The following is a 114,721-nucleotide window of genomic DNA, read 5'->3' on the forward strand; positions in this document are numbered from 1 at the left end:
CAGCTGAGCCCAAAAGCAAGCATTCACTTTGAGCTATGAATTCCAGACTTACTTTTTAACCATTATTTACAAATTTTCAGAATGCCGAGGATTTTGGAATGTTGTTATTTCTCAATATTCTGAAAATTATGACACGTTGGCACTCTCTGAGATATGAGTGACAATGAACATGTTAATGACATGTATTATTATTATACACAACCTCAACAAGGGACCTTTTTATAGCATTATTATGTTAATACTATATTTATCATATTTAAATAAGTAAAAATATAAATCTTTCTCATTATATAACATTAAACATTTATCATTAGTAAGTAATCTGATTAAGTAAAAATACATTAATTCAAATATTTTATTTATTTTTAAGTAAATGATTTGTGATATCTAAGGTTGCAATTACATCATTCAACCACAAAATGCACAAAATAACATCTTGCCTGACCAGCCTAATTAATTATATTAATTATTATGACAAAGTAAAAAAACACTTGGATGCAAAAAGCAACCTTGAAATTAATTATCCCAACTTCAGTAAAACTTATACAGCTTCCCATGAAAGGTTATTATATAAATTTGAGTAAATTTTAATTAATGGTAAAATCCTTTGTTGAATTAAGGGCTGGCTAGCAGTTAGGACACAGAATTGTAGCCATAAGTGTTCATATCTCAGGATGGATCAGTGAAGCAAGTGGAGTTCGTCAGGCATTTGTGTTGGGCCTTCTGTTTCTTATCTTCCTTAATGATAATGATGAGGAAGTTGCCAAAGTTTTCTGATTATTTAAAGGAACAAGAAGAACTAGGCCAATCTGCTTCAAGATGACCTAGATCAGTTACACAAATGTTCTCAAAAATGGCAACTGAAGTTTAATGCTTCTAAATGTAAGGTTTTGCACCTAGGGAACAGAAATCATCCAGGAGCTAGTTACAAGCCAAGGCAGGTAGAATTAAAAGTGGTTGTCCAAGATGAAAAAGATTTATGGGGTTATGATTCAGTCAGACATGAAGTTTCCCATGCAATGTTAACAGGTTTCTAGAAAGGTACACGGTTTCCAGTCTGTGATATATAGGACCTTTGCAAGTAGAGAAACAGGTCTGATCATTCCTTTGTATAAGACTCCACATTTAGAATATTGTGTTCACGTCTAGATGCCACACTTAAACTTGAAAAAAATAAAATAAATAAAATATATATATATATATATAGAACTTCTAGAAAGGGTTCAGAACTGGACAACCAAATTGGTACAGAGTGCTAATTGATGTGATATGAACAATACCTTAAAAAGTGTGAACTGCAAAGCTTGGCACTAGACATCTTGGGAAATCAATTATTACTATACTAAAATTTGTAATACTTGAGATGTCTAGTTTAATTTAATAAAATCTTTTACTTTTAACACATTAAAAAAAAAAAAAAGCAATAATAGTATATTAAGTATGCTGTGCTTGCCTTTACTTAAGTGTACTTTTCAACTTACATATAAACTACTGCTTGTAACCACAAAAAAAAAAAAAAAAACACCCTGAAATCTCAGTTATCTATGAAAATATTAAATAATTCTGAAACCAGCCCTTCCCCCCCCCAAAAAAGGAGTCCTGCTTTCTGTGCAATTTGGGAGTAGTTCCCTAGAAAATGCTATCATGGGAGTTCATGTATCTAGTTTATACTGCATAATTAGTTTTCTGAACAAAAACATTTTTTCATAATGTGAAAATTAATATAGAAAAATGTTTTCATGTAAAATGGACATACATAATGCCATTAAGTATATCCATTTGATTCTGCTATCAGAAAGATAGCTCAACAAGAGCAGCTTATAATGATTTATGCTGCCTGTCTTTTCTCCAATACCAAAATTATTTTACACACATATTCATAATTTAATTTCCCTGTAATTAACCATATTCACGTTCAATCCATTGCAGAGTGGGATAATTAAAAGAATTTTAAAAGAGATAAATAAGATAAAATAATTCTCAAAAGAACATGCACATGATTTTGGTTTGTCAAAATATAAAAATTGAGAAAGGACAAATCAGTCATTTAAACATTCCTACAGGGATTTTTTTTATTTCAATTATCTCATTTAAAATGCTTTTAAGCTTTCAAGTGATTATCTACTCTCAACTATCAGACTTGGTAGATATGCAATTTAAATGTATATTCATGTGAGTCTGCTTACAGAAATAAACTATAGTCCTCAAAATAAGTATATAAAATGCAACTTTTATCCAACTAGATAACCAGCAAATGAACAAAATATGAATAGTGGCACTGACTCCACTGTATTCACATTTTACCCTGAATAATCTAATCACATTACTTCCATCCCAGCTTATAATTGTAAAACACATTTTGCAGAAATTGTATTTTTTTTTATAACTATACATACTAAAAACCCTATTCAGGTTCATTATAACCCTATCAAAGATTCAAGGGTATACTTTTATTCTACTTTATGAAGGACTGAAAATGGAACAGCAATATCTGTGCTTCCAGGCTTGCAAATTCAACAGCAATCACTTTAAAGAGTAGCTAAAGTTGAATATTACAAATTAAGATAAGTTCAAGCAGGTTTGTTTTACATTATTTCAAATAGAATTTTCAATTTCTTTCACATACAGAGATTAAACAAATCTAAAGAGTAAAATATTTCCATTGAATTTATAATCTTATTACAAGCAACTAAAGCATCACTGATAAATGTATGATATACAACATGGCATAATACATTGTCTTTTATGATTTATAGCTTGGACCTCAAGATACACTATTCTAATTCATTGCATTTTAAAATATTACTAATTTTAGCATCACAAAGATCATTATTCTAAAAAGTAAAATATTCTAATTTTCTTAAAAATTCCAAAAAAAAAAAAAAAATGGTTTTACTTTTTTTTTTTTGTGCAATGCACTAAACTAAACTAATGAAAGACAAAGTAAGAAATCTCATATTTATTTACGCTTCTTCAATTCTTCAAACCTTTTTGTCAAGTCATCAAAATCTATATCCTCTTCAGGTTCTTTTCCTGTTGTACCAACATCAGACAGCATGGTATTAGGAACTGAGGGCAACTCAGGTAATGTATCTACAGGAAATTTTGTTCTTGGAGCAGGAACAGGCTTAAATTCATCACTAGGATTACCTTCCACATTCAGAGGTGGAATGTCTTGGCTATCTACCACACTTTCATAAGGTGGTGCTGGAGAATCAATGAACCCAATTGTTGGATATGGTCCACTAGGTGGAACTGATGGCAAAGGTGGTGGAACACCCATTGCTTCTTTTGCCTTGAGATAAAAATTGAAAAAAAAAAAAAGTATTTATAAAACATTTTATCAAACATCAACATATATGCAATTAGTTTGACAAAAAAAAAAGCTGCAAGGACAAAGACATGTTTATGAAGACTAAGGGCTATACAAGACGAGCGCTTGAAGTGCAGCGTCGTAATGCCTGCCAACATGTTACAAGCACGCATACCTTGGCATTTGCATAGCCTGAGGAGATATTCTCCCTGTGCATGGGGTGGTTGGCCTTAGTTTGTTTATTATACTTTGGGGAAGATGAAGTTTGACACAGAAGTTTATTTGTCAGGTGGAAAAGGAGGCCTCCCTTGTACAACACGTCATTAAAAGACTACTCCATCAAACAAATAAAGGCAAAGTGTTTGTTGTATTGAAATTGGAAAATCAATGTTTCCGAACTGAGATGAACTATGTAATGATGAGAAGAGTCAGAAAGCTCAGTTCTGAACCTTATATTTATTGTAAATATTACTTCTATTTTAGTACTATTTCATTAGTTAACGAAATACAAGTTTGTTCACTTGCAGAGACAATTTATTGGTAGATTCTGGTTCTTATTATTTAATAATAATGAGAACCTTATTATTAAATAAGATCAAAACAGTAATTGGGAAACTGCTGAAGAATATCCACTGCAACAGTACAACTAATGTCGGCGTTAACAAATAAGAATCACGTGCACTCTGTCTTCTTCCAAAACAAATTTTGAAAACCTTTGGCTTCAAACATAATTTCGGAATCTTTCTTTTTTGAAAAGTATTGTGAAGGCAATGAAAACACACAATAAGCTGCAAAGTAGAGGGTCATTGTCAGTGTGATACAGGAGAAAAAAAATAATAAAATAATGCACGCAACTTGGCTTTAAAAAAATAACTGAAAGAATTGCAACAGATTGTTTTTGAAAAACGAAAAGATCGCACTTCCTTTCTTCAACATGTGTTTCATCTACTAACACAAAATCGAAGAAATTCATCTATTGGAAGCTACACTGGAAACAGGAAAAACTGATGTAAAACTGAAAATACTGAAATGTGCATTTGATATAAAAAAAAAAAAAAAAAAGTTTGTTTTATTGTAATTGTTTTTAGGGATCAATATCAGTACAGCACCTTTTCTGGATGTATATTTGATCTTCTAACGAAATTTCAACAAAATAATTATATATTGATAGCTGCGTTACAAACTTTGAAAACTGGTGTCTTCGCATGAGCATTCGTAAAATCAAACAACACTAATCCTTTATTGCACTGAAAGTAATCCGTTACAGTGTGGGTAGTGGAGAACGTTTTCTGCTTCAAATGAATGGAACATACTCGTCAATATTCCATCCGGAAATAATATTGAGTGATTGAAAGACTAGAACATAGGTGTTTTATTCTGAGAAATTCCGTGTGGTAAAATCAAACAAGAAGTTATCCTTTATGTTACCGAAAGTAATTCTGTAAGACACAGAGTCTTATAAATACCTTAATCTCCAAATAAGAATAGCAGGTAGAAATAAAATAATTTACAAATAAAGAAAACAACATTTCAGAAATATTTCAATTAGTGTGAGTTAGCCTATTGGTACAGAACAAAAAGCATATGCAATCAAATGAATGGAACATACTCGTCAATATTCCATCCGGAAATAATATTGAGTGATTGAAAGACTAGAACATAGGTGTTTTATTCTGAGAAATTCCGTGTGGTAAAATCAAACAAGAAGTTATCCTTTATGTTACCGAAAGTAATTCTGTAAGACACAGAGTCTTATAAATACCTTAATCTCCAAATAAGAATAGCAGGTAGAAATAAAATAATTTACAAATAAAGAAAACAACATTTCAGAAATATTTCAATTAGTGTGAGTTAGCCTATTGGTACAGAACAAAAAGCATATGCAAACATTGGTGTTGATTTCTGCATCACGGTATCAAATTTTGATACCGTGATGCAGAAATGCTTTTTTCACTAATTAACATTAGAAGTTCATCAAAACTCTGTATTGACATTCTGTAAAATAATAAAATTTAAAAAAAAAAAAAAATTATTCTCATGAGGCTTCCTATGTGTTTGAAACATAATATAAAACTGTTTTTTTTTCTTTTTTTTCCAACCTATTTGAATTGGTCGATGAATCCGCCATCGTCATTTTCTCTTTCTCTTTCTACTTGCAATCAACACTATACATAAATATGCAATACATCCAATTTGAACAGTATCCATCTTCAAACTAGGAATAGAAAAAGTTTTTTTTTTTTATGAAAACCCCAAACACGAAAGGTATCAAAACCTATAGTACTTAGTACTGTGTATGGGTTGAAGGAGAAGTATGGGGCAAGGGGATGCCGGAAACTTTGCTCTAGAGACTAAACATGGGTTTCACCACTTCAAGCCTCCAATAAGCAAAGTGGTGGTATTTCGCCGGTTGATGAAAGTCATCTACCACCTTTAAAAAAAAGTGAGTCGCTGGTGATATCCAATGAAATTTTAGAAGTGTCCCGTCTAGTTCGAAATGATCTGACGTTATGAGCACTACATGTAGTTTGCTATTTTGGAGGCATTCACAACACCAGCTTACACTCGTGCTTCAAGTGCTCATCTAGTATAGCCAAGCACTTAAAGTTTTTTCTTCTTAGAAAGAACACAAAAACATTTCTTTCTAAGAGAGCACCTTTTTAGTAGATACCTTATATGGACTTGTCCTGTTAGAAAATGGGCTCCGAAATCAGGAATTATGCCCCCTTAGGTTCGTAATCTGAACAAGTGGAAGGATCCCATCAGAATTCAGCGTGTTCACCCATTCAAGGCCTTATACACCTCAATCAGATCACCGCACAGGTGCCTAGTCTCCAGCCACTGCAATTTGCAGAACTTAAGCCTCTCTTGGTAAGAGGATCCCTTCATTCCCCTCACCAATCTTGTTGCCCTTCTCTGTACACGTTCAAGTAAATCTACATCCTTCCTAAAATGAGGCCTCCAGACCTGTACGCAGTACTCAAGGCATGGCCTGACCATTGCCTTATACAGAGGGACAATCACCTCCTTTTCCCTGCTAGCAAAATTCCGATATATCACTGACAAAACCCCATGACCTGCCCTGGCAGCCTGTCTGCATTACTCAGAAAACTTCATATCTCACTGCACAATTACTCCCAGGTCTTTTTCATTTTATACCACCTTAAGTGTAGTACCACACAGTTGGTATGTTTCTCTGGGGTTACTTCTACCCATATGCAGTACTTTGCATTTGTCAAGGTTAAACTTCAGTTGCCACTCCTTAGCCCATCTGCCTAAATTATCTAGATCCTGTTGCAGTAGCACACTACCATTACTGTCATTAACAACCCTGCCAACCTTTGTATCATCTGCAAACTTCGACATTAAGCCTGATATACATTCATCAGGTATATCAGGCTCTCATGATGGATGGAAAAATGGAGCAGAAATTCTCCATATGCTACATGGCCAAAAAACTGTTGATGATGAACAATGTAGTAGTAGTAGTAGTGGCATGTGATGCAAGAAAGCATCACATGCCACTTGAAGTTGACCTGATGTACAGGTCAACTTCAAGCAGTGATGAAATACTTGTTAAATGCATAAAAAAATTTATTTTGATCAATGATTAAATATCTAAGAAATTGCTGATCAACTAGGAATCTCCTCTAGCTCATGCCAATTAATTCAGACTGTAATCCTCTGCATATGTTAAGTTTTAGTCAAATTTGTTCCAAGATTCTGTGAATGATGACCAAAAGGTTCACTGTTAGAGACTACAATACTATAACATGAAGCTGAAAAAAAAAAAGTGGAAATAGACCCTAATTTTCACCCTTTTTCTTTTATGGTATATGGCTATGATCCTGAAACAGTTTCATTGCCCCAGTGGAAGTCAGCAAACACATATTCCATTAAAAAAAAAAACCCAAGTTTGGTCAAATGTGAATCAATACCGCCTGTTTTTACCCCAATTCAGAGTATCATTCATTATGAATTTGTTCAGACCAGTCACACAGTAAACTAGGCCTATTATAAAGACATTCTGATTCAACTAAGGGAAAAAAGTTAGGACAAAATGTCACCAGTTATTTTAAAATGGTGGATGGTTTTGGTTATGGGACACCAGTCTTTAAACCTTGTGATCAGACCTCATTTTATTACAATTCCAATGTATGAATACTTATTAATTAAAGGACTATAATATACTATAAATTGCAATGAAAGCATGCTTACTTCTCTTGTTTATTTCAAGGTGCTACTTTATTTACTATGGTGTAAACCACACTATCAGAAGTTTCAACATGTGTAGAAGAATGTGAAATATTATATTGTACAGTTTTAAAAAATAAACTTGCCTATCAAGTACAACCACTATGTCACCTTTCTTCATGCGTTACATGTATAGGGATATAAGGATTTTTCCTGAATGAGGAAACAGCATGGCATTCATTGTGCATTTAATTTAGAAGGAATGACAGTATTTCTATTTATGACTTAATTAATTTATTTGTTAGATAATAATATCCTTATTTTCCTGTCCGTGGATTGAAAATTCTATGCCAATTACAACGTATTTTTTGGCAGAAAATTAGGGGGTAAACTATAGCGAAGCCTTTATTTTTAAGAAGCCTGTGCTGATCCTGGGATGGTTCCATGGAGGATAAATTTACAATGTATGAAGTATGGCTGTTCTCATATGTTTGTTTGTTGTTTGGTTTTTAGGAGAATTAGCAACTAAGGCCATATCACTCCGGGGATATGTGGTGGTCATTCCCTGACCTTTCCACATCCTTCGTATTTGGTGGTCATGGGCTCAAACTCCGGTCTAATCAAGAAGTGTGTGCTACGCACTGCTGCTCCTGCCCACCTGGCTATGGAGGCGCCCGTTCTCATATGTATGGAGTTAACTATAAAGTAGTGTAGTGATGGCACTTTCTGATTTTCATATTAAATTAGTAATCTTTGTCACGTCTAGGCTTCAATTTGTGACTATTTTCTTAATTTCTTCTTTAACTGTTTAAGGTTTTTTGCTTTGATGAAATAGCTATGTTTCTATACTATAAATTTTTTTTGTAACTGGTGAGATCTAGGAATATCTGTTAAAGTGACCATGGCAAAGGGAAGTGTTAAATCCCTCCTTAAGCAAATTTTTAAAAATCCAGCATGCTGTTACCGAGCAAAATACCACAAATGTAATTTTAGCATAATTTATGTTATAATCTATACTCTCAACCCTTTACAACAGTTGACTAATCCTAAAATTGGGCTTCTTTAATATTAGCTTCCATTGCAACTTCAGTGTATAAGCGCGCGCGCGCACACACACACACACACACACACACACACACACACACACACACACACACACACACACACACACACACACACACACACACAGAGGGTGTTTCAATTAAAAATCTACCAGGGTTTACTTCGCTTATTTCTAGGTTTGGTCTATTAGTCATCCAGACCTTTTCTGTCTTATATGGGCTTTTGATGTTAAAATTGTACTAAGTATTACCATTTAGATTTTACAGTTTCTAAATTTAAACTTTGTCTAATCAACAACTGCTTTTTTTTTCCACTGATTTTATTTGAAGGGGAAAAAATGTGACAAAAACAGTGGTTGTATGTGATTTTTTTATTTATTTTTTTATTAGTTGTTGGTGCATCAGCTTCTGTGGCCATTAATGCACCTCCAAAGGTTTTTGCATTTTACTGTGATACAAGCCCGAGGCGGGATTCGAACCCGCGACCATTGGGTTGCCAGGCAGGCACATTACCCACCTGACTAGCCCAGTCGGCGTTGTTGTACGTGATGTTCACTCTTTGGTATGCATTTAGGTGTGTAGAACTGCTGTCTATAGAAGGTCAGCTCATTATTGTGGCTGTTCTGTTTTTTCTATTGGGAATACACAGACTAATAGATTAACAATAGTAGCCACAGGCAGAGGTGAAAGTGATTCTTGCACTTCTTCTATTGGAATGAGCAGCAGCCTGGAAAGCAAGGTGCTAGGGATTTCTAGAACTGCTTAGAGTCATCATGGAACAAGTACATAAATGGGCTATTTTCGGGTAACTAAGAGTAAGAACAGATGCATATACACAAATTCCAAGAGTATAGTAAATAAATTTGAGAATACATCAGAGAAGAAAAATACATGGGATGCGCACAAATTATCAGGCGACACAGATGCCTATGGTAGATATAAGTTGTTTGTAATCAAGTTACAAAGGAGGTTAGGCAAGCAAAGGCAGATTATGAGAAATCTTGGTAATGGATGCAAAGACTTCTTTACTTATGTAAACTCTAGAAGGAAGGGGCAGTGATGTCTATGTGTCTGCAATTCTGCCCAGGCATGGCTTATATGCTGAGAGACTTGTGGATTAACTCAAGACTTGAAGGACTCTGCAAGGCTTTTGAAGGGTAATTTTAATCAGCTTGGCTGGCACTTGTAGGTAGAAGAAATCTGTTTTGTAGATACGGAATACATTTAAACAAAGGTGGTGCAAGGGTTTTTGCCAGTATTATTGAGGCTACCTTAAGGTTTCGGGGAAACTGCTAAGTTGGGTGATCAAGGGTTATACACCTACATGTTTAGCTGATGATAATGATCAAAGTAGGCACCTCCGTAGCCAGGTGGGCAGGAGCAGCAGTGCGTAGCACATGCTTCTTGATTAGACCGGGGTTCGAGCCCGTGACCACCAAATACGGAGGATGCAGAAAGGTCAGGGAATAACCACCACATATTCCCGGAGCAATATGGCCTTAGTTGCTAATGCTCCTAAAAAAAAAAAAAAAACCAAAATGGTCAAAGTAACACTTGCATATACCTCAAGAGTTATTTTTTGTTACTGTAACAGATCATATTAACAAGATGTTCTAAGGGCAGAAATGTTTAAAATGAGTGGGTAGCTAATACCAGGGAAACAAGCTTAAATGACTTCAAGGGGAGTTTGTTTGTTTGTTATTTGGTTTTTAGGAGCATTAGCAACTAAGGCCATATTGCTCTGGGGATATGTGGTGGTCATTCCCTGACCTATCCACATCCTCCGTATTTGGTGGTCACTGGCTCGAACCCAGGTCCAATCAAGAAACGTGTGCTACACACTGCTGCTCCTGCCCACCTGGCTACGGAGGCACCACTCAAGGGGAGTGTCAGGGTAATTAAATATACACGAACAGTCTTAATTGTTTATACAGTAGTCAGAAGTGTCATCAATAAAATGAGTGAATTCGAACTGCTGGTTAGGACAAGTAATGCTGACATAATAGGGCTGCAGAAATGTGGTGCCACCTGGAAATAGGGGATGATGAGTTTCAGTGTGGTATGTAAAATGTATTTAGGAAGGATAGGGCATATAGAATGGGTGGTGGAGTCATACTTCTTATCAAAAGCAGTCTGAGTACGATGAAAGCTTTCCCGGATTCAGATGTTTCGCATACTAGTATAGAATCTGTATGGCATTAGATAGTTGGAAGCAAAGGTATAATGTGAGTGGGAGTAATCACCAGGCCAGATGATTGTGAAGATTATGAGAGCCTCTACATGCAAATGGTTAGGCAAGTAAGAATGAATGTCTTATTATGGGTGATTTTAATTTGCCTCTAATTGTTGGGAGCAAATGGGAAGGAAACTCTACATGGGGGGCAAAATTTTTAATCAACTAGATTATTGTTATTTGTATCAACATGTCAGGGAAAGTACTAGGGAAAAGAATATTCTCACCCTGATCATCACCCACAAACCAGATGACAGTACAGGAACCAGTAGCAGGGCTGACAGTACAGGAACCAGTAGCAGGAAATAATCACAGAGTTCTATGGTGGATGATGAAGAGAGAGGTAGCAGCAGCAGTTAAAGACAAAGGAATGGGTTATAATTTCAGGAAAGGAAATTATGACAGCTTAAGGTGCTATATGGCCTCTATTAACTGGGTAGATATCTCACAGATAGTGAATGAATACAATTGAATTATGGTATATCTTTAAAACATTAATCACAGAAGCCTTGAATGCATACATGGTTTAGCCTCACTTGCCCTAATCTCATACGCACTAATGGTCACTTGCCGTAATCGCATATGCCCTAATGAATGCTTGCCATAATGGTGACTTGCCCTAATTGGGTCCCCAATGGTAGATGTGTTACTGTCAGTTGCCCTAAGCAGGTGTACAGTTGCATACCTGTAATCCCTTTCACTCTAATGACCCTTTACAGAAGGTAGAAGAGAAGTAAGGTAATGCCTCTCAGTGTGTTTCTTTGTTTGCCGAAGAAACACACCAGGGGCATGTGTTTGTCAACCTACGAATTCTTTCAAATAGTAGCCAAACATCAGCGGTCTGTCACAATTGACAAGCAGTGTAATTTGTGACAGACTATAACCTTTATGGGAATGAGGTCCTTGCCCTTTACAGCGGGGGATAATACCTATTTCCAATATAGTTAGGGAAGGACGGTATGTGGTTGTTTTCCATTAAGGTTATTATATTAATATCACTCATATACCACATGAAATTAATAATATAGTTTATTAGGCTGTTCGCCTAAATTACTATACATTAAGGTGACATTACTGGCATCTTACCAATACCTATCATCAGACCATTCTTCTGGTTCAGATGGACTGGAGGGAGCTGTATCTAGTCTATTTTCTTTTCCTGGTTTTTCATCCCTTCTATTTTAATAGTAATACTGGTACAGTAGAGCGTCAGTTATCCAGAATAATTGATGTCAGAGCTCTTCCGGATATTTTTTTTTTAAAATTTAATCTAATTATTTAATTAAATAAATTTAATTAAATAACATTAAAGACATTTAATCTTACCTTATGATTAAATAGTTAAATCGATTATTACCATTAAATTAAATTAAATCTTGGAAAACAAACACCCATCCATGCATTTTTATGATTTTTATACAAAACAGGAAAATTAGAAATATTTTTAAATGCTCTTGGTTTTTTCGACTTACTAATAACAAGCACGGACAATCTGTGCTTCCCAGTGACATTTGCACACACACAGCAATTGTCACTCTATTTTCTCATCTTAAAACTTGGTGCAGGCATTTCACTTTTAGTGGCTACGGTTTTTCTCGGTAATGCTTTCCATAATAAGCCCATCTCATCAACATTATAAACATTTTCTTTCTCGTAATTTGCTTATCCGAAGCGAATTTACTTTTAAAGAACGCCGCTGCTAATTCATCTGCAGAAAGTTTCTCACCTTGAATGTCAAATTCACATATACCGTGTCTCAGTTTAAAATTTTTCAGCCAACCTGTGCTTGCCTTAGAATCATTACCTCTTAATTTTTGATTAAATCCAATGCTTTTTCACACGACACTGGGCCAGACACTGGTTCACCTAAACTTTACTTCTGAAGAAAACAAAAAAATAAAGTGTGAACTCTCTAAAGTGGCATTATCAGGTTTCGACATAGTCTTTTTCCTGCTAGATCCTCTTTCAATATCCATTATAGCATTGGAATTTTTCTTCATGTCGTAAATTGTTGAAGTCAACGCATTAAACTCTTTGGAGAGATTTCCTAAATTTTCACCTTTTCTAATTCTATTAATAATTTCTGTTTTTTGTTTCAATATTAAAACTATGCATTTTCATTTCGTTCACATTTTACTGTAAAAAAATTGAGAAAAATAATAAATCGCACAGTTTCGGGCTGATATTCTTACCGAATCTGGAGCTTATAACTAATCTGAAATTCACTCATGGTTTCCAAGAAAACCCAGTAGTCTCTGTGATATTTTTCAAAAGCACAAATCTGAAGGTCACAGAATTCTAGAGGTCACAACCGTAAAACAAAAACAATTTGCAGTTTTCGGTTTATTGGGCTTTTTGTTTGTAAAATCTGTTATAAATGGGTAGTAAACTCGATCTTTCACATATTATAATCAAAATTCAATTTGCAAACGTGATCATCACTTTAACTGGTGCTTACTGTACTACTGTTAATAAAAAAAAGAAGAAAGATCAGCCTTTCAAATTATTCCAGAAAACCGATGTTCTACTGTAATTGGTAATGTTGATCTTTTGTTCATCTGGTCACTTCTTCCACTAAATGATTAGTATAATTTAAACTTTAATAATTTGATTTGTGTTTACTTCTTTACTTGATATCAAAACATTTATACATAAAGAAAAATATATTGTTTATTACAAAACAACAATTTTTTTAATACTGTGTTTTTATTTTGTTATTTTTTTCATTGTTTTTAAGTCCATTTTTATCACTTTTTAAAAAATAGAATATGATTACATACACACAATGGAAATGTGAGAATAGGGAAAATGGGATATAGGCCAAGCAATTATTGAGCAAGTGGGACATACAGCATATCCTTTTAGGGATAAGCTCTATGTCCTCTTTCCCACTTGCCCTATGGGAATAGGGCAAGTGAGAAAGAGGGCAAGTGGAATATAGGACTTAAGCTATTAGGTTTAGGGCAAGTGAGGTAACAACTGTATATATACCATTAAAAAAATACTCCATGAGGAGGATTCCAAGTTGGATGAATAATGAAGTTGCCAGATTATTTGAGCAGAAAAATATAGCACGGAAAAGTTACACAGCAATAAAAAGTATACTGAAGCTTATAACAGCTACAACTGATCTGTAATGGTGCCAAAGAAAAGGTTAGGTTGGCAAAGGCAGATTATGAGAAATCTGCTGGAAAAGAGAGTAAAGTGTGGGGATAATGAATTCTTCACATGTATAAATGCAACGAAGAAAGGACAAATCAGATTGGACCCTTATATAATGGATGCGAGATAGTATTAGATACCCCATCTGATGTTGCAGATGAACACAACAGTTACATTGCATCGATATTTACAGAAGAAAAACCCTTTATACCAATGGGAAATTATGAGAGTGAAATTGGAAAATATGTAATTAATGATATTGAAATTTCATATGATTATTCAATGAAAAAATTTTAAGCCTACAGGCAAGTAAGGTTCCTTGGGTTGATGGCATATACCTATAATTTTAAGGAAAGGCAAGTGAGAACATTGAACCATTAAGGCTAATTATGACAGCATCACTGGACTCAAGAGAGATTCCACTGGATTGGAAAATTGCCAATGTATCGCCAATACATAAAGGTGGTTCTAAGATTGTAGTGTGAAATTACCTGCCAGTCTATCTAACTTCAGCAGTAGGGAAAATCATGAAGGCAATGATCAAGGGTGGAATTCAGGATCATTTAGATAGAAATGGAATTCTGAAGGATACACAGCATGGCTTTGTAAAGAGAAAATCTGGTTAGCTATTTTGATGGGGTCACTCATGAGATGGATTTAGGGAATAATTTCAACATTGTTTATTTGGATTTCAGCAAAGCATTTGACTCAGTCCCACATAAGCGGTTACTTTATAAGTTGGAACAGGTTGAAATTACAGGGAAAATCCTTAGATGGATAGCTTCAGGGCAGGAGGCAGAGGGTTGTGATAAATGGTTTTTCCTCAAATTGGGTTGACGTAAGAAGTGGGTTTCCCAAGGATCAGTATTGGGACCACTGTTGTTTTTGATTTTCATAAATGACATCGTTGAAGGGATAGAGGGCGTAACATCTAAATTTGCAGATGTAAAGATCATTAGAATAGTTAATGATCACCACCAAGCAGAGATTCTTCAGAGTGACCTAGATAGATTTCAGGGATGGTCAGAAAAAGTGGTAGCTATGCTTTAATTCAGCATAATGCAAGGTCTTATACCTGGGGAACAGCAAACCCTAAATAACTTATAAACTTGGTGGAGTAAAATTAAAGTCGGTAGTGGAAGAAAGGGACTTGGGAGTTATGATACAGTCAGACATGAAGTACTCCGAGCACTGTAGACAGGTTGCACGTAAGGCGCTTCCTATCGATAATTTATCGAACGTTTTCTAATAGAGATAAGAACATCATAATCCCATTATGTAAGGCTATTGTGAAACCACACTTGGAATAGTGTGTTCAAGTGTGGAGAATGCACCTGAAAAAAGACTGAGCTTCTTGAAAGGGTCCAAAGATGGGAAACTCCCCTGCTGAGATTGACAAAAGGGTGTCCATATGAGGAAAGACTTCAAATATGTAGGTTGCACACCTTGGAAACTAAGCACCTTAGAAGAGACTTGACTGAGGTGTTTGAGGCTCTGAGAGGCAAAAGTAAAATGAATGAGGACGAAGTTTTGACAGTTATAAAATGATTCTAGAACTAGGGACCATAAATTCAAGTTATGGGGGAAATGTTTAGACTGGATTGCAGGAAGTTTTATTTTAGCCAGCGAGTAATGAATTACTGGAATAAGTTACCTACATGGGTGGTAAAGGCTGGCAGTTTGGGGAAATTCAAAGGTCAGCTGGATAGTTACCTATGGGAGGAGAAAAATGCATAGGTTTTCTATTTCCTTTTATTTTATTATTTATTTTATTTTTACTCTTTTTTTTTTTTTTTTTTGGCTGGTGCAGTATAAGCCTTAAGCTTCCTTGCACCATATTAATAATACTAATAACAGGTTTAATGTCAAAGTTTGAAGATGATACAAAAGTTGGCAGGATTGTTAGTGACAGTAATGATGGCACACTGCTTGCTGCAACAGGATCTGGAAAAGTTGGGCAGATGGGCTGAGAAATGACAACTAAAGTTTAATGACAAAATACTGCATATGGGTAGAAGATAAGCTACCAGAATAGCTCTTGGGGTCTTGTCAGTGATATACAGGAACTTCTAGGCAGGGATAAGGAGGTGATTATCCCTTTGTATAAAGCAATGGTCAGGTCACACCTTGAGTACTGCATACATGTCTAGAGGCTTCATTTTAGGAAGTATGTAGAGTTGGTGGAACAGGTACAGAGAAGGGCAACGAGATTAGTGAGGGGAACAAAAGGATGCTGTTACCAAGAAAGGCTTAAGTTCTGCAAATTGCAACGTGTGGAGACTAGACACCTGTGAGGTCATTGGACTGAAGTGTATAAGGCTTTTAATAGTTTGAGCAGACTCAATGCTGATGGGATTCTTCCTCTTGCTCAGATTAAGAACCTGAGGGGACATAAATTCAAATTGAGGAAAGACAATTGTAGAAGAGATGTGCAGAAATATGCCTTTAGCCATCAGGTTGATTGCTGGAACAAACGTCAATCTGTCATGGAAGTTGATAATTTCCACAATAAATTCAAGGAAGAACTGGACATACTTTTGGAGCTAATGGATAGGTGAATGGGAAGTGGTTTTTTTATATATTTTTTCTCTTTTCATTTGGCTGATATTGTATAAGCTTGCTTTCTTGCATCATATGCCACTACTAATTGTTAACATGCCAATCATGATTTGGGATAATACGCTATATTTCAAGTTTCCTTTTGCACTTGTCAATTCTCCAACCAAGAATCACTGTATATTAATTCATTCTTCTTTTATAAAAATCTGATGGATTCACACTGAAACACATATTGCTTCATTTATTTCTTTATCTTTAATGATACCAAGAAGTACTTGAAACCTGTCAACAAAAAATTTAAAATTTGAAAATGCACTACCAACTGATGAAATTTGTGTGCTACTTCAGCATTTATAAGAACATTATTTTCAGTTGAAACTTCTGCACCATGTAGCCATATGTAACAAAGTACTTCCTTACTAAACAAAAGAACAGAATTTTCCCCTTTTGTTTTAAGACTCTCTATGATCTTGGCAGAAGAAATGCCTACTACTAAGTCAGAATCATCCTTCTGGCTCTGTGTGCTAAGGTAATCAATTCCAATATTTATATATTTATCACAGAAATAATGTTCCTTGTTCCAATGCAGTGAAACTTATATTTATCAAGATATTAATTTGAAGTTTTAACTCAACATTAGTGTGCTTAAAACACAATTACAGTATGAATATTTGTGTAGAGGCTTTTAAAAATGGATGGTAATATTGCTTCATGCCAGATTACAGTTTAAGATCTTTTATCAAAACTGAAACTTTATATAGCTGAATGCTGACATAAATTTATGAATGGTTGGGGAAGTGTATATATATGTGTGTGTGCAGTGAGCCAACAGTAGGTTGCAGCACAACTACACATTTGTCTCAAAGGTTTTATCAAGGTCAGAATACAGTTGAAGCCAAGCAATGCTCAAATATATTGAGAGTATCTACGGACAAAAGACTGGCAGTTATTATTGCTGCCATTTTGGAGGAAGACAGATGTGTGAACTGTGAAAAACTAGCCAATGAATCTGGAATACAGAAATCATCTGTATATCATATGATCCATTAACTGAAGAGTTACAAAAATCACTGCTCAATGGATCCCATATTTGCTGGCAGATGAACAACCAAGAAAGCATAAAGAAATTGCAATGCATTTACCTGCATGTTACTGACAAATGTGAGGAGTAAAATGCATTGCTGCCATTGATGAGACACCAACACATGACTTTGAACCTGTACTGAAGTCACAATCAGCTTAGTGGAAGCATCCATCTTTGCCATGCCCATCTAAACATTGCCAGTAACAATCAAAGGTGAAACAAATGGTCATCTTGATCTACAATTATGAGGGAATTATTGCCACTTGGAAGATCAGTAACTGGAGACTACTATACAACATAGTAGTCCTTGAGGTTGTCACAGACATTCTCTCAGATATGCCAGACAGGCTGTACTTGCTACCTGGGAGTCTAAAACGCTGATGGAACTGATATTCGGGTGACACTCAGTTCAGGTGGACCGAATTTCGGCGAAGTCCAGATGGTCTGTGACAGCCAAATCCTCTGCTTGCAGCTTCGTGATAGTGGGACTGTTAGTAATCCTGGGTATAACCTCCATGCTCAAACACATGGTGGGTGCCCACCCAGGTGTGGCGCCCACACCACATGGAGGAATGTCACCCCTCTGTGTTACCAGGTAGTACTAGGTGGTAGATGACTCATCAACCGGTGCAATACCACCACTTTGCTTATTGGAGGCTTGAAGTGATGGAACCCATGTTTAGTCGCCAGAGCTAAGTTCCGGTCAACCCTTCCCCATCTCTTCCATCATACAGTACGATTGATGACTTTTGAGGTTATGATGAACATTGTGGCAAGATCCAATCTTCCTTACATTTCGAGGGTACAGCTCTAAAACGATGTTCGCAGGCCGGCCGCTAGTTAGTACACCGGACCAAACCTATTGGTAACTGTCTAGGAGGCTTCCGGATCAGCTAGTGTATAATCTTGCTACCTCTACTCTGCCAGATAGTGACTGGAGGGAGTCCAAGTAGTGTGTATGTGGGGAGACATTGTCGAAGCCACGTTATGTCAAGGATCTGGGTATATTCTTACCACATGTATGCCATATCCAAAAATGTCATTACTTCATACAGCATGTCCCACCCACTTTTTCTTACAATTGAATACACCATGAACTGTCAAACTAATGGAGTAAGCTTATCTGCGAAAAGATCTAAACCTCCCAAACACTTCCTAATTCATTTCACAAATATATGTGGTCTGAATTCCAATCTCAACGATGCCCATTTCCACTTGCAGTTTGCCAAATCCCATGTACTTTTTCTCACAGAATCTCAGTCATCAGTTGAAGCAACTACTGCTCATCTCAGTTGCCCAAATTATTCGCTGTATGATTGTTTGTTTGTTTGTTTCGGAATTTATTGGGCGCATCGGCAACTATGGCCATAGTGCGCCATCGCTGTATGATTCCTTTCGCCTCAAAGGTGGTACTTGTGCATATGTCCATTCCGATATTCTCTGTCAGAGACTTGGTAATTTGAAATCTCCTCTCTTTGATCTTCTCTGGCTTAAAATCTCTCTACCTCATTGTGTCAAATTCATCTGTTGTTTCTAGTGTTCTCCCAACTCCACTAATCACTTGTAGCTCTTTGACTTCCTCTCTTTGCAACTTGACTTTCTCCAGTAAAACTTTCCTAACAGTGAGGTAATTTTCCTTGGTGATTTTAATGTTCACAACTCCGGCTGGCTTCCGTTTTCTAGTTTGTTGTTTTGGTTTTTAGGAGCATTAGCAACTAAGGCCATATTGCTCCGGAAATATGCGGTGGTCATTCCCTGACCTTTCCGCATCCTCCGTATTTGGTGGTGACAGGCTCGAACCTCAGTTTAATCAAGAAGCGTGTGCTACGCACTGCTGCTCCTTCCCACCTGGCTACGGAGGCGCCACTCCGTTTTCTAGTCACACTGACCTAGCTGGTCGAGGTGCTGAGACTTTTGCAATTAATAATGACCTTGCACAGATTATTCATTTACACTACAAGAATACTGGACAATCCTAACCATACAGCCAACACGCTTGATCTTTTTCTCACAAACAACCTTCTAAGTACACGGTCGAAGTGAGAGGTCCTTTAGGAACCTCAGATCACAACTTGGTGATTGTCTCTTCTCCAATGGAGCCTCTATCTCATGGCTATTCTCAAAGTCATATTGTTTGGCATTACAAGAACGCAAAATAGGATGACCTGCGAGATTTCTTTTCTTTTCCTTAGTCAGATTACTGTTTCAAAACTTCTGATGTCAACGTTTGCTCAGATCGCGTCAGTGAAATTATTCTTGCAGGAATGGAATCCTTTATCCCACACTCCACTTTAAAATCTCGTCCTTTATCTAAACCTTCGTTTTCCAATAAATGTGCTAAGGCTGTTCAAGAGAAGAATGTTGCATATCGTAATTGGCTTGTTTCCAATTCTTCAGTTTCATTTTCTGCCTACACTAAAGCTCGCAACAATTGTAAAGCAGTTATTAATCAGTCCAAACTAGAGTTTGAACAGGCTAAGAGTAGAAAACTTGCTTCTTGCCCTAATGGTAGCCGAGAATTCTGGTCTCTTGCCAAAGCTATTGGCCGCAACTTTTGCCCATCTCTGTTCCCACCTCTGTCCAAACCAGATGGTTCTGTTGCCACTTCAGCCAAGGATAAAGCTAACTTGCTAGCATCCCATTTTTCCTCCAACTCATGTATTAATGGTCTTGGTAAAACACCTCCCACCATTCCAAACACGCTCCATTCAATGCCTCCTGTGGTCTTCCGTCAAAAGGATGTCAGTAGGATTTTGAAATCTTGATGCTAAGAAAGCTGCAGGTCCCGATGGTATTTCTCCACTTGTTCTCAAAACCTGTGCTCCTGAACTTACTCATGTTCTTTGCCGCTTTATTCACTTTCTTATTCCATAGTTGTTTTTCCTTCTGCTTGGAAATTTGCTCATATCTAGCCAGTTCCTAAAAAGGGTGACAAATCCCTCCCATCCAATTATTGTCCCATTGCAATACTTCTGCTCTTTCTAAAGTAATGGAGAAATCAATTAACTGCCAACTCCTAAACTACCTAGAAACCTTCCATCTGATCAACGATTGCCAGTATGGATTCCGTCAGTGTTGATCCACTGGTGATATTCTGGCTTATGTTACCCATTTATGGATTAATTCAATGGAAAAGTTCGGTGAAACAGAAGCAGTTGCTCTTGACATCTCAAAGGCTTTTGATCGTGTTTGGCATAAAGGTCTTCTAAACAAGCTTCCATTTTATGGTTTGCCAACTGTGTTTTGTAATTGGTTATCCAGTTTTCTCTCTGATCGCTCACTGAGGGTGATGGTAGATGGCTCTCTGTCTTTAACTTCTCCACTAATGCCAGTGTCCCCCAAGGTTCAGTTCTTCCCCCCACTCTTTTCCTCTTGTATATTAATGAACTTCTTCAATTAACTGGAAATCCTATCCATAGTTTTGCCAATGATAGCACATTGCATTCCACTTTCCATTTTCAGAAACCTTGCCTAGCTCAATCAGCTTCGACTTCTCGAAAATCTGCTACCAATTCCTTAAATGCCAATCTCCAGGTAATTCTCCAGTGGGGCAAAGACAACTTAGTTGATTTCACTTCTAAAACTCAGTCTTGTTTTATATCTCGCAAAAAAGGATTCTTCTGCTCCTATGCTTATCTTTGGTGACACTCCAATTTCTAGGCAAAATGATATATCTCTTTTGGGGATTACCCTGACTTCTAATCTCTCTTGGCACAAGCACATTACAAATAGTGCTTCCTCTGCATCTAAAAAACTTGGTTTTCTCTTTCGCTCTCAGCGTTACTTTTCTTCCAAACAGCTGTTCACTCTGTATAAATCGCAAATCCACCCTACCATGGAATATTGTTCCCACATCTGGGGTGGTGCCCCCAAAACCTCTCTCAGGCTTCTTGATTCCGTTCAGAAGAGGGCAGTTAGGTTAATTAATGATTCATCTCTAACAAAGTCTCTCCACTCACTGTCTCATAGACGTTCTGTTTCTGCTGCATGCCTCTTCTACAGATATTTCCATGGGCACTGTTCTTCTGAATTGGCTTCTATAATTCCCGCTCTCTCTTTCAAAACAGTCCAAACACATGCTGCCACCAGCCAACATCCATTTACTGTCCAACTTCAAACTCACAGAACCAACTTTTTATCTTCCTCGTTTAGTCATTCAACTGCTGTTTTCTGGAACAGCCTTCCTTCATACATATTTCCTGAAAATTACAGTCTACAGAAGTTTAAGTCCAATGTCAAAAATTATCTTCTTTCTTCTTCTCAACCTCCAACCCAAGCACGGTACTAAGTATAGGTTCTAATACCTCTCGTGTTTGGGGTTTACATAAAAAAAAAAAAAAAAAACACATTTGTCAGAAATTGAACCTAAAAATTTATCTGAAATGGCCACAGATGAAGATGTCTCATACCCTACACCAGTACAAGGCCTCATATCATGCTCTGTACAGCTTGTTTCTTGCTGATTACAATCAGCAAGCATAATTTCATTCTGCTTTATAGCCCTGATCTGAGTCGTTGCCATTACAAATCTATTCCCCAAGCTCAAATAACCTTTGTGTGGACAAAGATTTCTGTCTTTTGAAGCACTGAGTACAGCCATGACCCAATGCATCAGACAGTTTTCAAAAATTACCCAAATGTTGGGAAGCAGTCATAAGGCATGAAGGAGACTACATTGAAAGTTTTTTTAATGTAAATTATGTTATAAAATAAATTCATTTTAAAATAATTGCCTTTGTGCATTACTTTTGAGATTACCCTTGTCAATTTTCAAATAACATTCTTTGACATATCTAAGAGTAATTATGTCAGTGCATGAATGTGAGGAACATCAGATTGAAGAGCTATGTTCAGACTTTTGAAATGTTGCCATAAGAATTAAAAGAAACAAGCAAATTATTTTATTCAAGCCAGAATAGAGAAACAAACAATGACATGCCTAGAATTATCAAATTTCTTGGCCTGTTTAAGATTGTATTCAACAGAAGTTCAAAATTGAGAAGTCTTTTTCCCTTTAGTTCATCAATTTGTCTTCTTTCAATACTTTTGGATCATTAATTGGCTTTGAACATAAGTCAGTGCCACTGAATAGCAATTACTTGTAATTTTCAATTTGGAAACTCGAGAAATGCTCAAATAGCTTTTCTCACCACTTCCGAACTACTACTCTTCAAATAGAGCTCTCAAAAGGTTGTCATTTTACCAGTCTAGTTAAACATTTAACCAAAGACAGCCAACATACACACATGCTTGAAAATCTTTTCTTTTTTTATTTCAGTGATATTTTTTTTAGAAGAGTATTTCCATTTGCAATGGGTTTCCTCAGCCTACAAGTTATTTTTTTTGTGGTAATTTTTTCCTGCCAGAAAGTGCGGTTCAAGGTGTCTTGGCCAGTTAGACCTTGAGCTGTCATGCACTCCCATACACTATCTATCCATGTCCTCCTAGTTCATGAATTCCCCAATTCCAGGATTGCCTTTGGATATCCGGTTTCTTGCATCCATTTTATATGTTCACACCATTTTAAACACTTCTCTTCCATAGTAGCAATTATATCCTTTTTCACTTTCATTCTCTCTCATGTCTTCATTCCTTTTTATAATCTCTCCTAGAAGTTAGATATCTCTCCTTGCTGAGCGTCTCCAAAAATCCATTTCTGTGGAATGCAATTTGTTTTCCCCTCGCCTGTTCAAAGTCTAGGTCTCAGCTCCATACAATAAAAGACTTTGTACTATTGTTTGAAATATAAGTTTCTTTGTTTTATTTAGAATATTTCTGCTCCATAGAATAGAATTTAATATGCTGATAGCCTTTCTGCCATCTGTAATTCTCTTATTGATCTCTGCTTGGGATGATCCATTATTTTATAAGATTGATCCCAAGTATTTGAATTTATCGACTTGTTTAATTTGGGAACCTTTGTTGTTTAGAATGTGTCCTGATTCTGAAGACAACATTTCAGTCTTGCTAAAACTGATTTTCAGTGATATGCATCAGTTAAATCTACCATTCCCTTTAATTGTGGCCTGCATTTTTTAAGCCTACTTTTTAAGTGTAATTTGACACCTGGCCTAGTGATAGAGTAATTATTTCTGAAATTTCTACTCAATCTACAAAACTGAAACTCTCAATATACATAAACAGAATTTTTTTCTTTGATTTTCTACCTTTAAAGTTCAGCAAAAACTATTAATTAACTCGAAAACAGCAAAAATGTACGATCATATATGCATTTTTATAATTATGTCCACATAAAACAATTGGCAAATTCTTTTGATTTATATAATGCATCACTCCATACGTTTGAATTTCCCATGTGATCGTAGCGCAGCTGGCTAGAAAGAATCAACTTACACAGAGCCATAATTGACTTTGAAGCTACGTCCGTCAGTTACCAAGGTGACTGACGTAGCCGGACAGGGAGAGAGAAAATAAGAAGTACACAACTGTTTTTTGGCATAAGAAACTAAGAAAGAACTGCAACGAATTGCTTTTGAAAAACAAAAATATCATTTTCTTCAATATGTATTGTATCTCCTAACATAAAATCAAGGAAATTCATCTATTGGAAGCCACACAGTGGAAACGAAAAAAAAACTGGCGTAAAACTGATACACAATGCACATGCATTTTTATACTTTCTAAATATTTTGCATTTTTCTATTCTAACAATATTTTGCATTTTTCCTTTCTAACAAAATTTTACATTATAGCTGTGTTACAATGTTTTGTTTAGTTGTTTACGTAATTGCTGTAGCCAACAATATGGGCATGCAGGAAGTTTCATCACTAATGTCAAGTTGTAATAACTGAATTTCATCTTAGGATACCGAAGTTCAGATAAGTCCGATTTTGGTCAAGTTAGGGTTAACGGGACCAAAAACCATCCGGTTGGTCCCATTAGCCGTAATCTGTTAGCTTTGTATTATTCAGCTTCATTGTAGAATGCCAAAGTCCGGTGCGCATTTGAAAAAAAAAAAAAAAAAAATTAAATTGGGTATATCTTTTCATTGCAGCTCAGAACAGAAATGCAGACTTCGTAACAGCATATACACTGCATGGTGAATTTTTTTGGCTGCACTGTAAAAGAATTTCTCCCTTAAAACTCTGAAGCATTCCTGGAAAGCATTCTCACAGCACACCAAGGAATTATTATTATCATTGCTCTTATATTATTTCTCCCTGATTGGGGGATTCCACTCTGTGATGGGTACTGCTACCAAGTACACAGGGTGGTTGTAATGTCTGGTGTTACTGTCGGTCGAGGAAATCTCTGACTATCCTACACGTGTTCAGGATTGTGACTTTCTGGAATTCCTTGTAGGTGTTCTCTGGGAGACCTATTGCTGCTAGGCTGCTATGTAGGGTTTTATTATTATTAGCTATATGGTGCAAGGAAGCCTGACGATTATGCTGCACCAGCCAAAAAAAAAAAAAAAAAATTTCCCGAGTTACCCTAAGAGAGAGAGAAAAGGGAATCACCAAGAAAGATAAGAATGATGATATCCAGCTCAGAACCCTGGGTGTGCCAAGCCCATACTCACCAGATGTGAGCCCCTGGGGTTAAATATACTGAAATATTTTTTCTAACAATACTTTTTGAACAGCCCGTTAGCTGTAGTTAGCCAGTAATCCGTTATCTACAATATTTTCTAACAATTTGTATTGTTAGAAAATATTGCAGTTTTGTGAAGAATACACATTTCAAGAAACAATCCGTTATTCATATCAGATGAATTTTTTTTCCTTCTTTTGCGCACCAGTTTTCGAAGTTTATAATGCTGCTATCAATAGATGAATTTCCTTTATTTTGTGTTAGTAGATACAATATACATTGAAGAAAAGAAATACGGTCTTTTTATTTTTCAAAAACAAATGTTGCGGATTCTTTCGTCGTTTCTTATGGTTATGTTATATATACTGTACAACAATTGCGTGATTTTGTTTCCCCTTTGGAGTACGTGCGGAGAGCTCTGACGTCATGCAGGAAAGCGTTCCCACGCCAAAGTTTCACAAACACAGCACATGCGCTCGGTCGCTAAAATAAGAAAACAAATGGAATATCGTGTTTCATGAGCCGTAGGCTAGTTAGGATGGGGGTTAAAAAAATAACTGAAATAGGCCTAAAAAAATGCACACTTGATGTCACATTTCTGTCATTTACGTGAAATTCAATAGAAAGTTCTGAAATTTTAAGTGGGAGAATTCAAGAAAACGGTTCTGGTTCCAACTATACAGAGTTTCAGCTCTGTAATTAGTGTAAAAATTATAGAATTTATGAATTGAAATATGATCTGGGTAAAGGACTGTTTCCAGGTTAAGCACTTTTCTAGATAGTAGCAAATTTCCATCAAATATTCATCCATTTGCATAGGAAGGTATGGAGCTCCCTTTTCAGGACACAAATTAATAAGATGAGGAGAGGCTGTTATCACAATTGCTCAATCTTCTCTTTTAATATCCTTGCTACTGAAGTTTTTAGGCCTACCATAATAACAGGTGCATTATCAACATTAAGTGTTAGACAAGATTTTTTTTTTTTTTTAAAGGAATTGCACATGCTTTCCAGTCATTCAGAAAATGCCAACGCTGTTCTCTATAGAGTCACCTTCCAAAGCTGGCACTGAGAGCAAGCTGCTTGCAAACATTGGGTTTTTTTTTTTTTATTACAAAAGGTAACCAAAACAGTATGTAGTTTGAAATCACTTTGTTTATTGCCATCTGTAGCAATTTAAAATTCTCTTCTTTCTTCCTCTATGCAATTTCACTGCCTATTATTTTTGCTTTGGGAAACATATTTCTGAACAACTTGCCTGCATGATCAGATATAATAATCTTCTCACTCTGAGAAGATTATTATTTTTTATTTTGCATTTCTTTCTATACACTGCACTGCACACCATCCTTAAGCTTATTTGTTTGAAAATGTCCAATTACACAGTTTCTGCTGCTTGAAATTGAAAAATCGCATCTATATACATTATACAAGGCAAATGCATTTACCTTTATCAGATTTTACAATACGTGGAAAATCTTGCTTATATGTTTTCTGAAATTTGACTTCATATTTCTTTGGCATCTTACTGACAGTGACGCTGTTAATCAGTTTTACACCATATGAACAAAATTAAATCACCACACATTACCATTACAGAGAACAAGGCTATTAGCCTAAATTCCTGTTTTTGCACTGTAAGCTAGCACAACTGATGGCCAATTAATGAATTGGCCATCAGTTGTGCATCAGTAAATCCAGAGTGCTACAAGCTATGTATATTATGTCACTTTATTGCCAAAGATAAAAATACATAAGATAAAAGCAGCACCAGTACATTTTCACAGACAGGCTTACAGGCAAAAAGTATTACAATATTTGATGTTGAAGGAGATGGAGGGAAACGAAGCAAGTTCAGAGTAGCACTTTAACTATTAGTAGTTCAAAAGTATTGGAAGTTAAAAACTGATTTCCTGGAGGAACCTAAGGATTGAGGCTAATCTTTACACCAAGTCTTCACCCAGCATTCTGAAGCATTTGGACATCTCAGTAGTCCTATTTGTAAACTAAGAACAGCACCACTGAATGTGAATAAGACTAATCTCATTAGCTCAGTACATTATTGCTCGCTTGAATCAGCCAGATGGACTTTGGACATTATTGCCTACTTTGAATCAATGTACCTCATTCTCTGCAAGACATTGCAAATCTATATCTGCAATACTGTATGTATGATATTGAAAATATACAGCAGTGTTATCAAAGGTTGGTTGGGACTGCCTAGTACAATAAATAAATAAAAAAATAATAATAAAAAAATATATATATACACACAGAGTGATTCACTACCAGTGCGACAAACTTGCAGGAGGTGTAGGGGGGCACAAAGACGAATCGAAATCACATAGCATTGCAGGGTCCGAAATGCCTTCGTCATGCGGTAGAGGACATTGAACGCGAGGTTGCGTGAACAGCGATCCCGCTGGAAGTCAGCATTTGCGAACCGTTTCTGTTGAAGAAACCAAGTAGCAAAAGTCCTCCGGAGTGGATAATCCACAGGCTCCAATGATTGGACGCGTTGCAGATGGTATGAACTCATTTGGTTTGTTGACAGTATCCTCTATACAGTGGATTTGGAAATACCCAATCGTTGGCCTATCGCTCGAGTACTCGTACTGTCTTCTGCAAGACTTAGGACATTCTCCTCATTGTCTGGCATCCTCGTCATTCACTCTCGATTCATGGTACCTCTCATGAAACAACCAGTCTCATGTAACCTTCTGTGCACACGTGCGAAAATCGTATGATGAGGAGCACGCCTGTGCGGGAAACATTGCTGGTACAAGCGCAGAGCGGCACACCCGTTACAGTCTGCAGCTCCATACGCGAGGTGCATGTCAGCCATCCTACTGCCTCGGGAACTGGTTCGCTGTTCGCATGACGAAGGCATTTCGGACCCTGCAATGCTATGTGATTCCGATTCATCTTTGTGCACCCTACACCTCCTGCAAGTTTGTCGCACTGGTAGTGAATCACCCTGTATATAGTAAAAAAATTATATATATAATAATTAAATGTTACAGTGGATGAAAAAAAGGTTTTTCAGTTGATGAAACAGTTCAGGTAATGAAATGTTAATAATTCAGGTATGACAGGTGCACTTAAAAGCACAAAGAAGCATTAAAGAATGCAAGAGTATACAGGTAACCCTCGTATAACACGGTAGTTAGGTTCCTATAAAATTTCATGTTGTGCAAAACCATGTTATACAGGACTAAGAAAACGTACAAAAAGGGGGTTACATTCAAAAATTTAACAAAAATACACAATTTCGTTAACAAAATGTTAACAAAAATACACCATTCTAGATTTCATGTATCTTCTGCTCTCTTAAAAAAAAAAAAATCAGTAATCTGGGTTTGTTTGCTTTTGCTTGATAAATGTGAATTTCATCGTATGTAACTAAGCATTTTTGAAGCTCCCTTTTGAACTTTTGGCTCATTTCATTCAAGAATTTGCATTCAAAAAATAAGATTCTAATTGCTCGGCTAACTAACTTTATACCATCCTGTATGCTTTTTACTGTAAAATTTGGATGTTTAGAATTTTCATCTGCGCTATCATCCTCTGAATTTAGTTTTATCTCCAATGCAATTTAAACCAAATCCATTCACCAGCCTCTTTTTCTACTAGTAATTCTTGAATGTCTTCAGTAATCATATCTTTTTTTATTTTTTTAGGAGCATCGGCAACTAGGGCCATGTTACTCTGTGTATATTGTCTGTAAATTGCGTGTCCTGAGGCTGATTTTCTGTTTTGCTGGACAAAAAAAATCCAAGTTTCCAGGAGAAAAATCATGCTACCCTCGCCCGACTAACTTCAGCCACGTTGTGAAAAACACCCATAAAAAATGGGATTAAAACTCAGGTCTTTTCCACCTGGTGTGGAGTGGAAGGCGATTCTATCAACTGTGTTACCCACAAGGGCTTCAGTAGTCATATCATCAAAACCTTCTCCTACCAACGTAGCAAGTTCTACTATTGCACAGATTCTGTTTTCTGCTGGTTCGTTTCTTGAATGAACTCACTCCAGCCATATATTTTTCCACATGCATTTAACATTGACGGTTTTAGTTCTTTCAGTGATAAAGCTATGATTCTGTCCACAATTGAGAAATGTTTCCTTGCCTCCATCACTTCAATAAATTTGGAGTTAATTTTTTTCAAAAGTTGTTGTAACGATTTTGTGATGAAATGAGTTTTAAAGGTGGATATAATGCCTTGATCTAACAGCTGAATGAAAGAAGTTGTATTAACCTAGTACAATTGCGGTAGTAGGAATATAACTTCAACATTTGGATGACTTAAATCTTTTGGATGGCATGGCATGCTATCCAGTAGTAATGAAACTTTGAAATCTAGATTTTTCCCACAAGTCAATAGCACAGAACGTAACACAAGGAAATCCCAACAAAATAAAATACAGGGATTTCTCTTTCTTTTTTTTTTTTTTGATTAGCGTGTTAACAGCAGGATTCAAAAAGAGTGAAAATGTTGAAAAATCACATCCAACATAATAGCAGGGTTTTCCCTGCACAAAAGCTCAAAAATACTCTGCTATGCGGCGTTTACCCCCAGAAACTGGGGGTTTTTTCATCCAGCAAACAGGCAAATCAACCAAAGAACACATGCAATTTACAGACAAAATAAATATATGGGTAGATGTAATCATTTACAGGGGACCCTAATATCATAATGGTGTTATACGAGGTTTACCGAAATTCTCTAACCTTGTCAGAGCAAAATTGTGTTATTTAAGTACCTTGTTGTGCAAGGATGGCTGCAATTTATCAATCATGTTAGAGTGAAACCGTGTTGTAGAAGTACCATGTTATATGGGGGTTGCCTGTATATAAGTTTGTATTAATATATTGAATAAAGTATGCATAAATGGATGTGAAAATTACACAGAGTGCCAGAAACTAGAACAGCGAGGATAGTAGAAAAGAAAGTGTAGCTTTTTTACTATCCTCACTCTTCTATTTTCTGGCACTCTTTTCACATCCATTTATGTTTGTATTCAATATTAATATATTGAATACAAACTTATATATACAGTAAAATATATATATATACATACATACATTAAAAAAGTTTTCCTCATAGTGATATTTATTCGAGCCAATGGGAGAAGAGAGCAAGGCAATTACATCACTCCAAATGCAATTAATTTTTGACAACTGCCTCCATAACATTCACCAACCTCGTGCATGTGCTTCGCTGTTTAACATTTGATGTTCCATTGTAACTTTTTTTGTATATTAATGAATATTGTATATTTGTAAATATTTTAAATATTTATCCGCCGTCTAAATTTATATTGGCCGTCTATGCTCTTTCGGATGCAACAATATTCCTCGTCCATTATAGGAACCTGAAGCGAAAGGCCTTTTCCTAAGTGACCTATGTAAACACAGGCAAATAATTACATGGTGATATTTATTCGACCTTAAGAATGCTGTGCACTACAAATGCACAGGTAAATAATTACATAGGTCGTTTCCTGATTAGATAATAGATCATAGTGACAGTGTTTTTTGTTTGGTGGCACCGGGGGTCTCCCCCAACTCCATCTTTTTATTCTGTTACTATTAGGGCAAGAAGCAAGTTTTCTACTCTTAGCCTGTTAAAACTCTAGTTTGGACTGATTAATAACTGCTTTACAATTGTTGTGAGCTTTGGTGTAGGCAAAAAATGAAACTGAAGAATTAGAAACAAGCCAATTACGATATGCAACATTCTTCTCTTGAATAACCTTAGCACATTTATTGGCTAAGCCAATAAATGTGCTAAGGCCAATAAATGTGAAAGAGAAGATAAATGTGCCATTTATCTTCTCTTGAACAGCCTTAGCACATTTATTGGAAAACCAAGGTTTAGATAAAGGACTAGATTTTAAAGTGGAGTGTGAGATAAAGGATTCCATTCCTGCAAGAATAATTTCACTGACACGATCTGAGCAAACATTGACATCAGAAGTTTTGTAACAGTAATCCGACCTAGAAAAGAAAATAAATCTCTCAGGTCATCCCATTTTGCACTCTTGTAATGCCAAACAACATGAGGTTGGGAATAGCCATGAGATAAAGGCTCCATTGGAGAAGAGACAATAACCAAGTTGTGATCTGAAGTACCTAAAGGACCTCTCACTTTGACCGTGTACTTAGAAGGGTTGTTTGTGAGAAAAAGATCAAGTGTGTTGGCTTTATGATTTGGATTGTCCGGTATTCTTGTAGGTAAATGAACATCTGTGCAAGGTCATTAGTAATTGATAAAGCCTCAGCATCTCGACCAGCTGGGTCGTTGTGACTAGAAAACAGAAACCAGCTGGAGTTGTGAACATTAAAATCACCTCACTGCTAGGAAAGTTGGGCTGGAGAAAGTAAAGTTGCAAAGAGAGGAAATCAAAGAGCTACGAGTGATTAGTGGAGTTGGGAGAACACTAGAGACAACAGATGAATTTGACACAATGAGGTAGAGAGATTTTAAGCCAGAAAAGATCAAAGAGAGGAGATTCCAAATTGCCAAGTCTCTGACAGGTAATATCAGAACGGACATATGCACAAGTACCACCTTTGAGGCGAAAGGAATCATACAGCAAATAATTCGGGCATCTGAGAAGTGCAGTAGTTGAATCAACCAATAACTGAGATTCTTTCAGAAAAAGTACATTGGGTTTGGCAGACTGCAAGTGGAAATGCACATCATTGAGATTAGAATTGAGACCACATATATTTGTGAAATGAATTAGGAAGTGTCTGGGAGGTTTAGATCTTTTCACAGATAAGCTTGCTCTATGAGTTTGACAATTCATGGTGTATTAAATAGTAAGAAAAAGTGGGTGGGACATGCTGTATGAAGTAATGAAATTTTTGGATAGGGCGTACACATGGTAAGAATATACCCAGATCCTTGACATAACGTGGCCTCGACAATTCTCCCTGCATACACACTAATCGGACTCCCTCCAGTCACTATCTGGCAGAGTAGAGGTAGCAAGATTATACACTAGCTGATCCAGGAGCTTCCTAGAGAGTTACCAATAGGTTCGGTCCAGTGTACTAGCTAGCGGCCGGCCTGCGAACACAGTTTTAGAGCTGTACCCTCGAAATGTAAGGAATATTGGATCTCGCCAAGATGTTCATCATAACCTCAAAAGTCATCAATCCTACTGCATGATGGAAGAGATGGGGAAGAGTTAGAGATAGCTGTTGTTGTTGTGGGGGTTTTCTGGCGCATAAGCTGCTTTGGCTATAATGTGCCTATTCCTTTATTGTAATAATATATGAAAATTTCTTGTTATGTCAGAAGAGGCAAAAATCAGAAATGACTAAAAACTCCAATTTTCTTCAGAAAGTTAAAAAATTCAGGGATATTTGCATTGTCACCAATGACATTCTCTAGAGTTATTGGTTTGCGAAGGTTAACCAAAGATAGCAGGGTTGTATTTCTGTCTTGATTATAGTGTGGGCATTCAATGAGAATGTGTTTCACAGTCAGATTTAGAAAACAATGTGGACACTGCGGTGGATCATCTCCTGTGAATAAATGAAGGTGAGTCAAATGTGTATGGCCTATTCTTGATCTTGAAAGGAGTACCTCTTCTCGTCTTGATGAACGGACACTGGAATGCCAAATTCTAGGATCCTGTTTAAATTGAAAAAGTTTGTTATGTGTTTGAGAGTGCCAGAGTGCTGTCCATTCTGTTAGGCATGCATCACGAATGATTTGTGGGTAGTCTGATGCTGGAACAGGGATAGTGGTTAAATCTAAGGTAGATGGATTTTTTGCCGCTTTATCGGCCAGTTCATTACCAGAAATTCCAGAATGTGCTGGAATCCAGCAGAAGGTGATCATTTGGTGGCGCTCTTCAATCTGCAGTAATAATCTTCTAATTTCATTTAGAAAAGGGTGAACTTTATCTGTGGAGTTAGATAATGCCATAATTGAGCTGAGGGAATCAGTGTAAATAACAAATTTTAATGAGCAGTCAGAATAGAGATTTTCTAAGGCTAGTTTAATTGCATATAATTCTACTGAGAATATACTGAATTCAGGTGGAAGGGCTGCTGAAATAGTGGTATTTAGGAACACTGCTGCTGCTCCAACATTTGAGTTAGATTTAGAGCCATCTGTATAAATTGGAGAAAAGTCAAAATATTTGTGAGTGTGAATTGCAGGAAGTTGTTTCACATTTGATGCTTGAAGAACATTTTTTCCCCACTGGCAAAGGTAAGTGTCACAGGTGGGTAGAGGAGTAAGAGGCCATGGTGGTTGAGTGCATGTTACTACTTCTTGTACAGAATGAATGGAAACTTTCCAAACTTGCACCAGTTCAAGAAGGCGAAGACCAGCTGGTTTTACTATACTAGGCTTACTTCTGTAGAGGTTTTCTAATGGTGGATTAAATAAGTATGACTGAATTGGATGCGAGGCACAACTTTGTATTTTGACAGCATACTTCAGTAGCAATGTTTTCCTATGTAGTGTTAATGGGGGCTCATGAGCGTCAATGTAGAGGCTATGTGCTGATGATGTTCTGAAAGCTCCAAGTGCAATCCTCAAAGCACTGTGTTGAACTGGATCAAGCCAGCGCAAAACACTTGCTCTGGCAGAATCATAGACAGGAGCACCATAATCGAGACGGGATCGGATTAATGCCCTGTATAGCCGAAGTAAGGAGGTGCGATCTGCACCCCATGTTACGGCAGATAAAGTTCTGAGTATATTTAACTTTTTTAAACAGGAAGTACGTACATTTTTAATATGGTCTAAGATATTTAATTTGTTGTCAAGGATTAATCCTAGAAATCTGATGTTACTATTGACTGGGATGGAGAAGTTGGAAATTTGGAGTTCAGGATCCAGATGGAGTTTGCGTTGTCAACAAAAATGGATAGCAACTGTTTTCTGTTGTGAGAGTCGATACCCGTTAAGGTTGGCCCATTGTTGTATTTTATTCAGTGATATCTGAAGCTACCTTTCAATTGATCTCATGCTTTGGGAATGACAGGAAATGGAAAGGTCATCCGCGTAAAGGTATGACTCAACTGTGTTTGGAAGCTGTTTAGTGATGGAATCGATTCTAAGAGCAAAAAGAGTGGCACTCAGCACAGATCCCTGAGGAACACCTTCTTCCTGAATGAAAGTTGCAGAGAGGTCATTTTGATATTTTACTTGAAACGATCTAGTGTATAGGAAGTTCTGTACAAATATGGGAAGGTTTCCCCGTAGACCGAGAGAATAAAGATCACTAAGTATGCCATGTCGCCAGGTGGTGTCAAAGGCTTTCTGTATATCTATAGTAACCATTACCAGATGCTCTTGTTTAACGAACGCATTGCGAATGGCAAATTCAGCTTTGATCATGAGATCTAAGCATGATCTGTTTTGTCGAAAGCCATGCTGACTATTGCTCATTAGATGTTGTGACTCTATGATCTAGACGAGTCTATTGTGGACAATTTTTTCAAGGATTTTGCTGAGGCAGCTTGACAGAGATATAGGTCTATAGTTATGGGGATTGGTTGGATCTTTTCCAGGCTTCAGGAATGCCAAAACAATAGAGTGGTGCCAAGAAGCTGGACAAGGTTTTCCTAAAAAAATACGGTTGTAAAAGACCAGGAGGAGGCGCAAAGCTTTGTCATCAAGATGTTGCAGCACGACATAATAGATCCCATCTGGTCTGGCGGCACCATTACGAGCTGTTTTAATGGCATGCAATAATTCAGAATATTGTAGAGGTTTGTTATATGGTAGAATGAGGGCAGTTTGGAAGTTAATAGAATACCGTTCTCGACTGTTTTTAATTCGTTGGAAAGATGTAGTATAAGCTGATGTTGCTGAGATCTCAGCAAAAGTATTGCCTAAAGCGTTAGCTATATCCGAGGGACTAGTTAAATCTCGCCCATTCCAGGAGAGGACTGGAGAGGGTATGGTTGGAAACTTACCAGAAAGCTGTCTAATTTTTTTCCAGATTAATTTGCTGTCAGTATTTCTGTTAATTGTTGATGCAAAACGGGTCCAGGATTTTTTTTGGCTTGCCTCTGTATGAAGCGTGCTTTTTCCTTTACTTTCTTATAATTTATCAGATTGGCTGTGATTGGATATTGCCGAAACAAATTCCACGCTTTATTTTTTGCTTTTTTTGCTTTGGTGCATTCCTCATTCCACCAATAATTATAGTGCTTTCGACCCGGTGGATTTGATAATGGTATTGTATCTTTAGCCACGTTTAAGAGATGCGACGTGATGTAATCTGTCACATCATCAATACGGTGGAGACGGATTTTTTTCTCATCGAAAGAGATTGATGACTGAAATTTTGCCCAGTTTGCTCTTGTAAATTTCCATTTCCTGCACGGTTCAGTTAAAGGAGTCTGTGCTATCAATACCTTGCATACGATTGGGAAGTGATCACTGCCCATAGGATCGTTTATAACATACCACTCTATGGTCGGGACCAGTACTGGAGAACAAATGGAAAGATCTATTGCTGAAGTATGTCCAGTTGGGAGCTGAATGTGAGTGTGCGTGCCAGTATTCAGTATGGTGAGGTTTAGTGCATCTAAAAGTCTTTCAATGAGTCGACCACGTGTATCCAAGTTAGAAGCACCCCATAGGGGGTTGTGCCCATTAAAGTCCCCTAATATACAGAGAGGTGGAGGTATCTGTATGAGGAGGTCTTCAAGTTCTTTTAAACAATAAGTATGGTTTGGCTGTAAATAGATTGAGACTAGTGTTATTGCAATATGGAGAGTTATACGAACCGCAACAGCTTCTATTTCAGTTCGAAGTGGGATATGCTTAGTTGGGATCTTTGAATTTATCAGGATTGCTACACCACCGTGGGCAGTATTTGCTGTATTGCGATCTCTTCGATAAAGGCAGTAGTTATTTATCGATGGAGAAATTTGCGAGGTTAAGTAAGTTTCTTGGAGACAGAGCAACTGGAGAATATTGGTTAATTAGATTATGGATATCATCTGTGTTGCAACAAAAGCCTCTGCAGTTCCATTGTACAATGAAGGCCATTATTTGTGTTTAATTGTTTGAGATGTATCTGACTGCTTTTTGAAGGTGACTGGTTTATGACGTTCCAATTTTTGTTTGTCTTTTTTTAGAAAAACTGGCCGACCAGTGTCCATTTCTTCTTCTTCAGCATGAATTTCTAATATTGGATCTTCCGGTAGAGTAGGAGATGTCGCTGGTATTGTAAGAGGAGTGTTACTTGCCTGGTCTGAATGCTTGGGATTACTGGACTGTTGCTGAGAGAGGACAGCTCGAGCCCAGTCAGAGATTGATATGTTTGAGGGGACGGTAACTTCAGTTTGGATGGATACTGTTTGTTGTTTGTGCATAGGTACGTTTGGGCATGGTAGGAGCAATTATTTTCCTTGCTTCTTGAAAGCTTACCTTGTTCTCAACCTTATATTTAACAATTTGTTTCTCGGTTTTCCATCTCTCACAAGTTCTAGAATATGCAGGATGGTTACCTTTACAGTTGGGACATGTCTTTACTGCGCCAAACATTCAGACTGAGTATGATCGGAAGATCCACAGTTTGGACAAACTGGGTTTCCTCTACATGTTGTCTGAGAGTGACCATAGTTTTGGCACTTGTAGCATCTCAAGGGGTTGGGTATATACGGGCGAAAACGGCAAAGTAGATAGCCAGCTTTTACTGTTGATGGTAGGTTTGGGGAATTAAATGTAAGAATGATATTCCTGGTAGGCATAAGGTTATTGTCTTTTTTAATCATGATTCTTCTTGATGCAATAACATTTTGATCCTTAAGTTCTTGGGTTAATTCCTCCTCTGTCACGTACAACAAATCCCAACTAGAAATCACACCTTTGGATGTATTTAAGGTAGCATGGGGAGATACTTTAATTGGTATCCCAGCAAAATTTGAAAGTTGTAAGAGTTTCTCTGAATGTCTACTTTTTGTTGTTTCTAAAAGAAGGTCACCAGATTGCAGCCTCTTCACAGTCTTCGGAGATCCTGCAATACTCTCCAGGTGTTTCTGGATGAGGAAAGGAGATAATTTGCTGAGAGGTTGTTCTGAAAGTGAATGTAAAATTAAAAAGGAAGGAAACTCTTTGGTTGTTGAATTTGTTTTCAACCTCTTGGGTTGTGAAATGTCATAATGAGTTTCAGCATGTGGCCGAGAGCTTGTCGGCTCTAAAGATGGATAATCATTTTGCTCCATCTTTGCTCCTTTTCGCCCTTGGCAGATGAGCTTTTCTGCCAAGATTTCCGGCCCCGCCACGGGGAGGCAGGAGCAGTGCCTGGTGTGACCAAGCGAGAAGTAGTAGGGGGGTTAGTAATAAGACTATGAAAAAAGAAAGGTGGCTTGCCTTTCTTGCTCTGTACAGGTACTTTTGTAGCAAGAGCAGTTATAAAATAAATAGATTATTAACGAGAGGAATGCAAAAGAACTATATATCACTTTTTGGAAAGCGCACTATAAGGCACAGATAAATCGCTCAGTCACAATCGCTTGGCACCCGGGGCCTTAGAGATAGCACTGTGAAAATTGATGGGTATGTCATTTAGGGAATGGGGAAGCGATTTGTAGAAGAAAAAAAAAAATAGTTCAAATTTCCACCACCAGGGGAGAAATTGGAACTGTAAACATGAGATGGAACACTTAACTTAGGATTAGATTTTAATATCAGAACTTAGAAATCTACAGATATTGTTCTATGTGCTTTCCTTCACTTGAGATGACATTCTGAAAACAGAGGACTGCGCTTGACACAGTTTTGCGTAGCAGCCCACTGGGGATGTTGGCTACATGCTGTTTAATGCTTGCTTTCAAATCGACAAGCATCTGTATGCCGCCACGATAAACTCTGTCTCTCAGGTATCCCCATACCCAGAAATCACAGGGACTGAGATCTGTGATTGGCTTGGCCAGAACTGCAGAAAGTCTCTAGATATGATGCAATAATTTCTGAATGTTGAATGGAGCAGTTCCTACACTTGTTGACCAATGTAGGGAGGGGCACCATCTTGCATGAACACTATGGTCTCCAAGCATTGCCTTTCTTGCAGGGTGAGAATACTGTGATATCTTAGAGGAGTGCAGTACCATGCACTAGTTACCATACACCTTACGGGGCCACGAGGTGTAGACTCTTCAAAGAAAAATGGTCCGATTATAAACTCTGCTGCGAGTCCACACCATACTGTAACATATAGACTTCGTAGTGGTCTTTCATGCACAGCAGATGGATGAGAAGTTCCCCATATTCGACAGTTTTTTGCATTTACAGCCCCTTTAAGAGTGAAATGTGCCTCATCAGACCTTAAGATCATTCAAGACCATGTCAAGTTCCATACGAGCCAGAAATCTTAGAGCAAAGTCTATTCGTTGTTGCTGACCACAAGCCTTTAGCTCTTGCAATACATGAATCTGGTACGGGGAACCAGCATAAAATTATTCGAAGCGCTTTACATATAGTAGACCAAGGAAGGTTCAAGAGTCTTGACACACCTCTGGCGAAACCCATGTTTAGTCTCTAGAGCAAAGTTTCTGGCATCCCCCTCTCCCCATACTCCTCCTTCAACCCATGCACGGTACTAAGTACTATAGGTTTTGATACCTTTCGTGTTTGGGGTTCTCGTAAAAAAAAAAAAAAAAAAACTACCGACTGGTAGTGTTTTGCATTCCGACCATCACAACCACCACTTCATCCACTACCTCTGTTCCGATGCGTGGTCGTCCCCTGCCTGGAATTACACCTAACTCCCCAGTCACTTAAATTTCTTTATTAGTTTTTGAAGCCCCACTGACATCAAAGGTCCTTTCAGTTTCCAATATTCATGTAGTTCTGCATCAGTGTTACTATTATTCTGGTAGAACAGTTTTACTAAAAGAGCACATTCTTTTTTTTCTTTTTTTATAAGAGCCATAATGGTTATTGACTGTGGCATTGGCCTTTCTGCTTTTATCTAACAGGATGTCATTTGCGTAAGCAGCGTGTCTTGAAGTAAATGACAACTTTTACATATGTGTAGTGCCGTTTTCCCTTGGTGGCAGACATTTGAACAAATTTTTTTTCTTCTACAAATCGCTTCCCCATACCCTAAATGACATACCCACTGATTTTCACAGCACTAACTCTAACCATTTTGACACTAGGGTCTCCTGAATAGGGAAACTTATTTTATAACCACTCAGTATATATATATAGTAAGGGAAGAAACTAGACATAAAACATAAGTATACAACAAACATCTATTGTATACAAGGTACCCATAAAGTTCCCCTGGGGTTTTTGATAGATTCTGCATCATATGAATGCAACTATACAGATGCAGTTTACTGTAATTTGTTGTAACTTACTCATATTTCCCTTACTCATATTTCCCTCTAGTTTCTTCCTTGGGAAGAAACTAGACATAAAACATAAGTATACAACAAACATCTATTGTATACAAGGTACCCATAAAGTTCCCCTGGGGTTTTTGATAGATTCTGCATCATATGAATGCAACTATACAGATGCAGTTTACTGTAATTTGTTGTAACTTACTCATATTTCCCCTGCTGTACTTCAATATGGGCCCCCTCTGTTGTACAGCGTTTATCCAATCAGTAATTAATTTCCTGCTGTGTTCATTACAGTGCATATCATCACCACAGTTGCCAACTTTTCAAAAGCTCTTAGCCAGAGAAGAATAAAAGGAGGGATGAAGAGAAGATAGCAAAAGCAATCCTCAAAGTTTAAGTAAAATACACATTTTTTTTAGATTATTTTCTAACTAAAAAGTTTATTTTTTAAATTTTAATCAAGAATTACTTAACTTCTGCAATAACTATTTACCTGTACTGAATTCAAATTTCCAGTTCAGGATCTCATTGACACCACAGTTCTATGCAGGTCAGCAAATGGTTAATTGCAGTGCACAGAAATAAAAACAGAACGTGTTCTGGAGAACACAAATGCCAGAAATCTCATTAATTACTTGCCTGATTTAGTTTTAAGTTTACTTCAAATTTTTATGTATCTACTTAACTAACATGTTTATTATAGTAAAAAGTCAATAATTCAGAAACTAGTGTAATTCATTTAAAACAGATATATACAGTACAGTAAACCCCCGCTATTCGCGGGGGTTACGTTCCTGAGAAATGCCGTGAATACCGAAAACACGAATACTGAGTTATGGCTCCCATAGTAATAAAGGGGTTCCGTTCCAAAGTATAAAATATATAAGAAAAACTAGTCTAAAATTTTGTTTATGTATGTATTATATGTACCTTCATAATATGACTATGTACATAGACAGTACATAGTGAAATGCAAGCATATGGCATTGAAATGAAAATAAGAAACAATTTAATATTAAATGTAATATTTATTAGAAATTTCAAACAAATGTTTCAAAGCAGTGCCTTTGCTAGCTAAAAAACTTATCCTGCCAGTGCTATCACCAGTTTCGCTAAAGTGTTGATAAAGGAGTTTTGCCTTTTCATGAATGATGAGTGAAATTAACGGAATTTTATTTTGAGTTTCGGTCTTCTATCCACAGATTTAAAGCTTTTTCCATTTTTTCTAATTTAACATCACGAGTTACAGAGCAAATTTTTGAAGCAATTAGCGCGTTTTCACGGACGCTACAGCGGATTTTTCTTCCGATTTCTTGATTGATCATACCGTTGACTCATTGATTTTATAATGTTTTGCCACTGAGGAGACACTTTCACCATTAGAAATTTTATCTAATAACTCAATTTTATTCGCTAATGTCATCACCTTCTTTGATCTTTTCACATTTCCCTTGTTATTCGTAGCCATATTTTTGTACAGGTTAGAAAGAACTTGTCCACAATAAAGTCACTTTCTTCCATTAACACACTAGAAAAAGTCTGTTTTACACTGCAAAATGGTAGATTTATCACTTTTGTAAGCATATCAATTTATAAATTGATAAATTTATTCAATTTATAAGCATATACAGTAAATTAAAAGCAAACGACGAAACCTTCCATGAAAAGAACACAACACACATTGAACAAGGATTAGCGAGAAACATCCACGCTCGCGATTTTGTCACCCCTCTTCCCCCACCCACCCACTGAGCGATGTTTTGATCAGGAAAGATAATTTTAGCCACGCCCATGTTTTTTTATGGAGGAAAATGTTCACAGCGCTTTAAAATTCACATTTTTTAGGTTTCATTTTATATTAAATCAGCGACCGCGAATACAGATAACGTGAATAGCGGAGGTTTATAAAATACTGTAATATGTCAATCTAATGACTTTGCTTATTTTTTGAAGTAGCCAATAAGTGTTAATATTCTAAAAAGAGCTTATAACAATACAGTATTACATTTACCTCAAAATGGATGGAAATTATATATTTTTTTTTTATCATTCTATGGCCTGGAGAAATTACAAAATTAAAAGCCCAACCATGGTATGCTTAAATCCAGAAGCTCCACATAAAACCAGAAAGGTTTTAATTTCCAAACAAACAAACAAGCTACATACCATGTAGCTTGTTTGTTTTTTGTTTGGTTTTTAGGAGCATTAGCAACTAAGGCCATATTGCTCCGGGGATATGCGGTGGTCATTCCCTGATCTTACCACATCCGCTGTTTTTGGTCATCACGGGCTCGAACCCCGGTCTAATCAAGAAGCATGTGCTACGCACCGTTGCTCCTGCCCACCTGGCTACGGAGGCACCCAGAAAGGTTGCACCTCCAATCACCAAAATGGCATTTGTGATGCGTGTATTACGATTTGCAGGAATACACCACTGTATTCCTGCAAATCGTAAATGCAGGAATACAGTGGTGCACACATTTCAGTAGACTGGTTCAAGCCCACATGACTAAATATAGTAACGAACTTGTATTATCGTGTAAACTCTCCTGACATGGCTGTCCTGAGGTATAAACAGAAAATTTATTTATTTACATCCTTAACACATCTCCATATGAAGAAACGAATGATGTTAAGTCTAAAGAGCTGAGTGGCCAGGGGATTGGTCCATCTCTGCCAATCTATCTTCTAAGAAGTTTGTTGCCATTGTAGTGAATGGCCAGCCTCCAGAGATGGGAGTGGTCTTGTTGCAGAATGATGCATGGTTGCAAGTGTTGATTGTTGATTGATTGTTATTTGATTGTTATTTGGTTTTTAGGAGCATTAGCAACTAAGGCCATATTGCTCCGGGATATGCGGTGGTCATTCCCTGACCTTTCCGCATCCTTCGTATTTGGTGGTGACGGGCTCGAACCCCGGTCTAATCAAGAAGCGTGTGCTACACACTGCTGCTGCTGCTCCTTCCCACCTGGCTACGGAGGCGCCGCAAGTGTTGAATCTGAGACACTGCATGAAGTTGGACTTCAGTTTGGGAATGTCACATTACAGTCGGTGCCTCTGTAGCCAGGTGGGCAGGAGCAGCAGTGCATAGCACACGCTTCTTGATTAGACCGAGGTTCGAGCCCGTGACCACCAAATACGGAGGATGCGGAAAGGTCAGGGAATGACCACCGCATATTCCCAGAGCAATATGGCCTTAGTTGCTAATGCTCCTAAAAACCAAACAACAACAACATTACAGTCACTGGGCGTGATAACCTGATCAATATCACAAATTCCATTGTGACAACAGGTGCTACTGCTAAAATGAACATGGCAGGTAATCAAATATGGCTGGACATACTCCATGCCACTTAAGCAGCACTAGGGTAAGCTATGAAACTGGTAGATTTTATACAAATTAAGCAAACTGCATCCATTAAGAACACCAGTGAAACTTCATGGACACGTGCATATGCATTCATGTGCATATGCATGCATATGCACGTGTGCATATGCATGCATATGCACACGTGCAAATTCTAAGTGAAAATACATGCACAGTGTACATATGTAATGCTGAATTTTTGTGCACTTAATTTTATATACTAGAAAATGGAAAAAACTAATAGCTTCATTTTTATACTTTTTTTCCTTCTTTCATCAGAATTAGATTTTGTTGAAAAAAACGTTTTTAGCAAACATATTTTTAAAATTTTCATTGTAAAAAAATAAAAACTTATATTTAATAAATTTTGTAATGCATTAATAAAAGGTCAAACGCTGTTAGAAATCAAGCAGAATTTAAAAAAAAAAACATTAATTTTTTTTTCCAAAATAAACAATAAAAATGAGGGGTCTATCAGACCCATGCTATCATAACTGTTCCAATTGGTAAGCACTACTGCTACTGGAGTAGGGAAGAGAACCTCCAAACTTAACATTAAACAATTTTACTTCATTTTTAGTCAAAATTTTAAAAAGAGTAGCATAATTACAGTCACTCATTTAATGTTAATACATCTATATCCCTACTATATGGGATATGGATGTGTTAACATTACATAAGATGCTAAAAAATTGCTTGAGCTTGTTATTTGGTTTTTAGGAGCATTAGCAACTAAGGCCATATTGCTCCGGGAATATGCGGTGGTCATTCCCTGACCTTTCCGCATCCTCCGTATTTGGTGGTGACGGGCTCGAACCCTGGTCAAATCAATAAGCATGTGCTATGCACTGCTGCTTCTTCTCACCTGGCTACGGAGGTGCCCATTGCTTGAGCCAGATACAATAATAATACAGTAAATATAATACTCCCAGTTAACTGACACTCATGGGGATTGGTAGATGCCAGATAACTGTAGTTTCTGGTTGCTTGAGAGTTAGTATTAAAAAAATACTTGACTATTTTACTAAGCCCAATACTTTGAAAATTAAGACAAACAGACAAATTTTACTAAAGAAACTGAGTTTTATTATAGAAAATGCTTTTTGAATTGAGTAACTTATAAAAAAACACACTCAAAACTGTTTCAGTAGGTAGAGAGTTAACTGGGTAGACATCGCACGAGGATAGTCAGGATCTGCTGATGTAGCTGGGACAGGATCAGGAAGGTCTGTAGATGGTTTTGGATCTGCATCAGTAGATGATGTTGTGCTACCAAACTTTCTTTCAGCATTCTTCAAAAATGAACGAATATCACCTTGCTTTGAGGTCTTACATCTCTCAGACAAAGTCAAGTTATGCATGATGCGGAGCTGCTGCATAAGTTGTTGAGAAGTGAAGAAGGGTTACTGTCCTGTAAACGCTATTAAAGTTTCAAATGCTGCAGTAGCTCTCTGCCAGGATACTTTTCCCACCTGATACATCGTCATCGCTTTCTTCCTCCTCTTCAACTTTCAATTTTTCCATGATTCACAACAGCTTCTATAATGTCTTCCGTATTCAGTGCATGAGTTACTGGTATATCTTCATCCACAACAAGCCAGTCGTCGACTTCATCTCGAGGCAAATTCATTTCGTCAACTAACTCACAGATTTCATCATAAACAGTGCTATTGACAGCTGCACTCTTGCCTGGAAACTCCTCAAATTTGACGGAGGAGGACTTCTCAAATATCGCAGCTGGCCACAACTTTCTCCAACATTTCCGTAATGTTTCATTTCTCACAGAGTCCCAAGCAAAACTGATAGTGTAGATAGCATCTTTGAGGTTATATTTTTTCTGAAAATCCAGAATTGTCCCATCAAAATTAGTCTTTTTCTGCATGAAGTCGCACCTGTAAAACATTTTTATGTTTTGCATCATCCCCTGATCCATTGGGTGGATCAGACTTGTGACGTTAGCTGGAAGATAACACAAGAAAAATGTTGCCATTAACTAGCTCTTCAGTGGGAGGATGTGCGCGACAGTTATCCAAGAGCAACAAAACTTTACTAATCTCTGTTAATCCTTTCTTTGTAAATTTTCTTTAAAACTAGGGACAAACGAATAATGAAACCACTTGGTAAAGATTCCTGCGTCCATCCAATTGTTACTGTGTGCATCATAATGTACAGGAAGGTTACTTACACCTTTAAAGCAACTTGGTTTAACAAATTTGCCAACCACACACAGCTTTACCTTATGATTTCCTGATGCATTTGCACAAACGAGCACAGTTACACGCTCTTTATTTTGCTTAAACCCATGAGCTACCTTCTCATTACCACTAGACAAAGTAGAATTGGGCAGACAATTCCGCATTAGTCCTGTCTCATCTGCATTATAAATCTCTTCTGGGGTCAAGTCATTTTTTTCCACTATTTCACTAAACACCTCACGAAATGAAGCTGCAGCCTGAAAATCAGCTGATTTCTGCTCCCCTGATAAATACAGCTTACAGATGCCATGACGAACCTTGAATCGAGCCACTTGAAAATGAACACTTACCTTCAATTTTCATTTTCTCATGAAATTCTTTCGTTTTTTCTTGCAACGTGGGTCCAGAAATGCAACCACCCTCGGATATTTTCAGCAAAAACCACTCATACAGGGCCTGGTCAAGCACTTCCATTCTCGGTGTATGAAGAGTATGATGCTTCTCTACACTCTTGTCACTCTCCGACTTGGCATAAAACTCCTTTATTTTCTGAGACTGAGCCTTAATGTCATAGATCGTTGACGAGCCAACATTAAATTCTTCCATAAGCACTGCACAACTTTCACCTTTCTCAAGCCTCTTGCATATTTCCATCTTCTGCTTGAGGGTAAGCACTACACGTTTATGCTTACTTGCTATCTGTTTCAGCATACTAGGGGTTGAAAGAGAACACAGAATTTGAATAACAATAAATCAACTGGTATATTTACACAGTGAATTGTCAGGAGTGAGAGACAAACATGTGATGAGGGACATGCGTGCACGCACTCACAGTGCAAACTGGCACGCCAAGTTTGAATCATTTTATATAGAAAGTAATATGTATCATTTTAATTTTTCATCTACCTACTATTTCCAAGATCTTTTGCCAGTTGCTTGAATGTCGGTTAACAGAGAGTCTATTGTATTTGTTTACAATTTAGCATATATAACATGAAAATTAAGCATAACACAGAAAAGAAAACTAACTGCATCAAACAAAAAATATATTGGCACATTCACAAAGTCTATCCAGATTTAAAATGAGATTTTTGGGAAATAACCTAAGCATACATAAGAATATACATTTAAATATTTTAACTTTGTTCCTTCAACATACTTTATCAGGTAAAGATGGATAATTAAATGGTGTCACTACTGGCTGGATTGGAGGATGAAAATCTGGAAGAGGACAAGCACCTGCATCACCAAGAATAAACCCAGGTTCAGGAGGGCGGGATCCTCCTTCACTGTCTAAATCAATAAGTCCATCATCTACAGAAATTTTAGACTCTTCTCTCATTACATCAGGATCAGGTTCATATGTGACATTGTGGCTTCTAGCAATTTCTGGAGAAGACAATATAAAATTAATCTTTCACAACTTCTGAATTCTTAAGAGTGAAAGGTCTACATAGCTAGGGGTCAAATAAACACTTTAAAACATCAATATTATTTAGAAATCAAAATTAAAGAGTAATTTATGAACACCTCAAAAATTTTCATAATCATTAATATACGTTTTGAAATATTTATAGAAAAATACAAACTGAAAATTTTATTAACTCAATTGAGTTTAAAAAATTCAACTTCTCATGTGTATCCATTCTGAAATTACAGTAAAACCCTATTAAGAAGTTTTCCAAGGGAGTGGAGGTTTAGAACTTATTAGAAGGGAAAATGACCCAAGGGTATGAAATATTAACTACACAAATAAAAATGAAAAGATACATAAGTTAAAGATAACTTTTAAATATTATTTTAGAATTTATAAGTATTTTACTCCGGCTATGGGAAACATTTTTAAACTAAGGATTTCTAATTGCTTAACATTTTGTTCATTAAACTCAATACCAAATATTCATTACCAAGCTGGAAGGATGAACTCCTTTGACGTTCATCCTTCCAGACCATTCAAATTATAAAAATATAATTAGTATAATCAGTATAATTAACAATTATTATACTGATATAATTAGTATAATGTAATATAATCAGTACAATTAGTATTTGTAGTGTTAAAATAAAACTGCCAAGATGCGACAAATAATTAGGGCAATACAGTAGATAGACAAAAATATGATTATTCTTTAAAGAATTACCAAAGTTAGTACATAGCATCATTTTAGTTCGTAGTAAATCACCGAAGTAAGTGAAATGGCATTGTTTTTGTTAAATCTCATATTGTGAATGGTAAACTACAAAAATAAAGTATTATAAATTCAGCTTTCAACATACTTTAAAAGGTCACAATTACAATAAGACAGCAACAATCCACTAAGTAATTCAGAACTGTTCAGAACTTAAAGACAAATGCTTCACATGGTCAAGCTATCCAATTATGGATATCAATGAAAACAACTGCAATGCAAATGAAAACAAATGCAATGAAAACAACTGCAAATGTGTATACTAAAAAGGTTTTAGGACTGAAAGCCTCAGACTACGGAAAATTCACTAATCAAACAAGTTAGTACATAGCATCATTTTAGTTCGTAGTAAATCACCGAAGTAAGTGAAATGGCATTGTTTTCGTTAAATCTCATATTGTGAATGCCTTCCCAAAAAGTTGCCCCAATATTGCACTACCATGAATAAGCAATGCTTTGCCAGTGGAGAAGACTAACGTTACTTATTCTTGGCAGATACCACCACCAACCACCACCATGTGGGTGGTGGTATATAAAAAATTCTTTAGCTGTTGTATACCTAGACTAAAATATTTTATATAACATTCTTTAACTATTGTATACATAGACTAAAATAAAAAATATTTTATAAAAAATTTTTTAACTATCGTATACCGTTTGGCATCTCTCATTGTGGAACTAACTTTATAACTGGGTTGTCAGCTGTTATAGCATTGGGTACCTACCCACCCACCGATGAAGGGCCCAATGGCCATTTGGATGATGATATCCATCGAGAATAAGTAACAATAGTCTTCTCTAATAAGGAAGTGTTACTTATTAGAAGTAGTACAATGACAGACAACTTATTGTGAAGGTATTCACAATATGAGATGTAATAAAATGATGCCATTTCACCAACTTTGGTGATTTACTATGAACAGAACTGACGCATTACACTAACTTGTATGTCTAGTAAATTTCATAGTCTGAGGCTTTAGCCCAACATTTTATTTCAGTCTTTAACTATTGTATACCATTTGGTATACAATAGTTACTGAGAACAGGTAACAGTGGTAGCCTTCTCTACTGGGGAAGCATTACTTATTCAAGATATAAATGAGTGAGTGTGAGCAAAAAGGATGTGGATCGTTTTCCTTTCTTTAGGGGTAAACTTCAGTCTCCTACTATCCTTCTATTTTCAGCTAACCTTTAAGCTTTCTCTTTTAGGAGCTTGTAGGGTAAAGAGCATTACATCCCTAGATACATATACCCTGAAACAGCTATCTGGGTGGTGGTGTCCACTTAGAATAAACAACAGTAGCCTTCTCTAATAGGGAAGTGTTACTTATTTGAAGTAGTACAATGAGAGGCAACACGTTGTGAAGGTATTCACAATATGAGATGTAATGAAAATATTGTCATTTCACCAACTTCAGTGAATTACTATGTACAGAACTGATGCATTACATTTCTTAGCTAAGTGTTTTGGCTTTGAATTTTCACTTACAGCTCCATTATATAAACAGCCATTATAGGCCATGTAGTAAACACATTCTAGATTAAGAAATTTTACATGCTTAATTTATTTGAAATAAACAATACCAAATATTATTACCTTGCAACTCATCTACTACTCCTCAATCTGATCCACCACTTTGTTTCATCATTATTCTAATTAATACCAATTTGTTTTTAATTTTATTCAGAGCTGAAAATCATAGTCTTTTGCTAAGCAGCCCAGCATCCCCTTCACAATCTACTATGAACTCATGGTGGATTGTGAAGGGTATGCAGGTATACACACTACTGAATTTATCGTCTTTCTCTGTCTACAAGCCTAAAATTGTGGCACAGCTTAATCATAATAATCTTGTATATAGTCAGGAACCATCACATTTCCCCGAATTTTAATATTAAAATAAGAATTACTGGAGGAAAAAAACCCTACAAAAATAATATTTATATATCTTAAGTGTGAGTCAAAAATAAAATAATTACTCTTAAATATAATTTTTAAAAACAATGATATCAAATTCATACCTATTAAATATTTCTCCACTAAAATCTTTGGTGGCGATTGAACACTTAATTTATGAACTAGCTTTTCATTTACTGTCTGAAGAGCATTATCTCTTGCTGCCTGAGCATATGGTTTCCCATATTTTGCTGTTAATTGATCTGCAATTGCTTTTAACTCTGCTACATCTGCTTGGAGTCTAGGTGTAGCCCAAATTAAACTTGAAATAGCTTCTGCAAGTCCTTCATCAAGTGTCCTAATCAGAAATAAGAATTAAAAATTTATTACATGTTGCAAACAAAAGGTAAAGTGATTTCCAATATATCAAGCAAAGTTGTTTCCAACATATTTTACTATAAACAGTAAAGAACTTCACACTTAAAATAATATTGCTTTTTTTGCAGTCAACTGAAGCGTGCCAAAGCCCTAACAAGATCCTTCAGTGAAGCCAACTAGATAAAAAACCAGAATGAAATAGATGTATCCATATTTGGTCAGAGATGGCAATACTTTAATTACTACAAAAAAATATATAACTTGTAATTATATGATATATTGCAGCTAAAAGTAAACAAGACAGATAATGCACACAATGCATTACATTTCAGGCACATTCAATTTTTTTTCCCTTAAACTTTTTTTTTTCTTTTCTTTTCCAATCTGTAGGGCTTGCCCTAAATCCCAGAATGCTTGTTTGTTATTTGGTTTTTAGGAGCATTAGCAACTAAGGCCATATTGCTCCGAGGATATGCGGTGGTCATTCCCTGACCTTTCCGCATCCTCCGTATTTGGTGGTCACGGGCTCGAACCCTGGTCTAATCAAGAAGCGTGTGCTATGCACTGCTGCTCCTGCCCACCTGGCTACGGAGGCACCTTCCCAGAATGCCCTTATTATTATAGCTAAAGATTTAGTTACCTCCTTTGCTTCTGCTTTTAATATAATCAGAAAGCCTTCATCAGCCCCATATGGTGCCTTTATTGTATTCACATATATATGTGAATACACATAAATAAAGTAAATAAATTTCTTCTTCAACATGCAGTCTCTTTGCAGAGGTTGGCTGTCATCTTTGCAATAGACATACGTGAGGTAGAAGCCCAAAACAAACCCTTGTTACTCTGATCAAACCACTCTGAGGTTTGCCAACCAAGATTTCCTTCTTTTCCCTTGACTTCTTTTTCCATCAATCTTGCCCTGGATTATTATTTGCAACATCTTATATTTGTCATTCCTCATCATATATCCTAAATATTTTAGTTTCCTCTCTTTAATAGTATTAGTTATTTCAGTCTTTTTCTTCATTCTTTATCTTATCAGTTCACGACACTCGTAATATTCGTCTGTAGCACCACATCTCAAAAGCATGTAATTTATTCTGGGTCTTTGTCAGTGTTCAGGCCGCAGCTCCATAAAGGACAGAAAAGACATAACATCTCGGTATTCTTGTTCTTAAAGGAAGCGTAAGATCACTGCAGCATAAAAGATTCTTCATTTTAAGGAAGGCAGCATATGCTCATTCAATTCCTGAGCAAACCTCAAGAGAACGGTCCCAGTCCTCGCTCAGCATACATCCCAGATAACACTTTTAACCCTTTCAATTTCTTCATTATTTATTGTAATTTTTGTTCGTACTTCTTTCTTATTGATCACCATGAATTTTGTTTTCTTGATGTTTAACTTCAGACCACAATTTTCACTTATTCTATTTACTCTATCCACTAATGATTGTAAATCAATCTCAGAACTGGCTAGCAAAATAGTATCATCTGCATATCTGATAGTGTTTATAGTATTGCCATTAATCTTTATCCCTTCTGTACATCCCTCTGTAGCTTCTTTAAAAATTTCTTCAGCATACATGTTGAACAATATCGGTAATAGAATACAACCTTGACGAGCTCCTCTTTTAACTTCTACACTCCCGACTTTTCTCCTTCTATGGATACTTTTGCTGATTGTCCCCAATACAAATTCACAAGTATTCTGATGTCCTTGCCATCAATTCCAATCTTCTCTAGAATTTTAAACCTTTTGTCATATCTTACATGATCAAAGGCTTCCTCACAATCCAAGAAGCAGATGTATACCTCTTGGTTCACATCTCTACATCTTTCTACTGGAGTTTGAACTGCAAACAGAGCTTCCCTAGTACCCAGGCCATGCCTGAAGCCAAATTGAGAATCACTAAGTATATCCTCATATCTTTTAAAAATTCAATTGTGTATAATCCTTAGAAGTATCTTCAATGCATGGCTTATCAAACTAATTGTTCTAAATTGAGAACATCTATTTGATTTGCACATTTGGGAATGTGTATAAATGACGACGATCTCAACCATTCTCTGGGAATTTCTCCAGTGTCATAAACCTTTTTGAGCAGATCAACCAACACATCCACTTTAATTATCTTTAAAAGTTCTGTCGAAATTTCATAAAAATTACTCGTCTTTTTGGTTTTACCATATTTAATTGCTAAGATCAATTCTTCCTCCGTGATACTTGGTCCTTCCACATTTTCCACTCTGTCGAACTTTTCATTTGTGTTATCATTAAACAATTCTCCGATATATTCTTTCCAGCATTCAAGTCTTTCTTCAACTATAACTGCAATCAATCTGTTCTTCTTTTTTAGAATTCCATTACCAGTTCTGAAGTGTTGTCCTAATGCCACCTTCAAGACTTTATGCTTGTTGAATTGGTCATGTAGGGATTCCGGTTTCTCAATTTCTTCACATTTGGACCTCATCCAGTTTTCCTTTGCTTCTTTTATTTTCTTTCCATTCTTATTTTTTTGTATTCTGTTGGGTTGTTTTTGTTCTGTCTTCTCTTTCCCATTAGCTCCAGTACATCACTCATCACCCACTTCTGTTTTGCTTTTAGAGGTTCACTTTTCAGATGATTATCTGCCACTTTAAGTACAGCCTGTTCAATTGAACTCCATCTATCATTTATACCTTCTGGGAGGATATAATTCGGTTCATTCTCTAAGGAATCTTCGATCTTCTTTTTAATATCTTTGTTCTCTAACTTTTGGAGGTCAATTCATTGCTTACCCCCCTTTCTTTTTCTTAAGTTTCAGCTTCACTTTCATTTTACCAATTAATGGATTATGGGCAGAACCTACATCAGCACCTGGATATGTTCTTAAGCGATTCACAATATTGTTTTCTCCATCACCTGAAGATTTCCATGTATATAGTGTGGGGACAATTCAAAAAAAAGTATTCATTATTACTAATTCAAATATTTGTGCAAACTCTACCAGCCTGTCTCCATGGTCATTCCTCCTGCCTAGTCCAAACATTCCCACAATCCCTCTACATTCACCAGCACCAAGTTTGGCATTATAATCATCCATAATTAATGTAAAGTCTTCTTTCTTGGATAGTTGTAACATCGCCTAAATTGGTTAATAAGATGCCTCGATCTCCTCTTCATATTTGTAGGCTGGTGGTGTATATATCTGAATTATATTTAAGTTATAAGTTTTAGTTGATATTTGAAATCATCACTATCTGAGTAAGGTAACACATTTTTTAACACATTTTTTACTGCCTTACAAACTTTAGTATTAACCAAAAATCCAACTCCTCCTCTATAATTTCGGTCATTAATGCCCATGTAATAAAACATGCCATTGTCTGTAGCACATTTACCATTGCCTGGCCATCTGACCTCACTAACACCAAGAATACCCATTTTCGGTCTGTTCATTTCTTGAGTTAAATTATCAAGTTTTCCTGCTTCATATAGGCTTCTCACGTTCCAGTTCCCAATTCTAAGTGACGAACACCTGGAGATTCTTACCAGCCTCTTCCCATTCAAGGGGCTGGGGACTGAGGGCCAAAAGTGTTTTTGTCCATCATTGCTAGACGATGTCCTGGGGAAAATAATGTGATAGCTTCCCATTCCTTTTCACACCGCAGTAATACAGTCAGTAGTCAGAGTGACCATTCCTGTATTCATACAGTGCTGCCAAACAGATCTCAACTGATCCTTGCCACCAATAGTTACTGATGATGCTGCTACTGCCCATCATCAGGAGAGACTTTGTCTGGCTCCTCAACTCAGACCTGTCCAGCTTTTGAGGCCCTGCTGGTAATTAAATTACCATTGATATAGCTCTTTATATCATTGAAGCACACAAGCCCCCTCACCACATCAAGGAGAGTCTCTTGTGAGGGTAGTAAATAAATAAAAAACAAATTAAATTAAATAAAGTGAAAAGGAAATGTAGTTATCTTGTTATCAATTAATTAATAACATTAACTTTATGGAACACAATAAAATTCCATAGTTTTACTTTCTCTAAACTTAAAATTTTCAGTTAAGTTTACAACTGTATGATATTATTACTGCTCTTCCATGTACTTTTCTTAAGTTTCTTCTCTTTCTCTCCTCATAAGTGACACCACACTCACAAATCTTACATAACAATACAGACAAAGCTTGCATAGGCTGTCTAAACCCAACAATAGTGCATTAAAACTACATTTAATCTATGAACTTATTTTTTTCAGGCAAACTGTATGACAAAAGAAAATAATTGCTGAATCTCTATTTGTCAGATTTTAATGAATTTTGGAATAACTTGACAGATCTTTCTAAAAGAACTAAATATCAAAGTTCCAAAAACCAATCCACTGGGAGTTGATTTTTTACATGCAGATAGACAGACAACAGGACAGAGTGAAGACAACAGACATTCATGCATATGTCTGTGTGAACACACCTAAAAATGCACCATAGGCAAATAAAATCTTTCAGATTATATTAAAAACAGCAGCAAAAGAGGCAACCAAATCTTTAGCTATAATAATGTGAGCATCCTTGGACTGAGGGCAAGTCCTACAGATAAGAAATATGAATATGTCTTTCCGAATAACAAAGTGGTTCAAAATGTGAAGCAAGATTTTTTTGATATGAAAAAATTGATGATATGATGTGAAGCAAGATTTTTTTTTTTTTTTTTTTTAGTTTTTATGAAAACCACAAGTGTGAACCTAGAGTTCTTAGTACTGTGCATGGATTGAAGGCTGATAAGACAAAAGATACATGCTGACGTTAGACTAATTTCAGTAGATTATAATTTTCAGGATAAACAATGGAGGAAGGCGGTTCCAGAAAAAAGAAGTAGAAGGGTTAAATGAGGAAAAACTGATTCTGTAAGTTGGGAGTTGGACACTGAACTGTTGATTGCTAGAGGCATGTGTTCGAACTTGTTTATTGTAGTAGTAGTGGTAATGGCAAATAATGCAAGAAAGGAAGCTTATATAGCATCACCCAAAAAAAAAAAAAAAAAAATTCACCTATTCATACCCTCCAAGAATTCACCAGGTTCTCCCTTGAAGTTATTCAACCCATCCACTTTCACAATAACAGATGGAAGCCTGTTCCAACAATCAACCACCCACTAGCTGAAGGCAAACTTCTGTACACCTAGTCTGCAATCATCCTCACTCAACTTAAATTTATGTCACATCATGTGTGTAGTCTCAGGAAGTGGAAGGGTAAAGAAAGCAAACACGAGAACCACGGGAAACTTTTAGCGGTCAAATGCATTTCCCGGTACCGCAGCTTCTCCCTGCATTCTCGGTAAACAGATGATGCGTGTTATTGGTAATAGCAGTAAAAGTTGATAACTATGTGTTGATTAGTTTTTTCTCATTATTAAAATCAAATTATGGGAGTTCATGAGTGTAATGGCTTCGGGGCTGAAATTTAATTACAGTTACACCCTTCAGACTGCCGCAGTCTTAGGGCGTTTATCCCCCCCCTTCCTGCTGTTTCAATGTGATAGGAAAATAACTTCTACTGCAACTACCGATAACACACACTGTCTGTAGAAGTCATTTTTGTATCGGGTAAAAACAGCTGATAACAGATATAAGACAGGATTGAGTTTTAGAAGGATTGAAATTAAGTTATCTTTCCCCCACTGAAGAATTACCTGGAGATCAGCATTTAAGGATTTGGCATAATCGTGGATAATCGAGAAGTTGAAGCTGTTTGAGCAGGACAAGGTTTCTCAAACTGGAAGATGGAATGAAATGTGCTATCATCAGCAAACTATGGATAGGATTTCCAGTCAATGGAAGAAGGTCATTAGTTTACAAGAGGAAAAGAGTGGGAGAAAGAACTTTTTTTTTTTTTTTTGGTAGTTGTTGGCACATCGGCTTCTGTGGCCATAATGCACCTCCCAAGGTTTTTGCAGTACTTTGATCCAAGCCCGAGGCGGGATTTGAACCCGCGACCTTTGGGTTGCCAGGCAGGCACTTGACCCACCCGGCTAGCCTGGTCAGCGAGAAAGAACTGAACTTTGGGGAACACCATCGTTAGTGGAGAAGTTAGAAGACAGAGAGCCATCACCCACTGAGTGGTCAGAGAGAAAACTGGATAACCCATTAAAAAAACAGTTGGCAAACCATAAGATAGAAGCTTATTAAGGCATTTATGCCAAACATGATCAAAAGCCTTTAAAATGTCAAGAGTAACTGCTTGAGTTTCACCCAATGTTTCCATTTAATTTATCCACAGATGGGTAAAATTAAAAATTATAGATGGGTAACATAAGTCAGAATATCACCAGTGGATTGACACTGACTGAACCCATACTGGCAATCATTGATCAGATGGAAGGTTTCTAGATAGTTTAAGAGTTGGCAGTTAATTGATTTCTCCATTACTTTAGAAAGAGTAGAAGTAAGTGCAATGGGATGACAATTGGATGGGAGGGAGTTGTCACCTTTTTTAGGAATTGGCTGGATATGAAAAAATATTCAAGCAGAAGGGAAAACACCTTTGGAAGAACAAAGAGAGAAAAAAGGCAAAACAGAATAGAAGTTCAGGATCACAGGTTCTGAGAACAAGTGGAGAAATAACATCAGGGCCTGGAGCTTTCTTAGCAATGACTTTGTTCAAAATCCTTCTGACATCATTTTGACGGAAGACCACAGGAGGCATTGAATGGAGTGTACTGGGAATTGTAGAAGGTGGTTTACCAGGATCATTGATACAAGAGTTGGAAGAAAAGTAGGATGCTAGCAGGTCAGCTTTATCTTTGATTGAAGTGGCAATAGAACCATCTGGTTTTGACAGAGGTGGAAATAGAGATGGGCAAAAAGTTGCAGCCAATAGTTTTGGCAAGAAACCATTGATTGATTTTGGCAAGAGATCAGAATGTTCAATTGCCATTTGGAGAAGAAGCAAGTTTATTGTCTAGTTCTTCCTTGAATTTATTCAAGTTATCCACCTCCACATTAGACAGAAGTTTGTTCCAACAATATACCACCCATTGGTTAAAAGTAAACTTCTGCACATCTGTTCTGCAATCATCCTTCCTCAATTTCAATTTATGCCCCTCATGTGGATATTCTAAGCAAGAGGAAGTATCCCACTAGCATTAAGCTTACTCAATCCATTCAAAGCCTTAAACACCTCAATCAGGTCGCCTGTACCTGCTAGCAGCTCTACATCCTTCCTAAAATGAGGCTTCCACACCTGTATGCAGTACTCAAGATGTAGCTTGACCACTGCCTTATACAGTAGACTTTCGAAATAATGGCACCTTTGGGGATTCAAGGTGCCATTATTTCGATTTTGCCGTTATCTTGAAAGTTTTATATTTAATGCAGAAATAATGAGGCCAAATAAGAAATAGAGAGATTAAGAATGCAATTGTATTAACTGCACACAGAGCCTGCTTAAGGCACGATTGAGCAGTTTCCCCGAACAGGGCGCCAAAATTTAGGGGGCACAAAATGCCCCGAAAATTCACTGATTTGCTGTAAATTTCAAGTCAGAGAGGGCGCACCAAAAAATCTCGCACAGGGCACTGACAGACCTGGGGCCGCTTCTGACTGCACCTAAAAAAACAAATATATTTACAATCCAATGTTATATTCTGCCATTAATACACTTCTGCTTACACCTCGTTCTATTTTATTTATTATATCGAGTTTAGTCTGCATGGGTAGCACAGTGGTATCGTCACAGTCCTCCCCACACCGGGTGGAAAAGGCCCAGGTTCGAATCCCGTCGATGATACAAGCAACTTTTATAAGCTTTTTCACTCTGTGGCTGAGTTAGTGGGTCTCAGGCATAGATAGCAAGGTTTTTCCCCAGAAACTGGGGTTTTTTGTCCAGAAAAACAGGCAAGTAGAGCAAAGAACACATATGCAATTTATAGACAATACACATGGGTATACGAATTAACATTCCAGGTGATCCTAATGAAATAGTTTGGATTATATCAAGTTTGTCACTAAGCTTTAACATTGTTCTTCTTCGTATGAGGTTTATTAACTTTAGGAGCCATAGTGAGGGATTTTTTAATTTAAAATAAATGTAAAACAGCAGTATAATACATGATATCAGTAAAGAATTCACTTTGAAAATGGCGAACGTAAACAAATACAGTAATCATGCGACTTGCCGTTTTCTTTTTTCGGCACTGCAATACATCTGCACTATATGTATACATCTGATCTCAATGTACCGTTATTTCAACGATCTACTGGACAATGGAATTATTACCTCCTTATCCCTACTAGCAAAATTTCTGCACATCATTGACAAAATAGTGTCCTCTCTTGGCAGCCTGTTGGCATTGTTCAGAGAAATTCATATCTGACTGCACAATTTCCCCCAAGGTCTTTATAATTTTTCACTATCCTAATTGTAGTAGCTCACAGCTGGTATGTTAATCTGGGATTACTGCTACCCATATGCAGTACTTTGCATTTGTCAATGTTAAACCTAACACTACATTGATAGCACAGCAAATATTCTTACACCCGTTCTATTTAAGGGTATCCCATTTCTGTAAAATCAGTCTACTGACAAGCATACCATGCAGAGAAATTTCTACCCCATGAGCCTTTCGGTCTCTCCAGAGATAAATTCATTGATAAGACTCTCATTATGTACTTTCTCCTACCCTGTCTGGGCAGGATTGCAGACAATTTCAAATTTAATTCTAACTCAACATTGCCTTGTACTTGTTAAGTAAATCCTCCAATTTCATATTCTTAATGTCATTAGTACAAACAGGTAAAACAATATCACCTTTTGTCTCCTTAAAATGTGATAACTGGTCTACAACTCTCTAACTTTAGCCACCAGTCAGACATACCTTGGTCTTATTCCACTTGTCCTTTTTATACTATATTATCTTATTGTCCATAGCATATTATTTAGATATTATAGATATTATATAGATATTATTTTCCATAGCATAGTCAATCCTCCTTTAACAGACACCTCTCAAAGAGAGAGTCCCATTTCTTGTTGTGGACACCCAGGCTTGGGTCCTGGTGATAAATATTAGAAATTATATGTTAAATGACCTCTTCAAAAGACACGCAAACACTAATATGGAAGCAAACACTAAAAGGTGCCCTTTTCATATTTTCCATCTCCCTGTACTGGACACTTTCGAGTGTAATTGATATGCATGTTTTCATAGGTCAATGAGATTTGCAATGAAGTCATGCAAAAGTCACAGTCATTACAGCAATACTAATTAGAGTTGTGATGGCCATGGATTACTCATGGGGTAGATGGTGCAACGTCTCAACAATGTGTTCACCACTGCTGATAAGGAATGTTTACAAACTTATTTAGACTGTCTGTTGCAGTTCCACTACATGAATCATTTAGAAAGACAAAATTTTCAACCTGGGAGACAGTTCCCAAAATTAAAAAATAAAGTAAAATACCATAGCGAGTCCATGAACTGGATTCAGTTAGTACATTAAAAAAAAAAAAAAAAAAAAAAAAGTGTGGTAAACACTCACAAGCATTTTATTGTATTTTTTACAAGAACTTCATACTGATATATAAAATCCATGGGAGCAGTCAATATGACAATGCAGAAATTATAACCGGAAAATATAATGGTGTGCAAACTGTGAAAATATAATGTGTGCAATGTGAAAATATAATGGTGTGCATATGAGGTGAATCTGCCATTAACTTACATACCATGTGCTGTTCACTCATTAAACTTGGTGTGTTGAATGCCATATGGAAACCATCAACTTCTCTGACATATTGCATGAATTGCATACTTCATGACATATTGCATTTCGAAAAAATTAAAAAGTATGTTTAATTTTTTTGGTGCTTCAACACGTCGATGGTCGAAAAGTGTAGAAAAACATGCAAAACTTTTGCTGATGATAGCCCTACTAATGGTATGGCACTAGATTTTTTGTAAGAAATTCAATGGGAAGCATCTCTGCCAACAATTTATAAACTGGCTGCTGAGCTGGAAGAAAGTGAAAATGCCTACAATTTAGTTCACACATATTTTTTTTGGTTCTCCTTTTCTGCAAAATATTACGAAACAGGCCAATGCAAATATCTGATCAGTGCAAGGTTTATGTTTGGAAAAAAAACTCAGAAGTATCTTTCCAAACGGTCTGGGAAAGTATTTTGCAAAGTGTCGTTATGCATTTACCTCAGCTTTATAGTGTTCTTGTTAGTGGGAAAAGAACACTTTATAAAACCAAAACTTATAAAAAATGAACTATAAGAACCTGTATGCTGCAAGACCACTTAAGTAGCTTGTCTCTGTTCGGTATTAAAAGTGAAGTCAATAAATGGGCTTTAATGACATTACAGATGACTTTCTTAAAACTTCCTATACGTTGATGTGGAAATTTCAGCTAATAATAATAATTCGAATGCATTGGTAAATGTGATACTCACTAATAACTAATTTTCTATTCCCTATTAAAGTATTGCAAATAAAACGAATGAATGTCCATTTATTATTCTTATATTTATATGTATAACATATTACATTTGACTACTTAAAAGAAAAAGAATAAAAAGCTACTCGGTGTCATAATCAAAAACTGATAATGGGTTGTCACTGCTGCTAAAGGATGGCCAACTTGCCATTAGCTGCATTCTCCAATATTTTAGTTTAACAGTGCGCAGTACTGTAAACCGAAACTTATCAATAATGAACTATAAAAACCTGTATTTTACCAGAAAAATTAAATACCTTGCCTCACATTTTCATCGAAAGCATTTTGAATTTCAGCACTAGTAATACACACTAGTAACAGCGAAATACACTGCATAACATTACGTACTAGTTACAGAAACTGTTTTGTCATGAACACATTAACCAATTTCACTTACTTCATCTGCTGAATAAGACCAAACCTTGCAAGTAAGAGATCACAATACATTTCAACTACTTCCATTGCTTCTACCAAATAGTCTTCTCTAATGATATGCTCAACTCGAATTTTTGCCCTTTCATATTTACCATTCGAGAGGTAATCTGCGATTTCTCTTCTTGCCTTCTGGGCTAGTTCTGTTTTTTTTTTCTCAAGAAGTTTCAAACGATTGATTGAAAGTCTCAGATTCGTTTTCAGCTTACTGTAATTTGGTCCGGTTGACAACATTTCCACTACCAAACAGGCAGAGAATCACGATACACTTACTCAAAGTAACGTGACAATTGAAAAAACTGGAGGATTTTAATAAAAATTACGCAATCCATGACGCACCAGACGTTAGAGTAATGACGCACAATTTGGCTATTCACGCATTGCTTCAAATTGAATAATTATAACAAAAATGAAATAAAAATAGCAATTTTAAAATGAATTCAAGGGGAAAGGTTTCCTTTCCTTCTCTTTCATATTTTTGAAATGGGATCAAAAATATTTTTGATGTTAAAGAAAAAATATTTGTTTCCTTTAACCTGTGGTTCTGATGTTAAAGAGTAATCAGCATGAAGTCAATTGTTTTCGCACTATTGCTGGATTTTAGGAGCATCAGTGACATATATTTTATCTGTAAATATTATATACAGTATATAATATCTGTAAATTGCATGCGTTCTGTGGTCGATTTGCTTGTTTGTGGAGGGGAAATCCCTAGTTTCTTGGAGAAAAAACAGCGCTACGATCGCCTGAGACCAACTAACTGAGCCATGTTTTTAAAAGACCCATAAAAATTCTTCACGTCATCGATTGGATTTGAACTTTTCCAACCGCTGGGTAGAGGACGGCGATACTACCTACTTTTCCATCCAGTGGCGGATAAGCCAAGACATTTTCCTATAGTGTTCTAAAATAGATTAATGTTTTCAGTAAACATCATAAAAATCTTGATTAATTTAAGAGACAATTTAAGCAAAAAATTCAAAAGTACAAAATTTCATTTATTACCACCTAACTTTTATTTAATTTTTATTCTTTTTTTTATTATTATTTTTTGGGGGGCCCCCAAATATAATTTGCCTAGGGGGCCCAACTATCCTTAATCCGCCACTGATTCCATCCACGAGGGCTGTTTTCGTACTCTTACAATGCATTTTGTTGGGTTGATTATTTGTTGTAGAGTTTTAGGTGCATTAGCACTAAGGCCATATTGCACTGTATATATCATGTCTGTAAATTCCGTGTGTTCTGTGGTAGTTTTGCTGGACGCTGGACGAAAAACTTGAGTTTCTAGGAGAGACCCTCACCTGAAACTGACTGACTCAGCCATGTTGTTGTGAAATAGGCCCGCAAAAATTCTTCGCGTCCATGACAGGATTTGAACTCACGTCTTTTCCAACCACCAAACCCTTATGTTATCCATAAGGGCTTGGATTGATTAGAATTGACACCTGGGCAACTAATGCCCTGAATTGTCATTTACAGCAAGTGTAAAATCTGATGCATTAGTGTGTACATGTTTTCAGAGTACATAGCTAGTTTCCTGGAGACATAGTGTACATTATCCCCAGGGGCTCTCTCTCTCTCTCTCTCTCTCTCTCTCTCTCTCTCTCTCTCTCTCTCTCTCTCTCAGGGTAATAGGGAAATATATTTTTTTGGACAGTGCAGCATAAGCCTCAGGCTTCCTTGCACCATATGACTAATATTAATAACAATAATAATAGTGGTTGTGGGTGAGGTGCCACCAGTGGTTTCCCACAACTGCACCTTTAGTACTCTTGTGTGGAAAACAGTACTCTATAAATGCCAGAAGTGTGTATGGAGTGTGAATTTATGTAAATTTCTGTCATGTTTTGGCTTCTTGGCTGGGGTCCTCCTGTTGGGACCCCACGTTGTTCGTACACCCCACAGGCAGTAGAGATTGCATCTCTGACTGGCTCCAAGTTAAAAAAGGCTAGAGACCAAGTTAAAAAAAAAGTTAGAGTTTGGGAGCTGTGTCAAGCAAGAAGGTAGAAAAATTGGGGATGTAGAGGAAGGCAGCCCCAAGGAGGATGCAGCTTACTGCATGAGGCGAGTGGGATAAGGGATCAGGAATCAAAGCGTACTGAGCAAGGGAGCGCAGCACAGATCGTCATGAGGCCAAGGGAAGCTTAGAACAGGACAAGTCCTATATAGGTTCCCCAAGGTTGGATTGTTTGTCCAGTCAAGGTGCACACAGGAGTCTAATTTCAATACTTTTTCACTATTGATTGTCGTTGATATTATTTCTTCTGTGGCCACTTGCTGAGTTTTTCGTAGTGCGAAAAGGTCCTGTACAAAGAATGTGAAGACTTTGTAATCATCTTCAGAGTCTAACCGATGGTTCTCTCTGTTTCTTTGTAGGAATATTGTCCTACTAACAGAGCCAGAACTAGGCAATCCTACGCCTAGGACAAGGTTGCTATAAGTACGTCCACATTATATGCAGGTAGTCAATCTTTCAGTAGCATAGCTAGGGTCGTCGACGCCCGGGAGAAAAATGTCTTATTGGCACCCCTGATTGTGATAGATAATTCCTTCAGTTTGCGCCTCTGAAGCTCGGCGCGTTCGGGAAAATTCCTCCTCGGCACCCCTTCCCTGCTACGCCTCTGCAATCTTTATGAATTTATGAAAATTATTATTGCAACGGTCTACTATTTGCATATATTTATCTTATCTTATCTTCCTTCATGGATTAAACAATCTGCCTGTTCCGATCTCGAAGAGGTCTGCCCATTTTTTCTTTGGTCTTCCTCTGTCTCGTTTTCCTTTTGCACTATATGTATAAGCTAATTTAGGGAATCTATTATCTTCCATTCTTTCTACATGTTCTTTTGTCTACAGGGTGTCTCAAAAATATTGGTACAAACGTTTAGGGGAGGTAGGTAACATCTAAAGGGATGTGAATCGAATAGGAACCCATAACCGGAAACGTCACGGGAAAGTGGAAGCAGAGGCACAAGAAGCAGAAATGACACAAGAGAGTAATTAGTGGCAAACATTTATTTGACATAATATTAACAATGGAGTACGAGATGGATGCATTTCATGATGTTATAACAGATGCTCGAAGGTTCCACCATGAGACGCGATGCATGCGTGACACCGACGCAGCATGGATTGGCGGACACGGTCGAACACACCTGGAGTTTCTTTGACAGTAGCAGCAGCGCAGACGAGTCTGTGTTGGAGCGATCCTGAGATGGTACAATCTTGCCCAGTCCTGAAGAAGTAGGAGAGAGTGGTTTGCCATGTTCCCAAGCTGTGCTCTAGTGTCGGCAGCGACAGTGAATATGGGGTAATTGACCCCATGAACCAACCTCACCCAGATCAATGTGGAGAAAATCATCTATGACAATATTCCACAAGAGCGGTCCTAGGAAAAAAAACCCTGGGGACAGCCCCTGTAAATCAGTTTTTTGAGTTACTGGAATGGTGCGTTGATAGATACAGATCTGTGGGAAAGATAGACTTTAATGATGATATAGAGGTTTGTTGGTAAATTTGCTTTCCAGAGAATGCCAGGGATGCTCGCCCAACAGAGTGAAGTCAAAGGAGATAATCAGAAAGTATTTCTTATCTTTTGCTGCAGCAGCGGTAAGGAGGTTTTGGAGAACATAGACTGTGGAGCATCCCGACTTAAAAACCATATTGCTTCAGTTGTTTCCTGGAGAGTGGGGGAGAAAAAACATGTGCCCATCCCAAGATATGTACTAACACAACCACAGTATGAAGAAAACCTATAAAATCCATTGGTTAACAGTTCTGAACACCTTCAACAACATGTTGCATACTGATATTTTCAACAATACACTGTATCCACACCCTGCCAATTCCATTAGAGTTCCTCGCGTCATCGACGGGATTCGAACCCGGGGCTTTTCCACGCGGTGTGGAGAGAACAGTGATATCCTACCCTCTGTGCTACCCCCGCAGACAACTAGGTTCTACGGTGAGTCATGTCCTGAATCTCTAAGGATACTTATAAACTTGAAAACTAATCAATCAGGACCAACCTTGTCCACTTCTCCTCACCTGCACACATTATTGAAAAATGGAACCGACTACCCTAAACTCAGGTTATTTGCATGTGATCAAAGAACAGAGATATTATCCACGGGTCTGGCCCAAAATCCCGACACTACTACTATGTTGTAAAAATATATTAATATAATTCTGTATATTTATTCGTTTTTTAGTAAGTAAAATTTTACCATATTAGATTAATTTTGTATAGAAAGAATATAAAAAATAAAAATTTTAACGACAAATACCTCTTTCAATTTGACGATCATGTTTTCTGTTAGAGAAACAAACAGTTTTAAAATACGATCGGCAAATAAAAACGGCTTAATTAATTTTACTTTATTATACTGCATTTAATTGGCAATTTTTCATGTCGAATTTTGATATTTGTATAGAGCGTTTGAGCAGTAATTATAGGTATAGCATTGAAATGCTAAAGATAAAAAACTTGAAATAAGAATACTTTCAGCATATGAAAATTTAGAGTACTGTAATGTATTTTGACAGCTGCTTATCATTTGTCATAAATATCATCAGCATAACTAAAACTGCAATTATACAGGTATTTCTTATTGGCTGCACTTTTACAATTTTTTTTTTTTTTTTTTTTTTGAATAGTACATTAGGCATGACCATGGGCGCCGGCAGTATATTTTGAAAGGGATAACAGGAAAAAATATCCCATTTTCTTCTTATTATTATAATACCTAAGATTAGCCGTCGGGAATTTGGCTGTCGGGTTTTGTGCAGCACCAATTATCCATAACGCTGCTCTCGAGGAAAGAGTGTCTGTATACTGCACCATTCATGATATTTATGTAAACTACCGTTGTTCGACTCTCAAGCCAGGTATACACCAATAGCGTAACTATCATACTGCCAAGCTCGTTGCGGCGGTGTGTCGGGAATGTCCAACGATTACTTATTTATAATTTCGCCCCTCGTATACACTAAGGCAGTGTTTCTCAAAGGGTGTGCCGCGTCACATTAGTGTGCCGCAAAATTTTCCAAGTGTGCCGCGAAATTTAGGAATTTCTTCTTCTATGACTACGTAGGTGTGCCGCGAAATTTTTCTTCTTTGGAAAATGTGCCACGATAGTAAAAAGATTGAGAAACACTGCACTAAGGTGACCAGAAGTCGCAAATTTGGGTGAGACGTCCCGTTGTCGCGACAAAGCTGACGCCAGTCAGTTTTTAGTAGTACCATTTTATTTAGAAGTTGCCGGAAAATTTTATATTACACATTCATAAAGTGGACTTTTTTTTTTTTTTTTGCAATTTTATTAACTGTTAGTCGTCGAGATGACTACAAACGCGAGAGTGTTGTAGTATTGGTAGTAGAGTTTTTTTAAGAGCATCAGTGACTGACGCCATACTGCTCCGTATATATAGTCGGTGTAAATTGCTTGTGTTCTGCGCTCGAATTTTTGTTTACTGAAAGGAAAAACCCAAGTTTCCGAGTGAAAAAAAAAAAAATGCTTCATGGTTTTTCCTCCCGGAATTTCCTAATGTTTATTATTATTATTATTATTATTATTATTATTATTATTAGCTATATATGCAAAGAAGCCTGAGGCTTATGGTGCACCAGCCAAAAAAAAAATTCCCGAGTTACCCTAAAAGAGAGAGAGAGAGTCAAAAGGGAATCACTAGGAAAGAGAAGAATGATGATATCCAGCTCAGGACCCTGGGTGTGCCAAGCCCATACTCACCAGATGTGGGCCCCTGAGGTCATCGAAAAGACACGAATTCAGGTTTTTTCCACCCAGTGATTATACAACATCTGCAACACCACGAGGACGAGAGAGTGCAGTAGCGTACCGTTTCACTGACCCACGTTGACAATGGCTACATTAACAATGTTATTGTTATTTTTGGTTTTTAGGAGCATTAGCAACTAAGGCCATATTGCTCCGGGGATATGCCGTGGTAATTCCCTGACCTTTCCGCATCCTCTGTATTTGGTGGTCAACAATAATAATGAATGCAGTCGTTAACCGTATTTAGCAGTTCATACGATTGCATTCATTGTTGAAATGGCTAATTGTAAGTTGCTCTGGTTGTCAGAGTATAAACAGAATAGGAAATAATCGTTGACAATATTCGGAGTAGTAGAGGCATGTGATGCAAAAAAGCAAGTATTTAGAGCATCAGCCAAAAAAAAAAAAAAAAAAAAAAATTCACACATCTATTCTCTCTAAACGTTTCTTCAGTTCCTCCTTGAATTTATTTAAACTATCAACTTCCACAACGAGATGGTTCCAGCAATCAACTACCCACTGGCTAAAGGCAAATTTCCGCACATCTATTCTACAACTGTCTTGTCTTTCCTCAATTTGAATTTATGCCCACTAAGGTTGGTAATGTGAACAAGATGAAGAATTCCCATCAGAATGGTGCCTGCTCAACCCATTCAAGGCCTTATACACCTCAATCAGATCACCTCACACGTGCCTAGATTCCAGACTCTGCAATTTGCAGAACTAAGCCTTTCTTGATAAGAGAACCCCCTTCGATCCCCTCACCAATCTTGTTTCCCCTACTCTGTACTGGCTCAAGCAACTCTATATCCTTCCAAAAATGGGGCATCAAGACTTGTATGTAGTACTCAAGGCGTGCTCCGACCATTGCTTTATACAAAGGGATAACCACCACCTTTTCTCTACTAGCAAAATTCCTGTATACCATTGACAAGACCACATAAGCTGCTCTGGCACCCTGTCTGCACTGTCAGAAAACTACATATCTGAAATTGCACAATCCCCCGCCCCCAAGTCTTTTCCATTCTCCGCCACCCTGAGTGTAGTGACACACAGTTGGTACGTTTCTCTGGGTCGCTTCTACCCATATGCAGTATTTTACATTTGTTAATGTTGAACTTCAGTTTCCACTTCTCAGCTCATCTCCCTAACTTTTCTAGATCCTGTTGCACACTGCCGTTAATGTCATTAACAACCCTGCCAACTTTTGTATCATCTGCAAACTTGGACATTCAGCAGATATACCTTCATCAATGTCATTGATAAATATACAAAACAAAAGTGGGCCCAACACCGAACCCTGGGGGCGCCACTAATAACACAAGTCCACGAAGAGTAGCATCCATTGATTACCACTCTGTCTCTCTCCCACTCAACCTACATTTTATCCATTGAAGCAACTTTGCCGTCTGCGTGGTAGCACAGTGGTATTATCACTATCCTCACCACACCGAGTGGAAAAGGCCCGAGTTCGAATTCCGTTGATGAGACGAGGAACTTTAATGGGCCTTTTTCACTACATGGCTGAGTTAGTCGTTAAGGGCTAACATCAAGTTATGAGTCAAGGACTCATAACCTAGCTCTGTAAGGAATTGAGTGATAGTCCCTTTAAAAAAGGAACATTCCTGTTGTATTAGGCAAGTTAGTTACTAAGGTTGAGATAAACGGTGATAAATGTTAATGTTCATGGGTAACGAAAGTGTGGCACACGGGTAAATAAAGGGAAGGAAAGTAATAGTATAAAAGAATTAGTAAAGTAATTATATTTATAGAGGTAGCATTGTAGGGATATGTTAACCTATATCATCAAATTAGGCCAGGTGCCAACACAAGATAACATACCAGGTGAGGTGTAAAGAGAAAGAAATTTTATTAATAGAGAAACCTCATGAGTAAAGAGGGTTGATTAAGATAGTAACTAGAGGTGGAGTAGCTACCATGTAAGCAGACAAGGCAATTGCCTCCGGGCCCTTTGGGGGGGGGCATCTTTGGTTGTATCCTTTTTTTGCAATTTTAATTAATTAAGTAGGGGCCCGAACATGTTCTTTGCCTCCTGGCTCGAAAAAGGGTAGCTACGCTATTGACGTATATCTAGTATTATGTATGAAGAAAAGTGAAAAAAGTTATCAAAACAAAAACAATGTTATTTGCAAACTGTAGTCAAATGAAAAAAAAAAAAAAAAAAAAAAAAAGACATAAAATTCTGTACCAGGTACATAATGTGTCCTGCCGGTAGCATATTTAACCTGTTTTACATTTAAAAGTCATCGGCAGGCGTTAAAAACGTTTTAAATTTCAGATATTAATAAAAATTCATGGATAATTATATAACAATGTTTTATTTTATTAATAATAATTATATATCGGTTACTGAAAGTATTGGTCTGTGATGACTAACGTATAGTTTTACATTGAGAAGAGATTTTAGTTCACGACTAAATACATCATCTATAGTTGTTCCATTACGTGTAGTATTTATCGAAAGTTGTGATGACTTGTCCCAGTTGAAGAATGTTTTCATAAAGGTGCAGAACCCTTTTTCAGCCTCAGCGTTTAATTGTAAAGAAAAAATTACATTCAATCTGAAAACACCAGGTGACTTGAAACCAGATGCGTTTTCGAATTAACGCATTTCCTAGTCTCCGAAAGTTTTTCTGTATCTTGAAACCTGAATATTTCTATTTCTAAATTCCTTAGCTTTCCAACGATATGCTATACGTCCACATTATCCCGTTTATTACGTGAGAAAATTTCCTTGATCACATGTTCATATTTTCCACTGTCCTGGAAAAATCACTGCAATTTTCAAACAGAGGTTTGAAAGTTTTCCCTCTAGTATAGAGATAAGAAGAAGCTCCTTGCAAAAAAATTCATTAAATTTGGTCCAGTAGAAGATAAATTAAACTGGAATAAATTTTGGAAACGATTTTCACATGACGGTTTTTCGTTACAAAAATTTTGGAATAACGCCAGTAAAAACGATTTTAACGTCAATAAAACAACAAGCGTGTCTAAGCCAGCAGAGTACACCCTAAGCTTGCAGAATACGTCTGCTATTTAGATATCTATGTCTTTACGCATGTGCTGTTTCAATCTAGACTTTCCAACATTGCCTGTGTTATATACGTTATATTTTTAAAATCATTAAATTTATCGGCATTAAATTGTTATCGTATTGAAGTACTTTCTAAAAGTACTGACTAAACTTCTACAATAAAACTGGGAAATAAATTCATGTACCTAACTGGAAAAACGTGCAGTGTGTTAAATTGGTAAGTAAATCTTAAATTAAATTGAGGAGTCATTATTGCATAGTTTATAGCTTGGGAATTTTAGAAAAGAAAGTTTTGGGCAAATGAGAGCGAAAAGTAGCGTATCAACTGTATTCCGCATTCTCTTCGCATATACAGTAGTGTATGCGAAGAGAGTGCGAAAGAAAAAGGTCTTTTGAGCGGTTAAAAAAAAAGTGTATTTTTGGAAATTTCTTAGTGCCCTAAGTTATTTCCAGTTGGATTACCTGAAAAAGTGTTCTTCATTACTTCGATACGTCATTGTTGTAACGCTAATGTAGCTGGCATATTTAATTTTATAATATAAATTTTAAGTGAGATATGTAGAAATACGGACAGCATATTAAATTTCCCACAGCATGAAATTATTTATAAAGAGTGTTATGCGTAACGTTTAATTGTAAACACTTTCGATTTTTTTATTTTTGACTAAATTGATATGGTATTTGTGGTCACAAATTAAAATGAAGTAATTGGTGTAACCTCGTTTGAAAATTGGGGGGGGGGGATATGAATGATTCTTAAATAAATAACATTACTTTTCCATTCTGATATATCGTGACAGATATTTGATGAAGTATACTCGCCTAATCTTATCCACTATCTGGTATTTGTTTGTGTGTGTTCTTTTTAATATTTGGAGGCTAATATTTTTTTGTTTTGTAAGAGTATTGATTTTTGAAACATTTTAATCGAGAACATCATTTAGTTATGATAGCTTTCCTAAATACAAAACAGGAATTTTGAAGTACACGGAAACAATTTATTGATTTTTGAAACATTTTAATCGAGAACATCATTTAGTTATGATAGCTTTCCTAAATACAAAACAGGAATTTTGAAGTACACGGAAACAATTTATTGATTTGATGAAAGCACATTGTAATTTAGCAGTTAATTTAGGAATTAGGCTGAAAATCAGTGAAATGTTAGAAACGTGTAAATAATATAATACAAAATGAGAGTTACAAAAAAATACAGAAATACCAGAACAGTACTGCAATCGATAAGACAGGTGGTAAATGTATCTAATATATTAGGGTATTGTCATGGGGTATGTTAAATGGGAAAAGTAAAATAATCGTTATTTTTAAGGAAAACTTATTTCTCGGAGCGTGTCCTTCAACTCTTAACAGTCGCCGCTGTTTGTTGTAAACGTTTCCTCCTCCCACAAGGAGAACTCAGTGGGATAAAATCCGAACTCCTAATTAGCTACTCTGTACCTGTGCACCTGACCATCCGTTGAGAAAAGTGCACAGAATGGAAAAGCCAAGTGTGGATGGAGCCCATCCTGCATAAGAAGATGAGTTGCTGCGAATTTGCCCAGTATCTCACATCAAAATTGGTTAAGGGGTATTCTTATCAAGTCAAACGTAAATTCTCTAAGTTGGTGTTTGGAAACCAGGCATTTGGGGGGTGATCTGAGCGAAGTGTTTAAACCCTTAAATTGTTGTTGTTGGGTTTTAGGAGCATCGCGACTAACGCCATGTTGCTCCATGTATATTGTTTGTAAACTGCGTGTGTTCTGGGGTCGATTTTCTGTTTGCTGGACGTAAAACCCGAGTTTCCGGGAGAAAAAACCATGCTACCCTCGCCTGCGACCGACTAACTCAGCCACGTTGTTAAAAAGATCCATAAAAGACCTATTTCTCCAGTCATCGACGGGATTCGCATTCAGGTCTTTTCTACCTGGTGTGGGGAGTTCGGCGATCCTACCAACTGTGCTACTCACGAGGTCTAAAGCCTTAAAACGATTGCGTAAATAGACACTGAGGGATGGCATCTTTGCAGATCTTGCAACTGCTAATATTATTTTACCAAAAGTCATGAGTCACTTTTCTGATTGTAGGAAATTGTATGACTATGGGTATGCAAATATTTTGGCATACAAAGGCGATCGACGGTTAGCTCGGAATTCATTTCAAACGTGTGCTGTGCGTAGAATGATGAGCACCTGGAAAAAGCAAACAGTTTCAGCAGTGAACGTACATGGATGTTATCATGTAAAGCAGTGGTCTCAAACTCAAATTGCATGCGGGCCGAATGCACGATCTGAAAGCAGCTGACGGGCCGGATTTTTTTTTTTTTTTAACAAAATGAGAGTGAATATAAGCACCGTATTTACAACAAATACATAATTGAAATGTATTTTTGGGCCGTGTAAAATTGCTTCGGGGGGGGGGGGTCGGATGCGGCCCACGGGCCGCCAGTTTGAGACCACTGATGTAAAGCAAATGTCAATGCATGCTATTGCTCAAGAATTAAACATTTGCAAGGCGAAAAGTCACAACTTGCTGAAGAAGTAACATGTTGAAATGGCAGTGAGCATAAGAAACGGTGTGTGTAAAATACTGACAGCCGTCTCAAAGCCTGAGATGGTTTGTTACCTGATTTCGTCATTTGGCCCTAGAGAATCAGTTTAGAAGTTGCCCTAGACTGCAAGTGGCCCGGAGAAAAACTGTAAATGTTTCCACGACATGTAGCTAGTTTCATGCCATTTGTACGAAAGTACTGCGGTCCACAAGCCTTTGATAAAAAAAAAAAAAATGCAACCGTTGATTGGCATTGTGTAGGGCATTCCCAGAAGCGGCCCCCAGGACTACCAGTGCCCTCTGCGAGATTTTTTGGTGCGCCATCTCCGACTTGAAATTTACAGCAAAACAGTAATTTTTCGGGCATTTTGCGTCCCCTAAATTTTGGCGCCCTGTTTGGGAAAGTACTCGATCGTGCCTTAAGCAAGCTCATACCGAACTTGAAACGTTAATCAATGGACATCGATGTTGTACATAACGATTCACGCTAGTCTGCGCGGGTAGCACAGTGGTATCGTCACCGTCCTCCCCACACCGGGTGGAAAAGGCCTGGGTTCGAATTCCGTCGATGACGCGAGGAACTTTAATGGGCTTTTTTCACTCCGTGGCTGAGTTAGTCGGTCTCAGGCGTAGATAGCAAGGTTTTTCTCCCAAGTAACTGGGGTTTTTTTCGTCCAGCAAAACAGGCAAATCGACCATAGAACATACGGAATTTACAGACACAAATACGGGTTAATGTATTTAATTACGGGAAACCCTAAAATAATAATAATAATAAAAATAACGATTCACGCTACATGTTCTTCCAGTTCTGTACAGACTTCCAGTTTTATAGACAGCTTTGCACACGGATTGTCCCTTGACTGAGTGTGTCCAAACTATGAAGTGCTAGGAGGAAGTATCATGTTAGCATTAGAAGAAGCATATGATGCAGAAGCTTATACAGCACCAGCAAAAAAAAAAAAAAAAAAAAAAAAAAAATCCAATTTCACACATCCATTCGCTCTAAAAGTTTGTCTAGTTCTTCCTTGAATTTATTTAAGCTATCAACTTCTACAATGATGGAAGTTTGTTTCAGCAATCAACCACCCGCTAGCTAAAGGAAATTTTCTGCACATCTATTCCACAACTATCTTTCCTCAATTTGAATTTATGCCCTCTCAGGTTTGTAATCTGAGCAAAAGGGAGAATCCCATCAGCATTGAGCCTGCTCAACTGATTCGAAGCCTTACACATCTCAATCGTATCACGTCGTAGTGCCTAGTCTCCAGATGCTCCAATTTGCAGCACTTAAGTCTTTGTTGGTAAGAGAACCCTTCGTTCCCCTCACTAAATCTTGTTGCCTTTCTCTGTACTCGTTCTACCAACTCTACATCCTTCCTAAAATGAGGCTTCCAGAGCTGTACGCAGTATTCAAGGTGTGGCCTGACCAGTGCCTTATACAAGGGGATAATCACCCCCCCCCCTAATCGCCGCTCGCAAACTTCTTGTATATCATTGACAAGATCCAATGAGCTGCTCTGGCAGCCTCTCTGCACTTCTCAGAAAACTTCATATCTCACTGCACAATTACCCCCAGGTCTTTTTCATTCTCTACCACCCTAAGTGTAGTACCACACAGTTGGTACGTTTCACGGGTTACTTCTACCAACATGCAGTACTGTGCATTTGTCAATGTTAAACTTCAGTTGCCAATTCTCAGCCCATCTGCCCAACATTTCTAGATCCTGTTGCAGTAGCACACTGCCATTACTGTCATTAACAACCCTGCCAACCTTTGTATCATCTGCAAACTTGGATATTAAGCCTGACGTACCTTCATCAATATAATGATAATAATAATAAAATTCTTTAATAAATTAACTGGTATATATTTTTTATTCCCTGCACAGATAACCAGAGGAATGTTAAAAACATTCACTATACAAGTGACCAATCACCAAAATACAAAGTAACCATTCAATACAAAATATCTGAACAGGGAATTAATCTTAATAAAAACAAGACTACAAATTAAGCATAATAAAATGACATCGGTATATTAGGACCGGCACTTGCACACCTGTCCTTTACATACAGTAAAATAGCCTAATATGTCATCTCGATATGACTTGTCAAACGACCATAGGTCCAAGTCGATGTTGAGCGAGTTGAGAGTACCCAAAGTCACATTTGGGAAGTGTCTATTGAAACTCTGTAGCCTCTGGAGCCTTGAGCATAAAAAAAGTTCCAAAAAGTCACGGGATACTCATAACTATGAGTAATCCATGACTTTTTGGAAGTATTAGTAAACCCAAGTAAAATTCACGTTAAACTCGGTATATTTTGATATGAAGTGTATAAGGACGATTGTCCTTACACACTTTTCCATGATGTGCAATGAATTTGAAGATGACACTTGATATGCAGGTCTCAAGTTTTGTGGTTCAGTATTTAAGAGTTTCCATTCATTTTGAAATGGTAAAAGTAAATTGAAAAAACTTTATCCATGTCCACTGGAATATAAAATGAAAAGTAATAACCTGTGAAATTTAGAATTAGTCAATTGAATGTTGACCAGTTCTTAACATTAAAAAAGTTAGCAGGAATAGGTACTGAAAACAGTAAATTTTATTGTTTTCAGTACCTATTCCTTTGATTTTATAGAGCGCGGTGTTATGGACTTCGGGTTTCACGGCCAAAAAATTTGACTGGAACCAAAGTGTGTTTTCAGTGTTCTAATGATTCGCGGCAGCTGATAGCAAGCGTCCCAGTCTGTTTATGGTCACGCTCATTATCATATTGTTCAGTTCTTGTCTGTGCGCTGTTTCTTTTAATCTCACTAGTGTATCGTCATGCCCTTGTTGAAAAGAGAAAGCGTGTGCATTGCGTTGCGCAAAAATTAAAGTTGTTAGTGAGTTAGATTCTGTATCTGTTTCCCATCAATGTGGAACACAGCATGAAGAAAACGTTGTCAGATACCGAAAAAAAGCAAGGCAATTTTAATTAAGGAGACCGGCTCTGGAGAATCGCCAGTATCTCATCGTCGGTTTCTTATTTCCGAATCTAAATAAAGTTTTTCGCGGCACCACTATATGGTCAATAAATTATCTTCTAATATGTACAGTGTATCAACCAATAAAGTCAAAGTAAAGAAAAGCCTGTTTTTTATTGTTTAACTTTATTTAAGTGTCTCTTATACATTTACATAGTAACTGATTAAGTTTTTAATTAATGTTTGTGGGGTGCAAATAGTTTGGGGAAAAAAACTTTCGATTTAACGGACATTCGGCAATAACGGACACTTTCTCCTATTAGTCAGTAAAATTAAAGATTTAATGTACATGTACTGTATTTAGGATATCGCATGGCAATTCCGAACTGTTGTTTTTTGGGTTGGACGTGGTTATTTTTATTATATTAACGCTGCTTATAAATTGTTATAATGCTGTTTTCATTGGCTTCATTCGCAAATATCTAAGCGAAAATTACTTTTATCATGTCCGTCGATCTGCGTGTAACAACCGAATGAAAAGATTTTCTTGTAATTTTATATTTGGCTTTTGTTACAATTTCCACCAAATTTTATTAAGACAAGAAATAAAAATCCGTTAATAAAACAATACATTTGCGCAGTCTTCAATTTCTTTCCCAGGATCTAACCTCATGGACCTCTCTCAATGATATTCCTCTCAACCATTTCAACTTTGCCGACCGGGCTAGCCGAGGGGGTAAAGTACCTGCCCGGCAACCCAAAGGTCGCGGGTTCGATTCCCGCCTCGGGCTTGGATCAAAGTACTGCAAAAACCTTGGGAAGTGCAATATGGCCACAGAAGCCGATGCGCCAACAACTACCAAATCAAAAAAAAAAAAAAAAAAAAAACCATTTCAACTATTTCTAACTGGAGAAACAGGTCCAACTGTTTCTCAAGATTCCGATTTCTGTCCTCTATAACAGATGGGGCCTTATTTTCATCCTGTATGTCTTGGCTTTAATTTAGTTAGTGAGTGTCACACATAACAAGTACAGGTTACTGTTGAAAAAAAGCTGTGAATTAGGGTTGAATTTGAAAGTGTCTGCAATTCTGCTCATTTAGTTAGTGGGTGTCACACATAACAAGTACAGGTTACTGTTGAAAAAAAGCTGTGAATTAGGGTTGAATTTGAAAGTGTCTGCAATTCTGCTCAGACACGATAGGAGGGAGTATATGACGAGAGCCTTGTCAATCAGTTCGGCCCTGGAAAGATTGTGCAAGGCTCAAGGGGTAGAATTTTTTTCAGTCTGGTCTGTACTTATTAACAGGAGAGACTGCTTCTACAGGGATGGGATATACTTAAATAGAAAGGATGCAAGAATATTTGCTGATGCTATCGAGGCAGTGTTAGGTGGGTCAGAAAACTGTTAGCTTCGAGGGATACAAGGACTAATAGATTAACAGTAGCCACTGGCAGAGGTAAAAGTGATTCTTGCACTGCTTCTATTGGAATGAGCAGCAGCCTGGAAAACAAGATACAGGGTATTTCAGAGAATGCTGGGAGTCATTGTGGTACAAGTAAACACATGGGTTGTGTTAGGGTAGTTAAGAATAGGAACAGGTGCATGTATACTTACGTATACACCAATGCTAGGAGTTTGGTAAATAAATTTGATGAATTTGAGGTCTTGGTCAAAACATCGAAGGCAGATATTGTTGGGATATCAGAGACGTGGTGTCACACAGATATAAGGAATGCAAACTGGAATTTGGGGAGTACAATGTGTACAGGAAGGGAGGAGGGGTTATGTTATTAGTTAAGAAACACAAAATCCAAGGAAGTGCAGCCAGTCGACATCGCTGAACAATGCAGTGTCGAGTCAGTTTCGTGTGACATAAGCATTGGGGGATCAAAATTGAGAGTAGGAGTGTGTTATAGGCCTAATGACTCTGATGAGTATAATAAAAAACTGTACAGGGAAATAGTGGGCCAGTAAATCAGAGAGTCTTATAATAGGGGATTTTAATTTCCCGGATACTGACTAGAATTTGTGGGTTGGTCACTCACACACCAGCAAGGCTTTTATGGATTTATTGGATGATTGTTTTCTACATCAGCATGTTCAGGAGGCAACTAGAGGGAGTAATATTCTTGATCTGATTATCAGTAGTGATTCTTCGTGTATTAAGAATCTGCAGATAAAGGAACCACTAGATGGCAGTGATCTCAGTGTGCTGAAGTGGGATGAGTAACTACCCCTGATGGTAGTTATTCAAAGAGGTAACTACCATCAGGGTTAAGGGAAGGGTTTTTGTTTTCGTCAAGGCGACTATGGTGGTCTGAGACAGTATTTAAATTCTATACGGTGGGACCAACTGATGATGTTACCAACAGCGAATTCAAAATGGAGGCTTTCAAAGAATTAATCTTGGAAGCTACTGGGCTTTACATACCAACTAAGAAATATTGTTCAAGGTTTAGGCCAAAATGGATGTCAGATGAACTAATGAGACGTGTGGCAGAGAAGAAAAATGCATGGGATACATATAAATTAATTGGTGACATGGAAGCCTATGATAGATATAAGTTGGTCTGTAACCAAGTCACAAAGGAGATTAGGCAGGCTAAGGCAGATTATGAGAAATATTTGGCAAAGGATGCAAAGAAAAACAGCAAAGAGTTCTTTACTTATGTAAACTCTAGAAGGAAGGGGATGAGTCAGATTGGTCCACTTGATATCGATGGGTCAACTGTTGATGATCCTGCTCAGGTAGCTAACAAACTAAATGAATATTTTGCATCAACATTCACACATGAGGAGTTATTCAGCGAGGGGAATGCCAGAGGTTTATTCAACTCTGGCAGTAAGCTAGAGAATCTTGTAATAACTGAGAGTAAAGTGGAGGAGAAATTGTTGAAGATAAATACAAGAAAGGCACCTGGGGTGGATGGGATCTATCCAGTTATATTAAAGGAGGCAGCAAAGGAAGTAAGCAGACCCTTAGCCATAATTATGAGAGCTCCCTTGGACTCAGGGGAAGTACCCATGGACTGGAGATGTGCAAATGTGACCCCAATTCATAAAGGAGGATCAAAGGGCAACACAAATAATTATAGACCTGTTATTTTAACTTCTGTTCCAGGAAAATTAATGGAGGCACTGGTTAAAGAAGCACTACAGGATCATCTAGATAAGACTTCAGTTATAGCTCGACACAGCATGGTTTTGTTAAGCGGTCTTGTTTGACCAATTTGATTGTATACTATATTGTAGTCACAAAGGAACTGGATGTAGGGAATAACTTTGATATCATATATTTGGATCTTAGAAAGGCTTTTGATACTGTTGCACATGGAAGTCTGCTGCACAAATTGGAGCAGTGTGGCATTGGAAGCAAATTGCTGCTATGGATAAAGAGATGGTTGAGTGGGAGAAGACAGAGTGGTAATCAATGGACACTGCTCTTTGTGGACTAATGTTATTAGTGGAGTCCCCAAGGGTTCAGTGTTGGGTCCATTGTTGTTTTCTGTATTTATAAATGATCGTGATGATGGTATATCAAGCTTAATGTCCAAGTTTGCAGACGATACGAAGGTTGGTAGGGTTGTGAAGGACTAATGACAGTACGTTGCTGCAACAGCATCTAGTAAAGTTGAGTAGATGGGCTGAGAGGTGGCAAATGAAGTTTAACATTGACAAATGTAAAGTACTACATGTGGGAGCAGTAACCCCAGAGTAACGTATCAACTCTGTGGTACTAAACTGACAGTGGTAGAGAATGAAAAGGACCTGGGGTAATTGTGGAGGCTGATATGAAGTTTTCTGAGCAGTGCAGATGGTTTGCAAGAGTAGCTCATGGTGTCTTGTCAATGATATACAGGAATTTTTCTAGCAGGGATAAGGAGATGATTATCCCCTTGTATAAGGCAATGGTCAGGCCACATCTTAGGTACTGTATACAGGTCTGGAAGCCTCATTTTAAGAAGGATGTAGAGCTGTTGGAATGAGTACAGAGAAGGGCAACAAGATTAGTGAATGGAACAAAGGGTTGCTCTTACGAAGAAAGGCTTAAGTTTTGCAGATTACAGTGTTTGGAGACTAGGCACCTGCGAGGTGATCTGATTGAGGTGTATAAAGCCTTGAATGGTTTGAGCATGCTCAATGGTGATGGGATTCTTCCTCTTGCTCAGAATAATCACCTAAGAGGGCATAAATTCAAATTGAGGAAAAACAGTTGTAGGATAGATGTGCAGAAGTTTGCCTTTAGCCAGCGGGTAGTTGATTTGTGGAACAGACTTCCATGTTTTGTTGTGAAAGTTGATAGCTTGAATAAATTTAAGGCTGAGCTGTACAGGTATTTGGAACGAACGGAGGGGTGAAATGGGAGCATTTTTTTTTTGTTTTTTTGGGCTGATGCTGCATAAGCTTGCTTTCTTGCATCGTGTGCCTCTACTAATTCTAATGCTAATAATACCGGCTAGCTCTCCATTTCAGCCATGTACCTTTAACAATGCTTGTAACCTCCAGAAGGCATCTACCATGTTCAATAATTCATCCAGAATCTTTTGCTCCAGGTTTTTAAAGCATCTGTGTGCAAGCGAATAAACATCAACAGTGTCATTGTAGAGCCTCAACTCACCACATTGACAAATAAGCTTAAAAAAAGGCAAGGAGTTTCCCCCCAAAGGAGAACTGGCCCTCCTGATATGGTATACTCACTACACCTGGACCCTGGGTGTGCCAATCCTAACTTCGTTATAAAGTTGCCTGGAAATATTGCAGAAATCACCATGGAGGGAAACTCTAACCAAACTCTCCATCACTAATAATTAAGCCCAGGGGCTCACATCTGGTGAGTATGGGCTTGGCACACCTAGGGTCCTGAGCTGGATATCATTATTCTTCTCTTTCTTGGTGATTCCCTTCTACATCTCTCTCTCTTTCTCTCTCAGGGTAATTCAGAATTTTTTTTTTTTTTTTTGCCTGATGCAGCATAAAGCATAATAATAATAGTAATAATAATCAGCTCGTTACTTATTCCGAAATGGGAAACACTTAATTGGAACAAAACAATGATGCAAATTCTTGATATGCTTATAGTCCAGGATAATCCTTCATTGGACAGGAAATTGTTACTGACAACCGGAACTACTAACTTGTACTATTAGACCCTCCTTTCTTCACTGAAGAGGTTGGCAAGGCTATTGGAAAAATAAAGAATGGTAAAGCACCTGGCAATGACCAGATTGAGGGGGGAGGTCATCAAACGGCTATGTATGTTTTCTCAGAATATGCCTAGAGGGGAAGCATGCTAACTTATGATTGATTCCCATGGATCCTTCTTACCCTGCAGATGTGCAAAAGGAATACGCCCTATAGCATTGCTTTCCATCCTGGGCAAGGTCTATGAGCACCTCTTGATCCCCAGGTTCACTTGATAACTTAATCCCCAGGTTCACTTTTGTCAAGTCCCAACTAGTTTGGATTTAAGAAGGGCCACTCCACTGTTGATAACCTATATCTCCTACAACAAGTTAATACTAACAAAGCTAAGTATGCCTGTGCTATTTTTGTGGGTTTTCAGGGTGCATTTGATTCCATTTGGTGGCCAAGTGTCATCAGGCAGGGTTGCACTGCTGAATGATTCAATGAACTCTATAATTGTCTCCATAGCTACTTTTCTTCTAGGAAGCTGTCTATCCATACCATCAGATATGTAATGGTATTTATAATCGCCATCCTCCCCAGGGTGGAAAGTGACTAAATTTGAATCTCGTCAGTGATGCGAGGACTTTTATAAACCTTTTTCACTCCATGGTTGTAGTTGCTTTCAGGGTCAGAGTATAGGTTTCATACAGCAAAACAAGCAGAATGATCAGAAAGATTTATATTGCACTTACCTTTACTCTTTCCACAGTAAAGTTGGTAGTTAATGGAATAATCCATTAACTACCAACTCCTTAACAATCTTGAAACCTTCAATCTGATCAGTGATCTCTAATGTGGATTCCATCTGCATTAACCCACTGGTCATGTATTGCTTATTATTATTAGCTATATGGTGCAAGGAAGCCTGAGGCTTTTTTTGCACCAGCCAAAAAATAAAAATCTTCAGTTACAGAGAGAGAGAGTGAGCACCAAGAAAGAGAAGAATGATGATATCCAGCGCAGGACCCTGGGTGTGCCAGTCCCTTACTCACTACATGTGAGCCCCTGGGGTTGATTATGTTACCCATCTGTGGACAAATTCAGTGGAAAAGTTTGGTGAAATTCAAGAAGTTTCTCTGGACATTTTTAAGGCTTTTGCTTGTGGTTGGCATAAAGATCTTCTAAACAAGCTTCCATCTCATGGATTTGCCATCTGTTTTTTTGCAATTGGTTATTCAGTTTTCTTTCTGACTACTTGCTGCAGGTGATGGTAGATGACTGTCTGTCTGTCTTCTAATTTCTTCACTAATCTGGTGTTTCCCAAGGTTCAGCTTTTTCTCTCACTCTTTTATTCTTGTATATTAATGACCTTCTTCAACTGATTGGAAATCTTATCCATAGTTTTGCTGATAGTACATTGCATTCTAACTTCCACTTTGAGAAACTTACCCTGCACAAATGGCTTCAACTCCTTGGATATCCACCACCAATTCTTTAAATATGATCTCCAAGTAATTCGCTGATGGAGAAAAGATAACTTAGTTAATTTGAATCAATCTAAAACTTAGTGCTGTCTTGTATACTGTGAAAAGTAGTCTACTGCTCTTACACTTATCTTCGATGACACCAAGATTTCTAGACAAGATCACATATCTCTATTAGGGGATTGCCCTGACTTCAAATCTCTCTTGACATAAGCACATAACGAATACTGCTTCTTCTGCATATGAAAAACTGGGTTTTCTCTTTCAGCATTACTTTTTTTTCGAAACCACTACTCTTTACTAATCTCAAATCTACCCTACCATGAAATATTGTTCCTACATCTGGGGTGGTTCCCCCCCTCAAGACCTCTCTCAGGCTTCTAGACTCCATTCACAAGAAGGCAGTCAGCTTAATTAATGACCCATCTGAATAGTCTTTCAACTTTCTGTCTCTGCTTCATACCTTTTCTATAGATACTTCCATGGGCACTGTTCTTCTGAATTGGCTTCCATAATTCCAGCCTCTTTTCCAAACTCGTCTGAACACATACTAATCTGAAATCTATCCTACCATGAAATATTGTCCCTACATCTGCGGTGGTTCCCCCTCAGGACCTGTCTCAGGCTTCTATATTCCATTCACAAGAGAGCAGTCAGCTTAATTAATGATCCATCTTTAATAGTCTTTCGACTTTCTGTTTCTGCTGCATGTCTTTTCTATAGATACTTCCACGGGCACTGTTCTTCTGAATTGGCTTCCATAATTCCTGCCTCTGTCCCAAACCAGTCTGAACACATATTGCAACCAGTGAACGTCGATGTACTGTCTAACTTCATACCCACAGAACCTACTTTCTTCTTCCTCATATATCTCTTCAGCTTCTGTTTTCTGGAATAATCTTTTTTCACATGTATTTCCTGAAAATTACAATTTATGAAATTCATGTCTAGTATCAACAAGTATCTTCTGGCCTCTGACCGCTCAAACTGTGCATGGTACTAAGTAATATAGGTTCTAATGCTTTTGTGTACGGGGCTTTCTTAAAAAAACGAAACAACTAAGCAAAAAACAACACACAATGCAAAAACGTGACAGTTCACACATTTGAAGCAATTTTACTGAGTTACATATCATCATGGTGTACTACGGCATAGTTGAACTGACGTTCTGGAGCTGACCTACACAAGGCACGATGTGCCCATGCTCATGATCTGTAAACATTGCTCCCAAATATTTAAACTTATCTGCCTCTTTGAAATCCATTTCATGTCTACCACTTGTTTGCAAACATCTACACCAATTTCTCACAAATTCAATCATCCCCGTCCTCCTTGCATTAACCTTCAATTCACCTCTTCTCTCCAAACAAACGTGTAGTTCCCACAGTTCTTTCTGTAAACTACCCTCTATGTCAGCCAGTATTATCAGTGATAGCCAATATTACAAAATTATCCTCAAACAACAACTCCCACATCTCATTCCTCTTTATACTGTTACTCATCTTATCCACCACCACCACCAATGGAAAACAACAGGCTCAGCACTAAAACTTGGTAAAGATGGGCCTTGATGAAGGCCCAGTTTTATCTTAGATTTACCTGATCTTGCCATTTTTGACCTTTCTACTCTTCTGTTATTAGTATTAGCATTAGTAGAGGCATATGATGCAAGAAAGCAAGCTTATACAGCATGAGCCAAAAAAAAAAAAAAAAAAAATCCCATTGCACACCTCCATTTGCTCTAAAAGTTTGTCCAGTTCTACCTTGAATTTTGAATACCCAGCACCTTGCTTTCCAGGCTGGTGCCCATTCTGATAGAAGCAGTGCAAGAATCACTTTCATCTCTGCCTGTGGCTACTGTTAATCTATTAGTTAGAAAAACCCCTCCAAGCTAGCAGTTTTCTGACCCACTTAACACTGCCTCGATAGCATCAGCAAATATTCTTGCACTCTTTCTATTTAAGTGTATCCCATCTCTGTATAAGCAATCTCTCCTGTTAACAAGCACAGACCACTCTGAGAAATATTCTACCCCATGAGCCTTGCACAATCTCTCCAGGGCCGAATTGATTGGCATGGCTCTCACATCATATACTCCCTCCTATCGTGTCTGTGCAGAATTGCAGACACTGTCAAATTTAACCCTAACTCGCTACTTTTTTTCAACATTGACCTGTACTTGTTAAGTACATCTGCAGATACTACTTTACTTTACCTGCGCTGTTTATCCTGATTAGGGGTCAGCATCATGGATACTAAGTGGAATGCTTCCACTTAGTATGGTTGGTACAGTCTACTGGTCCTAATCCCTGTAATAATGCTACACTCTGCTCTCTATTGTCGTCTTCTGCCTGCCTTTCCTCCTTCAACCTGGAACTTGGCAGTTAAGCACATGCTTGGTAATGTGGGTAAACTCGCAGTGCTGGACATACCCCCACAACTAAGTCTGTTTCCCCTAATCTTCAAGTTGATGGGTGCAGTTTCCATCTCCTGTCCCACATCTTCATTCCACCTTCTATCTCTTGGGGTTATTCCCAAACTCCACCTTAACATTCTCATTTCTGCTGACATTAAAGCTCGTTCTTCTTTTCTTCTGAGAGCCCAACACCCTGAGCCATATGACATACATGGCCTTTCCACCTGGTTGTAAATTTTTGATTTCAGTTTAGTTTTTTAATTTTTTGGGTCCAGTTAAGTAAATCTGTAGACTCTTAATGTTATTAGTGCCAATGTGTACAACAATATCACCCTTTTGCCCTTAAAAGATGATATTTTATCCCAGGGGCTCACATCTGGTGAGTATGGGCTTGGCACACCCAGGGTCCTGAGCTGGATATCATCATTCTTCTTTTTCTTGGTGATTCCCTTCTACTCTCTCTCTCTCTCTCTCTCTCTCTCTCTCTCTCTCTCTCTCTCTCTCTCTCTCTCTCTCTCTCTCGGGGTAATTCAGAAAATTTATTTTTTTTTTTGGCTGGTGCAGCATAAGCCTCAGGCTTCCTTGCACCATAGGGCTAATAATAATAATAATCTGCTCTTCAGTGTTATCTCTGTATATATTTCCTTAATTTCCGTAATAATTTTCTCAGATACCAGTAAACTTTTCTAAGTACCCTGTCATATGCCTTTTCTAAATTTGCAAAAGAAAAGAATAACACACATCCATACCCTTCCAACCATTTCTTTTATACCTTCTTTGCTATTAACAATGCTTCAGTTGTCTTCCTGCCCTTCACAGAAGCCAGTTGTCTCTAGTCACTTTTCTCTGTCTCTCTCTCTCTCTCTCTGCCATTCTTCCCCCACTGTCTGTCTTTGCAAGAACTTTAAAGAATATTCTAATAATTTTATACTCCTATGATTTCTATTTGAAAATAATAAGAGAGGTTTACCTCAATATGATACGTAGAACACTTCCGTATGATACTCTCCAGAAATTAAAATGAAAACAAATTTAAAAAATCAAAAATCTTATATTACAGTAAGTAATAATTAACAATAATTAAAAATCAAATGAACACAATTAAAAATTAATTTTTTCCTTAATTTTTCATTGTGTTAAATAGATTTTTATTGTATTCATTTGATTTTTAATTATTGTTAATTTTTTCTTACTGTAATGTAAGATTTTGTATTTTTTAAAATTGTTTTCATTTTAATTTCTGGAGAGTATCATACGGAAGTGTCCTATGTATCCTATTGAGGTAAACTTCTCTTATTCTTTTACAAATATTGATATCAACGTAGAACGTATTGAGCATTATAGCTCTGGTTCATACTATCTTATGATTTCTTATGGTACCCCAATGAAGCTCACTTTTTGTTTATAAATTTTGAGCGGTGAGTTGCCTTTCTCTCCTTATGGCACTTTCTCCACTGCTTGTAATTTCCTTATAAATTCTTACAACATTCTCCTTCCTCTTCTGCTGATGCTCCTAACAACCCCCCCTACATACACACTGGTAGCCTCTACATCCTATTTTACTAATTTCCTTTCTCCTGAGGGTTGCTTTCTTTTCCAACCATTCAAAAACATCTCCCTTGTTCTCTTCATTCACCATTAACAAACCCACACTCTGGACCCACAGTGCCCTATTTACTGCACCTTATAAATAATTTTCTCACCCTCCTTAGTCTGAAGGGTTTTATACTGATTTTCCTATTCCCCTCCCCTTAACTTCTTTATAAATCTCTGTACAATTTTATTACACTCCATATACCCCTCTCTATCCCTCCATTTTTTTTCCCACTTCTTTGCTGTCTTTCAAAAACTTATCATTTTTATTGCCCCCAAATATCTTCATTCCATTACCACTCTTTCCAGATGTTTTTAGCCAACTGGGCTAGCCGGCTGGGTAAAGTGCCTGCCTTGCAACCCAAAGGTCGCGGGTTCAAATCCCGCCTCGGGCTTGGATATCACGATGGTGCTGCACTATCCGGTTGGATCTCACGGCCCCAATACACAAAGGAAGCAGGAAGAAACTGGTTCCTTTGTGTATTGCTCACATCATACAATAAAAAAAAAAAAAAAAAAAAAAAAAAGATGTGTTTATTCTTTCCATCTATTAGTTCTGCTACCCCTTGTACAATATCATTCTAATCCTTGCTAATCTCTTATTATTATTATTATTATTATTATTATTATTATTATTATTAGCCATATGGTGCAAGGAAGCCTGAAGATTATGCTGGACCAGTAAAAAATTCTCGAGTTACCCTGAGAGAGAGAGAGAAAGAGAGAATCAAAAGTAGAAAGGAATCATCAAGAAAGAGAAAAATGATGATATCCAGCTCAGGACCCTGGGTGTGACAAGCCCATACTCACCAGATTTGAGCCCCCAGGGCAAGGGGTGAAAGCCCTGGCCTTTCTACAACAGCTTCTTCTATCTGCCTCTTCCTAATCACCTCCTGTAATCTGTTGATGTTGTATTTCGCCTTTATTTCCATAGGTTCAATTTAGAGTAATGCAAATATTCTCCCTGTTAACATTTTTGTTCTACATAGTATGTGTAGCCTAAACCCTATACGGTGTCATTGCTGCTTCTCCCATTAAGTAATTAAATAAAATTAATTGCAAAAAATTATTTAAGAAAAAAAAAATGAATGTGCCAAAAATGAAGCACAATGGATTTATTACCTGCTGTCAATATAATTAATTTTATTATTATTGTCATGATCCAAATCTACTTTTCCTATTTTCATAGCATCAAGGAGCAGCCTCCATTTTCTCTCTTGCTGATTTCCTTTTCTCCTCCGGGTTCCTTTCCTCTAAATCTTCTTGAACAGCTGTCTCATTCTCTTTATTCATAAACTTTTAAAAAACTCTTTCTTTGTATTCAGAAAAGATCGCTGTCCATGACCAGACTCCAGGGCCAAATTTCCACACATTTGTCCTGCAACCATTCTTCCTCAATTTGATTTGTCCCCTCATGTGTAGTTTGAGAAAGTGGAATTCCATCAGCATACAGCTTATTCAATCCATTCAGAGCCTTGAACACCTCAGTGAAACCTCTTCTTTGGTATTTAGTCCCCAGACACTGCAGTTTACCAAACTGAAGTCTTCCTGGTATGAGAACCCTTTTGTTCCCTCTCTCTGGTCTTATTATCCTTCTCTCTGTCCATTCCAGTAGCTCTACATCTTTCCTATAATGAGACCTCCAGATCTGTATGCAGTACTCAAGATGTGGCCCAACCTTATCCCCATTGCCTTATTATTATTAGCCATATGGTGCAAGGAAGCCTGAGGCTTATGCTGCACCAGCCAAAAAAAATTCTGAATTACCCCGAGAGAGAGAGAAGTAGAAAGGAATCATCAAGAAAAAGAAGAATGATGATATCCAGCTCAGGATCCTGAGTGTGCCAAGCCCATACTCACTAGATGTGAGCCCTCCTGTCCTGGCAGCCTGTTTGCTCTGGTAAGAGAAATTCATATCCAACTGCAGAAATACTTCCAGATCTTTTTCATTCTTTTTCCACTACCTTGGGTGTGGTACCACACAGTTGGTAATTAATCTGGAATTACTGCTATCCATATGAGGTATCTTGTATTTGTCAATGTTAAACTTCATTTGTCACTTCTCAGCTCATCTGCCTTTGTCTAGCTGATTATTGTCATTAACCACCCTACCAACCTTTGTATCATCTGCAAACTTACAATTTTATTACATTCTACATACCCCTCTCTATCCTCCATTTTCCCAATTCTTTGCTGTCTGTTAAAAACTTCTCTTTTATTGCTCCCAAATATAATTAATAACCTGTTGGTAAATAATGATTTAAAATTTAGGAAAAACTATCTTATTTCCATTTGAAATATTTAATTGAAAATAATTTTAATAATGAAATTTAATTTCATTAACCAGTTTTTTTATGCAGTTGAAATATTTAATTAGGAAATTTTTTATTTATATTGAACTGGTTCATTAATTTTGTATATTATTATCCTCTTTATAAGGTGGAATGCATTGTTTGTAATGATTTACCTCTTCATTCCCCCCCTTTTTTTGAAAGAAGTGGTTCTTATTAACTAACATATTAATCAACACAAATTAATTTATTATGTTAAAACAACTTGTGTTGGCAAGGAATTTTAATTTCGTTAACCGTTTTTTTATGTAAACAAAATTCCATTAAACAAAAATTTTATTTTATTGTATTATTATTTATTTTTTTATATATATTTGTATTTGATAGTTATATAGTATTTGATGTTATATTAACACAGATTTTTTCCCAGCAGTGTGGTCTGTGATTATTAACAGCAGAAGCTGCTTATGCAGGGATGGTATACATTTAAATACAAAGGGTGCAAGAGTATTTGCTAATTCTATCAAGGCAGTGTTAGGTGAGCCAGAAAACTGCTAGTCTGGGGAATATACAGACTAATAGATTAACAATAGCTGTAGGCAGACATGAAAATGATTCTTTCACTGCTTCTTTTGGAACATGCAGCAACCTGGAAAGCAAGGTACTATTGGGGAATTCAAGGCCTGCTATGTGTCATCTTGGAACAAGGAAATATATGGGCTATGTTAGAGTAACTAAGAGTAAGAACAGGTGTACATATGCTTTCATGTACACCAATGCTAGGAGTATTGTAAATAAATTTGATGAATTTGGAGTGCTGGTCAAGTCAACAAATGCAGACATTGTGGAGATTATTATTATTAGCCATATGGTGCAAGGAAGCCTGAAGTTTAGTCTGCACTAGCAGAAAAAAAAAATTCTGAATTACCCTGAAGAGAGAGAGAGAGAGAGAGAGAGAAGTAGAAGGGAATCACCAAGAAAGAGAAGAATGATGATATCCAGCTCAGGACCCTGGGTGTGCCAAGCCCATACTCACCAGTCAGAGATGTGGTGTCACTCAGATATAAAGGATACAAAATTTGAATATGGGGAGTACCATCTATACAGAAAGGAACTAGTGTATAGTGTAATTTGATTAGCAGCACTGGGGGTTTTCCTCAACTCGGTGATTGGTACTCTGTGATGTGTACAGAATTCCATAGAGGCCAGATGGTGTGAATTAGTGAGTGTCTGTGAAGTGTTAGTGTAGGGCTGTGTTGTTATGTTGTTCATCTGGCTGCATAGCCTAGGGATCTGTGGAGGCCTTAAACCCCTAGTTACCATTCTTTGCCATGGGGAGGCGGGCCAGGTCAGTAGGAAGATATAGACTATGGCGGGGCAAACCCTTGGTTTGCCTGAGCTTCCCAGGGAGGGCCCAGAAAAAAAGAGAGAGGGATAGAAGTTGAAAAGGGGTGCAGTTGGGACCCCTGAAACTGGATGCCCATCCTGCTGAAGGGGAGGTATTAAAAGAGGAGTGAATTTGTCCACCAGGCAAGAAGGGGGGATGGGAAGGAAAGGGGTTCCACCTAGGGAGAGGAGGGGAGGAAAAGTTATAGCGAAAGGGATTCTTAGAGTAGTGAAGGGAGAGGATAGAAGGAGGGAATAATAGGAGGTGGATGCAGGTGGAAACATTCACCCAGAGAGAAATGGGAGTAGAGTGGGGGAGGCCATCTCTCCCCCAGGGGAAGGGGAGTAAAGATCATGGGTAAAACCCATGAGGTCGCCACATGGATACCGAGATCCCACGTCAAGATGGAAGACGTCTGCCGCATTCCAGACACAGGGAAAACTAACATCCTAGTCATGGAGATGCATGGCCAGCAGGGGAGTAAAACTGCTGGCCATGGGTTGCAGACGTGATCTTTACTCCATTTCCCCTTGGGGAGAGATGGCCTCCCCCACTCTACTCCCATTTCTCTCTGGGTGATAGGTACTTGCTATTCTCATCAGTCAGTTAGGGGGCACAGTGACCTGAAATAGATGTCTTTGATTAGTCCTTTATTTATACAGGATTCCTCCAGATCTGACTTCCCCTGTAGTCCCACGCCACTGAGGCGACAACAGTCAGTTTGGTGCCTGAGAGTCCAGGCAGTTATCCCATTCTGTGATGTCATCAGCATCCCACACCTAATGGTGTCAGCAATTCTTTGTTTAGTCAGGATTACTCTGGTAGCTGAGCTGCCCTGAATTCGTCCCACACCACAATGGGTGTCAGCATTGTTAGTGCACCAATGCACCATCCACGAGATCTACTCTGGGATCATTCCACGCTTTAGCAGCATAAACGTTCTACACTACTAGGTGTTTGCAGTCAAATCAGTTAGTGTCAGATCCAGTAGTCAAATTTGTATGTTTAAACAGGAGCACTTAAGTTGGGGCTCCAGCAGAGCCTTAGACTCTTTGGGTCCCATTTATATTCAGTTGGCAAGTTGTGAACACCACCTGCACATAATCAGTCAGTGCTTTGTAGTAGTGCTCCTGTGTAAAAAAGAGAGGCTTTTCTAACTTCCACGACCTGCCATTTGGCAGGTCGTGGATGTTAGAAATTAGACAACACCAATGATCCTCATAGTCTGGTCAGTGATACATAATGTGCTCCCATGTTTCACTTTCACCGCAGTTACAGATAGGATTAGTAATTCCCAGGGAGGTCAGTTTATCCTTGAAGTATCTATTCCCTGTAAGTAAGAATGTCACATAAACGCCTGGGAAAAACGACAGTGGAGCCTTTGGTCTAGTCATTTTTACCTGTAATAAAAACTGCCAAGTTATTACACCTTTGGTTCTTTCTTCCCAGCATACCTGCCATATTCTGTGCAGTTCCTCCATGATATGCTTTCTTTCTTGCTTGATATCTCTGTTGGTATCAATACTGATACCAACAGCGGATAGTTGTGGCTGTACCTTTCTTGTGAAGGTAGATCAAACCACACCCAATCACTTCAGGATCCAAAATGCAGGATAGGATGCCTGCGAGGACTTGTAAGGCAGGAATACTTACAGTACAGCATGCCCTGGTGGTAAGGAGTAAAATGGTTTGCTCGATTGAATCATGATTTGTGGCTCTTTGGCACCAAACACCTGTGCATAACATATCACTGGGAAGAAGACTGCTTTGTAAATCAATGCTAGTGTTCTCCTTTTCAGTCCCCAGTCTGTTCTGGTTCTGATGTGGGCATAGTTTCTAAGTGCAGATAAAAAATTAGTTTAGTGTAAAAGAAAAGATACAGAAAGGAAAGAGGGGGTTACACTCTTAGTTAAGAACACATAAAATCTAAGACAGTGCATCCAGTTGACATAGATGTTTGTTTGTTATTTGGTTTTTAGGAGCATTAGCAACTAAGGCCATTTTGCTCTGGGGATATGCGGTGGTCATTCCCTGACCTTTCTGCATTCTCCATATTTGGTGGTCATGGGCTCAAACCCCGGTCTAATCAAGAAGCGTGTGCTATGCACTGCTGCTCCTGCCCACCTGGCTATGGAGGTGCTGTTGACATAGATGGCCAGTGCAATGTTGTCAGTGTGGTGTGACATAAGTACTGGGAGAGCAAAAATGAGAGTAGGAGCGTGTCATAAGGGCCCACATCTGGTGAGTATGGGCTTGGCACACCCAGGGTCCTGAGCTGGATATCATTATTCTTCTCTTTTTTTTTTCTTAGTGATTCGCTCTCTCTCTCTGTCTGGAATTTTTTTGGCTGGCTTCCTTGCACCATATGGCAAATAACAATAATAAGCCTAATAATTGTGATGAGTTAAATGAGCAACTGTACAAGGAAATAGTGTGGCCCAGTAAATCAGAATGTCTTATAATGGGGGGATTTTAACTATTCAGATATTCATGCAAACTTGTGGGTTGGTCATGCAAACACTAGCAAGACATTTACATTTGTGCATTTATAGCACGACTGCTTTCTACAGCAGCAGGTTAGAGAGGCAGAAAGAGAGAGCAATATTCTTCTTCGGATTATCAGCAGAGATTCAACCTTCATGCTTTAAGAATCTGCAGATAAAAGAACCACTAGGTGGTAATGAACACAGTGTATTGATGTGGAATTTACTTAAAGATGCAACTACCATCAAGGGTAAAGGAAAGGGTTTCAGCTTTTGTCAAGGAAGCTATAGTGGTCTCAGACAGTTTTTAAATTCTATATAGTGGGATCAGCCAAAGGATGTTACCAACAACAAATTCTAAACACTGAATGTTTATTCAGGGAAATAATCATAGAAGCTACTATGCTTTTCATATCAACTAAGAAATAGTGTTCAAGGCTTAGACCTAAATGGATGTCAGATGATTTAATGAGGCATGTGGCAGAAAAAAAAAATGCAAGGGTTGCATATAAATTATCAGGTAATAAGGAAGCTTATGGCAGATATAAATTAGCTGCAATAAAGTCACATAGAAGGTTAGGAAAGCCAAAGTAGGTTGTTAGAAATCTTTAGCAAAGGATGTAAAGAAAAACAGCACAGATTTCTTTACTTATATTAACAGTAGAAGGCTTGGGCTGAATCATGTTGGTCGACTTGGTGTTGATTGTTTAACTGTTGGTGATTATGCTCAGGTTGCTGACAAAATGAATAGGTATTTTGCATCTACATTCACACATGAGGAATTGTCTATGGAAGTGGATGCCACAAGTTTATCAAACTCTAACAGGGATCTAAATGATTTTGTAATAACTGAGAGGAATGTGGAAGAGGAATTGTAGAAGTTAAAAATCAAAAAGACATCTGGGGTGGATGAGACCTATGGAATTAGCATTAGTAAAGGCATATGATGCATGAAAGCAAGCTTATACAGCATCAGCCAAAAAAAAAAAGCCCTTCTCATTTCACCCATCCACTCCAAATTATATTAAGGGAGGCAGCAGAGGAGGTAAGCAAACCCTTAGTTATAATTATGAGAGAATATTTGGATTCAAGGGAAGTCCCTATGTGCTGGAGATGTGCTAATGTATCCTCAGTTCACAAAGGGGTATCAAAGGGCGACATGATGAATTAGAAACCTGTTAGCTTATCTTCTACTTGCAGGAAAATAACAGAGTAATTAGTTAAAGAAGTGATCCATTTAGACAAGAGTGCAGTTATACTTCAGTCACAGCATGGGCTCGTTAAGGGGAGATCTTGTATCTCCCCTTAACTACCAATCTGATTGGATACTATGATGCAGTAATAATGGAACTGGATGCAAAAGAAAATTTTGCTATCATACACTTGAATTTCAGGAAACGTTTGATGCTATTGAATATAAAAGACTGCTATTTGAATTGGAACAGTGTGGCATTGAAGGCAAGCTACTGCTATCGATAAAGGGTTAGTCGAGCGGGAGAAGACAAAGAATGATTATTATGTACTTGAGATGGGGGGGAAGGGAATCACCAAGAAAGAGAAGAATGATGATATCCAGCTCAGGACCCTGGTAGAGTTCTACAAGGTTCGGTGCTTGTCCCGTTGTTGTTTTCTGTATTTAATGATACTGATGAAGGTATCTAAGTTTGCAGATAGTACAAAGATTAGCAGGATGGTTAATGACCGTAATGAAGGTATGCTGCTGCAACAAGATTTCTCAGTCTATCTGCCTAATTTTAGTTAGATGGGTTGAGAAATGGCAATTGAAGTTTAACATTGACAAATGTAAGGTATTGCATACGGGTAGTAGCAATCCCAGAGTAATGTATCAACTGTGCGGTACTATACTCAGAGTAGAGGAAAATGAAAAGGACCTGGTGGGGGGTAATTGTGCAGTTAGATATGGAGTTTTCTGAGCAGTGCAGAGGCTGCCAAGACAGCTCATGGGATTTAGTCATTGATATACAGCAATTCTGCTAGCAGGGATAGAGGTGATCATCCCATTGTATAAGGCAGTGGTCAGGCCACATCTTGAGTACTGCATACAGGTCTGGAGGCCTCATTATAGGAAGGATGTAGAGCTGCTAGAATGGGTACAGGTAAGGGCAATGAGACTAGAGAGTGGGGAACAAAGGGGTGCTCTTACCAGGAAAGGCTTCAGTTCTGAAAATTTCAGCATGTGGAGGCTAGGCACCTGTAAGGTGATCTGATTGAGGTGTTTTAAGTCTTTGAATGGCTTGAGCAAACTCAGTGCTGATGGAATTCTTTCTGTTACTCAGACTACACACAGGAGACAAATTAAAACTGAGACAAAATGGTTGCAGAATAGATGTGCAGATTTTGCCTTCAGCCAACGGGTGGCTGATTGCTGGAACAAGCCTCCATCTGTGCTGTGTAAGTGGGTACTTTGAATGGCTAAACTTTAATATAGTGTGCCCCTGGTCATGGCCAATGAACAGTCGAAGCGAAGGACGCGATTGGTTCAGTCGAAGTGATGGACATGATTGCTAGCCATTGTGCTTGGCCGATGAACAGTTAAAGTGAAGGACATGATTGTTCCTCCCCTCCTTGTGTCACATGACATGTTACAGGGAAAGATTACACGACGAACAGAAGATCATGTGAAGCATGTGAACTGCGAAAAATAGCTGTAATTAGAAGGGGAAAAACCACTTGCAGACAGTCATGTTTTAATCGACTTTCATTTTTACTTAGTGAAAAAAAGGTAGGTTTGTTTATGCCACTAATTCAGGATGGATTCACACAAAAGGAGTGTACATTTTTTAATAGACTCATTTTAATTTATTAGTTCTACCCTTCCACCCTTACTGTCTCGTTTTCGGCAATAAGTCAAAAGTACGTCACAGAGAAATGTCACTCGATGAGAAAAGGTGATGTGATGTGGCTGCTCTCTTCTTCTTCTCCGGAGTTCTGTGATTGGCTGATTAGTAGGAATGCGTAGTTTCTTTTATTTGCATTTTTGATTATTTGCTAATATGCTTGTGAGTTTAGCGAGAAGTTTGTTAGTTTTTGTTTGCCGTGGTTTGGTGTCGATATCGTCATGCTGGTGCTGGGAGTTTTTCTTTGGGTGCTTTTGTTTCTTCTTGCTGCTGCCCTGATTTCTTTGCTTCATGTTTGTTCTCTGTTCAGCCCTAATGGAGTGAGTGACTGCGAAGATGTATCTTTTGTAAAATGATGGTTGCAAAAGTGTGATTTCTGTGTGTCATATCAGGTATATATGTGATGTTACCTTCTGTTTGTCACGAGGCTTTTCTCTGTGACTGGTCATGTGATAGGAGGAGCAATCACATCATTCACTGCGATTGTTTGTTGACCCAGGGGCACCCTGTTCTAAAGTGTTATTACCAGTGGTGAGCTATAGTGGGCTCCCGAGAGCCCATTGTTATTTTTTTTAAATTTGCGGGCCCATTGTTGAGACGATCATTTATTTTACAAATGAAATCCTGAATGTAATTATTGAGTATCCAGGGCCAAAACTACGGTGGGGCGAGCGGCGCCCTCATCCCCAGCATTTTAATGGCGCAATCGATTGGTTATGTATTTTAAAACTGCTTCTTTTTTTTTTTTTTTTGATTTAATTAAAGTCGGACCTCTGTTTAACGAACTTCTTTATAGCAATTTTTTTTGAATTTCCCTTGGTAATTACATTTAAAATAGTTTCCATTGAACAAAGAAAATTTCCATGTAACGAACGGATTAGGAGAGACAACTGTGTATGCATCATTCTCACCTCTGGCCTTTAGGAAATTTAGGTAATTAGAAAGTGCGGCGAATTAAAAGTGAAAGGGAATACCGTTTCACAGTGTTAGTGGTGTCTGTAAAACCTATGCAGTCACATACCGAAAAGTTGTGCTAGTCAATATGCTTTCCATAGATATTCAGAGGATTAAGAAGATTCTCGACCTGGATTATAGCCTCTGGTCAACCCGTGTTGTGGTTCCCCTTTACTCCGACAAACGGGCATATGTTTTTCGGAGAAGTGAGCACGCCTTCCAGTAAATTTATCCTGTCTTAGTCACAGTAGCCAAATATCCATGTGATTCCGACATTTTGCACTGTATTCAAAGAACTAGTGAGAGTAGCAATGTAGAGGGGGGAGGATTGAGTCAACTAAGATATATAAACTTAATGAAGATGAAATGTTAGCAGATTTTGAAAATTTGTCGAGCCTTTCACTGTAGACAATTTTCTAAAATATAATGGCAATACAGGCAATAATTAAAAAAAAAAAAAAAAACAGTATCACCAATCTCCAAAATACTAGCACGAATTAAGGATGATTGCTAAAGAACTTGATGTGGAAACTATAAAGATCAGTCATGTGTTCGGGCCATGATGAGCAGCTTGTAGCTTGCGGATGGCAATTGAGGGTTGGAGGGATTATCCCAATTTGTGCAAACATTTTGAATCAGAAGTTAAATATTCGGGATTATTAAATCGACTTTTAAATTTGGAATTTCTTAACCATTTAGCACTAATGATCGACATCCTGCAGGAGCTCTCTTACCTTTCAGAAGCTTTACATAATCACAATGGTAAAAGCATATAAATTAATTATTCGAACTATCAATGCTATTGCTAATTTGAAAAATTCTGAAGGAAATTATGAAGCTAAAATTGAGAGCACATTGAAGTGGAAAGAATTTGAAGGAATTTGGCATTGGAGGCAAATTGCTGCTATGGATAAAGGAATGGTGGAGGGGGGGAGAAAACAGAGAGTGGTAATCAATGGACACTGCTCATCGTGGACTAATGTTATTAGTGGAGTCCCTCAGGGTTCAGTGTTCGGTCCATTGTTGTTTTCTATATTTATAAATGATATTGATGATGGTATATCAAGCTTAATGTCCAAGTTTGCAGACAATACAAAGGTTGGCAGGGTTGTTAAGGACACTACTGACAGTATGCTGCTACAACAGGATCTGGAAAGGTTGAGCAGATGGGCTGGGAGGTGGCAAATGAAGTTTAACATTGACAAAGGTAAAGTACTACATATGGGAAACAGTAACCCCAGAAAAAAAAAAAAAAAGTAAAGTGCAGCCATTATCAACCCACTGCAGGATGGAAGCCTCCTCAACAATTAATGCTGAGGGAAATGGACCATAATCTGCCACGCCTGGTGCAGTGCGGGTTGGCAGATCGATCGTATTCAGCAGTCAGGGGCTTGAACCCCAGTCTACTCAAAGAGCGTGTGCTACTGCACTCCCGCCCCTGCCCACTCGGCTACAGAGGCCTAACCCCGGGGGCTCACATCTGGTGAGTATGGGCTTGGCACACCCAGGGTCCTGAGCCGGATATCATCATTCTTCTTTTTCTTGGTGATTCCTCTCTCTCTCTCTCTCTCTCTCTCTCTCTCTCTCTCAGGGTAACTCGGGAATTTTTTTTTTTTTTTTTTTGGCTGGTGCAGCATAAGCCTCAGGCTTCCTTGCACCATATAGCTGCTAATAATAATAATAATAATAATAATAATAATAATAATAATAATAATAATAAGAGTAACGTATCAACTCTGTGGTACTACACTGATAGTGGTAGAGAATGAAAAGGACCTGGGGGTAATTGTGCAGGCAGATATGAAGTTTTCTGAGCAGTGCAGACGGGCTGCAAGAGTAGCTCATGGTGTCTTGTCAATGATATACCGGAATATTTATAGCAGGGATAAGGGGGTTATTATTCTCTTGTATAAGGCAACGGTCAGGCCACACCTTGAGTACTGTTTACAGGTCTGGAGGTCTCATTTCAAGAAGGATGTAGAGCTGCTGGAACCAGTACAGAGAAGGGCAACAAGATTAGTGAATGGAACAAAGGGTTGCTCTTACGAAGGAAGGCTTAAGTTTTGCAAATTACAGTGTCTGGAGACGTGAATCCTTGAATCGTGTAATTATCTAAACTTTTTTCACTAAAAAAAAAATGAAAGTCTATTAAAAACATGAACCCCCCTTATAAGTGTTTTTTTTTTTTTTTTTTTTTTCATTCTAATTACAACTATTTTTCTCAGTTTAAGTCCTTCACGCAATCTTCTTTTCTTCACCTTTGTATAAAAACTCATATTTCCCTTGTAATCAAAAATAGTTCTTAATATCGATACTAGATGGTACTACATACTTTATCATTCACTCTAACTGTACTGTATTTTATTAAACAACCTTTATTTCTTAAAATTTCAAAAGTTGCTAAATTAATTTATAATAACTAACATGGTTTAGTTTTATAAGAATAGAGTAATAATGCTTATTATAAGGAGTGTCTTGGCCTTGCTTTTTTTTTTTTTTTTTTTGTTATTATCTTGAACTTTTTGAGAGGTCCAAGGATTTTTTGTGTAATTTTATTCATATTTTATTATCATGATGCAAGTTTACAAAGGTTCGAAGAATCAAAATAGTTGCCCTTTGGTGTACATTACTTTAATATAGAATAATTTACCAGAAAAGATGGGATACCTCTCTCTTGTTGGAGTCAAAAAAGGTTACCTATAACGATTACGTTTTTGGCATAGTAATAGTAATATTGGCATGTGATGCAAGAAAGCAAGCGTATGAGCTTATGTAGCATCAGCCAAAAAAAAAAAAAAAATCACAAAACCATTCCCTCTAAATGTTTGTCCAGTTCCTCCTTAAATTTATTTAACCAATCAACTTCCATAACGACAGATGGATGTTTGTTCCAGCAATTAACCACCCGCTGGCTAAAGCCAAATTTCCACACGTCTATTCTACAGCTGTCTTTCCTCAATTTGAATTTATGCCCCAAATAAATTTGCATTTGTCAATGTTAAACTTCAGTTGCCACTTCTTAGGCCATCTTCCCAAATTCTCTCTAGACCCTGTTGCAGTTTTTTTTTTTTTTTTTGGTAGTTGTTGGCGCATCGGCTTCTGTGGCCATAATGCACCTCCCAAGGTTTTTGCAGTACTTTGATCCAAGTCCGAGGCTGGATTCGAACCCGCGACCTTTAGGTTGCCAGGCAGGCACTTTTCCCACCTGGCTAGCCCGGTCGGCTCCTGTTGCAGTAGCACATTGCCATTACTGTAATTAACGACCCTGCCAACCTTTGTATCATCTGAAAACTTCGACACTAAGCCTGATATACCTTCATCAATATCATTGATAAATATACAAAACAACAGTGGATCCAACACCGAACCCTGTGGAACTCCACTAATAACATTAGCCCACGAAGAGCAGCGCCCATTGATTACCACCCTCTGTCTTCTCCCACTCAACCATCCTTTTATTCATTGTAGCAACTTACCTTTAATACCATTCTGCTCCAATTTGTACATTAGTCTTCCATGCACAACAGTGTAAAAAGCTTTCCTGGCATCCAAGTATATGATATCAAAATTATTTTGATATCATGTAAAGCGATTGTCATAGAATTCACTTCAAATGTGCACAATGAATGATTAGCACATTGAAAGAACCAACACATTTTAAAGTCTCACAGGAGAATGACATTTGGATTTCATATGGGGAAAATTTCTGCATTTGCTATTGCTCAGGAAATAAACATCCTTTCCAAATTGACATTTGGCAATCTAATTTGCCAAGGAATTTAATATATATAGGTGACATTAAGTCCAAGAGATGATCAGCTTGTTATAAACTACAAACTGACTGAACCAGCGTGCCTTGAAACTTCTGGGCACTTCATATTGTCATCAGCCCTAAAAAAATCTGAATTTGGAGGTGTGAGCAGCCACAGCCAAACCCGTAATTTCCACACTTAGAGAGTTGTATGCCATGCAGTTTCACAAAAGCCCACAAGCCTTCGATAACAAAACAAAAAAAGCAAGGGGAATGCCAGAGGTGTATTCAACTCTAGCAGTAAGCTACAGAATCTTGAAATAACTGGGAGTAAAGTGGAGGAGAAACTGTTGAAGATAAACACAAGAAAGGCACCCGGGGTGGATGGGATCTATCCAGTTATATTAAAGGAGGCAGCAAAGGAAGTAAGCAAACCCTTAGCCATAATTATGAGAGCTTCCTTGGACTCACGGGAGGTACCCATAGACTGGAAATGTGCAAATGTGACCCCAATTCACAAAGGAGGATCAAAGGCTGACACAAGTAATTATAGACCTGTGAGCTTAACTTCTGTTCCAGGAAAATTAATGGAGGCACTGGTTAAAGAAGCACTGCAGGATCATTTAGACAAGACTTCAGTTATAGCTCAGACACAGCATGGTTTTGTTAAGGGGAAGTCTTGCCTGACCAACTTGATTGGATACTATGATGCAGTCACAAAAGAACTGGATGCAGGGAATAACTTTGATATTATATACTTGGATCTTAGAAAGGCTTTTGATACTGTTGCACATGGAAGACTGCTACACAAATTGGAGCAGTGTGACATTGGAGGCAAATTGCTGCTATGGATAAAGGGGTGGTTGAGGGGGAGAAGACAGAGAGTGGTAATCAATGGACACTGCTCATCGTGGACTAATGTTATTAGTGGAGTCCCTCAGGGCTCAGTGTTGGGTCCATTATTGTTTTCTGTATTTATAAATGATATTGATGATGGTATATCAAGCTTAATGTCCAAGTTTGCAGATGATACAAAGGTTGGCAGGGTTGTCAAGGACACTACTGACACTATGCTGCTGCAACAGGATCTGGAAAGGTTGAGCAGATGGGCTGAGAGGTGGCAAATGAAGTTTAACATTGACAAATGTAAAGTACTACACTTGGGAAAAAGCAACCCCAGAGCAACGTATCAACTCTGTGGTACTACACTGACAGTGGTAGAGAATGAAAGGGACTTGGGGGTGATTGTGCAGGCAGATATGAAGTTCTCTGAGCAGTGCAGACGGGCTGCAAGAGTAGCTCATGGAGTATTGTCAATGATATACAGGAATTTTTCCAGCAGGGATAAGGAGGTGATTATTCCATTGTATAAGGCAATGGTCAGGCCACACCTAGAGTACTGTATACAGGTCTGGAGGCCTCATTTCAAGAAGGATGTAGAGCTGCTGGAACGAGTACAGAGAAGGGCAACAAGATTAGTAAATGGAACAAAGGGGTGCTCTTACGAAGAAAGGCTTAAGTTTTGCAAATTACAGTGTTTGGAGACTAGGCACCAGCGAGGTGATCTGATAGAGGTGTATAAAGCCTTGAATGGTTTAAGCATGCTCAATGCTGATGGGATTCTTCCTCTAGCTCAGAAAAATCACCTGAGAGGGCATAAATTCAAATTGAGGAAAGACAGATGTAGGATAGACGTGCGGAAATTTGCCTTTAGCCAGCGGGTGGTTGGTTGGTGGAACAGACTGCCATCCCTTGTGGTGGAGGTTGATAGCCTAAATAAGTTTAAGGCTCAGCTGGACAAGTATTTTGAACGAACAGAGGGGTGAAGTGGAAGTGGGTTTTTTTTTTTTTTTTTTTTTTGGCTGATGCTGCATAAGCTTGCTTTCTTGCATCAAATGCCTCTACTAATGCTAATGCTAATGCAAGTGCATACAGTGGATTTTCACTGATTCACCGTCCAGTTTCGGGGAAAGATACAATGAAGCCGAAATGCGAATCGATGGAAATCGGTACAACGGAGCGACGGATCATACTACATTCCCTTCCAGTCTTAACAGATGTGTTTGGGTATGGGATATGCCTAGAGAAAGAACTTACTACCTGAGTGTATTGCTTTAACTATGCAGTTAGCATTAGCATAGGCACATGATGCTATATAAGCTTGCTTTCTTGCATCATGTGCCTATCTAATGCTATCAAAATCCTTCCCATTTCACCCATCCACTCGCTCCAAATGTTTGTCTAGTTCTGCCTTGAATCTATTTAAGCTATCAACTTCTTAAACGGCAGATGGAAGTTTGTTCCAGCAATCAACCATCCGCTAGCTAAAGGCAAACTTCCGCACATCTATCCTACAATTGTCTTTCCACAATTTGAATTTATGCCCTCTCAGGCGATTATTCTGAGCAAGAGGAAGTAACCCATCAGCAATGAGCATGCTCAAACCATTCAAGGCTTTATACACCTCAATTAGATCACCTCGCAGGTGCCTAGTCTCCAGACACTGTAATTTGCAAAATTTAAGCCTTTCTTCGTAAGAGCAACCTTTGTTCCATTCACTATTCTTGTTGTCCTTCTCTGTACCCCCAGGTCCTTTTCACTCTCAACCATTGTCACTGTAGTACCATGCAGTTGACACGTTACTCTGGGATTACTGCTTCCCATATTCAGTACTTTGAATTTGTCAATGTTAAACTTCAGTTGCCACCTCTCAGCCCGCCTGCCCAACTTTACTAGATCCTGTTGCAGCAGCTTACTGTCATTAGTGTCAAGTTGTGGAGGGGGAAGGAGGTGTCACGTTGTGGGCTGATTTTCTCTCGTTTGTTGGGCTAACTCCATACTACAGGAAGCCCTTGGTCAATGTGGGACATCAACATATGACCAACGTACACGCTATGAGTGTGGTGTTCTACTCTGATATTCTGGAAAATTTTGCCTGAGTTACATTGTAGCAATTTTATGAAATTGGCTCTAAAGAGAATAAGTTGGTTTTAGGGGCATAAGCAACTTAGGCAATATTGCGCGTATATAACATGTCTGTAAATTGCATGTGTTCTGTGGTTGATTTGCTTATTGCTGGAAAAAAACCGAGTTTCCGGAAGGAAAAGCCATGCTACCCTCGCGTGAGACCGACTAACTGAGCGACGCTGTGAAATAGACGGGAGGATTCCAACTCGAATCTTTTCCACCCGGTGTGGAGAGGACGGTAATTGTACCAACTGTTCTACCCACGGGGCCATAGCGAGAACAACGTCAGAACATTACAGTACAAAGTTCTGACCGTAACCCACTGAATTCCTTTGGAACGAATTGGGCGCAGAATTAGGGAAAAGGACAAGATGTTTATCTTCATTAGTGAGGCTCAGGAAACTTTTAAAGGAGCCACAGTACACACTATCACAAACTTTCTACTAGAAATTAGTAAAAGGTCTTCCATTACGCATTGAGGAAATCATTGCGCCCAGCACGCTATTAATTTCCTTGAATAAATGGACATTTTGTTCATAAATACAAGTATCTCATAAGTTTTGGTAGGATCATGCACATGGAAGACTAAGACTATATATAACATGAAAGATTGTTATACAGTACATATGTACATATAAAAAACTGTCATATTAGGGTCACCTGAGAATGAACTTATCTGCCCATGTGTAAATTGTCCATAAAAATTGTGTCGATTTACCTGTTTTGCTGGACGGAAAAGCAGAGTTTTTGGAACTGGGGAAAACCTTATAATAAACGCCTTAGATTGACTTAACTCAGCTTCGGAGTGAAAAAAAAAAAGACAAACACCCTTATAAAAGTTCCTTGAAGATTAATTACTATGTTTAATAACAACTCTTATACCACGTGAAAGTAATAATATAGTTTATTAAGCTTATACCCAAACCATTATACATTTAAGGTGACGTTTCAGGCATCTTATCGATACCCATCATCAGATTAAACTATTGTATATAATTAATTTCACGTAGTATAAGAGTGGTTATTAATTATAGTTATTAATCTTCATGGAAAACGTAACGTCCTTCCCTAACTATACTATAAAAGTTCCTTGCATTATTGATCGGGTTTAAGCCCTAGCTTTTCCACCAGGTGTAGGGAGGACGGTGATTATAACCATTGTGTTACCCGCTGTGCTTAACTATAGTCTTAGTTTAATCTAACTCTCTGGAATTAGTTTGTGTCCACTAATTTTACAGATGGTCTTAACAAAAGTACATGTACATAATTATGCTGTTAGGTTGTTGTTGTTATTTGGTTTTTAGGAGCATTAGCAACTAAGGCCATATTGCTCCTGGAATATGCGGTGGTCATTCCCTGACCTTTCCGCATCCTCCGTATTTGGTGGTCACGGGCTCGAACCCAGTCTAATCAAGAAGCGTGTGCTACGCACTGCTGCTCCTGCCCACCTGACTACGGAGGCGCCTGTGCTGTTAGGACACAATGGCATACGTGTATATACCAAATTATGGCTAACCTTATCTCCTCATTGCCTACAGATGCAACACAACTCCAAAGAAAGTACGATGACCTGATGCCTGAGTGAAAAACCGCAGGATCCCTATGCTTTTCTGACAATGGTATTCCAATAAAAGTTAAAGTTATTCATGAATATCTCCAGAAATGCTCAGATTTTTGGAGTCCTTTGTGGCCACGTGTACACAACTGCGTGGCCTACTGCATCCATTGTACTCTTGTTCAGGATCATTTCCGTGTGCATACCGTGGATGACTCCATCTTAATGTGTGCTAAACTTCGAAACATAGAAAATTATCATACTCTGTTCAGACAGTACATGGGCTCTGCATCAGTCCACCTGCTTCGTGTATGAAAGATAATAATAAATTCAGAGGAAATCAGAGAGGTTTAGCATATGGAACAAGTAACGACGATCCCGATCAACGGGTCAGCCACCGGCACAGTGCCAAAGAGCCTACATAAGAACCTATCAGCAATAGGCCTCACTGAGAACACCTACAAGGAACCCCAGAAAACCGCGATCTTAAACACCTGTAGGACAGTCAGAGAGTTCCTCAACCAGTAATAGTAACCGGCCAAACCACCCATGCACTAGTTCCCGTCGCAGGATGGGAGAAAACCCATAAAAAGAGAAGAAAGAAATAATAATTATTATTTTAACATCTCCCAGTTGTTACTTGTTCGCATAAGTGCATTGTCTGTAGAAGCGCGTGTTCACCGGCTGATTTGCATGTTATGCAAACTGAACAACCGCAATGACTCCGCTTTACAGTCTCGATTGAAGAGGGCTTTGGCAGCTCCTCCAGCAATGTGGGAATCTAATGGGAATCGAACCCAGGCCGATCTAAGCGAGTAACAGGTGGCAAAATCACTTTACTGTCACGAGGACTATGAAACATAACAAGTGCAAAAAATGCTTCTCACAAGGTTTTCTGAAGGAGACAATCTGAAAAATACATGGATAAAAAAAAAAAAAAAAAAATTGGATACCAGTTGTATCTATGGAGAAAGTAGGAAAGTGGTGGATTCACAGCTGCCATCAAAGTTCATAGTACTCACGTCGAAGTTAACAACAGACGGGTTATTTCACACTGTACATGGCTGTTCAGCGTGCACATCATTATACCGCTACTTTGTAAAAGTTGTCAAATAAATTTTTACATATGTTAACAAAGGATCTGATATGGGCTCTGCTTGGTCTAATCAGGGTTGGAACTGTGTAGGAGAGGCTGAAGCAGTGTTCCAGGGAATCAGTAAGCTTTAATCATCATATAGCAGTAGAAAATCCACATTATTTTGATCATAAAGTTGGGGTGGGGGGCAAAGCCACTTTATCCTTTACCTGAGACCTCACATGATAAAGTTCATAACTGTGAATTACGGAAATATATCACTGACGGCTACTTAACTTCCCAGTACATGAGCGCCATCCAACAATGTTCATCTGACAGTAATCAATAGTTGAGAATTGCATTACCCAATTAAAATGAGCAATGCGTAATATAAAACCAGACTAATTTTGATTATCGCAACCTTTTTTACAAGCTAAGGTACCTTAGCTTGTAAAAAAGCAATGATCATATTCTGTATAACTAAGAAACCCAACCTACTATTGCAAATAGCAGTTGGATTTTCTGATAGGTTGAGTATTTCATTGAGCAGATATCTTTTCCGATATCTGCCCACTGATAAGTTTGATATGATTTGATATGTAAGTTGATGCGAAATTAGCATCACAGTTTTGATGCGAAATTTCATTCTTCGAAATTCCGCGGGTTTCAACAATGTCTAATTTGTCTAATGTCTAATTTCAACAATGTCTAAATGTCTAATTTGCTCAATTAGACAAATTTCCTTACCCGACATTAAAACTGGCAATAGAGAATATTTGATAGATTTAGAAAATAAAAGAAAAAATAAGAATAAAATGTACCTGTTTTCACTAATTAATGAAATACTGTACATTGAAATAACTCGGTATGTATACTCTTATTAGGTATTAGGTATGTTGAGGGTCTGACGGCACCTGGGATTTATTATTATTTTATTATTATTATTATTACTAGCATGTAGTTCGTACATGTAGTCTCCAGCAAATCCAATCTATTCGAAGCATTGATAGTAACGGTCAAGATCAACTCTTGCTTATTAGATCTCGGTGCAATATATACACCCCCAACCCCCGATGCTCAGACAATCAATGATATTGCATCCTGGCTAATAAATACGCTTCACACATCTGCTATCCACCTCATCTGTGGGGATTTTAACTTACCACCAAATCTCCAACATCTTCATGAGTCACTTATGGCTAAGATTGCACCTAGTGGCCTCAGGATCATAAACGAAGGCCCAACTAGAGGTCTTCATCGCCTGGATCTCATATTATCGTCTGGTTCCTGTAGCGTCGACATTAAACCCGAAACTCACTTTGAATCCGATCATGAACCCATCGTAGTCCTATTGCAGCTCCCAACGCCCAACTTTAATGTCTCCCACTACGTCAAAAGGAAGATCATCATCTCTCCCACCTTCCTACAACCGAACAGATGCCTTTATGCAACAAGATTAATTCCCTGGGAAGTTCTCGAATCAGGAGATCCGGAACTGGCTCTAGACATATTAACTAGATGGTTGCACACTGTTACTATGTTCTCAGCAGCTAAACAGGTCAGTATCTCCGCTAGAACTAATGCTTGGTGGTCTTCGGAGCTAAATCACAGTTTCAAGTGCAAACAGTCCCTCCATAAACAATGGAAACAGTCTGGTACAGCATATGACCGAACTCAGTACTCCAAAGCTAGAGCACTGTTTAATAGACTGAAATCGCAAGCCATTAAAGAATACACTGACAAGACCTTATCCAAAGGCAAAGTGCCATATACCCATAACTCTGAACCAGATTCCAATTTCAATCCAGTTGAATGGATCAACTATGTAGCCAGATTCCAAGACAACATCACACAACCATATGATTACCAACCAGACCCCATTTCAAGTCCAGATGATGAGCTGTTTTCTATTCAAATCGATCGACAGCAGCTTCGTCAAGCCATCAACTCGCTGCGTCCGTCATGCACCGCTGGCATCGATAATGTCCCACATTTCATCGTAAAGTGCCTCAGTCCATATATCCTTGATCCTCTGCTCTACTTGTTCAACTCCATCCTCTCCCATAGAGTGTTTCCGGCATCCTGGAGCAAATACAGTCTTGCCCCACTACCTAAAGTTCAACTACCAAGCCAGCCGAAGCACTATAGACCGATCTCCACTGCATCCACGCTCCTAAAGCTACTGGAAAAAGTTCTTCTTCCGCATATAACACGCCATCTTCTTCCACAATCATCAAAACAACTCCATTATGTTCTCCCTAATAGATCAACTGTCTCCAACCTTCTGGCAGTCCAAACGGAAATTTTAAATGCATTTGAGGCCAAATCAGAAATGGCGGTTGTTTATGCCGATATTGAAGCTGCTTTTGATAGCCTCAACATCTCAGCCCTTCTGAATCTCCTAACCAATTTCTTTCGGATCAAAGGTGACGTTTTCGCTTTTCTGCACTCGCTCCTCCGGAACAGAACAGTGTACCTCACTCATCGTAACCTCTGCTATACCCGATCCATCAATGCTGGTGTGCCGCAAGGTGGCGTTTTATCGGGGTTACTTTTTACAGCCCTCCTTATTCCGTTTGTGTGTAACAGAGATGATGTCATTACCTACGCCGACGATATAAAGTTCCTAACGGAAATACCACCATCAGCCGACAGGGGAGTGATCACATCGGAAATCTGTAATAAGATCACAGCTTTCTCTAGCCATCTCAACCATTTCGGTCTCAAACTGAACCCCCAAAAATCCGTTATTATGGTTTTTTCTCTGAAGAAGTGTCCCACATTCATACAACCCTCACTGGAGGGCGCAATTATTCCAAGTGTTACTAAACACAAAGATCTCGGTGTAACCTTCGACCCAAACCTTAGGTTCAACTGTCACATCGAATGTGTTCTACGCAAGATCAACCGAATGCGCTGGATTGCCCGTCAACATCTTCTTCATAACACAGACGCAAGAACCACAATCAGATATCTGGAAACCATTGTGTATCCTACCTTTCTGTATGCCTCTGAAATATGGGCATCCGCAGTACCTTCTCTCATGAAGCCCATCTTCGCCAGTGAATACTGGATATTGAAGTGGGCAACCCACAAACATCGACTCCCCCCTCAGCAGAGGACCACCAGCATGGCCGACCAACTCCAAATCCCACGGCTGCCTCAAATAATCAGCATGAGGAGAACTGTGACCACAGTCAAAATGCTGGTTGGCAAAATCAACTCCCCTGACTTCTGGGATATATGCCAGTGGCATGTTCCACTTCCGTCCTTACGAGCCACCCCTCTTCTTCAGCTACAACGGAACAGGCTGAAGATCAGTGACAGATTCCTACCTGGACAAGTACTTCCTACAGTACAAGCCCTGCTAATGATCGGAGTTGACCTGCAGAAATTCGCTTCTGATCGCAATTACAGGCGCTCGTTGGCCGAACTTGTTCCCCTTTTGTTTGGCCCCTGATGTCGACTCATACTGATATCTCCATCTTCTATCTCCTATGAGGTGCATAACGGCACGTCGCAGGAAAATCGACGAACTGTCTTCACAAGAAAATGCAATACCGAACAATAATGTGGCACTGTGAAATTTTCTGACTTGTGTGAATATGCTTAAATATGTGCTTTGTACATATGAACGTGTACATACCTTGGTGTACTGTCTGCCTCACAACTATGTACATACTCATATCTATTGAATGGCTAATGCTACGTTTTTAATTGTTATGTAATATTTTATACTGCACAAATTTTTATACTGTACATATTTTTATATTTCTATATCATTGTCAAGCCCCTGGCCTCCTGGCTGTGGCGGGCACATTATTGTATCTTTACTGTACAATAAAGATTTTCTTCTTCTTCTTTTCTTCATGTAGTGCAAGGAAGCCTGAGGCTTATGCTGCACCAGCTAAAAAAAAAAAAAATTCCAAGTTACCCTGAGAGAGTCGGAAGTAGAAGGGAATCACCAAGAAAGAGAAGAATGATGATATCCAGCTGGGTGTGCCAAGCCCATACTCACCAGATGTGAGCTACTGGGGTAGAATCTCCGCGTATGTTCTCTGTATCGGACAAGCCGGAGATTTAAAAGTGTGTGGGATATGTACTATGTAGTTTGTTGTGCCCATTGTTCGTCCTGCCTGTTAGCCGCCGGGCCCCTAGTGAGACCCGACGTTACCAATACCCGCCACGGGGAGGCCGGCCGGGTGTTACCAATATTTGTATTCTGGCGCGTCCTGCTACTTACTTTCCTGGGATTTCAGTGGCTAGGACCAAAAAAAAAAAAAAAAAATCGCGGTTGAAATTAGTGATACTTACGTTAGTATCAATATTATACGACGTGGGGTGTGCAGTAAAAGTGAGTTTTAAAAACCAAATTGATTCGGGCAAGAATTTTGATGTTCTCTTTTAATTTTGACATGTAGGGCTAAACGCTGTGCAAGACAAAAGTTTGGGGAGAGGCTGAAGACTGGGGGAAGAAATTGGAAGTAAGGGGCCGAAAGAGTAGATGGCACCTGCAGGTAGTGAGGCATACCCGAGCCGCACCAGAGTGAGAAATTTGGGGAGGTGAGGAGGGGAGGAGAGGCAAGCCTTCCCCCTCCCAGGAGTTTGGAAAGAAAGATCCGCTCAAGGGAGTGCGGATTTGGGTCGCCAATAGGCTGTCCCGTTGGCGGTAATTATGCCTCTTGTAGTTAGACAATATATTGTCACTTGTCTTTTTCCAGTGCCTTTTGTACTCAGTCCAAGGTCTGTATAGTCGGCTCCTCTGTGTCGTCTCGCTGCTATTTGCATGTTTGTTTTTGTCTCATTCAGTTAAGGTCTTCTGTATATGGCCGTTAGTGTTTGGCTCTTGGTAAATAATTCCTGGGCAAAATCAGTTAAGGCTAAGTATTCCGCTTGTGTTTCTAGTAGATGTGACTCAAGATCCCTCGGTAGATAGTGAACTCTAGTTATTAGTCTGCATCATCTAAAGTCTTCGTATTGGGCACACTCAAACGTAATGTGCACCCAGCTTTCTTGTTCCCTGCAAGTACAGCGCGGGTCCTCCACTATTCCCAATGTGTAAGCTTTGCATTGAAAGCCCCATGACCCGTAAGGAAGTAGATCGTGTAAATTTCGAGTTACAGCCAGGTTGGGAGAATGGGGTATACTCTATCTACGTCTTGGATGAACTTTTTGGTGATATTCCCTTTTGTTGTGTTTGTTCAGCGGTATTGCCAGGTTTGTTTTAGGTATTTCTGCAGCTGTTCTTTTCAGCCTTGTGGGTTGCGCTGTTATCCACTGTGTAGTCTAAGTGGGTGCAAGGCATTCCTTTGGTTATATGATAGGTTATTCCAGTGCGTATGATGTCCAGGTCAAGGGGAAGGGCTCTGGCCAAGACCTGTTGGGCAACAGTGCTAGTGGTGCTGCAGGCTCTGGTAATGGTTAACAGGATAGTTCTACGGACTGAGTCGATTATGCGTCTATTTAAGGCGGTTGATGCCTTGTGATACCAAACCGCAGAGGCGTATGTTATAGCTGGTAGGAATGTCCGTTTTATAATATAAAGAGAGTACGCGACGTTTAAGTCCCCAGTCACGACTGACCACACGGGCTAACAGTGCATGATACTTCCTTATCTTTGTCCTTAGATGTGTGAGATGTTGCTTGAAGGAAAGATTACAATCTAATATCGCTCCCAGGTACTTAAGCTGGCTTTGGAGTTTAATTGTGGTGTTGTTCACCTTTATTTGAGGCGGCCTGCGCAGTTCAAGGGAGCCTTTCAGTAAGATTGAGGATGTCTTAGTTGGTGAGATTTTTAGGCAGTGTAAAATGGTCCAGTCCTCTAGTATCTTGATGGCATGGTTTGCTTTTACCTCCAACTGTGTTCTACTGTAGGCAGCAATTTTCAAGATCAAGTCGTCGGCAAAAGCTTGGGTTTGGACGTCACCAAGGTCCATGGCCAGGAACTCATCCAAGACAATGTTCCATAGGAGCGGTTCCAGGACAGAGCCCTGGGGGCAACCCCTGCAGACACGGCGGTTTACCCTACCATAGGGTGCCACGACACTAATACTTCTGTCGGTAAGGTAAGACTTGATAGTAAGATACAGGTTGCAGGGAAGGTTGGCCCGCATTAGTCTTGCCAGGACACTCGGCCACCAAATGGTGTCAGATGCCCCGGCAAAATCAATGGAGATGATTAGATAGTATTATATTTACTGTTGGAACTGGCCACACTGTGCAGCAGATGTCTAAGTGCCTCTACTGTCGAAGACTGTGGCTTAAAGCCGAACTGGGTAGACATGTGCAGTTCAGCACTCTTGTAATGTGTGTCAATTCGGGCATATAGCATTCTCTCAATTAGTTTGCTGATCACCGGTAGCAAAGCTATCGGTCTGTAGGTGGTTGGCTGTTGTGGAGGCTTCGTGGGTGTTTTTGGGATCAGCTTCAGTCCCACAGTCTTCCAGTTTCTTGGGAAGATGTCTTGATCCAAACAGTTATTGAACAGACTTAGGAGGAGTTCGGGGGTCAGGTCCGTTACTTTTTAGATAATTTCCGGCTCGAGATAATCGAGGCCGGAAATTATCAAAAAAGTATTTCATTTCATTATCAAAAAATTCATTTGTGATTGAATGTTGCCATGTGGTGTCAATGTGGTAGAAATAACTTCCCCCCTTGGGAGTTTGTTTGTGATTATCCTATAGACTACCCACCATGGCTCATTATTTCCTGTTATGCCTGCCAATTTTTCCCAGGCTCTTTGTTTGATCTTGTTTATCGCGTCCGTATATCTGTTTCTTGCTTCTCTCTAGCGCTCCTTCAATATCTGGACCTCAGCAGCAGGCCATGTGCTCTTGCTCGTTGAAAGAGTTTTCTTCTTTTCATGGACTCCCTCCTGAGTTGCTGGATCTCGTGAGTCCACCAAGGGACTGCTCCCGGTTTGGGATTTCTCCTCTTCATTGATGCTTCACTCGCCTCAAGTATTATTTCCGTTACCCTCTTTTGATTCTCGTCCGGGTTCCCATTCTGGTTTGTTGTTTCCAGGTGTTGGGCCGCAGCAGGCATTAAGACCTCTCTGAACCTTTCCCCTTTCCCAGTTCGCCCGGCGGATGGCGAAGCGATTTAGTGTTTGTTTAGGTATCAGTAGCCTATTTAATGATCTTCTGATTTGGCAGGTAATCATCCTGTGGTCAGAAGTCGTCCACGAGTCTCTGACGATCCAATCTTCAACGTACCCTGCAAGGTTTCCCGTGGACAACGTGACATCAATAGTCCCTCTCACAGGGTATTACAAAATGTAGGTATCTGGTGTGGTTTGTTCAGGACAGTGAACCGGGAGTTCGAGAGAAAGTCCTCTAAAATCTGTCCATTTCTGGTACCTCTCCTGTCTGGGGTCAGACTGTGCCAGGCTAGGGAACGGCAGTTTACATCTGCCCCAATCATGATTCTTTGATCAGGGAGCGTGTCGGTCAAGACCTGCAAGTACCTGGTGATAGGTGCAATGTCCTCGCTCGGCCTGCTGTAAAGGGCCACAGCATAGATTTGGCCCAATGGCGTTAAGATGTGGGCACACGCCGCCCTGGGTGCACAAAGCTGTGTTACTTTAGTCACAGTATAATTGGGATTGCAGACCACAGCAGCAGCCCATGGGGTGTCACTCTCGTCATGGACTATTTTGTATGCTGCCGAATATCCGCACATTCGTTTTGAGTGGGTATATGGTTCCTGTAATAGTAGGACGTCAGCTGCTTCCTAGTCCGCTATGTCCTTAAGTTGCTGGGCTACTGCTCTAGCTCTCTGCGCGTTATGCTGCATTATTGTAATTTTGGATCTGTTGTACTCTTTAGGGCGTCTCTCCCTAGTCGAGGGAGAGACGCCCTAAAGATAAACTGGACATTTTGGGTCTCTGATAGAATCTGAATGGTCCATTTTCCCTGTCTTACAGTTTGTACAGATTGGATCTTGCTCCTTGTTTGGACATGTTTTATATCCATGTCCCCTGCCAGAGCAGTGACCGCAGGTTGATTCCGTTTGTGTACACGTATGGGTTGTGTGGCCGTATTTACAACACCGGAAGCTTATGGATTTTATATATACTGTTTGGCCACTTTATTAGGTACACCTACGATTAGGAGTATGTCCGAATCGAAGATACTCATGCCGGCGCCAACTACCATGTCACGTTCAAAGCCACGTCATACAAATGATTTATCTTTTGCCTTTCCGCTTCTCGCACTGAATTGCATACACACATACAGTATACCTACGTATCTTCCCATCTGCTCTATATCGCATGGTACGAATACGTGATCCTGTTACTGAAAGAGTTCTCCATTTCGCGAAAAGGGTAGGCGTGCTAATAAAGTGGCCCTCAATGTATAGAGAGATAATGAAATTTAATGCTATTCCCAATTTATATGGAGATCACATTACAGTATGGTGTTGCCATGTGAGCGTTGGTTTCTGCTGTATTATAATTTTTCACTGCAAAAAGGCCACCATTATTCAAATCCATTGCTTTCTCAGATCGATCAGTGTGTCGGTTCATGTATGCATGGATTTGTCTAATGTTGGAAATGCAGTGATTTCCTGATCATTATTGGCTTTGTGGTCCTCCGTCGAGATGGGGCATAATGGTCAGTCTGTTTTATTTTATTTGCTTTTGTTGGTCCCTGTGTTGTAGATAGTTTTTGTTTCCTCTTTTTTAGTGATATTTCACATAATTCGGACCTGGTGCCATCAGAGGGGCACCGGTAAGTTTTCAATTAATTGGCATTTTCTAAAATATATTTTGGTGTTGTATATTTTAGCCTTTCAAAATTATTTTAGGATCGTTCCTTCTGCAATACCCTTTCTCCCCCAAATGCCCCATGTGTGGGGCGTTCGCTTGTTTACAGATATAGTGGGATGGGGAGAATAAAGATGGGGTGGGGGGTAAAGATGGAAGAATGAGGTTAATAGGGAAGACGACCCCAGGTGGAATCAGTGAGGCATATCCATGCCCCACCAGAGGGAAGAGTGTGGTCGGCACGGAGGGGAGGAGACAGCGAAGCCGTAACCTCCCCCCTCCGTCGGGGTGATGGAGAAGAAAAGGCCGGACAAGGGATCTGGCTCAGATCGCGCCAACATGGCGTGTATGCAGCAAAGCTGCGGTTTCGTCAGGTCCGCGACAGCGTCCCGTCCAATAGTTGGTCAGTCTTGGGACAGGATCCTGTCCACTGCTGGTCCAATAATCAGGATGTCAGGGTGGGATGGTGTCATTCATCCAAATTTTTCCAAACAGTGCAGTGAACCTTTTTAATTCATAGATCCTGTGAAATACTGGCAGAGCAAGCAATACAGAGGGAAGAGCCTATCTGAAGCCCACAACTTACTTCAACTATAGAACGGGGGCATTACTATAGCTCACTTATTACAGGGTATTACTTCTTAACATAGTACTACAAATCGTTCTCGTTCCACCTTCTTTATCCGAGGAGTTTCCTTTGGGATGCCCCCGTTCTATAGTTGAAGTAAGCTGTGGGCTTCAGATAGGCTCTTCTCTCTGTATTGCTTGCTCTGCCAGTATTTCACAGGATCTATGAATTAAAAAGGTTCACCGCACTGTTTGGAAAAATTCTTTAAATAGGGAAGTTGGACAGTAGAATGCAACGGTAGGTAGGCGTTGCCATAATAATGCTACCGCAGTGGGTTGGTCACCATTACTGTGTCCAGCACGTGGGGTAGAGATAAAGCCTTAAAGACTCGGATCGTAAGTCACACCGGCAAACATTTGAGAAAGAAAATTATTGCTGGATGCTATGCGAACTCGCTATGGAATTATGCTCAGGTTGATATATATAATGCATCTCAGGAGATGGCGAATGGATTGCCCATGACCTTATTCATCCATCTCATTATACAGTATCGACAGCCAGGAATCTGTTCACATATGACGGCAGAGTAGAAGACCAGATTGGAGATACTTAAAGTGCATAGT

General features: G+C 38.3%; 1 protein-coding gene across 1 annotated transcript; it reads right to left on the reverse strand.

The window, feature by feature from the left end:
• Window positions 1-2,959: 2,959 nt before the first annotated feature.
• Window positions 2,960-60,720, reverse strand: Ist1 (increased sodium tolerance 1-like protein). The gene is made up of 4 exons (XM_090379378.1): window positions 60,408-60,720; window positions 49,276-49,508; window positions 46,224-46,453; window positions 2,960-3,295 (listed from the first exon to the last, which is right to left on the reverse strand). Exons 1-4 carry the CDS (start codon window positions 60,674-60,676, stop codon window positions 2,960-2,962), a joined length of 1,068 nt encoding a protein of 355 aa, XP_090235504.1. The 5' UTR covers window positions 60,677-60,720.
• Between the last annotated feature and the right edge of the window lie 54,001 nt (window positions 60,721-114,721).

The sequence above is a fragment of the Mastigoproctus giganteus genome, chromosome 8 (assembly GCF_048544385.1).
Source record: "Mastigoproctus giganteus isolate SK-2022 chromosome 8, ASM4854438v1, whole genome shotgun sequence".
NCBI lineage: Eukaryota > Metazoa > Arthropoda > Arachnida > Uropygi > Thelyphonidae > Mastigoproctus > Mastigoproctus giganteus.

Excerpts from the sequence above, each read along its gene's own strand:
- Ist1 (XM_090379378.1), bottom strand. The coding sequence starts at position 60,676 with ATGTTGTCAACCGGACCAAATTACAGTAAGCTGAAAACGAATCTGAGA. Across the intron at positions 46,454-49,275 it reads AGTGGAGAAATATTTAATAG|AAATTGCTAGAAGCCACAAT; the intron begins GTATGAATTTGA and ends TGTCTTCTCCAG. Across the intron at positions 3,296-46,223 it reads ATCCATCTTTACCTGATAAA|GCAAAAGAAGCAATGGGTGT; the intron begins GTATGTTGAAGG and ends TTTTATCTCAAG.